The sequence below is a fragment of the Podarcis pityusensis genome (genome assembly GCF_964106645.2).
Source record: "Podarcis pityusensis genome assembly, chromosome: 9".
NCBI lineage: Eukaryota > Metazoa > Chordata > Lepidosauria > Squamata > Lacertidae > Podarcis > Podarcis pityusensis.
Genome location: NC_138034.1, coordinates 74,676,860 through 74,804,105, shown reverse-complemented (window position 1 = coordinate 74,804,105; position 127,246 = coordinate 74,676,860). Strand labels below are relative to the sequence as shown.

General features: G+C 42.7%; 3 protein-coding genes and 1 long non-coding RNA gene across 12 annotated transcripts; all 4 read right to left on the bottom strand.

The window, feature by feature from the left end:
* Positions 1–8,448: 8,448 nt before the first annotated feature.
* LOC308485393 (CD209 antigen-like protein C) lies at positions 8,449–20,261 on the bottom strand. The gene is made up of 6 exons (XM_081021261.1): positions 20,163–20,261; positions 19,004–19,102; positions 18,022–18,108; positions 13,781–13,932; positions 12,642–12,754; positions 8,449–8,810 (listed from the first exon to the last, which is right to left on the bottom strand). The coding sequence occupies exons 1-6, from the start codon at positions 20,224–20,226 to the stop codon at positions 8,660–8,662; spliced, it is 666 nt and encodes a 221-aa protein (XP_080877387.1). The 5' UTR covers positions 20,227–20,261; the 3' UTR covers positions 8,449–8,659.
* Positions 20,262–28,908: 8,647 nt separating this feature from the next.
* LOC308485100 lies at positions 28,909–29,872 on the bottom strand. The gene is made up of 2 exons (XR_013990347.1): positions 29,777–29,872; positions 28,909–29,426 (listed from the first exon to the last, which is right to left on the bottom strand). It is a non-coding gene; the product is annotated as an uncharacterized lncRNA (long non-coding RNA).
* Positions 29,873–46,619: 16,747 nt separating this feature from the next.
* Positions 46,620–109,739, bottom strand: LOC308485349 (uncharacterized protein). Of its 4 annotated transcripts, none has more exons than XM_081021151.1 (10): positions 109,665–109,739; positions 70,005–70,104; positions 67,982–68,077; positions 57,463–57,573; positions 54,982–55,080; positions 54,003–54,089; positions 52,548–52,699; positions 51,368–51,480; positions 48,118–48,267; positions 46,620–46,991 (listed from the first exon to the last, which is right to left on the bottom strand). In XM_081021151.1, the coding sequence occupies exons 3-10, from the start codon at positions 68,061–68,063 to the stop codon at positions 46,841–46,843; spliced, it is 945 nt and encodes a 314-aa protein (XP_080877277.1). In that variant the 5' UTR covers positions 68,064–68,077; positions 70,005–70,104; positions 109,665–109,739; the 3' UTR covers positions 46,620–46,840. The 4 variants fall into 4 exon arrangements, with proteins under 4 accessions (XP_080877277.1, XP_080877278.1, XP_080877276.1 ...); XM_081021152.1 differs by lacking the exon at positions 109,665–109,739 and adding an exon at positions 71,509–71,612 and having other exon boundaries at positions 70,002–70,104; XM_081021150.1 differs by lacking the exon at positions 109,665–109,739 and adding an exon at positions 71,509–71,612.
* LOC308485360 (C-type lectin domain family 4 member M-like) lies at positions 83,540–109,669 on the bottom strand. Of its 6 annotated transcripts, XM_081021180.1 has the most exons (8): positions 109,581–109,664; positions 108,565–108,693; positions 95,966–96,076; positions 93,964–94,062; positions 92,737–92,823; positions 91,553–91,704; positions 90,556–90,665; positions 83,540–83,890 (listed from the first exon to the last, which is right to left on the bottom strand). In XM_081021180.1, exons 1-8 carry the CDS (start codon positions 109,639–109,641, stop codon positions 83,749–83,751), a joined length of 891 nt encoding a protein of 296 aa, XP_080877306.1. In that variant the 5' UTR covers positions 109,642–109,664; the 3' UTR covers positions 83,540–83,748. The 6 variants fall into 6 exon arrangements, with proteins under 6 accessions (XP_080877306.1, XP_080877307.1, XP_080877308.1 ...); XM_081021181.1 differs by lacking the exon at positions 92,737–92,823 and having other exon boundaries at positions 109,581–109,669; XM_081021182.1 differs by lacking the exon at positions 95,966–96,076.
* Positions 109,740–127,246: the final 17,507 nt, after the last annotated feature.

Here is a 127,246-nt window from a genome sequence, read left to right as displayed (position 1 = left end):
TACTTTACTTTAAACTCACTTCTGCAGGTTTAAACAGTCCAAAAAAAAAAGAGATCCCCCTTCTTCTCCTGCTGCCGAAGGGGGGTTCGACAATTTTAAATGATGAAAGCCAATCCTTTAGAAGAGATTTTCTAAGCTCTAGTTTACGTTGTCTTTGCTTTATTCTGTCTACAAAGAAACGGAAGGCTGATTTCCTGTTTAGACCTTCCCGTTTCAGTACCAAATTGAAGTAAATCTTTAAGTCCAATTCCTTTCTGCTCGCAAGTCCTTATTTAAAGTCCAATTGTTCAAAGTTTAAGTACTCACGGGTGCTTATTTTAGAAGCCAAATTGTCCCAGGAAAAAGGCAGCGCTCTCCGGCAACGGCTATGCGGCTTTGTTCCACGGAAATAGCAGTTGACTCACAGCACCGCGCCACTTCCCCCTCTTCATTTCGGAGCCCGTTAGTGGGTTCCTTTGCGGGTTGGGGGGGCGCTAAGGGTGCCCGCCGAGTCCCACGGTCACAGGCTTCATCCGCCTGTGATTTTTAACAGGGTCCCCGCTTTGGCGTAGCAGAAAGGACCCGTTTCACACAGAGCTAGTCCCTCTAGTTCAGAGGGAGTGCGCCATTGCCGATGGCGCCACCCCGGAAGTCCCTTCTGTGGGTTTTCTTCATTTTCTTTAATGCTAAAGAGCCAATCTCGGGGGAATTCCAACCTGTCAATCCTTTTCTTCCTTCTGAACAAATCAGCTGAATTTCCATAGTTAAAACTACAGTCCATAAAGTATTTCCGGGTATATTTCAAAATTCCTCCAATTCCAAAGGCCCCCAAAACTTCAATCTCCTCCAGGCCCGAGCCCATGTCCCAAAAGTCAGTTAATCCCTGCATAGAGGGCTCTTTCCAACTTTCCTTCTTTAATCCAAACTGGGATCCATTCCTCGGAGTCTGGCTTTTCCTGGATTCAGTCATAGAAGGCCTCAATTTATAATCTCCAATTTGCTTCTGTAAATCCACAGATCTCACTTGTATTATTTTATGTTGAACAACAGCTGCATTCTCCTTCTCCTCCTTCTCCTCCACCATTTGTCCTGCCAAAATGGGTTCCTGTACCAAGTCCTGAATTATTTCTGTGTTAGTGTTCACTTTTTGACTCAAATTGGTCACTTTCTGTTCCAAATTATCAACTTTGAGAGTCATATCATCCATCTTCTTGTGAAGCTGTCCCAGCGAACAGCTTATCTTACATAAAACAGTCACAAAAGCTCCCTCTAGAGGGAAACAGTCTCCACTTGTATCAGTTCTTTCAAGCACAATTTCAAACATTAAAGATAAAATTTCAGTTACTTTTCCTCTTTTTTTTTTTAAACGCAGAAAGGGACAATGGAAACAGTATCTTACTCTTGTTTAGCTAGCTGTCAAATCCGTGAAGGGCTTTAAAGGTCAAAAGCAGCACCTTAAATCTGACCCTGTACTCTACTGGGAGCCAGTGCAGTTTGAAAAGCACTGGGTGAATATGCTCCCATGGCAGAGACCCCGTGAGGAGCCTCGCTGCAGCATTCTGCACCCGCTGGAGTTTCTGGGACAGCTTCAAGGGCAGCCCCGCGTAGAGCGAATTACAGTAGTCAAGCCTGGAGATGACCATCGCATGGATCACTGTGGCCAGGTCGGGGCGGGAAAGGTAAGGGACCAACTGCTTGATGCGGAGAAGGTGGAAAAATGTTGCCTTGGCTGTTGCTGTAACTTGCGCCTCCATGGAAAGGGAGGCGTCAAGGATTACACCCAAACTCTTAACAGAAGGCAATGGCACTAATTGGGCCCCCGCAAGAGAAGGGAGTTGGTCCTTCATCCCCATGCCATCCCGTCCCAGCCATAGGACCTCTGTCTTTGAAGGATTTAGTTTCAATCGGCTCCCACGAAACCATCTAGCCACAGCTTCCAAGCATCTGGTCAGTGTGTTCGGAGCCGAGTCGGTGTGGCCATTCATCAGCAGATAGAGCTGAGTGTCATCAGCATACTGGTGACAGCCAGCCCAAAGCTCCGGACAATCTGGGCAAGAGGGCGCATAAAGATGTTAAAAAGCATCGGGGAGAGAATTGCGCCCTGCGGCACTCCACACACCAAGGAATGGTGCGACGACATTTCCCTCCCTAGTGCCACCCTCTGTCCCCGACCAGAGATAAAAGAGCACAGCCAGTTACGGGCTATGCCCTGTATCCCCACGTCTGTGAGGCGGTGGTCCAGAAGATCGTAATCGACCATGTCAAAGGCCGCTGACAAATCTAAAAGGATCAGCAGTCCTGACCCACCTCGATCCAGTTGTCTACGGAGATCATCTGTTAGGGCAACCAGAGCCGTCTCGGTCCCAAAACCAAGATGGAAACCGGACTGAAATGGATCTAAAGCCGATGTTTCCTCCAGAAACCTACCAAGCTGTTCAGCAACTGCTCTCTCAATTACCTTACCCAGATATGGAAGATTTGAAACTGGGCGGTAATTGGATAGGTCTAAGGGATCTAATGAAGTTTTCTTTAAGAGTGGACACACTACTGCTTCCTTCAGTTCCCCTGAGAATGTCCCCGTGTCAAGGGACAAATTGATAATTTCAACCAGGGGGGTCGGCGCAATATCTGGACACTCCCTAATCAGCCAAGATGGGCACGGATCAAGGAGGCAGGTGGTGGGCCTACCAACTTGGAGGAATCTATCCACATCAGCAGGGAGTATCCGATCAAAATGGTCCAACACTGGACCTGAAGTCAGTCAAGGGGCCTCCAGTTCAGTAACTGTATCTAAATTGGCAGGGAGGTCACGGTGGAGCAACAGGACTTTCTCTGCAAAAAAGCTCGCGAATGCCTCACAGCTGTGGGTCGAATTTGTGCTTAAATTTGGTTGTCCTCCTAAGGACGTTATTGACCTAATTATTCTAAAAAGTTGTGCCGGGCGAGAGCTAGCGGATGCAATGGAAGCTGCAAAGTAAGATTTCTTAGCAGCTTTCAAAGCCATCTCATAGGCTTTCATAAGCGTCCTCTAAGATGTTCTTGAGGCTCCGTCACAAGTCCGTCGCCATACTCGCTCTAGCCGTCTGAGATCCCGCTTCATTTTCCGGAGCTCCTCAGTAAACCAAGGGGCCTGGTTTCGACGGGGTCACAGAGGGCACTTAGGCGCGATCTTATCAATGGCTGCCAAGAGCCGGTTATTCCAGTCCTCAACAAGGTCATCTAATGAGTCACCAGGAGGAGCAGGGTCCCGCAAGGCTTGTCGGAATCTATCAGGATCCATCTGTTTTCACGGACGAGCCCAAATAGGTTCGCCACCTGAGCAGGGGAGGAGCGGGAAGTCAATCTTGGCTTTCAGAGCGTAGTGATCAGACCATGGCACTTCCACAGGGGGAAGCATGATCACATCTATGCCAGCCCCAAAGATCAGATCCAGTGTGTGGCCTGCTTGATGAGTGGGGCCCAAAACAAACTGGGAGAGCCCTAGTGTTGTCATGGAAGTCAGTAGGTCCAGAGCCTGTGAGGAGGGAACGGCATCGGCATGGACATTGAAGTCTCCCAAAACCAGTAGGTTTGGGAACTCCAAGGCCCAGCCCGCCACCACCTCCAGCAGGTCTGACAGGGTGGCTGCCGGTGTGCTGGGTGGTCGGTACACCAGCCAGACAGCCAAGCTCTCCTTGGTGCCCCACACGAGACCAACACATTCAATGCCAGAGATTGCCGGTGATGGCAGAGCTCTGAAAGAGCAATCCTCCCAGATTAACAATGCTACTCCTCCCCCCCCGACCCACAGTCCGCGATTGTTGGAGGACAGAGAAACCTGGGAGTGTTATCTCATGTAGGGAGACTACTTCGCCTTCCCGTACCCAGGTCTCTGTCACGCAAGCCAGGTCAATCCCCTGCGAGACAAAAAAGTACAGTGGTGCCTCGCAAGACGAAATTAATTCGTTCTGCGAGTTTTTTCGTATAGTGAATTTTTTGTCTTGCAAAGCACGAAATCCCATAGGAATGCATTGAAATTCAATTAATGCGTTCCCATGGTCAAAAAAAGTCCAAACAAAGCCAAATTTGGTACAACAAGAGTTTATTAAGTGCTCTTTAAAGTCACACATACTGTAAAGAGCATTTCAAAAACTGAAGGAACAATAAATTCAAAAATTGAAGGAACAATAAAAATCATAAAAATTCAGAAAAAAACCACACAAGCTTCCAGATTCTTGCAAACCCCTCCTCAACTGTTCCCACAGCCACCCACCACACAGAAATTCAAACCCAGAATCTGTTTTTAAAAAAAACACAACATGGCCCAATGGTCACAGAAAATCATAAAAATTCAAAAAAAAAAAAAAACCAAACAAAACCACACAAGCTCCCAGATTCTTGCAAACCCCTCCTCAACTGTTCCCCCAGCCACCCACCACACAGAAATTCAAACCCAGATTTTTTTTTTAAAAAAAACAACATGGCCCAATGGTCACAGAAAATCATAAAAATTCAAAAAAAAACCCACACAAGCTTCCAGATTCTTGCAAACCCCTCCTCAACTGTTCCCCCAGCCACCCACCACACAGAAATTCAAACCCAGATATTTTTTTTTAAAAAAAAACAACAACATGGCCCAATGGTCACAGAAAATCATAAAAATTCAAAAAAAAAAAACCCACACAAGCTCCCAGATTCTTGCAAACCCCTCCTCAACTGTTCCCCCAGCCACCCACCACACAGACATTCAAACCCAGAATTTTTTTTTTTAAAAAAACAGCAGAGTGGCCCAATGGTCACAAAAAATCATAAAAATGCAGAAAAAAACACACAAGCTTCCAGATTCTTGCAAACCCCTCCCCAACACCAAGTCCTTGAATTCCAAACACCCCAACCCAAAATCCAAAACCCCCCAAAAAAGTTTTAAAAGTTTAACTTACCAAATGGCTGCAAAAGAAGTTTTGGAAAAGCTTCAAAACTCGCCAAAGTCTTCAGAAACCTCAAAAAAGGCTACCACACCGCGTGCTATGAGTTGCTCCTCGAAGTCAAGTCGCAACTACACCTCTTCACGCAATGCACCTTGGGTTTTAACGGTTTTACGAAAAAGGAAACAAACTTGCAAGACGTTTTTTTCTTGCAAAGCAAGCCCATAGGGAAATTCGTCTTGCGAAGCAGCTCAAAAACCGCAAAACCCTTTCATCTAGCGAGTTTTTCGTCTTGCGAGGCATTCGTCTTGCGGGGCACCACTGTAACGCATGGTGGCGGTTTTGTTGCCTATGGACCTGGCATTGCACAGGACCAATGATGGTGGTGGGCAATCCTTGCTCTCCCTACCCTCATCCCTTGGGATGGGGCATAGATTGGAAGGGGTTCGAGGATCACTGCATCTCGAAACCCTTCGCCGATAGAGATATCCCAGTACGTTTCCGAGCACAATTCAAAGTGTTGGTGTTGACCTTTAAAGCCCTAAACGGCCTCGGCCCAGTATACCTGAAGGAGCGTCTCCACCCCCATCGTTCTGCCCGGACGCTGAGGTCCAGCGCCGAGGGCCTTCTGGCGGTTCCCTCATTGCGAGAAGCAAAGCTACAGGGAACCAGGCAGAGGGCCTTCTCGGTAGTGGCGCCCGCCCTGTGGAACGCCCTCCCATCAGATGTCAAAGCGATAAATAACTACCTGACATTTAGAAGACATCTTAAGGCAGCCCTGTTCAGGGAAGCTTTTAATCTGTGATATTTTACAGTATTTTTTGTTTCTATGGAAGCCGCCCAGAGTGGCTGGGGAAACCCAGCCAGATGGGCGGGGTACAAATAATAAAATATATATATAAATATATATATATATATATTTAGCCCCACCGCCATTCCTCCCTAGCCCTTCAATAGTGGAAATCCCAGACCCCATACTAGTCTCCCCAATAGAGGGGTAACATCCCCTCAATAACAAATGATCCTTGGGCAAGGACTCCTGGGTCAAAATGGTATGGGGAAGAGGTGGAGGTTTGATGGGGTAGGTATCCCTAGAAGATAAAACCCAACCAACCACACTCCAACTGGGGAGGACAGTCCCATGGTGTTTCATTAACTGTCAATCCCCCTCTCTCTCCTGGGTTGGTTGGAGGATTGTTGGTTCTGTGGCTGTGGGAGTATTAATGAGGTATGCGCTATTAAGTGTGGATCACTGGCCAACAAAGAGCCAGCTTCGGAAGATCTGTCCATCCTGTCTTGCCAGGAGTACAGTAGAGAAGGTTGATCATTCTGATAGGTTTTTGGAACAGTAGGCAAAGGTCCAGATGTAAATTTGATGCTGGATATCTCCAGATTGTCAGCAACATAGAGTTCTTTAGGTGTTGTTGCCATAGAAATGTCAGAGGTGCCAAATTCCTCATCAAAAAAAAAAAAAAAGTAAAGGAATATGTGCGAGGGTGCGACACATGCCAGAGGGCCAAAGGGGAAAGGGCGGCACCAGCGGGGTTGCTGGAACCGTTGCCCACACCAGGGAAGCCATGGGAGGGGGTAGGGGTGGATTTTATCACTGATCTGCCCAGATGTAAGGGTAAGACCGCGGTCATGGTGGTGGTGGATCTCCTGACCAAAATGTGCCATCTCGTGCCCTGTTCGCACGCAGTGACGGTGGAAGAAACAGCCAAGCTGTTCGTAGAGCATGTGTTTAGGTTGCATGGGATATCTGCACAGGTGGTTTCGGACCGAGGGGCTCAATTTACCTCATGATTTTGGCCCAAACACATGGGGCTGCTCCAGGTGGAAGTGAGCTTTACGACGGCTAGGCACTCCGAGACCAATGGGCAAGCGGAGAGGGCGAATGCTGTTTTACAACAGTATTTGCGGTGTTATGTAAGTCAGAAACAGAACGATTGAGTGGACAAACTAGCCCTGGCAGAGTTTGCTTACAATAATGCGGCGAATGTATCCACTGGGATGACTCCGTTCTTTGCCAATCATGGGCATCATCCAAGGGCTTTCCCCGGGAGGGGGGAGGAGTCGTGGAGTGTTCCCGCTGCCGAACAGTTTGTGGAGGAGATGGAAGCGATCCACAGACAGCTGCAGTTGAATTTGGAAAAGGCTAAGGAGTTATACAAGAAGGAAGCCGACAAACATCGGCGACCGGGGGAGGTTATCAGGGTTGGGGACAAGGTGTGGTTGTCCACGCAAGGATTGCCTTGGAAAGGGGGCTGCAAGAAACTCAAGCCCAGGAAGGTGGGGCCCTTTGAGGTTATCCAACAAATAAATCCGGTGGCATTTAAGCTCAGGTTGCCAGAGAGCATGAGAATCCACCCGGTGTTCCACAGGTCACTGCTGTTCCCCTACAGGGAGGGGGGAAGGAGGCAGGGTAGTGGGGAAGGGGAAGGCCAACCACCCGAAATGGAGGAAAGGGAGCAGTGCAACGAGGTTATGGAAATACTGGACTCTCGTTGGAGAAGGGGGAATTTGGAATATTTGGTGGCTTGGGAAGGGGCCCCGACATCAGAGAATACCTGGGTCCCGGAAGACAGTATTTCCGACAAGGAACTGGTGGAGGAGTTCCACAGTTTTTTCCCTGACAAACCCAAAAGCAAGGGTAGGTCCTTTCAACAGGTGTTCTAAACAACAGACGACGAAGAGGAATTTGAAGGTTTCCCAGCATCAGACGAGGAGGAGGAAGAAGATGAAGGCGTAGACTGGGGAACACCAGGAATTGGGGGTTGGAGGGGGGTGTTCGAAGAGACGGATGAGGAAGAGGGTAGTTTTGCTGGCTTCTCCCCTACCACCCCAGAGGAAAGATATATGGGTACAGTCGGGTCTCCTGAGCGGGAGGGGGCCTTTGAGGAGGGGGTGGATGTCAGGGAGAGGCAAACGGGGAAAGATTTAAGGGGAGAAACCAGCACTTATAGAGAGCCAAAAGAGATCATTAGCAGTCTGTCATCTGACAGCGAGCCAGAGGCAGGGAGGGAGGAGGATGAGCCTGGAACCAGTCATTATGAAAACAGAGGAAGTCAGGGGCGTGGTTTCCACAGACTTGCATGTTGGATTAAAAAAAGGAAAAAGAAAGCAGACGTGGCAACTGTGCCGGAAGGATCGGACGTGATTTGAAACACTGGAGATGTACTTTTGAACTTTGTCAATAAATCAAATAGATTGGAACTGGCCGTGAGCTGGGAGTTTTATCTATACTGGCTTGACAGCATAAAGCCTCTGACAGAAATCAAGAGCAGTTCATTGTGTTTGTTGCCCAATGTTATCTCTATATGTAAGTCATGGCTCTGGAATTACCCAGTGATAAAGCCAAAATTATATTTGTGATTAGTCTGCTAGAAGGGGACACCAAACGCTAGGTGGCCCTCATTCTCATTGCCTGGCATGCATGGTTGTCCTTATGTGTCTTGTAAGGTAGCGACCATGGAGATCAGAAGAGGCAATGGAGCATCAAACACAGAGAGTAAGGAAACAAATATTGGTATGCATTGCAAATAAATACATTAAACAGCAAACAGGCTATGACTGGATGCTTCCATTCTTTATTTTTGTAGCCATCTACATTTGAGTTTGTAGAATAAGGTCTTTTCAAGGTGTTTTTGAGGGCTGATGCCAAAGAGTCCTATAATCTAGATGGCAGAGTGTGGATTGTGCATTAAAACAGTGAGGTGGGGTGATTTCTTGGTTTTGTTTTTGTGTAGTGATCATGAGATCCAGTTTCATTCATCTTCTTAGAGCCAAGCATCATCAGGCACCTTTTTACATATGTACCCTATGCGTTGCTCACAGTGTAATGCCATCCAGCAATTCAAGCCGCAATCAAGGCCTATTGCAGCACAGTGGTTTTGGTGTGGATGTTTAGGCTCACCTTTTATCCAGTACCTGAAAAGAAAGAGCAGCACCGATCAATCAAGAATGGATGTCTACTTCCTCACGTGCTCCCTGTGCCTTCTACCATTAAAAAGATGTTCAGCTCTTTCTCTCTTAACGTCCACCCACAATTGGGATGGATTTTTCTCCCCGGCTTTAGAATTCTAACCATGTAAGGAAAACAACAACAACAACTGTGGGTCAAGACTGTCTCTTTTCTTTTAAACATGAACTGATTTCTCATAGGAAACTACAAAAAAGTGAAGGTGCCACCTTTGGAGGCTCTTTGGTACACACAAGAACTTTCAGTCAATTTAGTTTGGGCAGTATCCAATGCAGTACTTCTGCTATTGCCAGAATTTCCATTTCTACAACGGAACTGCCCCTCTCTCCTTTCCACATGCACCCACATCCTCCTCAGATCTGCTTTGGACTGTTGTGGGTGTTGGAGAAAGAGTTTTGGAAGAGAGATCCTTACTCTCTCATAGCAGAGTTAGCCCAGTAGTGACTGTTCTGGGCATATTAAAACAATGCTAGATTTGCATCCACCTTCATCCACCTCATCTCACATCCATCACCCACCCCATGCATGAGGAGAGCAATGACGCTATACAGAAACAAAAATAGCTATGTCCTCAAATGAATTACAAAATATAATCTATAGCCACAAAGTCACTATAGGGTTGACTGAAATGATATGATATCTCTCACATATCTATCTTATCTAAATCTAACATGATGATTCTAAGTTTACTTTAATCAATTATCAATAGTTGACAAACATGTCACCCTAGCCTCACTCTTATTGTCACTTGCATTCTCCAGTGTCCATTGTGTACTGAATCAAGTCCCACTACACAGCACTAAAATTCTGTGATAAATGTATTCTATAACTCCCTCGTTTTTAGCTCTCTGTGAATCTATTAAATTGATATTACTAGTAATGGTGTAGTAGGTGTTTTTTTTACTCCCATGAGATGTTTGGGTGAGGGTCTGCAGTACTTAGCTAACTGGGAACCACTGGCATACAGGGTTTGTAAAGTTTACTCAGTGCCTTTGCCAAAAAAGGATCCGTGGTTGGTATTGGGTGCATCTCAATAGAGATGTATGTCATTGGATTTTGTTCCAGGAGACCTTGCAAAATTGAAAGCAGCCCTCTGTTAATGCAGTCTTGGTAATAAATGCCAGTCCAGTTTTCTGTTCTACTACCAAGCTGTGGATGAGTGAGATCTTATTCTGACCTGTACATCTTTCTACACTAGCTGAAAAGAGTTTTTAGATACTTAAAGGGAACCATGAACTGTCTTAAACTGCCCGCTGACAGTGTTGCTCAGCTTTACGTTCCTGCAAGTCCTTTTGAAGCTGAACTAAGCAGCACAAACCATTTAAAAGGATGCCTTCAGCCTCACTTTCGGGTTGGCGCCTCTGGCAATGGCGGATTTCCTCCAATCGGGAGGAATTCGCTCCGTGGAAAACAGGGTCTGAACCGCCACGGCGAGGTGGAGACCCATCAAAAACCACAGGCGGGAGAAGCCTGTGGACGTGGGATTCGGCTGGCACCTTTGCGCCCCCCCTACTCGCGGGGAAACCCTGTTTTGGGGATCTGGAGCGACGTGGGGTGAGTGGCGTGGTGCTTTGAATCGACTGCTTCTTTCACGGAGTGAAGCCGCATTGCTGTTGCCGGAGAGCGCTGACTTTTTCCTGTGGACAATTGGATTTCAAACAACTACCCGTGAGTAGAACGGAAAATTGGACTATGAAGTTTCTTAATTAGGCATCGAAAGCGGGAAGGTCTAAACAGGAAGTCCGCCTTCCGCTTTTGTAGATAGATTGAAGCAAAGACACGGCAAGCTAGAGTTTAGAAAGTCGTTTGTAAAGGACTAAATTTTCATCATTTAAAATTACTGAACCCCCCCTTGGAAGCAGGAGAAGAGGGGGGAACCTTTTTTAGACTGTTTAAACCTGCAGAAGAGAGAGTAAAGAAAGGTAATTTTCCACCGTCTTGAACCTGGGAGCGGGGTGTCAAGACAGACGTTTTGGAGAAGCTCATTGACTATGGACAAACGTTTTTGACAGATAGTTAAAAGAACAGAAACATATTGATTCCATTGTTCCCTTTCGCTTTTAAAAGGAAAAAAATATAGACAAAATATCCAAAAAAAGGAAAACTTTGTTGCTAAATCTGCTTTTTTTAAAAAAAGGAAAAAAAGATGGATACAAATAGAAATTGTTTCCCCTAGAGGGAGCTTGTGAAACTGTTATTAAAGTCAACTGGGGAGTTTTGCAGCTGTAAAAGATTAAAGATCGTGGGACCAGACTTCGACCTTGAACAAGAATGTGCTCAGAGGCTCTGGTGCTTGCCTTTTGCAAGACAAGTGCTTTATTGGAACAGTTACATGAGAAAATGGATTTGATGACAGTTGTGATAGGAAATTTTGGACAGGCAGTGGGTACCTATATAGAACCCACTCAGGAATTAATCCAGGAATGTGCTTTGACAGATGAGATGAGGGAGGAGGCTGTTGCTGGACCTCGGGTGGCAGAGATGGAGGGAGCTGTGGCCCAGCAGGAACATGAGTTGTTGGATTTGACGAATGAACCTGGAAAAAGTCAGATTTGGAGAGATGGAGTTACGCTTGGTATGGAGATGGGGGGCTGGATGGACCCCCCTAGGCAGGGATGTTTTGACTTTTCAAGTCTGGCTTTAGGCCGGGGGGAGCTCGGAGTTGTGGGGGCCCCTAATTTTGGAGGGGCCTTGAAACATGCCTTTAAATATCACATGGTTTTCACTGTTGACTATGGAAAAGGGGCTGACTTGTCGAGAAGGGACAAAAGTATTGTCAAGTTGGAGTCTCCCAGAGTGAAAGGAGCAGAAGACAAAGTAAAGTACAGGTATAAACATGAAGAAGACCTGCGGAAGGGACATGGAAAAGACTTAAGAGCCTCGGGTATAAGGTCACCAGGTTGATGGACTAGATGGATGGGATAGAAAGGACTGACAAAACCCGAGACCAGGAGAAGAGACGATGGATGAAAATTGGAAGAAAGTTTTAAAAATTTATTCAGAAAAGTATCGTAAAATTAATGAGTATTAGAAAAATGCTGGAATGAAATTATTTGGCTTTAGCAGAAATGTTAAAAAGAATTATGTAAGAATTTGTTATGGTTAAAAGAATTCGGTATAAATAAGAGTTAAGTTTTAAGTTTTGGGGTTTTTTATGGTAAGATAAGGTTAAAATAGATTAAGGTAATATAATGACAGAATATTGTGAAAGATGGAAAGGATTTGCTGAGATAATTAACAACTAGAATACAAAAAAGGGAGGTGTGAGGAGGTCGATGAAATGAGTTAATGAAAGTTAAGGATTTGGGAATATTGGATTTGTTTTTAAATTTGTTGTTTATTTTTGTTTTTTGATTGTGTTGCATTGTGTGTTTTGTTTTTTCTTTTTGATTTTGGTTTTTATTGATTTGTATTGTTTGTTACTTTTACCTACTTTTTTCTTTCTTTTTCTCTTTCTCTTGTTTTTTCCTTCTTTTTTCTTTGTAATTTTAAAATTCTCAATAAATATCTTTTTTCTTTTTTTAAAAAAAAGGATGCCTTCAGCCTCTTCCAAATCACTGCATTCACTAGGTTAGAGAAGCATCCTGCCTCTCCAACATAGTGAGAAGCACCAGTCATTCACCTGGATAATGATGTGGAGGAGTACATATGTAGGTCTTTGGTAGTAGAGAAAATTGCATGGCAAAATATATTTGGAAATGGAAAGAATCAATTATGTAAACAGAATCTGCAACTTTTTGGAATGCATGCCATTAACAAATGTTTCTGCAGAAACTTACGTGACTAAAGCCTCTATTCCTGCCAGCCATCTCCATTTCTTAGTTGCCGAATCTTGAAAGACTCCAAACCAAAAAAACCTCTGACGCTTTTGTACTTGCCTGTTTATAAAATACTAGAGTAGGGGTGTTGAGAAAGAACAAATAAAATCTTTTAAGACAATGTCCCTTTCTCTGGGAGACTATAGCCCTTTACAGAAATTCAACAGGCATAAAACAAACACATTTTAAAAGAAGCAGGTGTCACAGTTAAAGACCCAATACAAATTTTGGGGGGAAGCAGTGATCAAAATTATACATTGTATGCCCATCACCAATAAATATTTTTTACAATGGATGTGGCATTGTTCTCCTGAACAAAATTATGATGGTGATTATGATGATGGAATCAAGGAAGCATCCCAAAGAGGAAATATTGTAGTGAAGGGTAATTTCACATGCCCTCACCGAGACTTGCTACATATGTGTTCCAGTCATGACACAGAGTTATAATTTCCAGATACTGTAAATGACTGTGCCATAGAACAGTTGGTCTTGGAACCACCTAGCAGGACAGTGACCTGTGTGTCAAATACTCCAATTTCTGCATCCATGTTTGATGGTTGGTTCCAGAGACACTGGAATCAGTCCAGTTGTGGTATGCTTGATGGCATGATGATGGGGTCTCACCCATGTCTGTGCCTTGCAGCACCCCAGTAGCCCCTGTGCCAGCGCTAAGGGGCTGGGAGAGGGATATACCTTGCAAGCTCCTCTAGAGTCATCTCCATGATACTCTCCTGCCAGAAGGTTAGCGTGGTGTTTGTTTCTAAGCACTCAATACATCTCAAAGAGCAGAGGAAGAATTTACAGAGAATCCAAGAGATAGATGCCTCTGAAGTATCTCCTCCTCCTCCTCCTCCTTGAAGATCTCCATACTGACTGCCAGCTTCATTCTATTAGAGCTCAGCAGCTCCAAGAAACCTTAGTTAGCCCCTGATGGTAGCAGCTGCTCCCTGCACCACCCACACCTTGGCTTGACTGATGGAGTTGTTGTCTTGGCTGCATACAGGTAGATGTAACCTTCTTAAATGGATAGTGATGATAAGAACCCTTTGACTCAAGGAGATCCCCTACCTTTTTCAATACTTGGCCTTGATACTCACCTGTTCTTCCACTGTTTCCACAGAAATGAGCTTGGCGCCTTCCCTCTCACATCTTTTTTGTGAATCAGCCCATGAAGATTGGTCAGGAGAAAGGAAATACATTGTCCTTTGATATATAAACCAACCACCATTCAAGTTACCAATAAGGAGGTCTTTGAGTTAAGCCACATATGGAGGAAGAAGAGAAAAAGAAAACAAAATAGGGAATTCAATTTCAGCTTAAAATTCAAATTCAAGATAGGGAATTTAATGGGAACCACCTTGTATGCCTGTGCAGATTTCAATTATTTTTGTTAAGTTCATTTCTGTCGCCGCATGGTAACATATATTCATCTAGGAAGCTCAGAAATCTTAAAACAAGAAAAACATTAACTCTTCAACCCATGTTGATGCTGCAGTAAATACCTGGGTGGGCATAGGTGGAACAGGGAGTGCAGTCAAGAACCTCACCTACTTGTTTCCACCTGGATACTTAGGGCAGCATCAGGGCAGACTTGAAGGTTGGGAAGGGGGAGTAGCTGTGGCTTATCAAAATTCTCTTTCTCTCTACAAGCTCTCTGTTCAGTTGCAGAGGGGGCAGGAATCTAGTGTGTGTGTTGCTGGCATTGGGCAACTGGGACAGATGAGGGATTCTGCTGGTTTACCACCTGGTTTGCTGCCAAGCAGTCTCCCTGCCTGAGCTGACAGGATGGATCTAGTGGGCTTCCAAATGGCTCTGGAGGATTTTCCAGCTGATCTGACAGGTGCTCCTGCTGACCTTTGGCTGATCTCTGGAACATCCGAATAATAATAATAATAATAATAATAATAATAATAATAATAATATGCTGCCTGTTGTTGTTGTTGTTGTTGTTAATATGCTGCCCATCTGACTAGGTTCCCCCCAACCACTCTGGGCGAATTCCAAAAAATTAAAACACAATTGAACACCAACCATATAAAACTTCCCTGAACAGGGCTGCCTTCAGATGTCTTCTGCGAGTAAGATAGTTCTTTCCCCCCCTTGACATCTGGTGGGAGGGAGTACCATAAGAAGAGCGCAACCACCCTGAAGGCCCCCTGCCTTGGCTTGGGCCATTGACACAATTGGCCCTGCATGCCCTTTCAGTTGACCTCTTTTGATTGTCTCTGCAGAGGCGGGGCTCTCATGGGTGAAAATAATAAAGGACAGGTCTTTTAGCTGACCTGTTTTGATTGTCTCTATTATTGAAAAGAATGACAGTCTTTTCTTTCATAACTATAGAGGCTAAATAAATTCAAAAGTTCAGGAGAACTGAACTAAATATCTCTGATGTTTTGGAACTTCCGGTGGAGCGCGATCCTCCCACAAAAGGGGATTTTGCCGGGAGGCAAATCCCGTGCTATTTCGGACAAGGAAAGGGTGCTACAGGGCGCAGTAGCCCCTAAATTTAATCTCTGGAGGGTGTCCAGAGAGTCAGGTTCCCGGCGACGCCAAAAGCTACCTGCCCGGCCATCAGGTAACTCCAAAAAGGAGCGAAGAGTACGGCGGAGCGGGGATAGTGGGCTAAGGGAAGCCATTGTCTACAGCCGAATAGTGAAGCCCCGAGCTTGCAGGGAAAGCGCTCCGCTCTCAAATATAAGAAATTCAGACCTAAAAATTACAGATTGGATGGTGGTTAATAAAGGAAGGATTCGGGGGGAAAAGAGAGAAAATTACGGCGTTCAGCTGTCATCTGGAATCAGCTCAGATGCAGCGCTTTACACAGAGCTGGGAAAAGGAAAGTGAGTTGCCGCTAGCAGTTACTGTTGCTTTCTATCCTTTAACTTGTTTCTTTTTAAAAGTATCTCCTTAAGGAGCTACAAAGAAATGAAAGACTACTAAGTTAAAGGGGGAACAGAGAGATACTATTTTGAAAATTGGCAGTCTTTTGATGTAACGGAGGGTAAAAGAAAGATCGAAGCTCCTGCTTACTTTTGGTTTTAAAAGACAAAGAATTGCGTAGCGGAAAAGGAGCTTCCGACGCCATTGGCATTTTTAATAGTAGTGACAAAAACAAAAGACAGAACGGCGACGGTAGTGGATAAAAGTTGTTTATCTGGCTTTTCTTTCTTTCTTTCTTTCTTTCTTTTACTCTGAGTTTTATTGACAAAATAGATATTAGGGACCCTAGCCAAACAAAATTACTGTTATTTGGACTTGGGAAAACTTCTCTTTAGTTGGAGTATTTTTAACGTGTCTCAGATTTGGATTTATGACCCCTAGTGGATGGAATACATCACTACAATTTTTTTTTTCTAAGATCTTCTCATTGAAAGACTGATTATAATTGGAAAGAGACTTTGGCTCCTGTTTACATTTGGAATTTCCTGTTTTCTTCCTACATTGGCGATTTTGGAGTTCGCTCTGGGAATTTTGGTTCAATACTTGTATTGATTTTGGAATATGGATCTAATGCAGACTTAAACATCTGAATTGGCTTTCGGATCATTTGTTTATTACCAGTTTATTATTATTATTATTTATTATTTATTATTTCACTATTACTGAAGACTAACTGTTGGGTTTTGGGACTTTCTGGATTAATTTGGAGGGAGTGGTTTGCTCTCTTTTTTCTTCTTTTTTTGAGGGAATTTTTGTGCTTGCCAAACGTATAACTAAAATATAATTGGATTACAAACGGTACAAAGGAATTTCAGAAGATTACCTGAATAAGGATTTAGCCTAATTGGTGGCAAGAAGATTGGTCATATTCCGGCCCCTGTTTTGGTCCTCTACTCCTTTTAAATAGTTTTGCTTTTTTACTGCTTTTCAATAGTTAAATTTACGGTTGGGCCGAAAATAGAAAATAGACAATTTACAAACTATAAACTACAAATCAGAAACCTGAACAAAAGATAAAATTGGACTTGACCAATATTTAGAAACCGAATTTCTGTAATTTGGTACATTTGTTGGATTTGTTTTTAGGGTGGCTGGTGGTGTTATAAAACGGTGTTGTGGAGAATTTGTCTGATAATTTTTATAAGATGACACACCAGCAGAAGAAAGGGATGGAAGGGGGGTCCACAACAGATAGGAGGGCTTCTAAACAAGAAGCAGATTTCAAATCAGAAATTTTGAAAATGTTTGCTGAAATTAAGCAAAGTGAGAAGAATTTAGAAACTGAATTAGAACAAGTTGATAATAAGATTGGGAAAATGGACAAAAAAATTGATGAGACAGTTAATGAACTTAAAGGGCAAATAAAAGAGGTATCTAAGTTAACACTATCTTTAGAGAAGGGGATGAAGAAGACAAAAGTGGAAATGAAGGAAGTGAAGCGAGAGGAAGAGAGGATCAGGGTGGAGATGTTGGAACTAAATAAATCACAGGAAGAAATTAAATATGTGATCGCCATGAACAAACTGAGACAGAGGGAAGTTAATCTGAGGCTGAGAGCCGTGCCGGAGATATCACATGGGTAAAATTAGCAAAAATGTTTAAGACGTGTAATAAGTGTTGGAAATGTAAAGAAAAAGAAGGAACGTTTTATCATATGTGGTGGGATTGTAAGAAAGTGAAAGGTTTCTGGGAGATGATATATAATGAATTGAAAAAGATGTTTAAATATACATTTGTAAAGAAACCAGAAGCTTTTCTTTTAGGGGTTACAGGAAAGGAAATAAGAAGAAAGGACTGTAAACTTTTCCAATATGCAGTTACAGCAGCAAGAATTTTATTGGCTCAGAAATGGAAACAAGAGGAAATACTGACAATAGAAGAATTGAGAATGAAACTGACAGACTATGCAGAGTTGGATAAGTTAACTGGGAAAATTAGATATTATCGAGACCAAAAGTTCATTGAAGACTGGGGAAAATTTGTAGAATATCTGAAAAATATATGTGATGTGCAAACAACACTATCGGGGTTCCAAGAAGCACTGTGAAATTTGAGATGTATTGTTAAAAGAAATAGAAGCGGGAGGGGAAACTAATGGCAATACTAAACAGAAGAAATGCGTAATTGAGAGGTAAATATGGATGATTGGCAGAGAAGCTGATGGAAGTCTTAAAAGAGATAATTTGTGAAAATTTGGATAAAATTGTATATTTGTGTTGAAAATTAATAAAAATCATTAAAAAATAATAATAAATATCTCTGGTGTTTCTCTAGGGTGACCCCATGCAAAGGACTGCTGCACTCTGTTCTGGCTGTAAGAGTATTCAGCTAGAGGAGGGGCTTTCAGCTGGGGCAGAATCAGGGCAGGTTCTCACTGCACTACAATTCTTCATCTTACCAATTTCTTTTTGCAGTTCATCATTTTTGTTGGCAAGATGCCGCATTTCCTCTGATTTGTTTAGCGCTACAGCGAGTATTCCAAAGTCTAAAAGATTTGAAATAGTTCAAGTCAAAAGAGTATCTGAAATAATAATCTGCAAATATTAAGAAACCATTTTCAAACATTTTTAAACACTCTAGCCTGAAACAAGAAGCAGAGCTCAAGGATCGGGTTCTTATGAATATGAGGACAGACTTGATTCTCTGTGGCTGAGATCACCAATGAAAAGCCTCAGAAGAATCCTGCAACTGGATCGGACCAAAGACTCATGCAATCCACTATCCTATTCTTATATTGAAAGTGGCTCATGAAGTATCTCTAATGTTCCTCTCCTATGTCCTCCTTGTCTGCTGGGAATCACAGGGTCACAAAACAATATTGCACTGAGTCACACAGTAAAACCAAAAATACAAAAATACTTTTAAGTTTTCTATTATGCTTTGTGAGATCTAAGAAAATAGAGGCGCCCAAACTCTTTTTTTGGATGAATTCTGGGTTGCATTTCACATAGAGCTAAGTAGGACATAATGTCAGTGCAGGAATTTCTCCTTGTGCAATATAATCTTCAGCCCCTTTCCCTCCAATCTGTTCTGACGTTTTTCCCCACCCTGGAGAGCAGCTTTGGTGATGGCATGCAGGGAGAAGTGGGGGCAAATTTCCCTTGTGCTAGTGCTAAATCTTGTGTCTCACCATGTTTGCTGCTAATATCGTTATGTACTTTTTGAACTTTGAATAAAGATGTTAAAAAAACAAAACAAAACAAACAACTGTCTGCTTTTCTTCCTGCTGAGGAATGAAATAGTGATAAACTCTGTTGGGTGGCGAGTTTCATTTCCTATATGTATCGCTCACACAATATGAAAGTGAATAAAAGGAATTGAAATATGTTTACATTAAAAATGTTCTAGCAAACATGAGGACGTGCATATGAAATGCTTACCATCCTTGTCCTCATAGAATGAATCAATCCCAACAACAAAGGTTCGAATCATGGTCATTGCCACTTGAAACTCCTCTCTGTTTTTCACTTCCTTCTGATCTAAGGAGGAGGTAGGTAGAAAAGAAATGAAGAAATTGTTTTCTAGCACCCTGGTCTGATGACCTGGGGGAGGGGATACTTGGTTTCAAACTGCTTTTAATATTGAATTTAAATTGCTGACTTTTCATGTGCCCCAGGACCTTAGAGAGAAGGGTGAATAAAAAATCAAATCAACAAAAACATAAATATGATTTCTATTAATATTTTCTTCTCCCCACCCTTAAATTGATGTTTCCTATGCCTTGATTGCGGCTGCCCTGCTGGTGTGTTTTCATTTAGCCTGTTTTTCATTTCATTTTCATTTAGCTAAATGTATTTCATTTAGTCTGTTTTCATTTCAAGTCCTGTTTTCATTTAGCCTGTTGCTTCTGTCATCAGATGGTTTGGCCTTCCTTTGAGAGCTTTAGGTTTTTGGGTGTCCAGATACCCCTGTCCTCTTTGTCCTGTGGACTTGCATTTGCCAGGCTGCCAAATGCCCTGCTGTAATGCAAATTCTTGGATCATTTGGTTTCCTCCCCCTGAGCTTTGCTTACTTTGAGTGCCCTTTAAAAATGAATTAGCTATGAAAATAGGCCATTTGTTCATCTATCCACTGCTATCCACTACTCTTTTTCTGATGAATACTGGGTTGCATTCCACATAATTCTAAGAAGGACTTTATGTCAGTGCAGGAATTTCTCCTTGCGCCATGCAATCTTCCGCCCCTTTCCCTCCAATCTGTTCCCCACCCTGCAGAGCAGCTTTGGTGATGGCATGCAGGGAGAAGTGGGGGCAAAGTTCCCTTGTGCTAGTGCTAAAATCTTGCAGTAGCACAAACATTGTGAATTACAGTTTGATGGGGAAGAACAGCATTTCTAGTGGGGGGATGTGAGAATCACAACCATCTGCTTTTCTTCCTGCTGAGCAATGAAACAGTGATAAACTCTGTTGGGTGATGAGTTTCACTGAATATATGTATTGCTTACACAATATGAATCCCAAAGTGAACTACAGGAATTGATGCCTGTTTAAATTAATCAGGGTCTAGCAAAAGTGAGGATGTGCATAAAAAAATGCTTACCATCCTTGTCTTCATGGATTGTATCAAGCCCAACAACAAAGGTCCGAATGATATCCATTGCCATTTGAACCTCCGCTCTACTTTTTGCTTCCTTTTGATCTAAGGAGGAGGTAGGTAGAAAAGAAATGATTAAAATGTCTGACTGGGGGACGGGATACTTGGTTTCAAACTGCTTTTAATATTGAATTTAAATTGCTGACTTGTAAGGCAGATAAGAAATCAAATCAACAAAACCATGACTATGACTTTTATTAATATTTTCTCAGCCCTTGATAGCGGCTGTCCTGCTGGTCTGAAGTCCTGTTTCCATTTAGCCTGTTGGCTCTGTCATCAGATGCTTTGGCCTTCCTTTGAGAGCTTTAGCTTTTTGGGTGTCCAGATACCCCTGTCCTCTTTGTCCTGTGGACTTGCATTTGCCAGGCTGCCAAATGCCCTGCTGTATGCAAATTCTTAGATCATTTGGTTCCCTCCCCCTGAGCTTTGCTTACTTTGAGTGCCCTTTAAATATGAATTAGCTATGAATATAGGCCATTTGTTCATCTATCCAGTGCTATTTTTCTAAAAAAAGAGGCACTGGAACTCAGCATGAATGCCTCCCTTGTTCCCTTAGATTGGTAATGGAGCCCACCTGAGAGGGCCTGGAACTGATGAATTTCGGCTGGAAAAGTTCCTGCATATATCTCGATATTTAGGTAGGCTCTGGACCCACCCACTTTGGCCATGGCCTTATCCTCTGCAGTCTGTTTCCCCCAAGCACTTTCCTTCAAGGGACTGGAGCCCTAGCAGAGGGCAGGGTGGAGAGGATCAGGAATGGGGGCTCTCCCCCAGCAAATGAGGATTAGTTGGGAAAGGAGCAGAGAATGGCAATTGGGAAAGGGAATTGCCCAGGGTGTCCCAGGGACTTGTGTTAGCCTGTGCTTCTGTTCCAAGTTCTGGAACTCACTTATAAATTGTAAGCAAAACAGTGCCATTGCTCTCAATGGGTGACAGCTGCAACTCCCTCCCTGAAATCAAAGAGGGATCAAAGGGATAAATGGAAGGTGGATCCTGCCACCTCTTTTTGGAAATGCTATTGGCATTGAAGGAACGCCCATGACATTAGTTGCAAAGTATGCTAATTATGTACTTACATAGAATGTAAATCAGCAGTGTCATGACAGTAAGGATGAAAATCTCAAGTATGATCAATCTTTCACCCGTTGGAGATTGGAAGAAGGTAACCAAGTCCTGAAAAAGAGATGCTTGAAGAAAGACAATTCTACTTTAGCCATCAGTAGCCAACATACCATTCCCAGCCCAGGAAAAAGGGTTTCCATATTCTGTGGCAGCCATCAGCCAGACACAGTCACTTGCTCAGGGGGTGGGCACTTGGGAGAATAAGCAGGTGGAGGAAGCAAGGTGAGATGTCTTGCTGCTTGAGGAAACTTTTCTTACAAATGTCCGGATCAGAAGACAGGAGCCTTTGATATTACTTTCTCTCTCCCCCCCCCCCCGACAAATGACAAGATGCCCCCTCCATACACATAATTCCACATTCAGAAGCTGGGCTGGCCAGGCCATTGGCTGATATTTCGATGCTGCTGATGGGGCAGCAGACTAACTGAGGAGGTGCAGTGCAGCTTGTGTGGTCTTCATATCTCTACCCACCACAGCACCTGCTACCTGAGGCAACTGCTTCATTCTGCCTAATGATGGAGCCATTCCTGGCTGCACACAGTAAAGGAACACCACAGTCAGCAGCAAAAAGTGTGCTGTATCCTGGGGTTTCTATGGGGCTTCGTGGATCTCTGGCACCCAAAGAGCTGTGTGTGCTACTCTCTGCACTCCTCCCTGGCACAACATGACTGGCTCCACTCCCTGCCTGTCTCTCCATCAACTTCCCTTTCCCATGCATTCCTCTACTTCATGAGAAACCTCATCCCATATGACTGTGCTGTATACAGACCACCAGTTTCTTTTGCTGCTGCTTTACGCTTTCTGAGCGCTAGCTGTCTTCTGGACATTGCATGTCTTCTGGATGCTGCACTCTTTGCAGGCGTTAGCTTCCCCATCCTCTCAGTTTTGTCTGTGAAACAACAAGCTATTATAACATGGAGTATAAGACTATGAACACATTGGTTGGATGGTGGATGTTTAACCTTCCAAACTCAGAGTATAAGTCTCTTGTCAAGCATCAAAGCTCACAGTATTTGCTTTTGTTGTCCTGCACTTAATCTCCCTATTACAGGAACATAAATTTTAAAGTAGATGCACACCTACAAATGTAAAGGATTTTCTTGGTACAAAGTTGAAATGCACAACAACTTAAAGTAAAAAATGGGTCTCAAGGGGCATTTCCAAAATTACACTTTGGTGTCTATCAGTATTAGACAATCCTTTCCTATAAAGACATTTTTGAAACGTCTTTCTTTTTCTTCTGCTGGATCAATCTCAGTTTTAAACCAAAAAGATGTTCCATATGGATTCCAAGGAATTTAAAAAATGTTTTAGGTAATATAGCACATTCTCATTTTGCATTCTATTTCTTTCTAAACTCATGGACATCTAGTTTCTAGAAGTCAGTAAGCATTTGCAAACAACAGTTATGGGTTTGATCCATATGTTCACTCTATATTTATTTTACGGGGTAAGTCAAATTTGGGGCAATCTTCTTTGTGAATGAAATAGGTTGATCTGTACATCAGCTGATAAGATCAGATGGAGTGTTTTCGGTTCTGCTAATATTGCAGCTGAAATCTCAGTTACTGGTGTGTGCTAAAAAGAAATATCTTGCTTTGCAACATTCATTGGTGTTTATTTAGAGGCTATCTGCTTATGTCAAGATTACTTACTGTGCCAAATTATCATGCCTAAAGGTCCAAATGCCTTTCAATTTTGTGTTTGTCCCTTCTGCAGCAGCAACTAGAGCTGTTTTCATCAAGATACCAGCCCTCAGGCTGAAAATGGCTTCCCCATACAGTGGTGCCCCGCAAGACGAATGCCTCGCAAGACGAAAAACTCGCTAGACGAAAGGGTTTTGCATTTTTTGAGTCGTTCTGCAAGACGAATTTCCCTATGGGCTTGCTTCGCAAGACAAAACGTCTTGGGAATTCTTCCGAGTTTGTTTCCTTTCTCTTATTTTTTTTTTATAAGATATTTATTGAAATTTTCAAAGTGTTACCAAATAAAATAAAAGCAGTAGAAAATACAAAATAAAAATAATTAACAAAGTAGAAAAAAAAACCCTTCCAACCGTATGAATACAAATTCAAAGATAAGAAAAAGTGACAAAAGAAGGGAAAAAAAGAAAATACAGAAATACATCACACACAATTAAAAAACATTTAAAACATTATTCTCAAATCCTCAACTGTCATTACCTTCTTTCTTTGACCTCCTCCTCCTCCCTTTCTTTGTATCCTAGTTATTAATTATCCCAGCAAATCCTTTCCATATTTCATAATATTCTGTCATTACATTACCCTAAACTGTTTTAATCTTATCTTTCTATAATAAAATAAACCTTAAAGCTTGAAACTTAAATCTTATCCTTACCAACTTCTCATAACCATAATATTCTTTCATAATTCTTTAAACATCTTTACTAAAGCCAAGTAATTTCATTCCAACATTTTTCTAACATTCATAAATTTTATAAAACAGTTCTAATGGTAGAAAAAAGAAATACAAACAAATCCAGTCTTCATCCAACGTCCCTTCCTCCTGGTTCCGGGTTTTGTCAGTCCTTATTATCCCGTCGATCTAGCCCATTACCCTGGCAGCCTTATATCCGAGGCCCTCAAGTCTCTTCCATGTCCCTTCCGCAGCTCTTCTTCATATTTGTAACTGTATTTTCCCTTGTCTCCTGCTCGTGGTAACTCCAGCTTGGCAATATTTTTAACCCTTCTCGACAGGTCAGCCCCTTTTCCATATTCAACACTGAATTCCATATGATATTTAAAAGCATGTTTCAAAAACCCTCCAAAATTAAAAGCCCCCACAATCCCAAACAATCCCTTTTTCTTAAAGCTGCTAAGCAGTTAATAGCCGCTAAGCCGCTAATAGCCGTGCTTCGCAAGACAAAAAAACCGCAAGACGAAGAGACTCGCAGAATGGATTAATTTTGTCTTGCGATGCACCACTGTAATACATTGCCAGATGTCCACCATTTCATAGATTGTGTGGGATCTATGAGGTCTTCAGATGTTCCTGGGTGCCAACTGAGTTGTAGACCAGTAACATCTGGAGGGCCACATGCTCCTCACCCTTTAAGGAAGGTATATACATTTATTTATATAACTACCTCCTGATCATCAGAAAAGATGGAGTACTAGAGCCGGTCTCAGTTGGATGCATATAAATCCAACTAAGTCTATCAAGAAAAAAAGAAAGAAAGAAGAGGGCAGTTGTCTCATTCCGTTTTGAAGCTGTCTGAGATAGTAGCCCTTGATATGCTAGTAAATTAGTTTTTCAAAGATTTGTATTTTCTGGATCATGAACTAGATCTGGATTTACAAACTGGGCCCATGAATCAGAGCAGCACACCTGTATTGCCAGGGAATAAAACAGAATGTGGTGCTCCTGGTTTGCAATGTAGCTGGAGCTTTAATATAAGGAACCTGGCTGTTGGAGAAGAAGTGAAACTTCATGGCTTGACCAGCTATCAAACACCTGACTGCATGGGGGATAGATTGAGGAATCTTCGGTTGGGGAGACATGAAGAACTAAACCTATTCTATCTGTATTATGACTATTGTTGCCTAAGATCTTTTGAATAATAATAATAATAATAATAATAATAATAATAATAATAAATATTTATATCCCTCCCATCTGGCTGGGTTTCCCCAGCCACTCTGGACGGCTTCCAACAAAAGATTAAAAATACATTAAAACATCAGTCATTATAAACTTCCCTAAACAGGGCTGCCTGCTTATAGATTACATTATTGGCTTTACAGCTTATTCCAGTTGCTGTTGGTTTTCTGTTAGACTCTATTCTACGTTGCTGATCAATTTCTTTGCTAATGTTTACCAAATAATAAAAGTTTGTCTCTACCTAAGAGTCTCTGTCCAGTGGAATCCAAAGAACCTCTTGCTTGCCTGGTGGTTGCTATTGGCCAAACAGCCGGTAATACAGTAATACAACTGGTAATACAGCACCTGTACACAGCCCTCAAATATTCCAGCACTCTGTTTCATTGGATGACCCTGAGTTCTAGTATTTAAAAGAGAAAGGCCACCTGTAGTTTATAAAAGCTCCTTATCATTTAGCCTCTTAGTGGCCTTTCAGCCTTGTAATGAGACCCTGCAATTATGATAGCTTGTAAGGAAAGTGTTCCACCCATCAGACCACTTTCTATTTGGATACCTTGGTGTTGTCATGGAACAATCTTTTCACTAATTTCTTCCTAAGGGTGTTTCATCCTTCCACTGGCTATGAACCACCTCCCTTGTGATGTCAGGCATTCCAGAACTCCTCCCATTTAGGCTATACCATTTCTGATTGGCTGCTGATCATATCCAATCAGCATTCCACATAAAGCATAAATCCAGGGAAATGTTGGTTTCAGATTTATTATACTAATTAATTTTTCAAAAGTTATTAGCTTTATTTTTTATTTAGGCCGGGTACATACTTTACCTTCAAAGCATATCCCCCAGAAGAATCCTTACTCCTCATAAACTCTGCTAGTAATATTGGAAAGCTTTCTATCTCAACAGACTAACCTGATCTCGTTTTTTGACAGAATTACAAGCCTGGTAGATGAAGGGAACGCAGTGGATGTAGCCTACCTTGATTTCAGCAAGGCATTTGACAAGGTGCCCCATGATATTCTTGTAAAGAAGCTGGTAAAATGCGGTCTTGACTATGCTACCACTCAGTGGATTTGTAACTGGCTGACTGACCGAACCCAAAGGGTGCTCATCAATGGTTCCTCTTCATCCTGGAGAAGAGTGACTAGTGGGGTTGCACAGGGTTCTGTCTTGGGCCCGGTCTTATTCAACATCTTTATCAACGACTTGGATGATGGACTCAAGGGCATCCTGATCCAATTTGCAGATGACACCAAACTGGGAGGGGTGGCTAACACCCCAGAGGACAGGATCACACTTCAAAATGACCTTGACAGATTAGAGAACTGGGCCAAAACAAACAAGATGAACTTTAACAGGGAGAAATGTAAAGTATTGCACTTGGGCAAAAAAAAATGAGAGGCACAAATACAAGATGGGTGACACCTGGCTTGAGAGCAGTACATGTGAAAAGGATCTAGGAGTCTTGGTTGACCACAAACTTGACATGAGCCAACAGTGTGACGCGGCAGCTAAAAAAGCCAATGCAATTCTGGGCTGCATCAATAGGAGTATAGCATCTAGATCAAGGGAAGTAATAGTGCCACTGTATTCTGCTCTGGTCAGACCTCACCTGGAGTACTGTGTCCAGTTCTGGGCACCACAGTTCAAGAAGGACACTGACAAACTGGAATGGGTCCAGAGGAGGGCAACCAAAATGGTCAAAGGCCTGGAAACGATGCCTTATGAGGAACGGCTAAGGGAGCTGGGCATGTTTAGCCTGGAGAAGAGGAGGTTAAGGGGTGATATGATAGCCATGTTCAAATATATAAAAGGATGTCACATAGAGGAGGGAGAAAGGTTGTTTTCTGCTGCTCCAGAGAAGCGGACACGGAGCAATGGATCCAAACTACAAGAAAGAAGATTCCACCTAAACATTAGGAAGAACTTCCTGACAGTAAGAGCTGTTTGACATTGGAATTTGCTGCCAAGGAGTGTGGTGGAGTCTCCTTCTTTGGAGGTCTTTAAGCAGAGGCTTGACAACCATATGTCAGGAGTGCTCTGATGGTGTTTCCTGCTTGGCAGGGGGTTGGACTCGATGGCCCTTGTGGTCTCTTCCAACTCTATGATTCTATGATTCTAACACTTATACCAGGAAATATGGCAAAGTGCATTAGTTTAAATCTTCATTTGCAAAGTTAAAGCACAAAGACAAGGAACAGAAGCAGTGAAATTTCAACATGTTTGGTCTATATTTATTGAATGTATCATCATCAAAACATACATGCCACCAGTGCTATTTTTCCAGAAAAAAGGGTACCAGAACTGACCATGAACACTTCCCTTGCTCTCTTATGATGGTGTCCACCTGAGAGGTGTCAGAACTGAGTTCCAGTGAGTTCCAGATGCAAAAAAGCCCTGCATGCAGCTGACCTTCAACCAATGGCAACTCATAGAGAACGGTACTTGGAAAGAAAGATAGATCTGCACAAACTCTGAATTGGACTCTGATAAGCTTCGTATGCTAGAAATCCCTCATAACTATGTACCCTTATTCCTGTTATTGCTCATTATGTTTTTGTATGTTTATATGTCACTACCAATAAAAATATTGTTCAAAAATGATTTCTGTCATTCATATCCTGCCCTTCTGTATAAAGATACAAGAATCATGTAACACTGGTCCTATCTCCAGTGGCTCCCAGTACATTTCTGAGCACAATTCAACATGTTGGTGCTGACCTTTAATCCTCTAAATGGCCTCAGCCCTGGATACCTGAAGGAGCATCTCCACCCCCATAGTCCAGCCTGGACACTGAAGTACAGCTCCAAGGGCCTTCTTCTGGCTCCCTCACTATGAGAAGTGAGGTTGCAGCGAACCAGGCAGAGGGAAGGTGGCAGTAGCACCTTCTCTGTGGAACACCCTTCCATCAGATGTCAAGGAGATTAAGAACTACACAACTTTTAGAAGACATCTGAAGGCAGCCCTGTATCGGGAAGTTTTTAACACCAGAAGCAGAGAGACCAGTCGATTCAGAGGCTGCTCAATTGGGGGAACAGCTGGACAGTTTTGAGATAGTAGCTAGGCAACCAGGAGGGAGGGAGGCTTTCCCTCCCCTAGAACTTGGATGACTGAAAGGGTCCAGGAACAACAGAAGCACTGAGGAAGGACAGGTGGCTGGTGGCACACTTCTTGCTATGGAAGAGAAGGGGACTCAGAGTGAGCAACTGCCATCTGTGGAAAGGGCGGCTTGATGCTGTGCTCAGTTTGTTGTTGTAAATAAAACGGACTATAAACATGCCAAAGGCTTGTTATTTCTTATTGGAAGCTACCGGAGGGAGAGGGAAACTCCCTTGCCAGCCAGTGTACTTGAGATCCCCTGAAACAGCCTTGGCTATTTTGCCTCCCCTATTGGGCACTGGTAAAAGCATCTGGTACAGATAAAGAGCTCCCTTAACTGCCTCGCTTGCAATTGCTGGGAAATGTAGGAGGGTGGCAACATGAAATAAAAGATTGCAGCTGGTTGTGCTTCTGCCCGTGCTAGGTTCCCAGGTCTGCTGTAAGGGATCCAGTAGAGAGAGACAGCTCTGGCAGGGTTGTGGGACGGGGGCGCAATGGACCTGCCTTGCACATGCACATTCTCTGGCTGGGAAGGAAAGCTCCCAGACACACTGCTTCCTGGGACACAGGTGTTCTATGTCACACTCCTAGAATGGCAGTTCCCAAGCGCAAATATGCTCCTTTGGGGCTTGTCTTGGTACCAAAGAAAAAAAAGAAAACCCCACGGAAATTTTGGCAAATTCTAAAAATCCTCGAGGATGGGAATGTAGGCCCCCCAAAAAAGGACATGTCCGAGAAAACCAGGATGTATGGCAACCCTATTACAGGGTGGAGCCCAAGTCTATGTTCAAAGATAGGAGGGCTAAGGCAGGATTTGGAGAAAGATGGAACACCCTCTACAGAAGTGCCTTTGCCTTTTTGGATGGTTTATTTCATGTATACATTAAAAACAATTCCATTATATGAATATCTTTCTCTATTATTATTAAATTTTTTTTAGGTTTTCACATAATACATCTTAGGAACACCATATGTTTACTATTCTCATTTTTCTGTGGCTTCCCATATCGCTTGATAAGATTTTATACCACCACTCTCTGAAATGCCCATTTGTTTCTAACATTACACAATGTATAAAATATAAACCTGAAGACTTCCAGTCTGCAACGATGGAAAGGGAAATATGGCTCAAAGCGAATCAGCTGCTTTGGGGGGGGGGAGTTTGGGGGCAGCTCGGAGGCAACAAGCACCCCAAAGAAGGTCAACCAGGACATCGAGGGTTCTTGCAGAGATCAAAAGCAAGCGCCCAATGGTTCTGCACAGTCCCATCTGATGCTGTGTGGGCTCAGTGGTAGAGCTTCTGATTTTGGTTCGCACTCCAGCAGTATGATGCCTCATAATTCCATCTCCACGAGTTGCAGATTTCCCTGAAAATAAAACCAAAGGAAAGGATTTTGTCTTTACAAAGTGCTTTTAGCACTTGGAGTATTTAGGTGATTTCCCTTGGAGAACAAAGAGTCGTCTCTGGAAATGGCTTTTATCTTGCTTGGGAACGAGCTGGCTGAAGCTTTTAAGGTAATACAGAAAGTCTGCCAGTGGCAATAAAAGGAGGGGGTTAACAGGATAAGACCCAGTTGAACTGGTGAAGGACTTCTTCCTGCTTGAGATCTAAAGAAGCTTCTGGAAATTGTACTGGCTGGGCAAGATACCCAACGAAATGATGCAGTGAATGTAAGTAGTCTCATATGAATAACATTTATAACGTTCGCTGTGATACCATGAGATACTGCTGGGATATTGTTGTGCCGCAGTCAGTTCTTCTTCTCTTTGCCTCTCTGTTTGTTCCTGCAGCTGTTCATTCCTAGCCCTTTGCTGCAGAGCATTCCAGAACTTTTCTTGTTCAGGTTCTGCTACTCCCTGATTGGGCACGACAAGCAGCCAATCAAGATTCCACACAGAGCATATACCTAGGAAAGCTATCTTATGGAATTATTATTATTATTATTATTATTATTATTATTATTATTATTAAAATTCCTTATGATTTCAGGCAGCAGTAGCTGTGTGAGCCAACAGCAAGGAGGACTGATCAGAAAGTGTTTTTGGTTGTATTTCTATTTTAAAATTCTTGTTGCTAATTCACTTGAATTCCAAACGTGGTCGATTCTTGCGGCCCATTTGTTAGGTTCTGAGAAGAAAGTGAATTGTTTATCTATTGAATGTCTTAATCTCCATATGTACACCAAATTACAACTTTCTACTAAAGAGAAAAAAGTCTTGAGTAGTTTCCCTTCTTTGGAATCCATTTTCCTTCCTGATCTGTCCATTTCTAGGGAAACTACCCTGTTTAAGTCCCCCATTATGATAATCTTTTGAACCATGAAGTCAAATAGTTTCTCTTCTAAAAGCTTGTAGAATTCTGTTTTACTACCATTTGGTGTGCAAATGGTACCTCTAGTTACGAACTTAATTTGTTCTGGAGGTCCGTTCTTAACCTGGAACTGTTCTTAGCCAGAGGTGTGCTTTCACTAATGGGGCCTCTTACTGCTGCTGTGCCTCTGGCACACAATTTCCATTCTCATCCTGGGGCAAAGTTCTCAACTCAATAATAATAATAATAATAATAATAATAATAATAATAATAATAATAATATTTTATTATTTGTACCCTGCCCATCTGGCTGGGTTTCCCCAGCCACTCTGGGCGGCTTCAATAGAAACCATAAATACAGTAAAATATCACAGATTAAAAACTTCCCTGAACAGGGCTGCCTTAAGATGTCTTCTAAATGTCAGGTAGTTATTTATCGCTTTGACATCTGATGGGAGGGCGTTCCACAGGGCGGGCGCCACTACCAAGAAGGCCCTCTACCTGGTTCCCTGTAGCTTTGCTTCTCACAATGAGGGAACCGCCAGAAGGCCCTCGACGCTGGACCTCAGCGTCCGGGCAGAATGATGGGGGTGGAGACGCTCCTTCAGGTATACTGGGCCGAGGCCGTTTAGGGCTTTAAAGGTCGACACAAGCACTTTGAATTGTGCTCAGAAACATACTGGGAGCCAAGGTAGGTCTTTCAAGACCGGTGTTATGTGGTCTCGGCGGCTGCCCCCAGTCACCAGTCTAGCTGCCGCATTCTGGATTAGTTGTAGTTTCCGAGTCACCTTCAAAGGTAGCCCCACGTAGAGCACAGCTGTGAGTCCAAAATGACTCCCAGGCTGCGCACCTGGTCCTTCAGGGGCACAGTTACCCTATTCAGGACCAGGGAGTCCTCCACACCAGCCTTCCCCCTGTCCCCCAAAAACAATACTTCTGTCTTGTCAGGATTCAACTTCAATCCATTAGCCTTCATCCATCCTCCAACTGCCTCCAGGCACTCACACAGGACCTTCACCGCCTTCACTGGTTCTGATTTGAAAGAGAGGTAGAGCTGGGTATCATCTGCATATTGATTAACACCCAGTCCAAACCCCCTGATGATCTCTCCCAGTGGCTTCATATAGATGTTAAAAAGCATGGGGGAGAGGACAGAACCCTGAGGCACCCCACAAGTGAGGGCCCAAGGGTCTGAACACTCATCCCCCACCACCACTTTCTGAACACGGCCCAGGAGGAAGGAGGCGAAACCACTGTATAACAGTGCCCCCAGCTCCCAGCCCCTCTAGACGGTCCAGAAGGATGTTATGGTCAATTGTATCAAAGGCCGTTGAGAGATCCAGCAGAAGCAGGAAACAACTCTCACCTTTGTCCCTAGCTCGCCGGAGATCATCAACCAGCGCGACCAAGGCAGTTTCAGTCCCATGGTGAGGCCTGAATCCTGATTGGAAGGGATCCAAATGGTCCGCATCCTCCAGGCATGCCTGGAGTTGTTCAGCAACCACACGCTCAATCACCTTGCCCAACAATGGAAGATTTGAGACTGGGCGATAGTTGGCCATACTGGCCGGGTCTAAAGATGGTTTTTTAAGAAGCGGTTTAATGACCACCTCTTTCAGCGGATCTGGGAATGTTCCCTCACAGAGGGAAGCATTCACCACCCCGCAGAGCTCATCGCCCAGCCCTTCCCAGCTTGCTTTTATTAGCCAGGATGGGCAAGGATCAAGGAGACAGGTGGTTGGTTTCACGCGTCCAAGCAGCCTGTCCACATCCTCGGGGGTAACGGATTGAAATTGATTCCATGCAACTTGACCAGACAGAGCTCTAGCACTCTTCCGCCCCAGCCCTGCTCCCACGGTGGTGTCTAGCTCCTTCCGAATATGAGTGATTTTATCTGCAATAAACTTTGCAAAATCGTTGCAGGAGATCTTGGGGTCTTTACAAGGCCCCGGTGGTAAAGGTGATTCCGTTAAATTGCGAACCACCTGAAAGAGTCTCCTGCTACTATTTTCTGCAGATGCAATAGAGGCGGTGAAGAAAGTCTTCTTCGCCGTCGCTATCGCCACTTGGTAGGCTCGACGTTGAGCTCTAACCCATGTCCGGTCAGATTCGGAGTGAGTTTTCTGCCACCGACGCTCTAGCCATCTCAGCGATTGTTTCATCGCCCTCAGCTCCAAAGAAAATCACGGGGCTGTCCGGGCTCCATGCAATCGGAGAGGGCGCTTCGGAGCCAGACAGTCGATAGCCCTGGTTAACTCCGCATTCCAGCGGGCCACCAGGGAATCAGCTGAAAGGCCATCAGCATGGGATAAAGCATCCCCTACCACTCTCTGGAAACCATTTGGATCCATTAAGTGGCGGGGGCGGACCATCCGAATTGGTCCCACCTCCCTACAGAGGGGAAGGGTCGCGGAGAAGTCCAGTTGCACCAGGAAGTGATCTGACCATGGCACTTCTTTTGTTTCACTTTTACTTAGTGTCAGATCACCCACGTCACTAGAGGTGAACACCAGGTCTAAGGCATATCCATGACTATGAGTTGGGCCAAACTTATTCAGGGACAGCCCCATGGAGGCCATGCTTTCCACGAAGTCCTGAGCAGCCCCTTGTAAGGTCGTGTCGGCGTGGATGTTAAAATCCCCTAGGACAACCAAACTAGGTGTCTCCAGGAGAAAATCCGCCACGACCTGAAGCAGCTCGGACAGGGAATCCTTGGTGTAGCAGGGAGGTCGGTACACGAAAAGGAATCCTGTACTGCCCCTATTGCCCAACTTCCAGAACATGCACTCAGAGAACTGGATCTTCCCAGTAGGACGCCTGGTGCAAGCTAGTGACTTCCTAAAAGTCACTGCAACCCCCCCTTCCCGCCCACATGACCTGTGTTGCTGTGCGTAAGAGAAACCTGGTGGGCAAGCAGCAGCAAGGAGAGGCCCATCTGCTTCCTCCAACCAGGTCTCTGTCACACATGCCAGGTCAAATCCTCCATCCACAATCAGGTCGTGGATGGCAGTGGTTTTATTCACCATTGACCTGGCATTACACAGCAACACCATCAGGTCATGTGGGTTTCACCTGTTGATTCCAGTATCCATCCAGTCAAGACCAGACCCGGAGGCAGGGATAGTCTTCAAACAACGACTAAACCTGCCTCCTCGGTAATGACATGGTCTGGTCTTAGCGTAACTCCACCTCCTGCCCATGATCACCGAGATCGGATGTCCCAGTGCTCCCCCCCCTGTGGAACTTGTCCCAGCCATTGTGTTGGCTGGGGAGCCACTCCCAGGCAGCCCTGATCCCGCCCCTTAAAAACAAAACACAAGGTAAGTATTCCACATTAGCGGAGTTTGTAACCTGAAGCGTTTGTAATCTGAGGCGTTTGTAACTCGAGGTACCACTGTATTATTCTTTTCTCGCCTTGCGTTGTACTCTGAACAGTGATCATCCTTCCTTCCTCATCCTTGAAGATCTGCTGTGCTTCATATTTGTTTCTGATGTACAATACCACACTCTCTTTTTGCTTTTGTCTGATGAAATAAATTCGTTTCATAATTTTTTGTTGACAAAAATCTTCTATGTTTTCTTGCCATGTGAGTTTCTTGTAAACAAATAATATCCAAATTTTCTTTGAGAAAATATGCTCAATTTTATTCCTTTAAATTTTATTATTGTCCATTAACATTCTATGTCCATGTTCAATGCCATTTTTGTTTCTTGTTAGTGTTTTGTTATAAAAGTCTTTAAGGTTCCTCCTCCTCCTCCTCCTCCTCCTCCTCCTCCTCCTCCTCCTCCTCGCCTTGTCCTGGTATCGCAGCAGCTTCTTCTTTACCCAGTTCCTTTGCATAATTTCTCCAGAATTTGTCAGTCTCCTGAATGCTTCTAAATTTGAATTTTTTCTCTTTGTAATAAAAAGAGACCCCCCTCTGGAAATTCCCATTTAAAATTGATTTCGTTCTTCCAAAGAGTATCAGTTAACGTCTTGTAAAGGTTCACGTTTTTTCAGGAGCCTCATGGCAATGTCTTTAAAAATCACTGTGAAGACACCATCTATGCAAAGTCTTTTCTGTCTGTTCTTTTGTAAAATTATGCTTCTCATTTCTTTGTTCTTAAAAATAATCAAACAGTCCCCTGGAATGTTTTTTAGCTTTAGTTGATTTTGCTTTGATTCTGAATGCACTTTGCATTGCGTTAGCTATTTCTTCTTGTTGCATATTTAACCATTGTGCAATTTCAGAAATCAATTTATTTTTAATGTCCTCTCCTAGGCACTGATCTAAAACACAGATTTGATTCCCTTTGTTTCATTTCATTCATTGCGATAGCGTCCCATAATTCCTCCTGTGCTTTGTTTAAGTCTGATACCCCTCCTTTAAATTTCTCTTCTTCTTTTCTTACATCCCTCAAATCCTTCTGGGGTTCTTGAAGTTCATGGTGTTCTCGACTTTTCCCTCCCTTGTATATAGTTCCTGTTTTGTCTAGCCCTCTGCCTTTTTCCTCCTTCTCAAAACAAGCGCCCTTCTTTACTTTTGTTTCCTTAGTTCCAATACATCTAGTAAACAATACTGAAGGACACTACAACTAACAGTCAAAGATTCTCACAGTCAAAGAGCCACAGCAATGAAAACAATACGGGAAGGAGAAGAGGAATCTAGTCTATTACAACCAGCCTAATAAATCCAAATTAAGGTGATCTCTTAAAGTTTTAAAATTAAAGGTTTTAAGTAGAATCAAAGGGCAAGGACAAACTCTTCAGCCACTTGCTTGGCTTAATCCACAAGCCTCGCTACTTACACTGGACTTGGAGCGGAAGTAACCATTAAAATAAATCTGAAAGACAAACAAACAATCATTTCTGCCACTTGCTGGCTTAATCCACATATAGGAGGGTAGGAAAAAATAAAAAATGAAATGAAATAAAAAGCGGCAGCCAGGCTAATCTTAAATGCAAGGCAATGTGTTCTTTCATGCACAGCACCTGCCCCCCCCCCCACCTGGGAGGCTAGATGATCTTGAAAGCTTTAAGGTGGTACAATATGTGAAATATTGCTCAGGGGACAGGTCCTGCAGGCTTCCATTGCGCACACTGCTTTCCCGGACCTCTGAGCTTGGCAGAGCAAAACACAGCGTATAAAGCCTTTTAGCCTTCTGTCCTCTGTGCATGCCGTTAGTGTGCATAAATGAACAGTCCACGCAGCTTCTCTAAGCTAGAAGCATTTATTACAGCAGCATAAATCATCCAGTATTGGGCAGAAAGAAAGACATGTCTGCTCCGGACAAAAATGAAACCAGAATAACAGAACAAAGAAAGCAGATCCCAGATGTGTGATGCAGGATCTCTCCACCACCTCAGAAGGCAGGATGCACACACTGAGCTGTTTAACCCTGTAAGCTCAGGTTCTCCTCACACAACACCCCTCTTGTCCTGCACTGCTGCGGGGCGTGTAAGTATCACCACTTACCCCAATACCAAACCTCCACAGAACTCCCCATGACATTGGAAGCTCAAAGGTTTCGTTAATCCATCTGCCAGGTTGTTGTGGCTTGGACAGTACTGCAGCCGCACCAATCCTGACTGAACACTGACACACATTTTGGAATCGTATGTCTAGATGTTTGGTTCTGGCCTTAAACTGCCCAGACTCTGCCAACTTCAGACAGGGTTGATTGTCCTCCCAGACAGTGATGGGCAAGCAACTATCCTCATAGATTTCTTGAACCAGACACCTATAGAACTCCAGTTCCCAGCACAGCTCCGACAGTGCGCTGAACTCAGCCTCAGTAGAGGACAGCGCAATGAGACATTGCTTCTGGGATCTCCACCCAACCAGAGATTCCCCAAACTTTATTACCATCCCTTATACAGACTTCCTGTCATGCAGATTCACCCAGTTGCTATCTGCCCAGTGCATCAGTTTGATGTCACCCTTGGTTGACAGCTTGAGACAGAAGTCTTTGGTATCTTGCAGGTAACACAGCACCTGCTTAATACCATCCCAGGCCTGTATGCTTGGGTTTGTAGCTTCCTGGGTGAGCAGATTGGTAGCAAAAGCAATGTCTGGCCTGCTCCATTGGGACAGATACAACAGACTACCCAGAGCTGACTGAAAGAGCTCAGTGTTTTCGAACTCAGCGTATTCTGCTAGCTGACTGTCTTTCACGTACCTTGTCTCCATGGGTGTCCTAACCCCTGCACAATCAGACATTCTGAACTCCTCAAGCAACTGCTCAATCTTGCCTTTCTGACTGAGCAAGAAGCTTCCATCTTCAGCCCTGTCTATCTGTACACCTAGGTAAATCTTTACTGCACCAGGGATTTGAGCTGAAAACTCTTTCCAAGCTCTTTGGCAAACTTAGGCACCTGTTTGTTTGCCCTTGAGACATGAATAATGTCATCTACAGAGACCAACACCATTTCATGTGACTCTTGACCCTTTAAGGTACAGGCAGCTGTCAGCAAGACTCTTCCTGAAACCTAGCTTCTCTAAGGCTTCAGGCAAAAGTTCCAATTTCCAGCTGATTGCTTTAAGCCATAAATGGACTTGTGAAGTTTCCACACAGTATTTGGCCCATTGCCCTCAAACCCTGGAGGAGGAAGCATGTACAGATCCTCCTGGAGGTCTGAGTTCAAATAGGCCACATCCACATCAAAGTGATGCTTCAAATCTCTTTGTGCAGCAATGGCTAAGAGCATGCGTAGAGTTTCACTTCTGGAAGAAGGAGCATTTACCTCAGTATAATGCAGCCCCTTTCACTGTGTGAACCCTCTGGCTACTAGCCTAGCCTTGTACTGTGGTTCTCCGGTTGCTGTGGGTTTAAGATGGTAAACCCAGTGGCTGCTCACAGCCTGTTTGCCTGCTGGCAACGTTGTGAGGGAGAACACACCTAGAGACTCCATTGAGCTCATCTCCTTCTGCATTGCCTCATGCCATTTCCTGGCTTCTTCCTGAGGCAGTTTCTGAACATCCTCAAAACTCTCAGGTTCACACTGTGCCATACCTACCCACACGTCTGTGACTGCAAACCTGTCAGGAGGTTTACCTTTTGTTGTGTGAGCTGAACGTCTCAGCGCAGTTTCAGTTACCCACTAGAACCAGCCAGAATGTCCTTGGCATCAGAGAGCCCCCCCTCTGACTTACTGCACCGTCTAGACGTCTCAGCTGGCCCTGTGGGCGAGGAAGGAGCACTTCTCTGTTCAAGCTTCACAGCTTTCAGAGAAGCCCTTCCCCTTTCCTGCTCTGGGTCGGGACTCTGTGCCTCAGCAGCAGGTTCAACCTCTATCTCTTCCTCATCAGCAGAGTCAAGCAGACTCTCTGAAAGAACATCAGGGTTCCCATGTATGCGTGCCCACCCATTCTGCTCACAGAATTCAGCACTACTGCTGAGCAGAATCCTGGACTGATTGCCTGTTGGATAGGCAAATCTCCACCCTTGGTCCCTGGCTCAGACCCACAGAAAATCATCTTTTGGGACCTAGGGCCACCCTTTCTGCGCTTGGCCTTTGGCACAAGGGCTCAAGCCTCACAGCCAAATACATGGAAGAAATGCACCTTGGGCTTCTTGCCCAAGTAGGGTGTGTCCCCTACAACAGAATTGAACGAACGGTTCAATGTGAACACAGAAGTCTTCCAGGCTTCAGCCCAAAAGTGTTGGGAAAGCCCAGCATCAAACAACAAAGCTGCGGACATCTCCTGAAGTGTTCTGTTCCTGCATTCTGCAACGCCATTCTGTTGGGGACTGTGTGGAACTCTCAACCTGTGACGTATTCCCTTCTGGCAGAAGAAACTCTGCAGCACAGACCTGGTGAATTCCCCACTGCGGTCGGTCTGAAAGCTCTTCACGTGTGTGGAGTATTGCAGTTTAACTGCTGCAATCCAATCTCTTATCAGTGGCGTAGCCTCATTCTTGTGTTTGATTGAGAAAAGCCAGCCATTTCTCGAAAAATCATCCACCAGAGAAAGAGCAAATTTGGCCCCGCCTAGACTGGCTACTGGCATAGGGCCACACAAATCTGCATGCACCAGCTCAAAAGGTCTGGTGGTCACTCTTTCAGACCTAGGGTAGGAGCACGTTTTCACTTTTGCCTGCTTACAAGCCCTGCAATCAAGAAATTTAGCACATGACTTCATTTTGCACCCCACAGTGCACTCTGGGTTCTTCTTCACATAACCCCAAGACACGTGACCCATTCACCTGTGCCAAAGATGATGGCACGCATCATGGACTGGAACGTTGGCACATTGCACTTGAGCTGCCTCAGTGGTACCTGGACCTGCAAGAGAGGTTTCTAGCACAAACAGCCTATCTTCCACATTCCACACTGACCAGTTGTCACCCACCCCTGGAAATGAAACACATGTTATTCTCAAAACACGCTCTGTAGCCATCAACAACAAGAGCGGCAACAGATAGCAGACAGCATGACAATCTGGGGACGACATACGCCTGAAGTTCCGTCTGTAAGAAATCACAGAACAGTGAGCCAGACTGAGTTAAAGCACATTTGGTTCCATTTGCAAGCCAAACCGATTTCCCAGATTTTACAGAGGTGCAGTTCCACAAAAGACCACAAGATGGCACAATGTGGTGCGATGCTCCACTGTTGATCACAAAGGTCAGTACAGTGCTCTGTTCACAGTCCTTTACTGTTGCCATGGAAGCTGCTAAGTGCCTTTGTTCTGAGCCATCCCTGCAAGTCCCTCTTTGTTTCTGCTTCCCACGTTTCGCAGACGCAACTGTACTGCTTCTTATCTGGTTGCTACGGGGGATAAAGATGAATGTATTGCCAAGGATGTTGTTTTTGTTTCAAACATTGCAAATACTAGATAAAATTTAGTGTTTCAAGAAGTGGCAGAGAGATATCTCTAGATTTGTCTGGCAGGGCAAGAAACCTCAAATAAAATTTAAGATATTAACTGACGTTAAGGAAAGAGGTGGATTTGCCCTGCCAGACTTAAAACTTTATTATGAATCAGCTGCTTTTTGCTGGCTGAGAGAATGGATGCTTCTTAAGAACACTGATGTGTTGGACTTAGAAGGCTTTAATAATGTCTTTGGGTGGCATGCATATCTATGGTATGATAAGGTCAAAGCACATAAAGCGTTTAAAAACCATATTGTCAGAAAAGCACTGTTTAATGTTTGGATAAGATATAAGGATTTGTTTGAGAATAAAACCCCAAGGTGGCTGTCACCAATGGAAGCGAAGGCTCAGAAAAAGCTCAATATGGAGGCTAAATGGCCGAAATATTGGGAAATTTTGGAACAAGAGGGAGACAGATTAAAACTGCAGAGTTTTGAAAAATTAAAAAATAGAGTGCGAGATTGGCTTCATTATTATCAGATAATGGAGGCATATAATTTGGATAAAAAAATTGGATTCCAGGTGGAAAAATCAAAATTGGAAACAGAACTGTTAGACCCCAAAACTAAGAATTTGTCAAGAATGTATAATTTGCTGTTGAAATGGAATACTCAGGATGAAACGGTGAAATCTGTTATGATTAGATGGGCACAAGATGTTGGACATAACATTATGATGGCTGACTGGGAACAGTTATGGACCACAGGTATGAAGTTCACGGCATGTAATGCCTTAAGAGAGAATATAATGAAAATGATATACAGGTGGTACATGACACCAGTCAAGCTTGCGAAAATTTATCATTTGCCCGATAATAAATGCTGGAAATGTAAAGAGACGGAATGTACATTCTTTCACCTTTGTTTTTTTTTAAAAAAAGATATTTATTAGGATTTTCAAAATATTACAAAATAGAAAAAGAAAAAAGAAAAATACAAAATAAAAATAGTTAAAAACAATTCAGTCTTTCAATCACTTATCTTTCATTTGCTTGTTTCCCTGACCTCCTCACACCTCCCTTTTTTGTATTCTAAATCAATTATCCATTTCAGCAAATCCTTTCCCTCTCTTCAAAATTTTTATCCTGAAAATATATCTTAATCTTGATATAAGTTTACTTTCCCTCTTTTCACCAATTAACAGTCTATTTTTCTTAAATCTTTGATACATTTTTGCTAAAATCACCTAGATTCATTCCAACATCATTCTAGCATTCATTAAATTTACAATGTTTCTGTAAATAGTCTTTGAACTTTTTCCAGTCTTCTTCCACCGACTCTTCTCCCTGGTCTCGGATTCTGCCAGTCATTTCCGCCAATTCCATATAGTCCATCACCTTCATCTGCCATTCTTCCAGAGTGGGTAGGTCTTGTGTCTTCCAATACTTTGGAATAAGTATTCTTGCTGCTGTTGTGACATACATAAAGAAAGTTCTATCCTTTTTTGGCACCAATTGGCCGACTATGCCCAGCAGGAAGGCCTCTGGTTTCTTTAGAAAGGTATATTTAAATACCTTTTTCATTTCATTATAGATCATCTCCCAGAAAGCCTTAATCCTTGGGCACATCCACCAAAGGTGAAAGAATGTACCTTCAGTTTCTTTACATTTCCAACATTTATTATCGGGCAAATGATAGATTTTTGCAAGCTTGACTGGTGTCATGTACCACCTGTATATCATTTTCATAATATTCTCTCTTAGGGCATTACATGCCGTAAATTTCATACCTGTAGTCCACAACTGTTCCCAGTCAGCAAACATAATATTATGTCCAACATCTTGTGCCCATTTAATCATAGCAGATTTCACCGTTTCATCCTGAGTATTCCATTTCAACAGCAAGTTATACATCTTTGACAAAATCTTAGTTTTGGGTTCTAACAGTTCTGTTTCTAGTTTTGATTTTTCCACCTGGAAGCCAATTTTCTTATCCAAATTGTATGCCTCCATTATCTGATAATAATGAAGCCAGTCTCGCACTTTATCTTTTAATTTCTCAAAACTCTGCAATTTCAATTTGTCTCCTTCTTGTTCCAAAATTTCCCAATATTTCGGCCATTTGGCCTCCTTATTGAGCTTTTTCTGAGCCTTTGCTTCCATTGGTGACAACCACCTTGGGGTTTTATATTCAAGTACATTCTTTCACCTTTGGTGGACATGCCCAAGGATTAAGGCTTTCTGGGAGATGATCTATAATGAAATGAAAAAGGTATTTAAATATACCTTTCTGAAGAAACTAGAGGCCTTTCTCCTGGGCATGGTCGGCCAATTGGTGCCAAAGAAGGACAGAATTTTCTTTATGTATGCCACAACAGCAGCAAGAATACTTATTGCAAAGTATTGGAAGACACAAGATCTACCCACCCTGGAAGAATGGCAGATGAAGGTGATAGACTATATGGAATTGGCGGAAATGAATGCTAGAATCCGAGACCAGGGAGAAGAGTTGGTGGAGGAAGATTGGAAGAAATTTAAAGACTATTTACAGAAACATTGTAAATTTAATGAATGCTAGAATGATGTTGGAATGAATCTAGGTGATTTTAGCAAAAATGTATCAAAGATTTAAGAAAAATAGACTGTTAATTGGTGAAAAGAGGGAAAGTAAACTTATATCAAGATTAAGATATATTTTCAGGATAAAAATTTTGAAGAGAGGGAAAGGATTTGCTGAAATGGATAATTGATTTAGAATACAAAAAAGGGAGGTGTGAGGAGGTCAGGGAAACAAGCAAATGAAAGATAAGTTATGGGAAGGTTCGATTTGTTTTATTTCTTTTTTCTTTTGTTTTTAATTGTTTTTACCTTTCTGTTTTTTATTGTGATGTGTTGGTTTTGTTATTGTTTAATTTGGTGTTTTTACTTTTCCCTTTTTGTAAACTTAAAACTTTAATAAATACTATTTTATCTGGTTGCTACGGGAGATGACCTTGCCTCCTTCCATTGCCTCCACAGGACAGTCTCTCACAAGACGGTAGGGGGACCCACATCTGTAGCAGCATCTTGAAACAAAAGCTCTCACAGTGTCCCCACCACTCCTTCCTGTGTTCCCTGCACCCCCACCGTTGGATGCAGGACACCCTTGGCCTGTAGCTTGAACCCCAGCTCTCTGTCTACGAGCCTCTTCATCACATGGCCTCCCGGAGACAAAGCAGCAGCTCCTAGCTGTGATTTCAGGAACATGGCCTTCAGCTCCCACTTGGCCCTCAACTCTCTCACATCCCTCAGCTCCTGCTGTGGTTACACAAACCATCTCCAGTGCCTGCCAAGCAGCCTGAGCTGTCTTCAGACCCTCAAGGTGGAGCAACAGCAAAGCGTCCATGCTTGCCCTCAGCATACACAGCACCCTCTGCTCTCTTCTCAGAGCAGCCTCCACATCTGCTGCAGCACCTTCAGCAGCAGCCTGGATTGGTGGGGCTTGCATGCAATGCCAGAGCCCTGTGGCCAAAAACTAACCCCTTGCTCTTCTGGACCAGCACTCCCAGTTCTGCCCGTTGAGCCTTTCAAACGGGATGTTAAATGTCTCCTGGAGCTCTGCCATCTCCTCCCCCGGGGCTCAGTACTCATGCGTGCCAGCCGTCTTCCGAGGAGAGACCTCCAGCTTCTTCCTTGCCAGCTCTCTCTGTGTGCTCCAAGCACACAGCTTCGCAGCAGCTTCAGCCGGCTTCTCCTTTCACCAGAGAGCTCAAACTGCCTCTGCTCTCAGCACAGGATCTCAGAGCACACAGACACAGCACAGACATGGAAAGCTTCCTTGCCTTTACAGCGTGACTTTCCGGCCACAACCTGTGAAATATTGCTCAAGGGACAGGTCCTGCAGCTTCCATTGCGCACACTGCTTTCCCAGACCTCTAAGCTTAGCAGAGCAAAACAAAACACAGTGTATAAAGCCTTTCAGCCTTCTGTCCTGTGTGCGTGCCGTTAATAAATTTATGCGTGCCGCATAAATCGAGTCCATGCAGCTTCTCTAAGCTAGAAGCGTTTATTACAGCAGCATAAATCATCCAGTATCGGGCAGAAAGAAAGACATGTCTGCTCCGGACAAAAAAGAAACCAGAATAACAGAACAAAGAAAGCAGATCCCAGATGTGTGACACAGGATCTCTCCACCCCCTCAGAAGGCAGGACGCGCACACTGAGCTGTTTAACCCTGTAAGCTCAGGTTCTCCTCACACAACACACAACACCCCTCTCTTCAGATAGTTTGTAGGCTCAGTAAAATAATAATAATAATAATAATAATAATAATAATAATAATAATAATAATAATAATATAGTAATAATATGACACTCTCTTTTGTTACAAAATGCAGCAGAGTAATTTAAAATGTTGCCTTAGTTTGCGAAAAATTATAGAAGAGAACGAAACAAAAACAATGTAACAGTCTGAAAACTCTTCCCCAGCCGATCAGAGAGTCCCAAAAGAGGGGAAATAGACGTATTTCTAACCCCACCCCCCGTAGTTCATATAGCAAATAAGGGGGGGGGGGGGCAATTGTAATATTTCAAATTATAAATCCTGCTGCAGGAAGGTCCACTTGAAAAAACAACACATTTTTTCCAGAAAGTCATGCACTTTTAAATTGTGCCACAGTCGGGGTTGACCTCCTTATTTTCACCCTGCTGCCCTCCAAATCATCCAAATTAAATTACAGACCTGTATTGAGATTTCGATTCAGGTTTCTTTTTGATTGACACCCTGTCACTGAATCCCAGGGGAGCTTGAGGCTTCGTTCCGCAGAGACAGAAAATGGCTCCTTAGCATCCTCACCTCAATGACACCGATCTTCTCCACTCCTTTAAGGAGCGATCCAGGTGGCAGAGAGGCTGCTTGAGGATGCTACAAGGCGCAGTCCTTTTGGGCTTTACAGTGGTTAGTAGTGCCTTTGCGTAATCCTCACTTTCTCTGCAGAACACAGATTTTCCCAGGAGGGCTAAATCCTGCTCCCTCTTGGTCCACGACTCTGGGAGGAAGAAAGGCCTTGCATTCTCCAGTGTCCATTGTATGCTGAATTAAGTTAAATATACCACATACAAATCACCACTCAAATGAGAAAAAACACACAGAAACAAAGCAGAGGGAGAACCAAGAAAGAAAAAGAGAGAATTAAACCAGGCTCCCTCTGGCCTGTTACTAAAAGGCAACATGACCTTGGGAGAAAGATTACAGGACCAGTTCATTCTTGCTTAAACCAGCTTAAGCCAAAACAGCACCTGCTCTCAGCAGAATGGAAACTTACTTGTCAGCAAAATGTTCCAGGTTGCACCAGCTAGAGAAGGCACCAACTTCTAGCTTGTGTTAGACAGAGAAAATACCAGAACCTTCTACTTGAATCAATAGGTAACAAATGTTCTGTACCTCAAAAATGCAAGCTATCACACAGTGAGCTTTGAGTGAAGCGTGTTACAGAAATTTAATAATAAGAAAACAAATAAAATGGCTACTAGGATCTAGGGGTCTAAGGAGACCACAAGCTTAACATGAGTCAAGAGTGTGATGCAGCAGGGGGACGGGGAACTAATGCTCTTCTAGGCTGCATCAACAGAAGTCTAGTGTCCCATTCAAGGGCAGTAATAGTACCACTCTACTTTGTCTAGGTCAGACCACACCTGGAGTGCTGTGTCCCATTTTGGGCACCACAATTTAAGAAGGATGTTGACAAGCTGGAAGGCGTGCAGAGGAGGGCAACCAAGATGATCAAGGGGCTGGAAATCATGCCTTATGAGGACTGGTTGAGGGAATTGGGAATATTTAGTATGGGAAAGAGGAGATAAGATCGCCATCTTCAAAAACCTCCAGGGTTGTCACATGGAAGGTGAGACCACTTCCAGAGGGAAGGACACAAACCCATGGTTTCAAGTTACATGAAATAACATTCTGACACTAAGAGCAGTTCGACAGTGGAACAGTCTCCCTCGGGAGGTTGTGGACTCCTTTAATGGAGCTTTTTAAGCAGAGGTTAGATGGCAATCTGTCATGGAGGCTTCAGTTTGAGATTCCTGCATTGCAGAGGGTTGGACTAGATGACCCTCTGAGTCCCTTCCAACTCTACAATCCTATGATTCTATGAGTCTAACTATCAAGCAAGTGGTAAAGCCACATGACAGGATGGAATCCCAACAGAAGTTCTGAAAGCCAGCTTCAGAACTTCTCTCATGAAACACCTCCACGACCTCCTCTTTGAGAGTTAGGAACAAGGATCTATGGCACAAGACACAAGTATCACACATACCACCAAGATGATATCTTTTTGTCAATAAATGTCAGGAGTGGAGAGCCCTCTCCTCTCCTGGTAGCATCAAAGACAAGAAGAACAAGCAAGTTTATATTTATGTTTTTTATTCAGTCATCTGGTTGCAAGACAAAGAATCCAGGTCTCCACAAAAAGGAGATGTTGCCTACTCTGAAGATCACCTCTTCCATCCCCAACAACATCCTGAGTACTTACAGAAAATCCCGGGAATCACACGCCTCTGCATTCTTTGCACCTGAATGCAGAGTGAGTGATGAGCCCTTGGAGAAGGAGAATCTCTCAAACTTTCCAGGGAGATCTCTGCAGTCTGGTCTCTCACTCCCCCCTCCTCCACCACTACCTTCAGCTATAATTCAGCTCTGTTTTCTTCTCCTCTTGAAACTGTTGGAGACAAGGTGGCGAACCTTCCCACTCTCCCTCCTCTTCTGAGAGGAGCCGAACAGACTGAGTGGACACTTCTGAGTCTTCCTGTTCAGTTCATTCCCCGACAGTAAAGATTAAAATATCAGTTCTCATTGGCTGGGTACACAGGACAGATTGAAGCAACCACAACCACTTAACTCAGCTGATGGCCACAGTGCATAAGAGCCAACTCCTAGAGTCCCCAATAAAATATTTTAGGGGGCCGTCTCCCTCAAGTTCATGGGCATTGCCATTCAAATGATGTGTGTGCACTGTCTTGTGATTGATTATGCAGGGGGGAGCTTACCTGTTTCACCCCCAAAACTTTATTCAAGTTGGCACCCCTGCGGCCATGAATGCCATGTAAGGAGCAGCACATGCTGCCAGTACTGGGCCCACACTGGTGTGGGCCCAAGTCTTGCCCCCTGCCAAGTTCTGAAGAAATCAAGAGCAGTTCAATGTGTTTGTTGTGGAATGTTGGCTCCTTATCAGAGTAAGGGCGCTGGAATTACCCAATGATAAAGCCAAAGTTGTATTTGTGATTAGTCTGCTAGAAGGGGACACCAAACGCTGGGTGGTCCCCATTCTCATTGCCTGGCATGCATGGTTGTCCTTATGTGCCTTGTAAGGTAGCAACCATGGAGATCAGAAGGGGCAATGGGGCATCAAACACATAGAGTAAGGAAACAAATATTGGTATGCATTGCAAATAAATACATTAAACAGAAAACAGGCTATGACTGGATGCTTCCATTCTTTATTTTTGTAGCCATCTACATTTGAGTTTGCAGAGTAATTTCTTTTCAAGGTGTTTTTGAGTGCTGATGCCAAAGAGTCATATAATCTAGATGGCAAAGTGTGGATTGTGCATTAAAACAGTGAGGTGGAGTGATCTCCTGGTTTTGTTTTTGTGTAGTGATCATGAGATCCAGTTTCGTTCATCTTAAAGTGTCTTCTTAGAGCCAAGCATCACTAGGCACCTTCTTACAAATGTACCCTATGCGTTGCTCACAGTGTAATGCCATCCAGCAATCCTTTTCGCAATCAAGGCCTACTGCAGCACAATGGTTTCTGTCTTCGTTTTTCGGCTCATCTTTTTTCCAGTACCTGGAAAGAAAAGAGCAGCACTGAGCAATCAAGATTGGATGTCTACTTCCTCATGTGCTCCCCATGCCTTCTACCATTAAAAAGATGTCCAGCTCTTTCTCTCTTAACATCTACCCACAATTGGGATGGATATTTCTCCCCAGATTTTAGAATTCTAACCATGTAAGGAAAACAACAACAACAACTGTGGGTCAAGACTGTCTCTTTTCTTTTCACATGAAGTGATTTCTCATAGGAAACTACAAAAACTGAGGGTGTCACTTTGGAAGGCTCAGTGGTACACACATGAACTGTCAGTCAGTTTAGTTTGGGCAGTATCCAATGCAGTACTTCTGCTATTGCCAGGATTTCCATTTCTGCAACAGAACTGGCCCTCTCTCCTCTCCATATGCACCCACATCCTCCTCAGATCTGCTCTGGACCCTTGTGAGTGATGAGAGATCCTTACTCTCAAGTAGCAGAGTTAGCACAGTAATGATTGTTCTGAGCATATTAAAACAATGCTAGATTTGCATCCGCCTTCATCCACCTCATCTCACATCCATCACCCACCCCATGAATGAGGATAGCAATGACGCTATACAGAAACAAAAATGGCTATGTCCTCAAATGAATTACAAAATAAAATCTATAACCACAAAGCCATTATAGGGTTGATTGAAATGACATATCTCTTAAATATATATCTTATCTAAATCTAAGATGATGGTTCTAAGTTTACTTTAATCAATTACCCATAGTTGACAAGGGTATCACCCTAGCCTCACTCTTATTGTCACTTGCATTCTCCAGTGTCCATTGTATCCTGAATCAAGTCCCACTACACAGCACTAAAATTCTGTAATAAATGTATTCTATAACTCCCTCATTTTTAGCTCTCTGTGAATCTATTAAATTGATATTACTAGTAATGGTGTAGTAGGTGGTTGTTGTTGTTTACTCCCATGAGATGTTTGGGTGAGAGCATTTCGGTCAAAATTAAGGGAGAGAAGAATAACAGAGACCTCATTGTGGGAGTTTATATAGATCCCCAAGCCAAACGGAGGACATAGATGATGCCTTCCTGGAACAGATGGCCAAGTATGCAAAAGGAAGGGAGATAGTAGTAATGGGGGACTTCAAGTACCCGGATATTTGTTGGATGTCAAACTCAGCCAAGAGCATAAGATCAAACAGATTCCTCACTGGCCTTGCAGACAACTTCATTGTCCAGAAAGTGGGAGAAGCAACAAGAGGAACAGCCATTTTAGATCTGGTCCTAACCAATGTTGATGACCTGGTTAGTGGGGTAGAAGTGGAAGGATCATTAGGCGCGAGTGATCATGCTCTTCTGAAGTTTACTATACAGCGGAAAGGAGCAGCCAAGCATACTAGGACTCAATTTCTTGACTTTAAGAAAGCCGACTTCATAAAACTTAGGGAAGTGCTGGGTGAGATCCCATGGACAGTAATACTAAAAGGAAAGGGAGTTCATGATGGCTGGGAGTTTGTTAAGAGGGAGATAGTAAAAGCACAACTTCAGGCAATACCAATGAGACGGAAACATGGAAGGTGCCTAAAGAAGCCAGGGTGGCTATCTAAAGAACTTTAACTGAGTTAAGATTAAAAAAGGATGTGTACAAAAAATGGAAAAGGGGGGGAAACCACCAAAGAGGAATTCAAACAAATAGCCAGCACATGTAGACACAAAGTCAGAAAAGCTAAAGCACAGAATGAACTCAGGCTTGCTAGAGAGGTTAAAAGCAACAAAAAAGGTTTTTGTGGGTATGTCCGTAGCAAAAGGAAGAACAAAGAAACAGTGGGGTGACTCAGAGGAGAAGATGGTGAAATGCAAACAGGGGACACAGAAAGGGTGGAACTCCTCAATGCCTTCTTTGCCTCAGTCTTCTCCGATAAAGAAAACAATGCCCGACCTGAAGAATTTGGAGCAAATGATTCAGCAGAGGAAACACAGCCCAGAACAACTAAGGAGATAGTACAAGAATACTTGGCTAGTTTAGATGTATTCAAGTCTCCAGGGCCAGATGAACTGCATCCAAGAGTATTAAAAGAACTGGCAGATGTGATCTCAGAACCACTGGCAGTCATCTTTGAGAATTCCTGGAGAACAGGCGAAGTCCCGGCACACTGGAGGAGGGCAAATGTTGTCCCTATTTTCAAAAAGGTGAAAAGAGAGGACCCAAATAATTACCGCCCAGTCAGTCTGACATCAATACCAGGGAAGATTCTGGAGCAGATCATTAAGCAAACAGTCTGTGAGCACCTAGAAAGGAATGCTGTGATCACCAATAGTCAGCATGGATTTCTGAAAAATAAGTCATGTCAGACTAACCTGATCTCGTTTTTTGACAGAATTACAAGCCTGGTAGATGAAGGGAACGCAGTGGATGTAGCCTACCTTGATTTCAGCAAGGCATTTGACAAGGTGCCCCATGATATTCTTGTAAAGAAGCTGGTAAAATGCGGTCTTGACTATGCTACCACTCAGTGGATTTGTAACTGGCTGACTGACCGAACCCAAAGGGTGCTCATCAATGGTTCCTCTTCATCCTGGAGAAGAGTGACTAGTGGGGTGCCACAGGGTTCTGTCTTGGGCCCGGTCTTATTCAACATCTTTATCAACGACTTGGATGATGGACTCAAGGGCATCCTGATCCAATTTGCAGATGACACCAAACTGGGAGGGGTGGCTAACACCCCAGAGGACAGGATCACACTTCAAAACGACCTTGACAGATTAGAGAACTGGGCCAAAACAAACAAGATGAATTTTAACAGGGAGAAATGTAAAGTATTGCACTTGGGCAAAAAAAAAATGAGAGGCACAAATACAAGATGGGTGACACCTGACTTGAGAGCAGTACATGTGAAAAGGATCTAGGAGTCTTGGTTGACCACAAACTTGACATGAGCCAACAGTGTGACGCGGCAGCTAAAAAAGCCAATGCAATTCTGGGCTGCATCAATAGGAGTATAGCATCTAGATCAAGGGAAGTAATAGTGCCACTGTATTCTGCTCTGGTCAGACCTCACCTGGAGTACTGTGTCCAGTTCTGGGCACCACAGTTCAAGAAGGACACTGACAAACTGGAACGGGTCCAGAGGAGGGCAACCAAAATGGTCAAAGGCCTGGAAACGATGCCTTATGAGGAACGGCTAAGGGAGCTGGGCATGTTTAGCCTGGAGAAGAGGAGGTTAAGGGGTGATATGATAGCCATGTTCAAATAGATAAAAGGATGTCACATAGAGGAGGGAGAAAGGTTGTTTTCTGCTGCTCCAGAGAAGCGGACACGGAGCAATGGATCCAAACTACAAGAAAGAAGATTCCACCTAAACATTAGGAAGAACTTCCTGACAGTAAGAGCTGTTCGACATTGGAATTTGCTGCCAAGGAGTGTGGTGGAGTCTCCTTCTTTGGAGGTCTTTAAGCAGAGGCTTGACAACCATATGTCAGGAGTGCTCTGATGGTGTTTCCTGCTTGGCAGGGGGTTGGACTTGATGGCCCTTGTGGTCTATTCCAACTGTATGATTCTATGAGATTTGCCCTTTGATCAAGTCTAAGATCACAAACAGCAGTGGTTCCCAATTGGTGGTCCACGGACCACCCACCCAGGGGCTCCATCATGTCATTCACATAACAAAAACTGCTACAGAGATATCAAAATATTCAAAGGTACGGTGTGGCTTTTGAAAATGAAGGGGTCTGCAGTACTTAGCTAACTGGGAACCGCTGGCATACAGGGTTTAATTTCCCAGCTAGTATTATACAACCCCACGGCCCGTTTGTAAAGTTTACTCAATACCTTTGCCAAAAAGGATTAGTGGTTGGTATTGGGTGCATCAGTAGAGATGAATGTCAATGGATTTTATACCAGGAGACATTGCACAAATAGAAGGTGACCCTCTGTTAATCCGGACTACCTGTTCTACTACCAAGCTCTGGATGAGCGAGATCTTCTCTGACCTTATCAATGCATCAACACAAGCTGAAAAGAGTTGTTAGATACTTAAAGGGAACCATGAACTATCTTAAACTGCCAGCTGACAGTGCTGCTCTGCTTTAGGTTCCTGCAAGTCCTTTTGAAGCTGAACTAAGCAGCACAAACCATTTAAAAGCATGCCTTCAGCCTCTTCTGAATCACCACATTCATTAGGTTAGAGAAGCAGGAAGAGTAGCCTTTCTGCCTCTGCAGCCTAGTGAGAAGCACCAGTCGCTCACCTGGACAATGATGTGGAGGAGTACATATGTAGATCTTTGGTAGTAGAGAAAATTGCATGGCAAAATATATTTGGAAAGGGAAAGAATCAATTATGTAAACAGAATCTGCAACTTTTTGGAATGCATGCCACTAACAAATGTTTCTGCAGAAACTTACGTGACTATAGCCTCTATTCCTGCCAGCCATCTCCATTTCTTGGTTGCCGGGTCTTTAAAGACTCCAAACCAATAAAACTTGTTACGATTTCGTACTTGCCTGTTTATAAAATACTAGGGTAGGGGTGTTGAGAAAGAACAAATAAAATATTTTAAGACAATGTCCCTTTCTCTGGGAGACTATAGCTCTTTACAGAAATTCAACAGGCATAAAACAAACACATTTTTAAAGGAGAAGGTATCACATTTGAAGACGCAATCCAAATTTTGGGGGGAAAGTGATCACAACTATACTTTGTATTCCCATCACCAATAATAATTTCGTATAGTGGTTGTGGTATTGTCCCCCTGATCAAAATTATGATGCTGATGGTAATGACGATAATGATTGATGATGATGATGATGGAATCAAGGAAGCATCCCTAAGAGGAAATATTGTAGTGAAGGGGAACTTCACCAGCCCTCACCGAGACTGGCTACATACGTCTTTCAGTCATGACACAGTTATAATTTCCAGATAGTGTAAATGACTGTGCCATAGAACAGTTGGTCTTGGAACCACCTAGCAGGACAGTGACCTGTGTGTCAAATACTCCAATTTCTGCATCCATGTTTGATGGTTGGTTCCAGAGACGCTGGAATCAGTCCAGTTGTGGTATGCTTGATGGCATGATGATGGGGTCTCACCCATGTCTGTGCCCTGCAGCAGCCCAGTAGCCCCTGTGCCAGCGCTAAGGGGCTGGGAGAGGGATATACCTTGCAAGCTCCTCTAGAGTCATCTCCATGATACTCTCCTGCCAGAAGGTTAGCGTGGTGAGGGAAGCCATTTGTTTCTAAGCACTCAATACATCTCAAAGAGCAGAGGAAGAATTTACAGAGAATCCAAGAGATAGATGCCTCTGAAGTATCTACACCTCCTCCTCCTCCTCCTCCTCCTCCTTGAAGATCTCCATCCTGACTGCCATTTTCATTCTATTAGAGCTCAGCAGCTCCAAGAAACCTTAGTTAGCCCCAGATGGTAGCAGCTGCTCCCTGCCCCACCCACCCTTGGCTTGACTGATGGAGTTGCTGTCTTGGCTGCGTACAGGTACATGTAACCTTCTTAAATGGATAGTGATGATAAGAACCTTTTGACTCTAGGAGATCCCCTACCTTTCCTATACTTAGCTTTGATGCTCACCTGTTCTTCCCTTGTTTCCACAGAAATGAGCTGGGCACCTTCCCTCTCACATTTTTTTTTGGAATCTGCCCATGAATCTTGGTCACGAGAAAGGAAATACATTGTCCTTTCATATATAATCCAACCATCATTCAAGTTACCAATAAGGAGGTCTTTGAGTCAAGCCAGATATGGAGGAAGAAGAGAAAAAGAAAACAAGAGAGGGAATTCAATTTCAGCCTCATATTCAAATTCAAGACAGGGAATTTAATGGGAACCACCTTGTATGCCTGTGCAGATTTCAATTATTTTTGTTAAATTCATTTCTGTCGCCGCATGGTAACATATATTCATCTAGGAAGCGCAGAAATCTTAAAACAAGAAAAACATTAACTCTTCAACCCATGTTGATGCTGCAGTAAATACCTGGGTGGGCATAGGTGGAACAGGGAGCACAGAAGAACCTCACCTACTTGTTTCCACCTGGATACTTAGGGCAGCATCAGGGCAGACTTGAAGGTTGGGAAGGGGGAGTAGCTGTGGTTTATCAAAATTCTCTTTCTCTCTACAAGCTCTCTGTTCAGTTGCAGAGGGGGCAGGAATCTAGTGTGTGTGTGTGTTGCTGGCATTGGGCAACTGGGACAGATGAGGGATTCTGCTGGTTTACCACCTGGTTTGCTGCAAAGCAGTCTCCCTGCCTGAGCTGACAGGATGGATCCAGTGGGCTTCCAAATGGCTCTGGGGGATTTTCCAGCTGATCTGACAGGTGCTCCTGCTGAGCTTTGGCTGATCTCTGGAACATCCGAATAATAATAATAATAATAATAATAATAATAATAATATGCTGGTTGTTGTTGTTGTTGTTGTTGTTGTTGTTGTTGTTGTTGTTGTTAATATGCTGCCCATCTCACTGGGTTGCCCCCAACCACTCTGGGTGAATTTCAAAAAATTAAAACACAATTGAACACCAACCATTTAAAACTTGCCTGAACAGGGCTGCCTTCAGATGTCTTCTGCGAGTAAGATAGTTCTTTCCCCCCCTTGACATCTGGTGGGAGGGAGTACCATAAGAAGAGCGCAACCACCCTGAAGGCCCCCTGCCTTGGCTTGGGCCATAGACACAATTGGCCCTGAGTGCCCTTTCAGTTGACCTCTTTTGATTGTCTCTGCAGAGGCGGGGCTCTCATGGGTGAAAATAATAAAGGACAGATCTTTTAGCTGACCTGTTTTGATTGTCTCTATTATAGCAACGAATGACGAAGTCTTTTCTTTCCTCCCTATAGAACTAAATCAATTCAAAAGGTCAGGAGAGTTGAACTGAATATCTCTGTTTCCCTAGGGTGGCTGGGTGCAAAGGACGGCAGCTCTCTGCTCTGGCTCTAAGAGTTTTCAGCTAGAGGAGGGGCTTTCAGGAGGGGCAGAATCAGGGCAGGTTCCCACTGTACTACAATTCTTCAGCATTGTAAGGTATCTTACCAATTTCTTTTTGCAGTTCATCATTTTTGTTGGCAATATACCGCATTTCCTCTGATTTGTTTTGAGCCACAGCAAGTATTCCGAAGTCTAAAAGATTTGAAATAGTTCAAGGCAAAAGAGTATCTGAAATAACAATCTGCAAATATTAAGAAACCATTTTCAAACATTTTTCAAAATCTCTAGCTTGAAACAAGAAGCAGAACTCCAGGATGGGGTTCTTATGAATATGAGGACAGACTTGATTCTCTTTGGCTGAGATCACCAATGAAAAGCCTCAGAAGAATCCTGCAGGTGGATCAGACCAAAGACCCATGCAATCCACTATCCTATTCTCATATTATAAGTGGCTCATGAAGTATCTCTAATGTTCCCTTCCTATGTCCTCCTTTTCTGCTGGGAATCACAGGGTCAGAAATTCCCACCTCGAGTCCCACAGTAAAGCCAAATATACAAAGAATACTTTGCAGTTTTCTATTATGCTTTGTGAGAGCTAAGAAAATAGAGGCACCAAAACGCTTTTTCTGATGAATACTGGGTTGCATTCCACATAATTCTAAGGAGGACATTATGTCAGTGCAGGAATTTCTCCTTGTGTAATGCAATCTTCCGCCCCTTTCCCTCCAATCTGTTCTGAAGTTTCCCCCACCCTAGAGAGCAGCTTTGGTGATGGCATGCAGGGAGAAGTGGGGGCAAAGTTCCCTTGTGCTAGTGCTAAAATCTTGCAGTAGCACAAACATTGTGAATTACAGTTTGATGGGGAAGGACAGCATTTCTAGTGGGGGGATGTGAGAATCACAACCATCTGCTTTTCTTCCTGCTGAGCAATGAAACCGTGATAAACTCTATTGGGTGATGAATTTCATTGAATAAATGTATTGCTTACACAATATGAATCCCAAAATGAACTACAGGAATTGAAGCCTGTTTAAATTAAAAGAGGTCCAGAAAAAGTGAGGATGTGCATTAAAAAAATGCTTACCATCCTTGTCTTCATGGATTGTATCAAGCCCAACAACAAAGGTCCGAATGGTATCCATTGCCATTTGAAACTCCATCCTTTTTTTAAGTTCCCTTTGATCTAAGGAGGAGGTAGGCAGAAAAGAAATGATTAAATTGTCTGACTATCTGGGGGAGGGAATACTTGGTTTCAAACTGCTTTTAATATTGAATTTAAATTGCTGACTTGTAATGCAGATAAGAAATAAAATCAACAAAAACATGAATATGACATTTATTATTATTTTCTGCTCTCGGCCCTTGACAGCGGCTGCCCTGCTGATCTGAAGTCCTGTTTCCATTTGGCCTGTTACTTCTGTCATTAGATGGTTTGGCCTTCCTTTGAGAGCTTTGGATTTTTGGTTGTCTAGATACATCTGTCCTCTTTGTCCTTCAGTCTTGCATTTGCCAGGCTGCCTCATGCTCTGCCACATGCTTAAAATATGCAAATTCTTGGATCATTTGATTCCCTCCCCCCAAGCTTTGCTTACTTTCAAGTGCCCTTTAAAAATGAATTAGGTGTGCAAATAGGTCAAGGGCTCATCTATCCAGTGCTATTTTTCTACAAAAAGAGGTGCTGGAACTCAGCATGAATGCCTCCCTTCTTCTCTTAAAGTGTCAACAGCACCCACCTGAGAGGGGCCAGAACAGGGTCCTGATCAATTTCAGCTGAAAAAGCCCTGCACATGGTTGATCATGATCTTCTGGACCACCACCTCGCAGACGTGGGGATACAGGGCATAGCCCGTAACTGCTTGTGCTCTTTTATCTCTGGTCGGGGACAGAGGGTGGCACTAGGGAGGGAAATGTCGTCGCGCCACTCCTTGGTGTGTGGAGTGCCGCAGGGCGCAATTCTCTCCCCGATTCTTTTTAACATCTTTATGCGCCCCCTTGCCCAGATTGTCCGGAGCTTTGGGCTGGGCTGTCACCAATATGCTGATGACACTCAGCTCTATTTGCTGATGGATGGCCACACCGACTCGGCCCCGAACACACTGACCAGATGCTTGGAAGCTGTAGCTGGATGGTTTCGTGGGAGCCGATTGAAACTAAATCCTTCAAAGACAGAGGTCCTATGGCTAGGTCGGGATTGCATGGGGATGAGGGACCAACTCCCTTCTCTTGCGGGGGCCCAATTACTGCCATTGCCTTCCGTTAAGAGTTTGGGTGTAATCCTTGACGCCTCCCTTTCCATGGAGGCGCAAGTTACAGCAACAGCCAAGGCGACATTTTTCCACCTTCTCCGCATCAAGCAGTTGGTCCCTTACCTTTCCCACCCCGACCTGGCCACAGTGATCCATGCAACGGTCATCTCCAGGCTTGACTACTGTAATTCGCTCTACGCAGGGCTGCCCTTGAAGCTGACCCAGAAACTCCAGCGGGTGCAGAATGCTGCAGCGAGGCTCCTCACGGGGTCTCTGCCATGGGAGCATATTCACCCAGTGCTTTTCAAGCTGCACTGGCTCCCGGTGGAGTACAGGGTCAGATTTAAGGTGCTGCTTTTGACCTTTAAAGCCCTTCACGGCTTAGGACCCTCGTACCTACGGGACCGCCTCTCCTGGTATGCCCCACGGAGAGCCTCAAGATCCATAAATAACAACACCCTAGTGGTCCCAGGCCTTAAGGAAGTTAGATTGGCTTCAACCAGAGCCAGGGCCTTTTCAACTCTGGCTCCGGCCTGGTGGAACGCTCTGCCTCATGAGACCAGGGCCCTGCAGGATCTGATTTCTTTCCGCAGGGCCTGTAAGTCAGAGTTGTTCCGCCTGGCCTTTGGCTTGGAGCCAATTTGATTCCCTCTCTTTCTTTTTTCTTTTCCTTCTCCTCCTGCGATGAGGCTACATTTTAATATTTTAATATTCCATTATTTTAATGTTGTATTTTATTTTTGTTTTTAAGTTGTAATCATTCATCTTGTTTTTATTATTGCTTGTAAGCCGCTCTGAGCCCGGCCTTGGCTGGGGAGGGCGGGGTATAAATAAAAAATTATTATTATTATTATTATTATTATTATTATTATTATTATATCTAGATATTTAGGTAGGCTCTGGACCCACCCACTTTGGCCATGGCCTTATCCTCTGCAGCCTGTTTTCCCCAAGCACTTTCCTTCAGGGGACTGGAGCCCTAGCAGAGGGCAGGGTGGAGAGGATCAGGAATGGGGGCTCTCCCCCAGCAAATGAGGATTGGTTGGGAAAGAAGCAGAGAATTGCAAGCTGGGAAAGGGAATTGTCCAGGGTGTCCCAGGGACTTATGTTAGTCTATGTGTTTGTTCCTAGTGCTGGAACAAAACAGTGCCATTGCTCTCAATGGGTGACAGCTGTAACTCATCCCCGGAAATCAAAGAGAGATGAAAGGGCTAAATGGAAGGTGGATCATGCCATCTCTTTTTGGAAATGCTATTGGCATTTAAGCAAAGCCCAACGCCAATTATGTACTTACATAGCAGGAAAAATTATGTACTTACATAGCAGGAAAAGCAGCAGTGTCAACGCAGTAAAGAGGATCATCAGAAATACGACAATGTATTCACCCGTGGGAGTTTTCATGAAGGTTACAAACTTCTGAAAACCAGATGCTTGAAGAAAGACAATTCTGCTTTAGCCATCAGTAGCCAACATATCATTGCCACCCCAGAAAAAAGGATTTTCATACACTGTGGTAGGCATCAACCAGAGATATTCAGTGGTTCAGGGGGTGGGTCCTTGGGATGCTAAGCAGATGGAGGAAGCAAGGCAAGATGCCTTGCTACTTGAGGAAACTTCTCTATCTTTTTTCTTTTTAAAAAAGTTTTAATCTATACTTTTCAAGTTTCAAGTAGATTTCATTAGTTTTACAATCATTTTAACATTTCAAAGTTTGACTTCCTCCCCTCTCTTTCTGTGGTTCCTTAAATTTATTTTTTATAGCTTCTGCATATCCCAATTTATTTAACTTGCTCATTTAATTATCTACTTTAAATACCTGTATATACTCCTATGGAACTGCACGTTATTATAATAATCCACCTAATGTTTTTATCTGTTTTTATCTGTTTTCGATTTATCTGTAAATATTCAATAAACCATTTCCATTCCTTTATAAAAAGTTTGTTATCTTGATTTCTTATTCTTCCTGTAACTTTTGCCATTTATGCATATTGTTAGTATTGTAATGTCTCATTCTCACATTGCACAATGTTGCAGGTTGCCTTTATTTACTTAATTGATGTAGGAGTATGGGAACTATTTAAATGTCTCCTCCCTCTCTCTGCTCTCTCTCTCTGCTCCTCTGCTGAAGAAGATGGACGTGAGTGTCCTCTTGTTGTTTTGTTATTTGCTTTACAAATAAAACCTTTGGTGTTACTATTCCAACCACAGTTGCTTCTTCTGCATTCTGCTGTAAAGGACTGAATTTACTATCTGCAAACGGGCATTTAATGCTCACACATATATTCCATAAGTTTTTGTAGCCGTTTCTCCTTTGTTGAGACTTCTGCTTCTTTCCACTTAGGGGCAAGTAGCATTCTTCCTGCTGTAGTAGCATACATAAATGAATTTCTATACAATTTGGGTAGTTCTGTCCCCATAATTCCCAAAAGAAAAGCTTCAAAAGGCAAAAGATTTATATGATCTGAGGTGAAACATTGGCACCTGACCCCACCCGACTCACCATTTCCCCCTTCACTTCTTAACCCCTTTTCTCCCTAATACAACACTAATGTCTCAACAAATGAAACTGATCTGTAGAAAGTGTAACCTGAAAAATAAGAGACATTGCACATAGTTTTGTTAACCAAGAAATCTTTAATGAAAGTATATTTAGAAAGAAAGAAAGAAAGAAAGAAAGAAAGAAAGAAAGAAAGAAAGAAAGAAAGAAAAGTTTCTGGGGGTTTTTTTTACAAAAGTTATTTTGAACATCTTTTTCAATTAATTGTAGATCATTTCCCTGTAAGCTTTAACCTTACTACAAGACCACCACATATGATAAAAAGAACCTTCTTTCTTGTTACATTTCCAAGATTTATACATTTTTGCCAGTGTACTCACTGTTAGATACCAACAATATGTCATTTTCATATAATTTTCTCTTAAACCGTAGCATGCTGTGAATTTTATATCCATACTCCACAATCGTTCCCATGCTTCCATGTCTATATTATGACCGAAATCAGTTGCCCAGTGTATCACTGAGGATTTTACATTCTCATTCTTTTTACTTGCTCATCCAATCTGTTACCTCTGAGGATGTGGACAGGCTCCTTGGAAGAGTGAAACGAACAACCTGTCTCCTTGATCCTTGTCCATCCTGGCTCATAAAAGTGAGCCATGAAGGGCTGGGTGATGGGCTCCATGGGGTGGTGAATGCTTCTCTCTGTGAGGGAGCCTTCTCAGACCCACTGCAAGAGGCAGTTATTAAACCACTTCTTTTAAAAAATATATATTTAGACTCCTTTACTTGCATGACATACCACTTTCAATTTGTCTCCTGATTCAGATTGATTTAAAAATAATCTCTTAATATCCCCCCCTTTTCTAATATCTGTTGATCATTTAATAAATTCTCATTTAGTCTGAATCAGCAATTTTGCTCTGTTCTTAATTTTATAATAATAAAGTTGTGATCTGATAATGTCCTGGGTAAAATTTCTACCTTCTTCACCTTGGTGTACAAATCTCTATCGGTCCATACAGAATCTGTTCGACTCACTGAATTATTCTCAGATAAGTAAAATGTAAATTGTCTGTCCAGTGGGTGTTTCTCTCTCTACATATTAATTAGACTTATGTTTTCTGTCATCTGAAAAAGGCCTTAGGTAGCTTCCCTTCTTTTGTATCGCTTCTTCTTATAGCGCTGTCCCATTCCAGGGAAGCTACATCATTCATATCTACCATCAAAATTATATTTTCATTCATATTTTCAAATAAGATTTCCTCATCTCTTTTAAAAGTCAGTTTTTTTCTTATTTGGTGCATTTACATCTATTAATATTCTTTTTTTCTCTACTTGTGATGTTAGCTGTATTATCAGTATTCCTCCTTAAAGGTAAAAGTAAAGGGACCCCTGACCATTAGGTCCAGTCGTGACCGACTCTGGAGTTGCGGCGCTCATCTCGCTTTATTGGCCGAGGGAGCCGGCGTTTTTCCGCAGACATGTGGCGAGCATGACTAAGCTGCTTCTGGTGAACCAGAGCAGCACACGGAAACGCCATTTACCTTCCCGCTGGAGTGGTACCTATTTATCTACTTGCACTTTGCCTTACTCATCTTTAAATAATTGTTCTGGATCTAATTCTGGTTTCTGTACACATTACCACGACTCTTTTCTTTGTACAGTCAGAGGCCACAAAGCCCTTTCCTAAAACTTTAATTGATCAGAATTCTTCTGTGTTTCATGCAATATGTGTTTCCTAAAAACAAATAACATCCAAAATTATTTATTTTTACCACATGTTCAATCCCTTGCCTTTTTGTTTTATTATTGAGTCTATTTACATTCCACATTAAGATTATCAATGCCATTTTGTCCTTTATTTATTTATCTCTCTTCTCCCCCTCTGTTGATTCTTCTTCATGTTGTGGCTCCCAACCAAATGCTCTTTCTCCTGCTAATTCTTTTCCTGCTAACTCTTTCTCCAGAATTTATCTGCTTCTGTGGAATCTCTACATCTCTGCTTTCTCCCTTTAAATGTAAAGGAGACTCCCTCAGGGTATTCCCAATGAAAAGCACTTTTGTTTTATCACGGTGTGTCTGTCAGATATTTGTAATTTGCTCCTTTCCATAGCAGTCTCATCAGGATTTCTTTCAAAATTATTATTCTCTGGTCATCAAACTGAGATTTTTCTGAAAATGCTTCTGTATTATTCTTTCTTTAAATTGCTTTGAATTGAAAAAAGAAACCCAATCAACTGACATATTTTTTGCTTTAGCATATCTTGATTTTACACAAAAAGATTTATCCAGTGCCACTTTAACAGTTTCTTCATCCATTTCAATCAAATTGGCAAGTTCTTTTATTATTCTTTCACTTAATTCCACTGCCGTATCTTCTGGCAAATCTCAAACTAAGAATCAAATCTTTTAAAATCAGCCTTCTGTCCTAGTTTCTGTATACCCTCCCCCATCTCTTTTCTCTTTTCTAATGAAATTCTTGTCAAATCAGACTTTGTGTCCCCTTCTACAATTAAACCTTTTCTCTGACTTGGTGTTTTGGTTGGGCCTGGAGGTGTTTTCTTGCCTCCTTTAGCCATAGCCATAAATATTTATAAAGTCACAAAAATTCTGCATCCAGAGCTTTAGAGAAATCACAAGTTAATTGAAATTCTTCACCTGGAATGCTTGTAATTTTTTATTTTTTTTAAATGATATTTATTAAAATTTCAAAGAATACAAGAATTACACAAAAACAAAAAATAAAAATACAAGAAAATACAAAATACAGAAAAAAGAATAAAAAACCCCTTATTAAGGTATAACAAAGAAATGAAAAAGAAAAAGAAACATACAAAATAAAGACAGTTAAAAACACATTAATTTTCCATAGCACATCTTCCTTACACTTATTTCCCCGGACCTCCTCGTACCTCCTTTTTTTGTATTCCAGTTCAGTTTGTTAGTTCAGCAAATCCTTACCATTAAGCTTTTACCCATTTGTAAACCTTTTTTCATATCTCTTAAAGCATTACAGCTGGAAACCACTTAGTTTCTATCCAACATCCTTCTAAGATTCATTAATTTTACAATATTTCTGTAAATAGTCTTTAAATTTCTTCCAGTCTTCTTTCACCGACTCTTCTCCCTGGTCTCGGATTCTGCCAGTCATTTCTGCCAATTCCATGTAATCAATCACCTTCATCTGCCATTCTTCCAGAGTGGGTAGATCTTGTGTCTTCCAATACTTTGCAATGAGTATTCTTGCTGCTGTTGTAGCATACATAAAAAAAGTTCTGTCCTTCTTTGGCACCAATTGGCCGACAATGCCCAGAAGAAAGGCCTCTGGTTTCTTCAGGAAGGTATATTTAAATACCTTTTTCAATTCATTATATATCATTTCACAGAAAGCCTTAATCTTTGGGCACGTCCACCAAAGGTGAAAGAATGTACCTTCAGTTTCTTTACATTTCCAGCATTTATTATCGGGCAAATGATAGATTTTTGCAAGCTTGACTGGGGTCATGTACCACCTATATATCATTTTCATAATATTCTCTCTTAAGGCATTGCATGCCGTAAACTTCATACCTGTGGTCCATAACTGTTCCCAGTCAGCAAACATAATATTATGTCCAACATCTTGTGCCCATTGAATCATAGCAGATTTCACCGTTTTATCCTGAGTATTCCATTTCAACAGCAAGTTATACATTCTTGACAGATTCTTAGTTTTGGGTTCTAACAATTCTGTTTCTAATTTTGATTTTTCCACCTGGAAGCCGATTTTCTTGTCCAAATTGTATGCCTCCATTATCTGATAATAATGAAGCCAATCTCTCACTTTGTTTTTTAGTTTTTCGAAACTCTGCAATCTCAATTTATCTCCTTCTTGTTCCAAAATTTCCCAATATGTCGGCCATTTGGCCTCCATATTGAGCCTTTTCAGAGCTTTTGCTTCCATTGGTGACAGCCACCTTGGGGTTTTGTTTTCCAATAAATCTTTATATCTTATCCAGACATTAAACAATGCTTTCCTGACAATATGATTTTTGAATGCTTTGTGTGCTTTGACCTTATCATACCATAAATATGCATGCCATCCAAATACATTGTTAAAACCTTCTAAATCCAAAATGTCTATGTTTTCAAGAAGTAGCCATTCTTTCAACCAGCAAAAAGCTGCTGATTCATAGCACAGTTTAAGGTCTGGCAGGGCAAATCCACCCCTTTCCTTTGCATCTGTTAGTATCTTAAATTGTATTCTGGGCTTCTTGCCCTGCCAGACAAATCTAGAAATATCTCTCTGCCACTTCTTAAAACAGTCCATCTTGTCCACAATTTGCAATGTCTGAAATAAAAACAACATTCTAGGCAATACATTCATTTTTATCACAGCAATGCGGCCCAACAATGAAAGTTTCAAATTTGACCAAATTTCTAAGTCTTTTTTCACTTCCGTCCAACATTTTTCATAATTATCTTTAAATAAGTTCCCATTTTTGGCTGTCATATTAATCCCCAAGTATTTCACTTTCTTTACCACCGTCAGTCCTGTCTCATTCTGAAACCTATCTCTTTCAATCGGTGTTAAATTTTTCTCCAAAACCTTAGTTTTTAACTTGTTCAATTTAAAACCTGCCACTTGACCAAATTCTTGAATTAATTCTAAAACCCTTTTAGTACTAGATTCTGGCTCCTGTAACGTCAATACTAAGTCATCTGCAAATGCTCTCAGTTTGTACTGTTTGGCTCCGACCTGTATACCTTTAACCAACCGTTCCCTTCTAATCATATTTAGCAAAACCTCCAGGACCGATATAAAAAGCAGTGGGGAGATTGGGCACCCCTGTCGTGTCCCTTTTTCTATCTTAAATTCTTCCGTGACCACATTATTTACAATTAATTTGGCCTTTTGTTCAGAATATATTGCACCTATACCATTTTCAAAACCTTGGCCTACCCCCATCCCATGTAGGTTCTTCTTCATAAAACTCCAAGAGATATTGTCAAAAGCTTTCTCTGCGTCCACAAATATCAAAACTGCTTTAGTGTTTATATTCACTTCTAATTTTTCCAAAATATCAATTATATTCCTCAAGTTATCAGACAAGTGTCTTCCCGGGAGAAAGCCCACTTGGTCTTTATGGATCTCTTCCATCAATACTTTTTTCAATCTCTTGGCCAAAATATCTGCAAAAATTTTGTAATCCACATTAAGTAACGATATAGGGCGGTAGTTCTTAAGCTGGGTCTTTTCAGTCTCTGTTTTCGGTATAAGTGTAATATATGCCTCTTTCCACGACTCTGGCGCCCTTTCCCCTTCCAATATTTCATTGCAGACTTCCTTCAAAGGTTGCAATAACCACTCTTTCAAAGATCTGTAGTATCTAGAAGTCAGCCCATCCGGTCCTGGAGATTTGCCCAGTTGCATATTTTGTATGGCACCTTCTACTTCCTGTTCAGATATTTTATAGTTCAACATTAATTTACTTTCTTGAGAGATTTTTTGTAATCCATTTGTCTTCAAAAATTGGTCTATGTCCATTTCTTTCTGTGGCCCTTGTGTGTATAATTGTTTAAAGTACCTCTGGAAGCAATTTCTAATCTCAATTGGGTTATGTATACTCTTTCCTTCCACTTCTAAGTTTGTAATGGTATTTAATTTTTGTCTTTTTTTCATTTGCCAGGCCAACAATTTCCCACATTTGTTAGCTGATTCAATTCTTTTTTGTCTCATTTGTTTGATTTTCCATTCTATTTCCTGATTCATCATTTCCATATATTGTACTTGATACAATTTTATTTCTCTCAAAATCTCCTGGGACTTTGGTTTTGCTCTCAATTTCTTCTCACCTTCTTTTATTTTCTCCAAAATTTTATCTTTCTTCTCATTTTGACTTCTCTTCTTTATTGCATTCTGTTGTATCAGAAACCCTCTCATAACAGCTTTGCTTGCGTCCCAGATTACTCTTTTTTCTACGTTGGTATTCATATTTATTTCAAAGTAGTCTCTCAAAGTTTTTTGGGCCTTTTTATACACTTCTTCATCTCTAAATAAGGTGTCATTCATCCTCCATCTGAAGGATCCGGTTGTTATTTGTTTCATCTCCATCCTTACAGCGTTATGGTCAGAGCAGGTTTTTGGGCAGATTTCTACTTTCTTTATCTTTGGTGCCATTCCTCTAGTTATCCATATTTGGTCAATTCTAGTCCATGTCATCTTGGCTTCAGAAAAGAAGGTTCCCTCTCTTCCCAGGGGGTTCTTTGCTCTCCAGATGTCCACTAAGTCCATGTTGTCTGTCATCTCAAAGAATGTTTTCGGTAATCTACCATCCTTGGTAACTACCTGTCTTTGTGCCTTGTCCATATTTGTAGATACTACTCCATTCATGTCCCCCATCAAGATCAAATTGTAATCCAAATAATCCAGTAAAATCTCATGCAACTTTTTATAGAATTCAGATTTCCCCTCATTCGGTGCATAAATTCCTACAATCAAAAATTTCTCTCCTTGTACTTGAATTTCAATTGCCAAAAATCTTCCTTGGTCGTCTTTAAAGATAAATTTCAGTGATAGTCTCTCCTTTGCATAAATCACAACTCCTCTTTTTTTTACTTTGTCAGATGAAACAAACTCCTGTCCCAATCTTTTATTAATCAGTAACTTCCTATGTGCCCTTGTTATATGTGTTTCTTGTAAACAAATCAAGTCCAATTGTTCTTTTTTTAATAAGTGAAACACACTTTTTCTCTTTCGTGGAGAGTTCAAACCGTTACAATTCCAGCTTAATAGTTGCAGAGCCATGATGGGGCTACTTCCCTTTACCTCCAACTGCTCCGAGTGTCAGTTCTTGTTCTGTGGGTAGTGTCACTTTTTCTGGGCCGTGCAATCCAAAAGATAGATTTGATATGTCTAATATGCCTTTTGGCTCTTCTTCAGATTCCACTTCTTTCTGTAGATCTTCCTCGTGGTCTTTCAAGAACCTGTCTTTTTCATCAACTGATTTTATTTTTATCTTTCTTCCTTTGTATTTAAAGGACAGGCCTTGAGGAAATTCCCACCTAAAAAGAATTCTATTTCTTTTCAACAGGGCCACTAGATTTCCGTATTTGAACCTTAAGTCCAGCAGATGCTTTGGAATGTCCTTAAATATCACCACACTTGAATCGTCAATTTCCAAAGTCTTTTGATAGTACAGATTCAGAATTTTATCTCTCTCTTCTTTTGTTCGAAAAGTAATCAAACAGTCTCTCATCTTGTTCTTGCTTTGTCTTCTTCCAAGTCTAAATGCATTCACTATCTTAAATTCTTCCTTCCCGAAATCCGGTTGCCAAAATCTATGAATTCCTGTGTAAGAAAATCAGCCAGGTTATCTTCCTCCCGTTCGAATGCTTGTAAAAATAATCACTAGACTGTACTTCTCATTCTCATTCTGAATTCAGTCCTTGCATATTTTTTACAAGCAGATCAACACCCGCGTGGGGGGGGGACACACCTCCTCTTTGCCACCCTAGTATGGATGCAATTGTTTTATTGTTTTATTGACACTACCTTAAATTCTTTTTCTTGCCTTGTCAAATTGGTCTGAATTCCTTTGTTTGGAGATGTCACTGCTTCAACAGAGGCACAAGAAGCAGCTTGCTGTGGGTCTTCAATTGTGCCACGTGTCTGAGCTCAATCTGGGATCTTTCTCAGCTACCTACCGAGCTTTGAGAGAATCTAGAGAGCGTATTTTGACACCACTGGACCCTTCAGAAACTGAACTTTTCCTTCAGGCTCTTTTTGAGAAGGTGCTTTGCCGGAGCCCCATTCTTCGATCCTCATGGCAATCAGGCTGCTCAGAGCGAGCAGTCTCTGTCATCCTCTATTATCCGTATCCAGCAGGAAGTCTGGAGGAAACTTTTCTGATAACTAGCAAATAAAAATGCTAGTAGAATTAAAGTAAATTCAGCAGTATATAATTAAGTTGGGAGAAAGTAGGAAATAATTTATATGGAGTAAGTTATACTCAAATGGAGTAACTTATATGGAGTAATTAGAATATGCAGTAGTAGGAGGTTAATAATTAGAAGGAACCCTGGAAGGGGGGAAAGGAAGTTGAAGAATAAATGTATTTGGGTGTTTTCTTTTTGTAAATGTGGAAAATTGCATAAGTGTGGCATAGGGCAGGGAGGAGGAGGCAGAGCAGATGATTTTTGCCCTCACTCGCCCTAGCCCCTTCCCGTCTGCCAGGATACCAGGCAGAGGCTGGGAGGAGTGAAGGCAAAGATCGCCCTCACTTGTCCCAGGCCCCTCTTGACTCCTGGACTGCCGGGTGGAGTTTGGGAGGAGAGAAGGTGAAGATCCCCTTGCTTGTCCCAGCCTCCTCTTGACTCTTGGTCTTCTGGGCAGGGGCAGGGGTGGGGCACACAAAGGGGGCCCAGCGATGGTTGGGGATGTGAGCCCCTCAATATTGCAGCTTGTTTGGACCTCTGCCTCAACATGTTTACATGGCTGAAGCCCCTTGAACCTCCTATACGCAATGCCCCTGGACAAGATACTCCCTCTGTACACATAATTCTGTTAGGTTTCAGTTATGCCACTGTGCAGTTCTTGGAGTCACAAGACTCTGTTGACATTCCAGACTGTTGGAAGTCTCACGGGAGACGGGAGACGGATGTTGATGTTACTGGTTTCCTGTTTCTTTGACCTTTTCTTTTTTTCTGTCTCTCACGGAGAGCAGACACATATTCTTTTCTGTCTTGCGTAGTTAGAAATAAAGTAGCAATGTAGCATATATTTCTGGCTGCTTCTGCTGCTGTCTGGGTACTCTGTGCAATGGAGTGCATGCCTGAAGTCTCATTCAAAGGCTTAGGTTGTTAATCACCGTTGGAGGAGAGCCTGGATGGGTTCCGAAGATACGTTGGAGGAGTAGCCATCACAGCTGGGTCGTATGGGGCTCCGACAAATTCCACATACAGAAACTTTACTGGGCTGGCCATGGGCTGCTGATGGGGCAGCAAGCTAACTGAGGAGGTGCAGTGCAGCTTGTGTGGTCTACACATCTCTACCCACCCCAGCACCTGCTACCTGAGGCAACTGCCTCATTCTGCCTAACGGTGGAGCCATTCCGGACTGCACACAGTAAAGGAACACAACAGCCAGCAGCCAAGAGTGGGCTGAATCCTGGGGTTTCTATGGGGCTTAGTGGATCTCTGGCACCCAAAGAGCTGTGTGGGCTTTTCCCTGCATTTTCCCCTGGCACAATATGTCTGGTTCCACTTTCTACCTGTCTCCCCATCAACTTCCCTTTCCCGTGCATTCCTCTACATTAAGAGAAACTTCATCCCATATGACTGTGCTGTATACAGACCTCCAGTTCCTGGTTGTTCTTCTCCCGCTGGAGCTGCAGGCTTTGCCGGCTTTGCCGGCTTTGCGGGCGCTGGCTTCCCCATCCTCTCAGTCTTGTCTGTGCAACAACAACAAAGAATCAGACAACAACAAATGGAGAATAAGACTATGAGCACATTAGGTATAGAGCAGCGACAGTCAGTCGGGTCGGGACTGCTGATTCTCTTAGATCTGTCAGCAGCCTTTGACATGGTCGATCATGAACTTTTGGACCACCGCCTTGCCGACATGGGGATTCAGGGCACAGTCTGACAATGACTGCGCTCCTTTATCTCAGGTCAGGGACAGAGGGTGGCACTAGGAGGGAGTTGTTGCCACAGCACCCCTTGGTGTGTGGAGTCCCACAGGGCGCAATCCTTTCCCCGATGCTTTTCAACATCTTTATGTGCCCCCTTGCCCAGATTGTCCGGAGCATTGGGTTCGGTTGTCATCAATATGCTGATAACACCCAGCTTTATCTGTTGATGGACGGCTGCCCTGACTCAGCCCCGGACACACTGACCAGATGCTTGGAAGCTATGGCTGGATGGCTGCGTGGGAGCCGGTTGAAGTTAAATCCTTTGAAGACAGAGATCCTCTGGCTGGGTCGGGACGACATGGGGTTGGGGAGCCAACTCCCATCTTTTGAGGGGGTTCAGTTAGTGCTAGCACCTTCTGTCAAGAGCTTGGGTGTAACCTTCGATGTCTCCCTTTCCATGGAGGTTAAGGCTGCCCTTGAAGCTGACCCAGAAAATCCAGCAGGTTCAGAATGCCGTAGCAAGGCTCCTTACGGGATCCTTGCCATGGGATCACATTCGTTCAGTGCTTTACCAACTGCACTGGCCCCCGGTGGAGTACAGGGTCAGGTTTAAGGTGCTGGTTTGGACCTTTAAAGCCCTATGCAGCCTAGGACCGATGTACCTACGGGACCGCCTCACCTGGTATGCCACGCGGAGGACCTTAAGGTATACAAATGACAACTTTTTGCAGGTCCCAGGTTGCAAGGTGGTTAGATTGGTCGCAACTAACGCCAGGGCCTTTTCAGTACTGGCCCCAACTTGGTGGAACACTCTGTCACAAGAGAGTAGGGCCCTGCGGGACTTGACATCTTTCCGCAGGACCTGCAAGACAGTGCTGTTCTGCCTGGCCTTTGGTTTGGACTCAGTCTGACCCTTATGTTTCCCTCCCCTTATGGTTTTGATCTATGGGTTACTATTAAAATGAGGCTGCATTTTAAACTTATTTTAACTTTGGGGTTTTTTTGTCCCCCCCCCCATTATGTTTTTATTGTAATTTTACTGGTGTTAGCCACCCTGAGCCCAGCTCTGGCCGGGGAGGGCGGGGTATAAATAAAATTTATTAAAGTGGTACCTCGGGTTGCATATGCTTCAGGTTACATACGCTTCAGGTTACAGACTCCGCTAACCCAGAAATATTACCTCGGATTAGGATGAGAACAAAAATCGTGCTCTGGCGGCGCGGCAGCAGCTGGAGGCCCCATTAGCTAAAGTGGTGCTTCAGGTTAAGAACAGTTTCAGGTTAAGAACAGACCTCCGGAACAAATTAAGTACTTAACCCGAGGTACCACTGTAGTATTATTGTTATTGTTATTGTTATTGTTATTGTTATTGTTATTGTTATTGTTATTGTTATTGTTATACAATCCAACATAAAGATGTTGTTGAGTCCAATATAACTGAAATGTCTTCCATTTTCTTTTGCTGGATCAATCTCAGTTTTTAAGCCAAAAGGATGTTCCATATGGATTCCAAGGCATTTTTAAAAATTGTTTTAGGTAATATAGCAGATTCTCATTTTGCATCCTATTCCTCTCTCTTAACTCCTGGACATCTAGTTTACAGGACTCCAGTAAGATGTTCACCATTTAATAGATAGTGTGGGACCTATGAGGTCTTCAGATGTTCCTGGGTGCCAACTTCCTCCATCACAGGGCCACATCTTCCCCACCCTTAATGGAAGATATATTCATTTAATTATACAACTACCTCCTGGTCATCAGAAAAGATGGAGTACTAGATCCGGTCTCAGTTGGACGCATATAAATCCACTTGAATCTAACAAGACTTTGGAGATCATCTGTTGGTCCTGAAAAAGAAGCAGAGGGAAGCTGTTATCCAGGATCTCCAGGTGTGCCATTTTGTGTGTTTTTTGCCAAGACGCAGCCTGACATCTGATGCTGTGGCTTCAAGAAAGAAGAGGGCTGTTGCAAAAGCAAGTGAATGCTTTCTGTGAATTAAAAAAAAACTCAGCTGGCAAAACTTAACCCAAGGAACAGAACTGTTAACCCCTTGCGAGGTTTCCTGCCAAGCATACCCTTTTGAGTTAATATACCTTATGTTCAAATGTTATCTATCAATTTGTTCTGTGCAATCGCTGCCGTCTTTGTTATCTCTTCTCTTAACAGGTGAGCCTTTGCCATAACGCCTTGTGCCTTTGCTCGAACATCAGCTGATGAGGACCCAGATTGGACCCAGACGCCCAGACATCGCTCCAGCATTGTTGGAAGGGACCCAAGACGCCCAACGCCCACCAGACGCCTGACGCCCGTGAGATGACCACCCTGCCTTCCTGCATCACCCCTGGACGCTTTGCACGGCTCAAGAATCCAGCATGGATTGAAAGAGGACATTTTCTCATTTTCTTTCCTTTCCTTTTGCATAACTGATTTTTATAGAAGGTTGCAGAGCCTCTGGATAGCTTTACAACACCCCTGCAGAGGAGGGTATTTGTGTGGGTTGTTCAATCAGGGAAATCATGCCCCGGCCTCCTTTCATTATCTTGCCACCTGGTAGAGCTCCACCCAGAGCCTCCAGAACTTAACTAAAGCCCCCTTTGAACCACAGCACCGACTTGGTAATAACCCTGTGCACGAAAGGCTAGGTTCACCGAATTACTGGCTGGCTTTGTGTCAAAGAGCGCCAGTGACAATTTGACATGTACGTTCCCAGCCCAAACCATTACACCTGAGTACACGCCAGGAACTTATCTTTTGGCTGCAATCTGACTGCATGCCTGACACGCTTGGTGTGGTGACAGCTGACCTAGCAACAGTTGCAGGCAGCTCCCAGCTCCCAAAATTGGGGAAAGACTCAGTGGCCTCTAGAAAGGATAGTGGTCCATTTGGGACAGGCCTGGAGGCTGTCCAAAAACAAACAGGGGGGAATGAAGGGACAAGATACCCAAATCCTGTCTGAAATCACCCCAGGCTTCAATAATCACCCCAGGCCTCAAAACTGTCCAAAACTCCTTTTGTCTTCTAAAAATCCAAAACAGCTTTTCTCTGCTTGTCTCTGCTTATTCTCACAAGATGCTATGCATAAGCAAAATGTTACTTTTAAAGGCTAATGAATAGGCTCTGTCATTGCCAAGAATACTCAGGCCTGAGAAACAAATCTTATCTCATTCTAGTTGCAACACATCTGAACATGCTGAAAATCATAGCTTGTAAGGAAAGTATTCCACCCATCAGACTTATTTCTGTTTGGATACCTTGGTGTTGTCATGGAACAATCTTTTCTCTCCTTTAATTTCTTCTTAAGGTTGTTTCATCCTCCCACTGGCTCAGAACCACCTCCCTTGTGATGTCAGGCATTCCAGAACTCCTCCCCTTTAGGCTATACCATTTCCTGATTGGCTGCTCATCATAGCCAATCAGCATGCCACATAAAGCATAAACCCAGAAAAATGTTTATTTCAGATATGTTATACTACTTATTTTTTTCCAAAAGTTATTACTGTTTTATTTTTGAACCTTTAAATACTTATCTAGAAGTACATCTAATGGCCTTTGTTTTATTCCATTTTTGGAAGGTGTGTCTTTTTCTAATGCCTCTAATTGACCTACTGTGTTTGGTGAGACACTCAAGCATTGCTGTATCCCAGTTTTTATTTTCTCATATGTTCAGAGATATTTCTTTTCTTTTAATAATAATTTTTATTACTTTGCAATTACAATCCGATAATAGCCTCATTCTAACAATACCAATTTATAATGCAATTATTAATACCAATCACTCAAATACCTAATTATATAATTTAGATAAAATGGCCCCCGTGTCCTAGAATTTGTCATGGACAGGACTTCCCACAGTCCGTGTGGGTGGGTGGGGGGCAGTCAGTCAAAAGAGGCAGAGAAAGACCTGCATTTTTCTTTTCTTTTTTAAAATATTTTTTATTAGTTTTTAGCATACAAAACTTTAAAGACATACCGCACAAATTATTATACACATATCCTTATTTGGACTTCCTTCAGCACCTCTGATAATCCTCCGTCTTAATTATTTCTCCTGCAATTCTTAACTTAATATTGCCTTGACATTTTCTAACAAATCATTTCTCCCTTTCCATTTTTACAATATTTCTCAAATTACTCCTCACAGAACTTCTTGTAATCCTACAAACGTAATCTGATCGTCACAGATACTTTTCAAATACTCCATAAATTTAGTCCAGTCTTCGGTAAACCTCTGGTCCCGTCGGTCTCGGATCCTTCCTGTTAGCTTGTCTAGTTCTGCGTAGTCCATTAGTTTCACCCTCCATTCTTCTAATGTTGGTAATTCTTCTTGCTTCCATTTTTGGGCCAATAATATTCTTGCTGCTGTTACTGCATATAAAAAAAGCTTACAGTCTTTCCTGTTTATATCATTTCCAACTATACCCAAGAGAAATGCTTCTGGTTTCTTAATGAAAGTATATTTCAACATTTTTTTCAACTCATTATATATCATCTCCCAGAAGCATTTCACCTTTTTACATTCCCACCACATATGATAAAATGATCCTTCTTTTTCTTTGCATTTCCAACATTTGTTACTAACTTTATACATTTTTGCTAACTTTACTGGTGTGATGTACCATCTGTACATCATCTTCATGACATTTTCTTTTAGTGCATTGCATGCAGTAAATCTCAGACCCTCTTTCCATAATTTGACCCATTCATTTAACTGTATATTATATCCAAAGTCTTTTGCCCAGTGAATCATAACTGATTTTACCTCCTTGTCTTTCAAGTGCCATTCAAGCAGTAATTTGTACATTTTGGACAGAATTTTAAAATCATTATTCAATATTTCTTGTTGAAACCTCGATTCTTTTTCACAAAAGCCCTTTTCTTTAATATCATGTTTAAATACTTCATTAATCTGATGATAATGTAACCAATCATTAACATACTCTTTCACTTCCTCATATGGTTTCAATTTCCATTTTCCTCCTTCTCTAATTACCAATTTCCCATATGTTATCCACTTCCCGCTCATATTAACCTTTTTTACACACATCATTTCTAATGGAGACAACCAATGTGGTGTTTTTTGTTCCAGTAGGTTTTTATACCTATCCCAAATTTCAATAAGAGATCTTTGAAATATGTGGTTTCCAAATCCTTTATTGACCTTTTTTTACCATACCATAAATATGCATTCCAACCAAATCTATTATCATGGCCTGCTAAATCCAACAATTCTGTATTTCCCAATTTCATCCACTCCTTCAACCAACAGAGGCACGATGCTTCATAATATAATTTCAAGTCCGGCAGGGCGAAGCCTCCTCTTTCCTTTGCATCTGTTAATAACTTATATTGTATTCTCGGCTTCTTACCCTGCCAGATATATCTTGAAATTATCTTCTGCCACTCTTTAAATATTGCTGCCCCTTTGATTATGGAATTGTCTGAAACAGAAATAACATCTTTGGTAGCACGTTCATCTTTATTGCTGATATCCTTCCCCAAAATGATAGTTTCAACCTTCCCCATACCTCTAGATCCCTTTTAACATTATTCCACATTGGTGTATAATTATTTTGAAACAGATCAATATTTTTAGGAGTTAACCAAATTCCTAAGTATTTAACTTTTTTAACCACTTCTATACCTATCTGTTGTTGCAATGTTTCAACCAATTCCTGTTCCATGTTTTTAACCATTATCTTAGTTTTCCTTTTATTCAGTTTAAAACCCGCCACTTGACCGAACTGCTCTATCTCCTCAATTACTTCATTGATACTTGTTGGTGGTTCTTCAATTGTTAATACCAAGCCATCGGCAAAGGCTTTTACCTTATATTCATTCCGACCGACTGTAACACCCTTTATCTGCTCATTTTTCCTTATCGACCTTAGACGTACTTCCAGTACCGATATGAATAATAATGGAGAAAGGGGACATCCTTGTCTTGTGCCTTTAGCAATTACAATATTTTCTGTTGTTATATTATTTACAATCAATTTTGCTTTCTGATCAGTATATATAGCTTTTAAACCATTTAAGAAGAATTGACCCATATCCATAAGTTCCAAATTTTTTAGCATAAATTCCCAAGATATATTATCAAAGGCCTTTTCCGCATCCACAAAAATTAACATTGCTTGTTTTTCATTCCTGGCTGTCAGGCATTCAATTATATTCACTATATTCCTTATGTTATCTTTCATCTGTCTGCCAGGAAGAAAACTTGCCTGATCTTTATGTATCATTTATTTCAGTATTTTTTTCATCCTGCTCGCTAATATGCTTGCAAATAATTTATAATCATTATTCAACAGCGAAATTGGCCGATAATTCTTTACTTGCGTTAAATCAGAGTCTTGCTTCGGAATAAATGTAATATATGCTTCTTTCCATGTTTCAGGTAATTCTCCTTTCTTTAATATATTGTTCATACCTTCTTTGAGAGCCAGTGTGGTGTAGTGGTTAAGAGCGGTAGTCTCGTAATCTGGGGAAACGGGTTTGAGTCTCTGCTCCTCCGCATGCAGCTGCTGGGTGACCTTGGGCCAGTCACACTTCTTTGAAGTCTCTCAGCCCCACTCACCTCACAGAGTGTTTGTTGTGGGGGAGGAAGGGAAAGGAGAATGTTAGCCGCTTTGAGACTCCTTAAAGGGAGTGAAAGGTGGGATATCAAATCCAAACTCTTCTTCTTCTTCTTTCATTGGCACAAGTAGGATGTGTTTCATTTCTTTATAGTATCTTGCAGTGAATCCATCCGGTCCCGGTGTCTTCCCACTTTTCAATTGTTTTTTGGCTTCTTTAATTTTGTTTGTTTAGTCATTTAGTCGTGTCCGACTCTTCGTGACCCCCTGGACCAGAGCACGCCAGGCACTCCTCTCTTCCACTGCCTCCCGCACTTTGGTCAAACTCATGCTGGTAGCTTCGAGAACACTGTCCAACCATCTCGTCCTCTGTCGTCCCCTTCTCCTTGTGCCCTCCATCTTTTCCAACATCAGGGTCTTTTCCAGGGAGTCTTCTCATGAGGTGGCCAAAGTCTTGGAGCCTCAGCTTCAGGATCTGTCCTTCCAGTGAGCATTCAGGCCTGATTTCCTTAAGAATGGAGAGGTTTGATCTTCTTGCAGTCCATGGGACTCTCAAGAGTCTCCTCCAGCACCATAATTCAAAAAGCATCAATTCTTCAGCGATCATTAAATTCTTTAATTTCCTCTACTTCAATTGGGTTGTTCAGTCTGTCTTTTTTATCAGTCGGGATTTTTTGCACCTCCTTTTTCCTCAGGAATTCTTCTATTTTTTTAATATCACTTTTCTCAGTTCTTTTATATAAATGTCTGTAAAAGTCTACAAATCCTTTTCTAATTTCTTTCAGATTGTCTGTTTCTTTTCCATCCACTATAATTTTATTAATTGTATTCTGTTCCTTTCTTTTCTTAATTTGGCATACCAGCCATTTTCCAGACTTATTTGCAAATTCAAAATTTTTCTGTCTCATTCTTTTAATATTCCATTCTACTTCTTTATTATCATTGCAAATTGAGTTTGTAATATTTTAATATTTTGCTTTATTTTCATATTGTTTGGTTTTTTTAAATTAAATTATTCTCATTTTCCATTATTTGTTTTAGAATTTCTTTCCTCCCTTTTTCTCTTAATTTGTTTTTAATCGTATTCTGCTGAATAAAAAAAACCTCACATCACCGCTTTGCTGGCATCCCATACTGTACTAATTTTTGTACCCTTATTACAGTTATTCACAAAATAGTCCGTTAAATTCTTAAGTGCCTTTTCTATTATTTTCTGGTCACCCAAAAGACTCTCATTTATTCTCCATCAAAAGGATTTTTCTTCTATTCCTTTTATAACACACTTTATTGCATTATGATCCGAAAGTACTTTTGGTTGTATTTCTTGGTGTTAATTCGCTCCAAACCTGATAAATTCTTGACATTGACTGATTTGCTTCTGAATGATAAGTGAATTGTTTTTCTAATGGGTGTCTTAGTCTCCAAATATCTATCAAGTTACAATTCTCAATCATTGAAAAAAAAAGTCTTGGGTAATTTCCCTTCCTTAACTTTCCCACTTGCTCTTAATCTACCCATTTCCATTGACACCACTCCATTCATATCACCCATTATTATGATTTTCTGGTCCATAAATTCAAATAACTTTTCCTCCAACTCTTTATAAAAATCAGTTTTATTTCCATTAGGTGCATAGACCCCGACTATTATCAATTTTTCGCCTTGCCATCTGACTTGAACTGCAATAACTCTACCTTCCTCATCTTTAAAAATCTGCTAAGCTTCCAATTTATTTTTTATATACAGCACCACCCCTCTCTTCTTGCTTCTGTCTGATGAAATAAATTCGTTTCCTAGTTTTTTTTTTAATTAACACCTTTCTATGTCTTCTCGCCAGATGAGTCTCTTGCAAACAAATAATGTCCAAATTCTTCCTCTTCAAATAATATTCAATTTTATTGTATTTTTTTTATAGTTCATCCCATTAATATTCCAAGTCCATAATTTCAGACTTGCATTTTTCACAGCAGTGGGCTAAAACGCCCCTTCTCAGGAGAAGAGAATGTACCTTATCAGCACAGTGAGAGTGGCCTAGATGAAGGTCAACTCTCTGAGGAGCAGCTGCTAGTGTGCACGGCTCCGAGGTTAATGACTGTATGCAATAAATCTTCTTGTAATTACAACTACTACATGCTGATTACCTAAGCCAGTGTGCTGTAGTGGTTAAGAGCAGTAGACTCCTAATCTGGTTAACCAGGTTCGCATCTCTGCTCCTCCACATGCAGCTGCTGGATGACCTTGGGCCAGTCACACTTCTTTGAAGTCTCTCAACCCCACTCACCTCACAGAGTGTTTGTTGTGGGGGAGGAAGGGGAAGGAGAATGTTAGCCGCTTTGAGACTCCTTTGGGTAGTGATAAAGCGGGATATCAAATCCAAACTCTTCTCTTCTAAGCCGGCAGTCTGCCAGATCTTGACAGAATTGATGGACTGATTATTTGCTTTAAAAATTCAAAACCTTTTAAATATCCATTACATTCTGGTCATAATAATAGACGCTTGTACAACAACTGCAATATTAATAACTTCTAGTTGTGTTGACACAGTAAATGATTTATAAAAGGACAAGTGAGCAACTCAAACTATATATTTGTTCTTCCTGTGTGTGGCAATTATTCTGTCTCATGTAAGAATCTATACAAAGCTTTAAAAATATTCATTGAACGGTTGCCCTTTTTTGTAATAATTTGTCCTGCATAGTTCAGTAATTTATTTTGCCAATCTTCTTCATTATCATTTTTGGCCAAGACTTCTTCCTTCCATAGTGGTTGGCTGGTCTTAGCCTGGCATCCAGTCTCGCATACTGAAGCCAAGTTTTTCGCTCAAACGGTCCATCAAGTCCTGTACATCTCAATATCATAACTTCAATTTTTTTAAAACAACAATCATTTCCCACATTTTCTTCAAATCTTTATATGTCTTTTCCCAGGCCTTTTTAATAATTTTACATTGCCACCACATAAGATAGCCTCTTAAACCTTTTGCCTTCCCTTCCTGTTTCTTCTCCAGCACAGTCAAAGCCTCCCAAATCATTTCACACATGGTACCATCTTCATCAGTCAGGACCTACCAAATCATTTCACATGGAATTCCATTTTTTGTCTTTGACTATTCTTACTTTCCCTTGTATTTTCCTCAGACCTCGTTTGTCTACCATTCCCACCTTGGTGGTTTGTGCATTCACATCTTTTAATTGTCTCCCAGCCTCTGAAAGTGCATCAGTATTTTTAAGAATTTGAGAAGCTGTTTTGTTAACATCTTCATTGGCTCAAAATATTAATATATAAAAGCAAATCAAACAATTCATATTTTAAATTCTCGTGTATTGCAGTCTGGCTGGGTACTTTTAACATTGAGCTTTTTCCTTTTGCCATTTCCAATTTAGAGTATATTGGCAAAACCTACTGGTGTTTCACAACTTTATGACTAGTTGCAGGACCTTAGCCAGACCTAGCAGAGTAAACGCAGAATCCACGGAAGCAATTGGCAACTTGGCTGCAGACAGGATAGACGAAGCAGGAACCAGGAACTTGTAGTTAGGTGTTTATTATATACAGTGGACTATTTACAGGAACAGAACACAGATCATAGAATCATAGACTCATAGAGTTGGAAGAGACCACAAGGGCCATCGAGTCCAACCCCCTGCCAAGCAGGAAACACCATCAGAGCACTCCTGACATATGGTTGTCAAGCCTCTGCTTAAAGACCTCCAAAGAAGGAGACTCCACCACACTCCTTGGCAGCAAATTCCACTGTCGAACAGCTCTTACTGTCAGGACGTTCTTCCTAATGTTTAGGTGGAATCTTCTTTCTTGTAGTTTGGATCCATTGCTCCGTGTCCGCGTCTCTGGAGCAGCAGAAAACAACCTTTCTCCCTCCTCTATGTGACATCCTTTTATATATTTGAACATGGCTATCATATCACCCCTTAACCTCCTCTTCTCCAGGCTAAACATGCCCAGCTCCCTTAGCCGTTCCTCATAAGGCATCGTTTCCAGGCCTTTGACCATTTTGGTTGCCCTCCTCTGGACACGTTCCAGTTTGTCAGTGTCCTTCTTGAACTGTGGTGCCCAGAACTGGACACAGTACTCCAGGTGAGGTATGACCAGAGCAGAATACAGTGGCACTATTACTTCCCTTGATCTAGATGCTATACTCCTATTGATGCAGCCCAGAATTGCATTGGCTTTTTTAGCTGCCGCGTCACACTGTTGGCTCATGTCAAGTTTGTGGTCAACCAAGACTCCTAGATCCTTTCCACATGTACTGCTCTCAGGCCAGGTGTCACCCATCTTGTATTTGTGCCTCTCATTTTTTTTGCCCAAGTGCAATACTTTACATTTCCCCCTGTTAAAATTCATCTTGTTTGTTTTGGCCCAGATCTCTAATCTGTCAAGGTCATTTTGAAGTGTGATCCTGTCCTCTTTGGTGTTAGCCACCCCTCCCAGTTTGGTGTCATCTGCAAATTTGATCAGGATGCCCTTGAGTCCATCATCCAAGTCGTTGATAAAGATGTTGAATAAGACCGGGCCCAAGACAGAACCCTGTGCAACCCCACTAGTCACTCTTCTCCAGGATGAAGAGGAACCATTGATGATCTTTAGCTAGCTCTCTCTGACATGACTCACAGTTCCTAAACTGACACACTGAACCACTGAACTAACGAACTAACACATTCCAGTTAGTAGACCATTAATTATCATTCCCTTGAGAGAGCTTGACCAATCATGGAGCTGTCTCCATGCCTCTGTATCACCAGGCAGACTTACTCCTTCACATGGCCTTTTGGCTGTCTGCCAAACCTTAATTGACCCTGTGTGAGTAGCTGCATGTACACAGTTTCCCAACAGTGGTGGGGGCAAGTCTCCTCTTTTCCCAGCTTCCTCTATAGGGTTTAATTCCAAAACACCAAGCCCTTTCCCACCACAGTGTGTATTATTTTTAGCTTTCTCAGTACTTTGTCAAGGTCATCAACTCAGCAGTGGAAGCCTATTTTTCCAACCTAATCCCTCCACCTCTGCCACTTTGCTCACAAATATCTGTTTCTGACAATTATATGTACAAATCTTTGCATCCATTCATGTCAAAATAGTTATAAGATCCAACATAATAATACTGAATAGATTTCAATTGCTAAGAACTTTCCTTTCCACAACCATAAGCGAAAAATTTAAGACAGTGGTGTGGAGGCTTCCTGAGAATCCATATAATAAATCAATGTTATTAAATTTATTTTAGACAATGTTCACAGTGAGTATTCTGGTCCTCTTCTTTTTCTCTTGATTTTTAGCCAGCAAATGCCTTTTTAGTAAAATAAATACATAATTGTAAATCCGTTAATTTGGACATCTTCAGAGTAGATCCAAAAGTACTTTCCCAGAAGTAAAATAGTTTCCAGAGAGTTAATCTTATCTTTCTTCCAGAAAACAATTATAATATTGTTTTGCAGCACCCCGAGACACCCCAATGCTCCTCTTGGGTTTTTTGGGGGAGGCGCATCGCCCTTGGGCTCTTCCCCTCACTCTATGGAGCCGAATCTGATGGAGCCATCAGATTCTCAGTCCGATTGCCATTTTGCGAGGACCTGGAAACCCGCTGAATGAAAAATTTAGCCCTTGAGGGAACTCCCAAAGGAACTGAATGTTGTGTTTTCTCAAAGCATCTGCTACGAATATCACTTAAATCTCCTGAGATCAAGGATTTTCTTGATGAAGTTGAAGATTCAAGGGCAGCCCCACCCACATGAGTACATTACAGTAATACAGCCTTCAGATTATTAGCACATGGGCTACAGTGATCAGGTTACTGCTGTCCAGGAATGGTCTCAGTTGGTGAAGGAGACCAAATTGATTTATTGGCCCTCATCCAGTCCACCATTGTCTTGAGACACTGGATAGCTCCATTTGCCAGAGCATAGTGCTGATAATGCCAAGTCTGCAAGTTTGAGCCCCATAAGGAACAGTTGCACATTCCTGCATTGCAGGGGTTGGACTAGATGATCCTCAGGGTCCCTTTCAACTCTATGATTTTATGATTCTACCACCTGGGATGAAAAATTAGTCTCCTGCAGCCTATGAACCCACTGATTGCCCTTATTTAGCTTGTAAGATAGTGACCATGGAGATCAGAAGGGACAGTGGGGCATTGGGCATACAAAGTAAGGAAACAAATATTGGTATGCATTGCAAATACAGTGGTACCTCGGCTTACATACACTTCAGGTTACAGACTCCGCTAACCCAGAAATAGTACCTCGGGTTAAGAACTTTGCTTTAGGATGAGAACAGAAATCGTGCTCCGGCGGCGCGGCAGCAGCAGGAGGCCCCATTAGCTAAAGTGGAGATTCAGGTTAAGAACAGTTTCAGGTTAAGAAGAGACCTCCAGGACTTCCAGGGTGGCGCCATCGGCAATGGCGGATTCCCTCTGATCCGGAGGGACTGGCTCCACGGAAAACGGGTCTGTTCCGCTACAGCGAAGCGGGGACCCTTTAAAAAACCACAGGCAGATGAAGCCTGTGACCATGGGACTCGGCAGGCACCTTTCGCGCCCCCCCCCAATTCGTAAAGGAACCCAATTACGGGCTCCGGAGCGAAGAGGGGCTAGTGGCGCGGTGCTGAGAGTCAACTGCTTCTTCCGTGGAGCGAAGCCGCACAGCCGTTGCCGGAGCGCGCTACCTTTTTCCTGGGACAATTTGGCTACAAAAACAACTACCCGTGAGCAGATCAAATTTGGACAATTGGACTTTAAACAACAATCTGTGAGTAGAACGGAAAATTGGATCAAGAAATCTTTCTTAATTTGGCACTGAAACGGGAAGGTCTAAACAGGAAGTCAGCCTTCCGTTTCTTGTAGATAGATTAAAGCAAAGACATGGCAAACTAGAGTGTAGAAAATCGTTTGTAAAGGATCAACTTTCATCATCTAAAATTACTGAACCCCCTTCGGAAGCAGGAGAAGAGGGGGGATTTTTTCCGGATTGCTTAAACCTGCAGAAGAGAGTGTAAAGAAAAGTAATTTTCCACCGTCTTGAACCTGGGAGCGGGGTGTCAGGATAGACGTTTTTGGGAAGTTCATTGACTATAGACAAATGTTTTTGAGACAGTTAAAAGAAGAGAAACATAGTGATTCCATTGTCCTCTTTCGCATTTTAAAGGAACAAATATTGACAAAATATCTTAAAAAGGAAACTTTGTTGTTAGATCTGCTGTTAAAAAAAGAGAGAGAGAGAGAGAAAAGAGTTGGATACAAATAGACGTCCTTTCCCTAGAGGGAGCTTGTGAAACTGTTATGAAATTTGAACTGGGGAGCTTCGCAGCTGCAACAGATTAAGATCGTGGGAACAGACTTCTGACCTTGTATAACAATGTACTCAGAGGCTCTGGTGCGTGCTTTCTGTAAGACAAGTGCTTTATTGGAACAGTTACATGAGAAGACGGATTTGATGACTGTTGCGATCAGAAATTTTGGACAGGTAGTGGGTATCTATATAGAACCCACTCAGGAATCAATTCAGGAGTGTGCTCTGACAGATCAGATGAAGGAGGAGGTTGTGGCTGGACCCCGGGAGGCAGAGATGGAGGGAACCGTGGCCCAGCAGGAACATGAGTTGTTGGATCTGACGAATGAACCTGGAAAAAGCCAGATTTGGAGAGATAGAGTCTTGTTTGGTTTGGAGATGGGGGGCTGGATAGACCCCCCTATGCAGGGATGTTTTGACTTTTCAAGTCTGGCGTTGGGCCGGGAGGAGTTTGGAGTTGTGGGGGTCCTCAATTTTGGAGGGACCTTGAAACATGCTTTTAAATACCACATGGAGTTCAGTGTGGACTATGGAAAAGGGGCTGATCTGTTGAGAAGGGACAAAAATACTGTCAAGCTGGAGTCTCTACGAGTGAAAGGAGCAGAAGACAAAGTAAAGTACAGGTATAAATATGAAGAAGATCTGCGGAAGGGACATGGAAGAGACTTAAGGGCCTCGGACATAAGGTTACCAGGTTAATGAACTAGATGGATGGGATAGAAAGGACTGACAAAACCCGAGACCAGGAGGAAGAGACGTTGGATGAAGATTGGAGAAAGCTTCAAAAATTCTATTTAGGAATGTTTTCTAAAATTAATGAGTATTAGAAAAATGTTGGAATGAAATTATTTGGCTTTAGCAGAAATGTTAAAAAGAACTATGCAAGAATATGTTATGGTTATGAGAAATTGGTATAGATAAGACTTAAGTTTTAAGTTTTAGGGTTTTTTATAGTAAGATAAGGTTAAAATAGATTAAGGTAATTCAATGACAGAATATTATGAAAAATGGGAAAGATTTGCTGTGATAATCAATAACTAGAATACAAAAAAGGGAGGGGTGAGGAGGTCGATGAAATAAGGTAATGACAGTTAAGGATTTGGGAATATTGGATCTGTTTTTAAACTTTTGTGGTTTATTTTTGTTTTTTGATTTTGATGTGTTATGTGTTTTGTTTTTGCTTTTTGCTTTTGATTTTTATCAATTTGTATTGTTTGATTGTTGTTTGTTTTTTCCTTGTTTTTTTCCTTCTTTTTCTCTTTGTTTTTTCTGTAACCTTAAAATTCTTAATAAATATCATTAAAGAAAAAAAGAGAGAGAGACCTCCAGAACTAATTATGTTCTTAACCCAAGGTACCACTGTACTTAACCCGAGGTACCACTGTAAATGCATTAAACAAAGGCTATGGTTGGACGCTTCCATTCTTTATTTTTGTAGCCATCTACGTCTGTGCTTGCAGAATAAGGAGTTTTCAAGGTGACTTTGAGGGTTGATGGCAGAGATGCCAAAATCTAGATGGCAGAGTGTGGATTGTGCATTAAAACAGTGGGGTGGGTGATCTCTTGTTTTTGTGTAGAGATTATGCAATCCAGTTTCATTCATCTTAAAGGTGTCTTCTTAGAGCCAAACATCATTAGGCACCTTCTTACAAATATACCGTATGTGCTTCCCACAGTGTGATGCTATCCAGCAATTGCTTCCACATTCAAAGGCCAATGCACCACAGTTCCCTGGTCTTGGCTCCCCGTCATTCCAGTACCTAAAAAGAAAAGAAACAGCAGCACTGATCAATCAAGATGAGATGTCTACCTCCTCACCCGCTCCCTGTGCCTTCTACCATTAAAAAGATGTCCAGCTTTTTCTCTCTTAACATCCATCCATAATTGTGGTGGATTTTTCTCCCCATATTTTAGAATTCTAACCTCAGATCTGCTCTGTACCGTTGTGGGTGTTGGAGAGAGAATTTTGGAAGAGAGATCCATACTCTCTTGTAGGAGAGATAACACAGTAGTGATTGTTGTGAGCATATAAAAACTTCTCACATCCATCACCCACCCCATGAATGAGGATAGCAATGACACTATACAGAAACAAAAATAGCTATGTCCTCAAATGAAATACAAATATAATCTATAACCACAAATGTATAACCACATATGGATCTTATCAAAATCTTACATGACGGTTCTAAGTTTACTCTAATCAATTATCCATAGTTGATAAAGGTATCATCCTAGCCCCACACTTATTGTCACTTCTGCTAAGGCTTTGCATTCTCCAGTGTCCATTGTATATTGAATCAAGTCCCACTACACAGCACGAAGATTCTGTGGTAAGTGTAAATCTGTAACTCCCTTATTTTTAGCTCTCCAGGAATCTATTAAATTGATGTTAATAATAATGGTGTACTATAGGGACGCGGGTGGCGCTGTGGGTAAAACCTCAGTGCCTAGGACTTGCCGATCGTATGGTCGGCAGTTTGAATCCCCGCGGCGGGGTGAGCGCCCGTCGTTCGGTCCCAGCTCCTGCCCACCTAGCAGTTCGAAAGCACCCTTAAGTGCAAGTAGATAAATAGGTACCGCTTTATAGCGGGAAGGTAAACGGCGTTTCCATGTGCTGTGCTGGTGCAGGCTCGCCAGAGCAGCTTCGTCACGCTGGCCATGTGACCCGGAAGTGTCTTCGGACAGCACTGGCCCCCGGCCTCTTAAGCGAGATGGGCGCGCAACCCCAGAGTCGGTCACGACTGGCCCGTACGGGTAGGGATACCTTTACCTTTACCTTTAATAATGGTGTAATGGGTGTTTTTTACTCCCATGAGATGTTTGGGTTGGATCTGCCCTTTGATCAAGTCTAAGATCACATACAACAGTGGTTCCCAATTGGTGGTCCACGGACCACCCACCCAGGGGCTCCATGGCACCATCCACATAAGAAAAACTGCCACAGAGATATCAAAATGTTCAAAGGTAGGGTGGCCCATGGTTTGGCTTTTGAAAAACAAGGAGTCTGCAGTACTTAGCTACCATTTCCCCCCGAAAGTAAGACATCCCCCCAAAATAAGAACTATAATAATAATAATAAATAATAAATTTTATTTATATCCCGCCCTCCCCAGCCGAAGCCGGGCTCAGGGCGGCTAACAGCAATCAAATAATCAAACAATCAAATAATCCAACATTCTAAAAACATTTCATTATAAAAATTAATTAAAATCAAATTAATGGCAACCGTTAAGAAAAATTCTGTGCAGGTTGCCAGAGGAGGGAGTCAGGCTGTGCCCTGACCAAAGGCCTGGTGGAACAACTCTGTCTTGCAGGCCCTGCGGAAAGATGTCAGATACTGCAGGGCCCTAGTCTCTTGTGACAGAGCGTTCCACCAGATTGGAGCCGCTGCCGAGAAAGCCCTGGCTCTAGTTGAGGCCAGCCTAACCTCTCTGTGGCCTGGGACCTTAAGGATGTTTTTATTTGCAGACCGTAGGTTCCTCTGTGGGGCATACCAGGAGAGGCGGTCCCGTAGGTACGAGGGTCCTAGGCCATATAGGGCTTTAAAGGTTAAAACCAGCACCTTAAACCTGATCCTGTACTCCACCGGGAGCCAGTGCAGCTGGTATAGTACCGGATGAATGTGATCCCGCAGCGAAGACCCCATAAGGAGTCTCGCCGCGGCATTCTGCACCCGCTGGAGTTTCTGGGTCAGTCTCAAGGGCAGCCCCACGTAGAGCGAGTTACAATAATCCAGTCTGGAGGTGACCGTCACGTGGATCACAGTGGCTAGGTCAGGGCGAGAGAGATAAGGGGCCAACTGCTTAGCTTGGCGGAGATGAAAAAATGCCGCCTTTGTTATAGTTGTAATCTGTGCCTCCATAGAGAGGGAGGTACCGAAGATTACACCCAAACTCTTAACGGACGGTGCTGGCACTAATTGCACCCCCGCAAGAGATGGGAGTTGCCCCCCCAATCCCATATCGTCCCGTCCCAGCCAGAGGACCTCTGTCTTCGAAGGATTTAACTTCAACCGGCTTCCACGTAACCATCCAGCCACAGCTTCCAAACATCTGGTCAGTGTGTCTGGGGCCGAGTCAGGATGGCCATCCATCAACAGATAGAGTTGGGTGTCATCGGCATACTGATGGCAACCCAGCCCAAAACTCTGGACAAGCTGGGCGAGGGGGCGCATAAAGATGTTAATGTTGGCTATTTGCAGTATAGTAGCGCTGCAGAGAGCTTGCTGGGGAGACCATGCATTAAAAAGGGACTCAAAAATAACTTAAACAAGGTTTTAATTACAAAAACAAAAACTCCTTATACACTAAATACATCAACAAACAAACAAACATGACCCAACCACCAACCCATCCCCCAGGGTAATGGGAGAGCTAGGTGCTGCTCCTTATATACTACACCCAATTGCCAACACAGCTTAATCAATACAACTCAGCAGCACCTGCTATGTTTCACAGCTGTAAAGCTGGGTCTCGTTATCTTGCTCTGGCCCTTGCTCTGGCCCCTTAAAGACATACACATTGGGTGGAACAATGATGAACCTTTACATTTAAAGTAACCATTCAACAGTTCATAGAATCATAGAATCATAGAATCATAGAGTTGGAAGAGACCACAAGGGCCATCGAGTCCAACCCCCTGCCAAGCAGGAAACACCATCAGAGCACTCCTGACATATGGTTGTCAAGCCTCTGCTTAAAGACCTCCAAAGAAGGAGACTCCACCACACTCCTTGGCAGCAAATTCCACTGTCGAACAGCTCTTACTGTCAGGAAGTTCTTCCTAATGTTTAGGTGGAAAAGCATTGGGGAGAGTATCGCACCCTGGGGCACTCCACACACCAAGGAGTGGCGCAATGACAATTCCCCCCCAAGCGCCACCCTCTGTCCCGGACCAGAGAGAAACGAGCGCAGCCATTGAAGGACTGTGCCCTGGATCCCCACGTCAGCAAGGTGGTGGTCCAGGAGTTCGTGATCGACCATGTCGAAGGCTGCTGACAGGTCTAGAAGAATCAGCAGCCCCGACCCGCCTCGATCCAGCTGCCTGCAGAGATCATCTGTTAGGGCGACCAGAGCCGTCCCGGTCCCATGACCAGCGTGGAAGCCGGACTGGGATGGATCCAGAGCCGATGTTTCATCCAGAAACCTACCAAGCTGTTCAGCAACCGCTCTCTCAATCACCTTACCCAGGAATGGAAGATTCGAAACCGGGCGGTAATTGGATAGATCTAAAGGATCTAATGATGTTTTCTTTAAGAGTGGGCACACCACTGCCTCCTTCAGTTCCCCTGGGAATATCCCGGTGCCAAGGGACAAATTGTTGATATCCCCCGGGGGGCCCGCACCTCGTCTGGACACGCTCTAATCAGCCAAGACAGGCATGGGTCAAGAGAACAGGTGGTGGGCTTTCCAGCTCGGAGGAGTCTGTCCACATCGGCTGGGGATATCTGGTCAAAGTGGTCCAATACTGAACCCGAGGACAGTCGAGGGGCCTCCAGTTCCTTTATTGTATCCAAATTGGCAGGGAGGTCATGGCGGAGCAACAGGACCTTCTCCGCAAAAAAGCTCGCAAATGCCTCACAGCTGTGTGTCAGATTGTTATTTAAATTTGGCTGTCCTTCAAGGGACGTTAAAGACCTAATTATACTAAATAATTGCGCCGGGCGAGAGCTAGCGGATGCAATGGAGGCTGAGAAGTAAGACTTCTTAGCGGCCTTCACTGCCATCTCATAGGTTTTCAAAAAAACACTATAAGATGTTCTTGAGGCTGCGTCATGGGCACCCCGCCATACTCGCTCTAGCCATCTGAGGTCCCGCTTCATTTTCTGAAGCTCCTCGGTAAACCAGGGAGCCCGGTTTCTGTGGGGTTGCAGAGGGCGCTTAGGTGCGATCTCATCGATGGCTGCCAGGAGCTGCATATTCCAGCCCTCAACAAGCTCAGTCAATGAGTCGCCAGGGGGAGCAAGGTCCCGCAAGGCTTGGCGGAATCTATCAGGGTCCATCAGCCTCTGCGGGTGAGCCCAAATTGGCTCGCCACCTAAGCAGGGTGGGGGTGGAAAGTCAATCCTGGCTTTCAGTGCGTAGTGATCAGACCATGGCACCTTCATGGAAGAAGACATGATCACATCTATACCGGTGCCAAAGATCAAATCCAGCGTGTGGCCTGCTTGATGTGTGGGGCCCGAAACAAACTGGGAGAGCCCTAGTGTCGCCATGGAAGACACCAGGTCCAGAGCCTGTGAGGAGGGAGTGGCATCAGCATGGATGTTAAAGTCCCCCAATACCAATAGGTTAGGGAACTCCAAGGCCCAGCCGGCCACCGCCTCCAATAGGCCTGACAGGGTGGCTGCTGGTGCGCTAGGTGGCCGGTACACCAGCCAGACAGCCAAGCTCACCTCAGAGCCCCACACTAGGCCAACACATTCAATGCTGGGGATCGATGGCGATGGTAGAGCCCTGAAAGAACAATCTTCCCGGATTAATAATGCCACCCCTCCCCCCCCGGCCCACAGTCTGTGACTGGTGGAGGACGGAGAAACCCGGGGGCACCATCTCTCGTAAGGTAACAGTTTCCCCTTCGCGCACCCAGGTCTCCGTCACACAAGCCAGGTCGACCCCCTGCGAGGTAAAGAAATCTCGCAGAGTGGCGGTTTTGTTGCCTATAGACCTGGCATTGCACAGCACCAGTGACGGAGGTGAGTAATCCTTGCTCACCCTACCCTCGTCCCTCGGGATGGGGCGCAGATTGGAAGGGGTACGAGCATATCTGTATCTCAATCCCCTTCACCTATAACATCTGACCCCACCGCCATACTTCCCTCGCCCCTCCACGGTAGCAATCCCAAGCCACATACTGGCCTCCATTTACAAAATAGAAAAACAAAACAAACCAAAAACAATTATACCCAAACAAAACCAATCCCCACCCCAAACCACAATAAAATGGAACAAAATAAGAATACACAGACAAAAACCACCGTTCACGGTGGTACAACAAAGTAAAAAGTAAAAGCGCCTTTAAAACACTTTAAAACATATAAAAACATTTTCAACATTTGCTGCAGCAGCACCAATGTCCTTCAAACTGTAGCGGAGGTGAGTCTGGGCCCCGCCCCCTAGGCCTGGTGGAATTAGCCTGAGGAGGGAGCGGCCTTCCCCAACACTCACAGAGCAGCTGTTATATAAGGCCTCCCCCGAACATAAGGCCTCCCCAGAATATAAGGCCCCCAAAGCTACCGTAAGGCGTTTGACTCCTCTGGACCGTAGTGGCGGGTGCAGCTGTGCAGCTCACTGATTGGCCGCAGCACAGCCAGAGCTGTTCAGGCAGTGCGAGGTCTCTTTAAATCAGAGAGCCCGTGCCGCCACCAGGACAAGCTGCCGCCTGCTGCTCGCTCTGCCCTGACGGAGTCTGGCTGACTCCCAATTAGACAATAACTGTGTACCGTATTCTTCTTCATGGAAAAATAAGACAGCCCCTGAAAATAAGACCTAGAGCATCTTTGGGGTCAAAAATTAATATAAGACACTGTCCTATTTTCGGGAAAACAGGGTAACTGGGAACCACTGGCATACAGGGTTTAAGTTCCCAGCTAGTATTATACAACCCCACTGCCCATTTGTAAAGTTTACTCAATACCTATGCCCAAAAGGATAAGTGGTTGGTATTGGGTGCAACAAGGGAGATGAATGGAATTGGATTTTGATCCAGGAGACCTTGCACAAATAGAAAGTGACCCTCTGTTAATCTATTCTTGGTAATAAATGCCAGACCAGCTCGCTGTTCTACTACCAAGCTGTGGATGAGTAAGATCTTACTCTGATCTTGTACATCCATCAACACGGTTGAAAAGTGTTGTTAGATACTTAAAGGGAACCATGAACTGTCTTAAACTGCCAGCTGACAGGAGGTTGGACTAGATGACCCTTGGGGTGTCATTCAACTCTAAATTTCTATGTGTCTGTGATTCTATCCAAGAGAGTGACATGAACTACCCTCTCTCATACACATACCTCATCTGCTATTATTTTAAGTTAGAGATTGCTGGTTATTCAGATTGTTTAGCAGATAACTGTAGAAATATTTTCCTAAAGACAGTGTTGCTCAGCTTTAGGTTCCTGCAACTCCTTTTGAAGCTGAGCTAATCAGAACAAACCATTTAAAAGGATGCCTTCACCCTCTTCTGAATCACCGCATTCACTAGGTTAGAGAAGCAGGAAGAGAAGCCTTTCTGTCTCTGCAGCCTAGTGAGAAGCAGCAGCCGCTCACCTGGGCAATGATGTGGAGAAGTACATATGTAGGTCTTTGGTAGTAGAGAAAAGTGCATGCAAAAGTATATTTGGAGAGGGAAAGAATTAATTATGAAAACTGAATCCGCAACTTTTTGGAAGTCATACCATTAACAAATGTTTCTTCAAAAACTTACGTGAGTGAAGCTACTATCCCTGACAGCCATGTCCATGTCACTCCCTTGTCTTTAAAGAGTCCAATCCAAAACCACCGTTTACGGTCTTTTACTTGCTTATTCACAAATTGCTAGGGTGAGGTGGGGTGGAGAGAAGGAACAAACAGAACATCTTTCTAGACATTGTATTTTCTCTCAGAGACTATAGTCCTTTACAGACATTCAACAGGAATAAAACAAACACATTTCAAAAGGAGTAGATGTCATCATTGAAGGCCCAATTCACATATTTTGGGGAAGCAGTGATCAAAAATATACAATGTATTCCAAGTATGGTTGCAGTATCAATGCATTAAAATTTTGGCAGTTTTATTTTTGATCTATTTCCTAATGATCCCTTCAATGGAATTTGTGATCTGATATGGATGACATCTAGCAGGACAGTGACCTATGTGGCAAATACTCCAATTTCTGCATCCATGTTTGTTGGTTGGTTCCAAAGACACTGGAATCAGTCTGGTTGTGGTATGCTTGATGGCATGATGATGGGGTCTCATACATGTCTATGCCCTGTAGCACCCCAGTATCCCCTCTGCCAGGGCTAAGGCACTGGGAGGGGTTTATACCTTGTAAGCTCCTCTAGAGTCATCTCCATGATACTCTCATGCCAGAGGGTGGTGAGGGAAGCCTTCTTTCTGAGCACTCAGTACATCTCAAATAGCAGAGTAAGACTCTACAGGCAATCAAGGGGACAGTTGCCCCTCACGTATCTACTCCTCCTCCTTCAAGGCCTCCTTTCTGACTGCCAACTTCAGTTTATTAGAGTTCAGCAGCTCCAAGAAACCTTAGTTAGTCACAGATGGTAGCAGCTGCTCCCTGTCCCACCCAACCCATGGCTTGACTGATGGAGTTGCTGTCTTGGTTGCATACCAAGAACTTCTTAACTGATTAGTGATAGTAGGATCCCTTTGGCTCAAGAAGATCCCCTACCTTTCCTATACTCAGCTTTGATGCTCACCTGTTCTTCCGATGTTTCGAAAGAAAGGAGCTTGGCGCCTTCCCTCTCACACTTTTTTTGGGAATCCACCCATGAGTGTTGCTCATGAGAAAAGAAATAGAATGTCCTTGCATATATAACCCAACCATCATTCAAGTTTCCAATAAGGTGGTCTTTGAGTCAAGCCAGATATGGAGGAAGAATAGAAAAAGAAAACAAGATAGGCAATTTAATGGGATAATCTCAAAGGGTGTCCAGAGCAGAGTCTGTTTCCATTGTGTTGGGTGTGTTTCAGTTGGTAAGGTTCAAGAATGCGGACAAGGAGCTTGGATTGGTCAGGACATCTGCAACTATGGGGATGGCCCTGCCTGGATTCCCGCCACTCTTACCAGGGTGACTGGGCCAGTCTCCTGCAAGGCTGGATGTTCACTTGATGTTCAGGTCCACTACCAGCCTGTGGACCAAATGCACTGCAACCTAGCTGATGCCCCAACTCCAGCCACTGCTACCACACCAGAGCACAGGGACAAGGTGAACAATCAGCCTGGCTCACAGGATGATGCACCTGATGAGAACCCTGTTTTGATTCGAGACATGATATCCAATCACAGGACATTTGAGGATCTGGGCTATTGCCATTGGCCCTTTAACTTTAAGTTATGATTCACAGCTTGGGAGTTTAGAAAGCCAATCACATTGGGAGTAGCAGTGGCACAGGACTTCAGAAATGCATAAAGCAGTTGCTTTGTCCCTGTTGTCCAGTTCCATTAGTTTAATAAAGGTTCTTGTTGTCAATGGATCTTGCCTCGTGTGAACCCACCTAAAATTCATTAGCTGTATAAGAAGTGGTTCCAATGAAGGAGAACCCACTTTAGAAACCTGTGCAGATTAATGGAGGACCCTATCCTGACCTAGCTTTGGGGTCTGGGTACAGGTCTTTTAGGTGACCTGTTTTGATTGTCTCTGTTATAGCAAAGAATGGCAAAGTCTTTTCTTTCCTAACCATAGAGGCTAAATCAATTAAACAGTTCAGGAGAGCTGAACTGAATATCTCTGATGTTTCCCTAGGGTGGCTGGATGCAAAGGAGGGCACCAGTCTGCTCTGGCTCTAAGAGTTTTCGGCTAGAGGAGGGGCTTTCAGCTGGGGCAGAATCAGGGCAGGTTCCCAATGCACTACAAGTCTTCAGCATCATAGGGTATCTTACCAATTTCTTTTTGCAGTTCATCATTTCTGTTGGCAAAATACCGCATTTCCTCTGATATGTTTTGAGCTACAGCGAGTATTTGGAAGTCTAAAAGATTTGAAATTGTTCAAGGCAAAAGAGTATCTGAAATAACAATCTGCAAATATTAAGAAACCATTTTCAAGCATTTTAAAACACTTTCGCCTGAAACAAGAAGCAGAGCTCAAGGATTGGGTTCTTATGAATATGAGGGCAGACTTGATTCTCTGTGGCTGAGATCACCAATGAAAGGCCTCAGAAGAATCCTGCAGCTGGATCAGACCAAAGACCCATGCAATCCATGAAGCCAGTGTGGTGCAGTGGTTAAGAGTGGTAGACTCGTAATCTGGGGAACCGGGTTCGCGTCTCCGCTCCTCCACATGCAGCTGCTGGGTGACCTTGGGCCAGTCACACTTCTCTGAAGTCTCTCAGCCCCACTCACCTCACAGAGTGTTTGTTGTGGGGGAGGAAGGGAAAGGAGAATGTTAGCTGCTTTGAGACTCCTTCAGGTAGTGAGAAAGCGTGATATCAAATCCAAACTCTTCTTCTATCCTATTCTCATATTAAAACTGGCTCGTGAAGTATCTCTAATGTTCCCTTCCTATGTCCTCCTTTTCTGCTGGGAATCACAGGGTCAAAAACCAATTCCCACCTCGAGTCCCACAGTAAAGCCGAATATACAAAGAATACTTTGTAGTTTTCAATTATGCTTCGTGAAATCTAAGAAAACAGAGGCGCCAAATCTCTTTTTCTGATGAATACTGGGTTTCATTCCGCATAGAGCTAAGAAGAACATTATGTCAGTGCAGGAATTTCTCCTTGTGCAATGCAATCTTCAGCCCCTTTCCCTCCAATCTGTTCTGAAGTTTCCCCCACCCTGGAGAGCAGCTTTGGTGATGGCATGCAGGGAGAAGGGGGGGCAAAGTTCCCTTGTGCCAGTGCTAAAATCTTGCAGTAGCACAAACATTGTGAATTACAGTTTGATGGGGAAGGACAGCATTTCTAGTGGGGAGATGGGAGAATCACAACCATCTGCTTTTCTTCCTGCTGAGCAATGAAACAGTGATAAACTCTATTGGGTGTTGAGTTTCATTGAATACAGTATATTTATTGCTCACACAATATGAATCCCAAACTACAGGAATTGAAGCCTGTTTAAATTAAATAGGGTCTAGCAAAAGTGAGGATGTGCATAAAAAAAATGCTTACCATCCTTGTCTTCATGGATTGTATCAATCCCAACAACAAAGGTCCGAATCATATTCATTGCCTCCTGAATCTCCTCTCTCTTTTTCATTTCCTTCTGATCTAAGGAGGAGGTAAGTAGAAAAGAAATGAAGAAATTGTGTTCTAGCAACCTGGACTGATGAGCTGGGGGAGGGGATACTTGGTTTCAAACTGCTTTTAATATTGAATTTAAATTGCTGACTTGTAATGCAAATAAACATCAAATCAACAAAAACATGAATATGACTTCTATTAATATTTTCTTCTCCCGGCCTTTGATTGTGGCTCCCCTGGTGGTTGTGGGTTGTGATACATAAGTACAACATTCCTTGTTTTCCTAGAGTGGACATGCAGGGGGATTTTTGTTCCAGCCAGTTGGAACTTCCTTTTTCCTCCTGGGCTGGGACATACTGTCTTTTGTATGTGACTAGAGGTGGGCATGACCTTACCTGTTCAGGTAACAAAAGCAAAGGGCACGCAGCACCCTCTCTCTTTTCCATCTTCCTTATGTCGTGTGAACTGCAGTAACTGCCAGTCTGCAGTCACTGGGATTAATCAACCATATGGGGTAGATCCAGATGTATGTACTTTTTAACTACTTTTGTTTTCAGGGATCCATCTGTGAACTGAATGTGTGAGTAAACCACTTTTATATACTTTACACAAGATTGTTGTATGTTTATTCTTTTAAGAGGGATATAAGGGGACTTACCAGGAACCTAATATTAAGAAGCTTAAACAAACCCGCAACCAGTTATCTGGTGTGCGTTTAAAAGGGGAATGTAAAACTCTGCTAAGTTATAGAACATGATAGCTCAAGTTAGGAAGGATATTAATAAACAATATATTCTGTCCTGCCTCCCTGAACATTCCTACAGTGGTCTGAAGTCCTGTTTACATTTGGCCTGTTGCTTCTGTCATTAAATGGTTGGCCTTCCTTAGAGAGCTTTAAATTTTTGGGTGTCTAGATCAAGGGTAGGCCAACTAAGGCCCAGGGGCTGGATCCGGCCCAATTGCCTTCTAAATCTGGCCTGCAGACAGTCCGGGAATCAGCATGTTTTTACATGAGTAGAATGTGTCCTTTTATTTAAAATGCATCTCTGGGTTATTTGTGGAGCATAGGAATTCGTTCACCCCCCCCCCCCAAATATAGTCCAGTCCCCCACAAGGTCTGAGGGACAGTGGACCGGTCCCCTGCTGAAAAAGTTTGCTGACTCCATTCTAGATGCACATTTCCTCTTTGTCCTACGGACGTGCATTTGCCAGGCTGCCTCATACTCTGCCATATGCAAACTCTTGGATCATTTGATTCCCTCCCCCCAAGATTTGCTTACTTTGGAGTGCCCTTTAAAAATGAATTAGCTAAGCAAGTAGGTCATGTGTTCATCTATCTAGTGCTATTTTTCTAGAAAAACAGGCACAGGAACTCACCATGAATTTCTCCCTTGTTCTCTTAAAATGGCAACGGCGCCCAACTCAGAGGGGCCAGAAAAGAGTCCTGATGAATTCCGGCTGAAAAAGGCCCTGCATATATCTAGATATTTAGGTAAGCTCTGGACTCACCCACTTTGGTCATGGCCTTATCCTCTGCAGCCTGTTTTCCCCAAGCACTTTCCTTCAGGGGACTGGAGCCCTAGCAGAGGGCAGGGTGGTGAGGATCAGGAATGGGGGCTCTCCCCCAGCAAATGAGGATTAGTTGGGAAAGGAGCAGAGAATTGCAATTGGGAAAGGGAATTGTCCAGGGTGTTCCAGGGACTTGTGTTAGCCTGTGCTTCTGTTCCAAGTGCTGGAACTCACTTATTCAGGGAGAACAAAACAGTGTCATTGCTCTCAATGAATGACAGCTGTAACTCAACCCCTGAAATCAAGGAGGGGTGAAATGGGTAAATGGAAGGTGGAACCTGCCATCTCTTTTTGGAAATGCTATTGGAATTGAAGCAAAGCCCACAACAGTAGTATCAATGTACGCCAATTGTGTACTTACATAGGAGGAAAATCAGCAGTGTCAACACAGTAAGGGCGATAATCACAGATACGATAATGTATTCACCCATGGGAGAATTTATGAGGGTTACAAAGTCCTGAAAAACAGATGCTTGAAGACAGAAAATTCTGCTTTAGCCATCGGTAGCCAACATATCATTGCTCCCCAGAAAAAATGATTTTCATACACTGTGGTAGCCATTAGCCAGAGACATTCAGTGGTTCAGGGGGTGGATCCTTGGAAAGGTAAGGAGATGGAGGAAGCAAGGCGAGATGCCTTGCTGCTTGAGGAAACTTTTCTTTCTTTTTCTTTTTAAAAAAGTTTTAATCTATACTTTTCAAGTTTATAGATTTCATTAGTTTTACAATCATTTTAACATTTCAAAGTTTGACTTTGAAACCACTCTTTCTGTGGTTCCTTAAAATTATTTTTTAATATATTCTGCATATCCCAATTCATTTAACTTACTCATTTAATTATCTACTTTAAATATATACTCTTATGAAACTGCACATTATTATTATAATCCTCCTAATGTTTTTATCTGTTTTCAACTTATCTGTAAATATTCAATAAACCATTTCCATTCTTATCCTTCCTGTAAGTTTCAACATTTCTGCATATTCCGTAAGTTTTTGTAGCTGTTTTTCCTTTGCTGGGACTTCTGCTTCTTACCACTTTGGGGCAAGTAGCATTCTTCCTGTTGTAGTAGCATACATAAATGAATTTCTATACAATTTAGGTAGCTCTGTCCCTATAATTCCCAAAAGAAAAGCTTCTGGTGAAGCATTGCCACCCCACCCCAGTCACCATTCTCCCCCTCCCCCTTTTACCCCCTTTTCTTCCTAATGCAACACTAATGTCTCAATAAATGAAACTGATCTGTAGAAAATGTAACTTGAAAAATAAGAGTCATTGCACATACTTTTGTAAACCAAGAAATCTTTAGTAAAAATATAAAAAGAAAGAAAGAAAGAAAGAAAGAAAGAAAGAAAGAAAGAAAGAAAGAAAGAAAAGTTTCTGGGGTGTTTTTTTTACAAAAGTTATTTTGAACATCCATTTCAATTTATTGTATATCATTTCCCAGTAAGCGTTAACCTTGTTGGATACCAACGATATATCATTCCTTTAATATCTTGATTGTATATTATTCTTTGTGCTAATACTTCTAAAACTATTATAAACAACAAAGGTGACAATGGACAGCCTTGTCTTGTTCCTTTAGTTATTTTACAGTTCTCAGTCAGGACGCTATTTACCATCAACTTAGCTGACTGGTCGGTATATACTGCCTTAACTCCTTTTATAAAATTGTCTCCACAACCCATATACTCTAAAACTTTAAACATAAAATCCCAGGAGACATTATCAAATGCTTTCTCAGCGTCTAGAAACATTAAAGCCACTTGTTTTTCATTTCTCACTTGTAAATATTCTAATATACAAATTACATTTCTAATATTATCTTTCATTTGTCTTTTTGTCAAAAATTCAGCCTCGTCATAATAATCACCTTTTTTAATACCAGTTTCTTTTTTTCTTTTTTTATACAACAAGAAAAAAACACACACAAAAAACACAAATACCAAATTACACACAAATTACAAAAATAACCATAGACACATTATTTTCTTGGCAAACAATAAAACATCTATTGGTCTTAACACTAAAGACCCAACTTCCCATCTATTCCATATTTCAAATTCATATTACGTATTGCCAATACACATTTTTTTTCATAATTAAACTTATTCTCAATAAATCTAATTTCTTCTATCTACCTAGCAACTATCACTGAAGTTCCTCAAATGCTGCAACAGAATTTAAACTACTATATTTATTTTTCAGATATTCTTTGAAAACCTCCCATTTAGAAACAAATTCCTGTTTTGATTTATTCTTTATTTTTTCTGATAAACCATCTAATTCGGCATATTCTGTCAGCTTTTGGATCCAATCTTGTATAGAGGGGATTTCATTACTCTTCCATTTTGCTGCGATCAAAACTCTTGCTGCCGCCATCGCATATAAAAAGATACCCTTCCTCTTTTGTGGAATATCCAAATCTGTTATTCCCAGGAGGTAGGCCTCTGGTTTTTTATTGAAAGAAATCTTTAGCATTTTTTGCATTTCTGCATGTATACTCTCCCAGAATACCTGTATTTTCCTACATATCCACCACATATGGTAGAATGTTCCTGAGTCTCCGCATCTCCAACAATTACTTGACACATTTTTATACATTTTTGAAAGTTTCCATGGTGTTAGATACCATCGATGTTGCATTTTTTGAAAGTTCTCTCTAATTGTGTAACAGTTTGTGAATTTCCAATTGATCTTCCATAAATTTTCCCATTGGGCTATGGTTATTGGATGGCCAAAATCCTGGGACCACCTCACCATTGCCACTGTTACCTCCTCCTCCTTGACTGTCCAGTCAAGGAGGAGTCGGTAAGTTTTGGAAAGAGTTTTTCTTTTAGAGTTTACAAGATCAGATTCGAATTGGGAAATTTCTGCTGAGAACCCCTTTCGTTTGTCAGATTTAAATTTTTCAAATAACTGATGGTATTGGAACCAGTCTGAAATGTGTTCTCTTATCTCTTTTTAATTTTATTTGGTTATCCTCATTTTTTAGAAGTATTTTATATGTTGGCCAGCTTTCCTGAGTATTTTTCCGTTTTACTGCTATGGCTTCTACTGGAGAAGTCCACCACGGGACTTTAGGCTCCATCAGGTCTTTATATTTTTCCCATACAGCAAAGAGTGACTTTCTTATTATATGGTTGGTAAAATTTTTATGAATTTTCGCTTTTCCATATATTAGGTAGGCGTGCCATCCCCAACGGTTGTCAAAACCTTCCAGGTCCAGGAGGTCCGGATCCTGCAACGTGCACCAATCTTTTAGCCAGGTGAAACAGGCAGCCTCGTAGTAAAGTTTTAGATCGGGTAGGGAAAAGCCTCCTCTCTCTTTTATGTCTATTAAGATCAGGTGTTTAATCCTAGGTTTCTTCCCTTCCCACAAGAATTTGGAAATTTCTCTTTGCCATTTCTTGAGACAACTTGCTTCACCCAGTATCGGAATCATTTGAAATAAAAAGATTAATTTTGGAAGCACATTCATCTTTATAATGGAAATCCTACCCAGAAATGTTAATTTTAGTTTGCTCCAGATTACCAAGTTTTTTCTAATCTCTAACCAAGTTTTGGTGTAATTATCCTGAAATAAGTTTATGTTCTTGGGGGTAATCCAAATACCCAAGTATTTCGCTTTTGAAGAGATTTTCAGGCCCAATATTTTTTCTAAGTCGTCCTTTTCTTCTGTGGTTACATTTTTAACAAGCATTTTTGTTTTTGTTATATTCAGTTTAAAGCCTGCCACATCTCCAAATTCTTTAATCAATTCCAGCACTCTTTTCAGACTTTCTTTAGGGTTTTCAGTCATAACAAGTAAATCGTCCGCAAAAGCTTTAATTTTATATGTTTTGTTTCCCAGAGTGATGCCTTTAACAAGCTCATCCTTTCTTATCTGATTGTTCAAGACTTCCATCACCAAGATAAATATCAGTGGTGACAGTGGGCAGCCCTGTCTTGTTCCCTTGTTTATTTTGCACTCCTCAGTAATTCTTCCGTTGATGATCAATTTTGCATATTGTTCCGAGTAGATGGCATTTATTCCTTTACAAATATTTTCTCCCAGTCCGATTTCTTCCATTAATTTTTTCATAAACTTCCAGGACACGTTATCAAAAGCTTTTTCAGCGTCCACCAACATAATAGCTGCTGGTTTATCAATTTTAATATCCAAATATTCTAATACATCAATCACACATCTAATATTGGATTGCATAAATCGTCTGGGAAGAAATCTGGTTTGATCTTTATGAATTATCTCGTTCAGCACCATTTTTAATCTATTTGCAAGAATGTCTGTGAATATCTTGTAATCGTTATTTAGCAGTGCAATGGGTCTGTAATTGGCCATGTTTGAGGCATCTGATCCCTGTTTATGGATAAGAGTAATAAAGCTGTCCTTCCAGGTTTTCGGAAGCTTTCCATTTGCCAGAATATTATTCATTAGGTCTTTCATGGGAAGAAATAATGCTTGTTCTAACTTTTTATAGTAATTAGCTGGAAGACCATCTGGGCCCGGTGTCTTTCCTAATTTTGATCTCTATATAGCTTGTTGCACCTCCATAGCTGTTATTGGTGAGTTCAAGATTTCAGTTTTTTCCTTAGGTATTATTGGTAATTTATTTTTGCCGAAATAATCAATTATTTTTTCTAGAGTCTCTGGACCTTCTTTATATAGTTTTCCGAAAAAAATAGCAAAGTTTTTACTAATTTCCTTCGTTTCTTGAATCCATTTGTCTTCAATTTTAATTTTATTGATAATTCTATCTTCCTTTTTCTTCTTTAACTGCCAGGCCAGAAGTTTGCCAGGTTTATTTGCAAACTCAAAATTTCTATGTCTCAACCATTTTATCTTCCATTCTATCTCATCATTTATTATCATGGAGAATTGCGTCTGTAGAATTTTTATACTTTGCTTAATTAGTTCATCATCTGGTTTTTGGAAAAGGATCCTTTCCTTTTTTCTAATTTCCTCCCAGATCTCCATTTTCTTCTTCTCCTTTGTTTTCCTTTGGAATGTGTTTTGTTGTATAAAGAAACCTCTTATGACGGCTTTACCCGCGTCCCAAACCGTCTCTAGATCTACTCCTTGATTTAAACTAAACGTAAAATATTCTTCTAAGATTTGCTTGGCCTTCTGTACAATTTTTTCATCGTTTAGCATACTCTCATTAAGTTGCCACCTTTTAACCTTTTCTTCTTTCCCTTTAAAGTTAACCCAGACCGCATTGTGATCTGAAATTGTCCTTGGATGGATTCCTGCTTTTGTAATATTATTTAATAAATCCTTTATTGTCCAGATCGCGTCGATTCGTCCCGCCGATTTATGTGGCTCTGATTAATGTGTAAATTCTTTATCTGCTGGATTCTTAAACCTCCAACCGTCGAACAAATTCAGGAGTTCTATTAACTGGAAAAATGTAGTTGGGAGTTTGTTCTGCCTCTTTTCTTTCTTCTTTATTGTTCTGTCCATGTTTGGATTGACTACTCCATTAAAATCTCCTAATAATATAATTTTTTCCCCTAAGTATTCTATGACTTTTTCTTCCAGGAATTGATAGAATTCGGATTTTCTTTCATTTGGTGCATAAATTCCAATAACTATCACTTTTTCATTATTGATCTTAACCTCTATAATCACTGTTCGGCCTTTTTCATCATTGTAAAGCAGTTTTGACTCCAGCTGAGGTTTTACATAGATTACCACCCCTCTCTTTTTTTCTTTACTTGATGCAATAAACTCAAGTCCCAATCTCTTATTTATTAATACTCTTTTATGTTTTTCCGCTACATGAGTTTCTTGCAGACAGATTAGGTCATATTTTTGCTTAACCAGAATATGTTCCATCTTGTTCCTTTTTTATTTTTCATTTAAACCATTTACGTTCCAAGTAATAAATTTATAATCCATACTTTATTTCTTATGATACGTCAACGGGTTAAAAAAAAAAACACATTCAAGGTCTCAGTATACATTTAATAAATTCCCTTCTTAGATCTGTCTCCTAACTCTCAACTGTTTGTTCAATTTCCTCTGATTCTCCCAACAATTGCCTTTTTCCTCCAAGGTCTTTCCGGTACTTTCTCCAGAACTTGTCCCTATCTAATGCCGACAAGCACTTTCTACGTTTCCCTTTAAAGAAAAAGGAGATGCCTTCAGGGTACTCCCAGTTTCAATCTATTTGCTAATACATTTGAAAAAGTTTATAATCATTCAACAGAGATATAGGTCAATAATTTTTTAGTTGCTCAGGGTCTCTATCTTGTTAAGAAATCAGAGTTATATAAGCATTCTTCCACAATTCTGGCAGTTCACCTGTCTTTAAAATCATATTCATAATGTCATTTAATTGTTATATTATATAATCCTGCATCTACTTATAGTATATTGCTGACAGACCATCAGTTCCTGGTGCTTTCAAAGGTTTTGCCTGTAAAATTACTTGCTGTACTTCCATCATTGTCACCAGTGCATTCAAAATTGTCATTTCATCTATTGGTATTTTAGGGATTATACTATCTTCTGGATATTTTTGCATTTTCCACAATATAGTTTGGTATAAAAACTCATTAATTGATCTATCTCTTTAGGATTTTCCACAACTCTACCTCCTATGTTAATTTGATTTATACAGGCTTACTCTTGCCTTTTTGTTTATTTGCCATGTTAATAATTTCCCTGGTTTATTAGACTGCTCAATTGTTTTTGTTTTAAATATTTAATTTTCCACTCTATTTCTTGATTTATTATAATTGAAAACTGTGTTTGCAGTATCTTAATATCCTGTTTCACCCTTTCTTTTCTAGGGGAATTTATTGATTCCATTTTCTTTCCTATTTATTTCTTGTAAAATTTGTTGCATGGGATGCATCCCTGCTTTACTTGCATCCCATACCACTTTCAAATTTTTCTCCTGATTTAGATTGATTTCAAAACAATCTCTTAATGTTCCCCCCTTTTCTAATATCTCTTGATTATTTAATAAATTCTTATCTAGTCTCAATGGCAATTTTGCTCTGTTCTTAATTCTATAATAATAGAGTTGTGATCTGCTAATGTCCTGGGTAAAATTTCTACCTTCTTTACCTTAGTGTAACAAATCTCTAACGGTCTATACAGAGTCCGTTTGACTCACTGAATTATTCTCAGACAAGTAAAATGTAAATTGTCTGTCCATCGGGTGTTTCTCTCTCCACATATAAATTAGACTTAAGTTTTCTGTCATCTGAAAAAGGCCTTAGGTAGCTTCCCTTCTTTTGTATCGCTTCTTCTTATAGTCCTGTCCCATTCCAGGGAAGCTACACCATTCATATCTACCATCAAAATTATCTTTTCATTCATATATTCAAATAAGATTTCCTCATCTCTTATAAAAATCAGCTTTTTTCTCATTTGGTGCATCTACCTCTATTAACATTCTTATTCTCACTTCCGGGGTGGCGCCATCTGCAATGGCGGACTCCCTCTGAACTGGAGGGACTAGCTCCGCGCGAAATGGGTCTTTTCTGCTAAGGCGAAGCGGGGACCCTTTTAAAAATCACAGGCGGATGAAGCCTGTGACCATGGGACACGGCGGGCACCCTTAGCGCCCCCCCAACCCGCAAAGGAACCCACTAACGGGTTCCGAAGCGAAGAGGGGGAAGTGGCGCGGTACTGTGAGTCAACTGTTATTTCCGTGGAACGAAGCCGCATAGCCGTTGCCGGAGAGCGCTGCCTTTTTCCTGGGACAATTTGGCTTCGAAAATAAGCACCCGTGAGTACTTAAACTTTGAACAATTGGACTTTAAATAAGGACTTGCGAACAGAAATGAATTGGACTTAAAAAATTTATTTCAATTTGGTACTGAAACGGGAAGGTCTAAACAGGAAGTCAGCCTTCCGTTTCTTTGTAGACAGAATAAAGCAAAGACAACGTAAACTAGAGCTCAGAAAATCGCTTTTAAAGGATTGGCTTTCATCATTTAAAATTGTTGAACCCCCCTTCGGCAGCAGGAGAAGAAGGGGGATCTTTTCTGGACTGTTTAAACCTGCAGAAGTGAGTTTAAAGTAAAGTAACTTTCCATCGTCCTGACCCTGGAGCGGGGTGTCAGGACTGACGTTTGAAGCTCATTGACCAGAGACAAACGCTTTTGACAGATAGCTAAAAGAAGAGAAACATAGTGATTCCATTGTTTCCTTTCGCACCTTAAAGGAACAAATATTGACAAAATATCTGAAAAAAGGAAACTCTGTTGCTAGACTTTTCTTTAAAAGAAAGATTAAATAGAAGTTTTCCCCCTAGAGGGAGACTGTGAAACTGTAACCAACTCCTGGGAGCTGGCAGCTGTTACAGATTACAATCGTGGGAATAGACATCTGACCTTCAGGACAATGTAGTCAGAAGCTCTGTTGTGTGCTTTCTATAAAACAAATGCCCTACTGGAACAGCTACATGAGAAGACGAATTTGATGGCTGATTCGATTAGAAATTTTGAACAGGCAGTGGGAAATTTTGAACAGGCAGTGGGAAAATATGTGGAGCCCACCCAGGAATTAAATCAGGAGTGTGCCCTGACAGAACAGGCCCAACAGGAATATGAACTTTCGGATTTGACAAATGAACTTGGAAAAAGCCAGATTTGGAAAGAAAAAGTTTGGTTTGGCTTGGAAATGGGGGGTTGGATAGACCCTCCTATGCAGGGATGTTTGGACTTTTCAAGTCTGGCAATGGGCCGTGAGATGTTTGGGATTGTGGGGGCTCTCAATTTTGGAGGGATTTTGAAACATGTTTTTAAATACCACATGGAATTTAGTGTCGATTATGGAAAAGAGGCTGATCTGTCGAGAAGGGTCAAAAATATTGCTAAGCTGGAGTTCCCACGAGTGAAACGAGCAGGAGACAAGGGAAAATACAGTTACAAATATGAAGAAGAGCTGCAGAAGGGACATGGAAGAGACTTAAGGGCCTCAGATATTAGGATACCAGGTTAATGTGCCAGATTGATGGGATAACAAGGACTGACAAAACCCGGGACCAGGAGGAAGGGACGCTGGATGAAGATTGGATTTGTTTTTATTTCTCTTTTTCACTACTAGGACTGTTTTACAAAATTGATGAATGTTAGAAAAATGTTGGAATGAAATTACTTGGCTTTAGTAAAAATGTTTAAAGAATTATGCAAGAATATTATGGTTATGAGAAGTTGGTAAAAATAAGATTTAAGTTTTAAGTTTCAAGGTTTTTTATGGTAAGATAAGATTAAAATAGTTTAAGGTAATGTAATGACAGAATATTATGAAATATGGAAAGGATTTGCTGTGACAATTAACAACCAGGATACAAGGAAGGGGAGGAGGAGGAGGTCAAGGAAAGAGGGTAATGATAGTTGAGGAGTTGAGAATAATGGATTTGTTTTTAAACGTTTTTAAATGTTTGTGGTGTATTTTTGTTTTTTTCCCTCTCTTATTTTGAATTTGTATATGTATGGTTGGCTTGTTTTTCTCTTTTTCTACTTTGTTTTTCTTTTGTAACTTTTAAAAAAAAAATTTTTTCAATAAATATCATTTAAAAAAAATAAAATATTAACATTCTTATTCTCTCTCCTTGTGATGTTATCTGGCTTATCAGTATTCTTCCTTACTCATCTTTAAATAATTGTTTTGGATCTAATTCTGGTTTTATATGCATTACTATGCGTCTTTTCTTTGTATGGTCAGAGGCCACAAAGTCCTTTCCTAACCTTTTATTGATCAGAATTATTCTGTGTTTCATCACAATATGCGTTTCCTGAAAGCAAATCACATCCAAATTTATTTATTTTTACCACATGTTCAATCCCTGCCCTTTTTGTTTTATTATTGAGTCCATTTACATTCCACATTAAGATTATCAATGCCATTTTGTCCCTTATTTATTTATTTCTCTTCTCCCCCTCTGTTGATTCTTCTTCATGTTGTGGCTCCAAACCAAATGCTCTTTCTCCTGCTAATTCTTTTCCATATTTTCTCCAGAATTTATCTGTTTCTGTGGGATCTCTACATCTCTGCTTTCTCCCTTTAAATGTAAAGGAGACTCCCGCAGGGTATTCCCAAGGAAAAGTAATTTTGTTGTATCATGGTGCATCCGTCAATTATTTGTAATTTGCTCTTTTCATAAGCAGTCTCATCGGGATTTCTTTCAAAATTATTATTCTCTCATCATCAATCTGAAAGTTTTTCTGATGGTGCCTCTGTACTACTCTGTCTTTAAATCTCTTTGAATAAAAAAACACCAATCACCCGACAGATTTTTTTACTTTAGCATATCTTGATTTTACACGAAAAAATTTATCCACTGCCACTTTAACAGTTTCTTCATCCATTTCAATCAAATTGGCAAGTTCTTTCATTATTTTTTTCACTTAATTCCACCGCCGTATCTTCTGGCAAATCTCAAACTAAGAATCAAATCTTTTAGATGTACTTGAAAAACTGTGATCTCATCCAGAGTCTTTTCATAAAGCAATTTTATTGCTTCAGTGTACTCCCCCATTCTTTCTTGCTCCCTCTTTGTTTCTCTTACCTCCCCTTGTACTTTCTTAGATGATTCCTCCAAGCTGGATGTATTCAGCTTTAAATCCTGTACTGTTTTCTCTAATTCTGAAGTTTTATGTGACAGTTCTGTAATTTCTGCTGATAGGTTTTGAAATGCATGCACATTAAAATCAGCCTTCTGTCCTAGTCTCTGTATACCCTCCCCCATCTCTTTTCTCATTTCTAATGAAATTCTTGTCAAATCAGACTTTTTGTCCCCTTCTACAATTGAACTTTTTCTCTGACTTGGAGTTGTGATGGGCCTGAAGGTGGTTTCTTGCCGACGTTAGCATAGCCATAGTATAATGTCACTATATGGTATCTTTCCTTTATTATAGGGAAATACTTAAAAAGGAAATAAAAAAGACCCTGCAATTATTTTTTTGGCCACACTGTGTCATTATATCACTATATTTCCACCCTTTGTCCCCAGTTAGTATCTAACCCCGTCAGATCCCAATAATAAATTGTAAAAAGGTGCAGAGCGAATAAAAATAAAAATTAATTCTTAGGTTATGTATTACAAAAAAATAAAAAAGAGCAAGATAAAAAAAATCAGCAATCTACAAAGTAATTCAGATTAAATTCAGTCTCAAAGTGTCCCTCTCCTTTAGGTTATCAAAAGGAGGCAAAGGAAATAAAAATATATACAAAATATGCATTTTTAAAAGAAAAAAAGGGAAAAGAAATGAAAACACAAAGTCCCACTTTCCTTTCTTCCCCTCCACAACATTTAAAGATCTTTGTGATTTGACCCGCTTCCTGGAAGATATTTATTAAGTCACAAAAATTCTGCATCCAGAGCTTTAGACAAATCACAAGTCAAGCATAATTCTTCGGCTGCAATGCTTGTAAAAATAATCACTAGCCTGTACTTCTTATTCTCATTCTTAATTCAGTCCCTGCATATTTTTTACATGCAGATCAACAACCGCATCCGGGGAGGGACCTCTTCTTTGCCACCCTAGTCTGGATCCAATGGTTTTATTGACACTACCTTAAATTCTTTTTCTTGCCTTGTCGAATTGGTCTGAATTCCTTTGTTTGGAAATGTCGCTGCTTCAATGGAGGCACAAGAGTCAGCTTGCTGTGGGTCTTTGATTGTGCCATGTGTTTGAGCTCAATCTGGGATCTTTCTCAGCTCCCTATGGAGCTTTGGGAGAATCTAGAGAGCATATTTTGACACCACTGGACCCTTCAGAAACTGAACTTTTCGTTCAGGCTTTTTTTGAGAAGGTGCTTTGCCTTATCCCCATTCTTTGATCCTCACAGAAATCAGGCTGCTCAGAGCAGACAGTCTCTGTCATCCACCATTATCTGTATCCAACAGGAAGTGCTGGAGGAAAATTTCTGATGAATAGCAAATAAAAATGCTAGCAGAATTAAAGTAAATTCAGCAGTATATAATTAAGTTGGGAGAAAGTGAGAAAGAATTACATGGAGTAAGTTATACTTAAATGGAGTAACTTATGTGGAGTAATTAGAATTTGCAGTAGCAGGAGGATAATAATTAGAAGGAACCATGGAAGGGGGGAAAGGGTGTTTATGAATAAATGTATTTGGCTGTTTTCTTTTTGTAAATGTGGAAATTTGTAAAAGTGTGGCATTGGACAGGAAGGAGCAGGCAGAGCAAAGAAAGTGATATTCGCCCTCGCTTGTTCCAGCCCCATCCGGCTCCCAGGATACCAGGCAGAGGCTGGGAGGAGTGAAGGCAAAGATCATCCTCACTTGTCCCAGGCCCCTCTTGACTCCTGGACAGCCGGGGGGAGTTTGGGAGGAGAGAAGGTGAAGATCCCCTCGCTTGTCCCAACGCCCTCCTGGCTCCTTGTCTCCCAGGCAGGGGTGGGGGCACACATAGGGTGCCCAGTGATGGTTGGGGATGTTAGCCCCTCAATGTTGCAGGGCCTGAGATCCTTGCCTCAACATATTTACATGGCTGAAGCCCCATGCACCTCCTATACCCAACGCCCTGGACAAGATACTCCCTCTGTACACATAATTCCACATACAGAAGCTTTACTGGGCTGGCCATGGGCTCTGTTTTGATGCTGCTGATGGGGCAGCAGGCTAACTGAGGAGGTGCAGTGTGGCTTGTGTGATCTACACATCTTTACCCACCCCAGCACCTGCTACCTGAGTCAACTGCCTCATTCTGCCTAATGGTAGAGCCATTCTAGACTGCATACAGTAAAGGAACACAACAGCCAGCAGCCAAGAGTGGGCTGAATCCTGGGGTTTCTATGGGGCTTAGTGGATCTCTGGCACCCAAGTGGCTGCGTAGGCTTCTCTCCACACTCTTCCCTGGCACAACATGTCTGGTTCCACTTTCTACCTGTCTCCCCATCAACTTCCCTTTCCTGTGCATTCCTCTACTTTAAGAGAAACCTCATCCCATATGACTGTGCTGTATACAGACCACCAGTTCCTGGTTGTTCTGCTTCTCCTGGAGCTGCAGGCTTTGCGGGCGCTGCAGGCTTTGCGGGCGCTGCAGGCTTTGCGGGTCCTGGCTTCCCCATCCTCTCAGTCTTGTCTGTGAAACAACAAGCTAGAATGAGACAACAACAAATGGAGAATAAGGCTATGAGCACATTAGGTATAGAGTGGCAACTTTCAGTATTAGACAAACCAACAAAAAGATGTTGTTGAGTCCAATATAACTGAAACATCTTTCTTTTTCTTATCCTGGCTAAATCTCAGTTTTAAACCAAAATAGATGTTCCATATGGATTCCAAGGCATTTTTAAAAATTGTTTTAGGTAATATAGCACATTCTCATTTTGCATCCTATCCCTCTCCCTTAACTCCTGGACATCTAGCTTACAGGACTCCAGTAAGATGTTCCCCATTTAATAGATAGTGTGGGACCTATGAGGTCTTCAGATGTTCCTGGGTGTCAACTCCCTCCATCACAGGGCCACATCTTCCCCACCTTTAATGGAAGGTATATTCATTTAATTATATAACTACCTCCTGATCATCAGAAAAGATGGAGTACTAGATCTGGTCTCAGTTGGAGAAATCCAATTGACTTTGGAGACCATGTGTTGGTCCTGGAAAAGAAGTAGGGGGAAGCTGTTTTCCAGGCTGTCCAAGTGTGCCATTTTTTATTTTATTTTTGCAAAGTCCCAGCCTAACATCTGATGCCGTGGCTTAAAGAAAGAAGAGGACTGTTGTCTAATCCCGTTTCAAAGCAATCTGAACTAGCAGCCCTTGATATGCTAGTAAATGGGTTTTTCCAAAGAATTGTATTTTCTGGATCATAATCTGGATCAGGATTTACAACCTGGAACCATGAATCTTAGCAGGGCACCTGTACACAGCCCTAGAATATACCACCACTCACTTTCATTGGGTGACCTGAATTCTAGTATTTAAAAGAGAAAAACCATCTGTAGTTTATAAAAGCTCCCTATCATTTTCCCTCTTGGTGACCTTTCAGTCCTGGAATGAGCCCTGCAAATATCATAGCTTGTAAGGAAAGTGTTACACCCATCAGACTTATTTCTGTTTGGATACCCTGGTGTTGCCATGGAACAATCTTTTCTTTAATTTCTTCTTAAGGTTGTTTCATCCTCCCACTGGCTAAGAACCACCTCCCTTGTGATGTCAGGCATTCCAAAACTCCTCCCATTTAGGCTATACCATTTCCTGATTGGCTGCTCATCATATCCAATCAGCATGCCACATAAAGCATAAGCCCAGGAAAATGTTTATTTCAGATCTGTTATACTATATTTATATATTTTCAAAATTTACTGCAATTTTATTTTTGAACGATTACAAACATATATTTTATTCAGTCTCTAAGAGCTGCAGTTTTGCATGCGCAGCTTTCAAAGTTCTCAGAGATTTGGGCTGTTTCTGTCCTTTGGTATATCAGCTCAAGGTTTTTAATTTCTGCAGTGAGAATCTTAGTCTTCTATTCATCCATTTGTCACACCTATGCAGTGCCCTCTTCATTGCATCCCACAATATAAGGGTGCCTATGTCTGGCAAGTCACTTTTCTTTAAAGTAAAGGTTCAAAGGTTTCGTTAACCATTCTTTAGAGACTGCATCAGTGAGATGACCACTGTTAAAGTACCAGTTCCAGGTCCTGGGGGGGAGTGTGTGAAAATTTAAGTTATGAAGACTGGTGAATGATCAGAGACCATTATAGACCCAATTTCTGCACCCACCACCTGCCCTTTGGTATTAATATTAGGTCTATACGGCCTCGGTCCTGTATACCTGAAGGAGCGTCTCCACCCCCATCGTTCAGCCCGGACACTGAGATCCAGCTCTGAGGGCCTTCTGGCGGTCCCCTCATTGCGAGAAGTGAGGTTACAGGGAACCAGACAGAGGGCCTTCTCGGTAGTGGCGCCCTCCCTGTGGAACGCCCTCCCATCAGATGTCAAAGAGATAAACAACTACCAAACTTTTAGAAGATATCTGAAGGCAGCCCTGTTTAGGGAAGCTTTTAATGTTTAATAGGTTATTGTATTTTAGTGTTTTGTTGGAAGCTGCCCAGAGTGGCTGGGGAAAGCCAGCCAGATGGGGGGGGGGTATAAATAAATTATTATTATTATTATTATTATTATTATTATTATTATTATTATGCATTACATTGATTTACGGAAGAAACACGAGAATTCCGTGCCTTCTGGATGCAGTGCCTACCAAGTGTCCACCAGATTTTGTTCACAGATCGGTGCCCACTTTGGTCCATTGTTTCATCGCTGCTGCAATTGAATCTCTCCTTTAAAATGGTCTAATTCTGTTAGCGTCTTCCAGGGAAAGTCCTGTGCTGAACCTTGTCATGTTAACTTTGCCATCTCAGTGAATTCCAATAATTTTATTACCCATTCCTCCACAGTAAGTAGGGTTCTATATTTTAATCTTTCTACATGCAACAATCTCGCTGCTGTAACCATATATTGGAATAATCTTCCAAAATCCTTTCCCAATTGGATATCCAGTAACCCTAAAAGAATAGGTTCTGGGTTCAATAGGATATCAACCTTTAAAATCTGCTGTGTCAATGTATGTAATTGTATGCAAAAATTTTTGGCCTTTTTACATGTCCGACAAGCATAATAAAATGTCCTTTCATGTTCTTCACACTTCCAGCAAACATTTGAAATACCCTTATACATTCCATTTACAGGTTCTCAAGAGTTAAGTACCAACAATACATCATTTTATAAAAGTTCTCTTTAAGATCATAGCAGAATATGAATTTTAACCCTTTTGTCCACATATACCCCACTGTTCCACCTGTATATTATAACCATTTTTGCCCATTTAATCATGCTTTCTTTAACTTCTTCTGTTTCAAATTTCAACAAAAGTTTATACTTTTCCACAATAACATGTTCATCATCTGCGCACAACTGAATTTCAAAGTCCATTCACCTTGCTCTTTACCGAAAGTCTTTTAATCCTATTTAAACCTTGATGTTAATTGTATATAAGAAAACCACTGAAAATTTCAACTTTCCACTATTAGTTGTTCTCTTGTTTTAATTTTATAGGCTCCTTGATGCAATTAATGATTATTGGTATGTTGTCCATTTCTCTTTGCCTGTCATCTCTTTTCTGGAGAAAGTTTCTTGTGATGAAATCCATAAAGGTGTCTTTTAGCACAACCTAGGTTTATATTTATTCCAAATTTTTAATATGGCATGTTTAATAAAGTGATCTCTACTGTCAATTTGAAATCCAGTTGGTTCTCCAACAAGGCCTTTTGATATTCTGTCCTTAGGTTCTTTATTAACATCTTCATTTTCTGATGATTAACCTTAAAACCTGCTAGCATGCCAAATTCATTTAGCTTATCCACAGAGTCTCCGCTCACTGTAATGGGTTTTCCAGAACTATCATCAGATCATCAGCAAAGAAAGGACTGTAACTTGTAATTTTCTTTTAAAATCTTCATCCCCATAATTCTCTCACCTTGGCGAATATCTCTAAGCAAAGCTTCCAAAACCAAAATGAAAAATCACGGAGACAATGGACATCCTTGTCTTAACCCTTCTGTATCTCAGAGTTTAGCCAGTTGTCCATTAACAATTATATGAGCTGTCTGTGATTAATAAATTGATCCTACCCATTTAATAAAATTATCTTCAAAGTTCATTTTTTGCAAAACTCTAATCAGAAATACGCAATTCACTTTGCTGAAAGCTTTTTCTGCATCCCAAAAAATCCACACAGCTTGCTTTGTTAAGAAAACATTCTTAAAGAAACAGAAAAAAAGTTCTTGGTGTCAGCTGGAGGTGCAAATAAAGGGAGGAAGTTGCAGGCTGCAATTTCTGCATGACAAAAGCACACACACACACACACACACGCTGTCACCATGCATGCTCATAACAAGGTTGGCAGTAATACAATGTGTGCTGCTGATACTGTGAGTTTTGCTGTGTCAGGATTGTTATTTATTGGACAGAGATTATACCGTGCTGGAGAGATAAAGAAGGAATGTAAATAGCTTGTATATAATAGTAATAGAAATGCTTGTGCAACCAGTCAAGCAATATAGAAGTTCTTGACTGTGAATTTGAGTATGACTCTTGTTCTTTTCCTCTGCCTCCGGGGAAAACTCTGCTACAAACAGTAAGAAATGGTTTTACCGAGGTGCCACCACACAAGCAGAAAAGCGCAGCAGAAGTGTGTGGGTTGTAACCTCTAATATGCTTCTCACTGTTACAATTCAAATATACGTTTCTGACATTATCTCTTAATGGTCTTTTTGGTAAAAATCATTTGTCATTCATAAGGTCTTGTAATTAAAAAAAATCTTTATGACAAAAAGATTGCAAATAACTTAAAATCATTATTCAATAATAAAATCAGTCAATTTTTTTTTACTAAATTTGTCCCTTCTTAAGTACTGTATAAGTGTAAGTTGGCCTCTTTTCAGCTATCTGTAGAATATAGTTCACTGTCCATTGTAAGGGTTGTGGACTCTTCTTCATTGGAGATTTTTAAGCCGATGTTGGATGGCCATCTGACATGGACACTTTATCTGAGATTCCTGCATTGCAGGGGGTTGGACTAGATGACCCTGGGAGTCCTTTCCAACTATACAAATCTGTGATTCTAAAAGGCTATGCAGTAAGGCCAGCTGGAAATATACAGTGAAGTCTGGTGCATGCATTCTCAACCCTATAATGCTCAGTGGAGATTACTCTTTAAACTGAATGAATGGTGGACTATAGGTAGGGATTAGGAATGGTTAAATTGTAGGTGACTTTAAACTTACATGCTGCAACCCTCCAATGCGTGTAATAACCACTTTACCTAATACTTTAGTACAAACTGTTTCACACTTATCTTCCTCTTGCATGCACTGTGTTAAAGGCCTTCTGCAAACACGACTAAGTAGTCTAGTTGCTGAGGCTTTTGATCTTCTAAATATTTTCTAAGGGTTCGCACCCTAACTTCGTTGAAGGATCCCTGAGGTGGACACTGTGTTCCGGGTTCCAGGTGATGGATATAAGCCACACATGGGCCCTCACAGAGGTATTTCAGCTTTTACTTTGATAGGTTTTCACATCCTGTCAATCCCCTCCAGTTGGATAACACAAACTGGAGGAGGGAATCGGGGTCCTCTTGGTTGTGGGAAGGCTTGCCAGAAGAATTCCTGCCAAGGGGAGTCCAACTGCTATGTTTGGAAGAATGGATACCCATCAATTTAAGAGGCATAAATAGAGTGTCTTCTAGCCTCATCTGCACACAATAACATGCACAAACAAACAAACAAACAAAAAGAAAAAAATGCTATTAAACAATTTGCTTTCTCCAGGCCTCTCGCCCGTATCCTTCTGTAGATCTCTTGCCCACGCCTTCCTATCTAAGCAACCTGCATTCCCATGGGCTTCCCACCCACAAATTCCACAAGCTTCCTGCCCGCAAACACAACTGAAAGCCTCCCACTCACCCAGCATCATTCATTAACCAGTTTTCCACCCTAACTGACTCCTGGTGTGGTGCTCCATCTTCTGTCAGTGGACCTCCCACCCTACTACCCACAGCAACCTCCTGCCTGGCACCATAATCTAGTGAAAAGTCTCCTTACTGAATGCCTGCACAGCTCAGTGCCAGATCAGGTCACGCAAGATAGCTGTTTGTAAAGGAACAAGTTTCTTTGCTTTCTGACATACCCGGGTATCTCCCCAACAGGGGATCGCTGAGCAGCAGGGGCAGCTAAACTTGATCAGATAAAAAGGGAAGATGAAGAAGAAACTTACTCCCTTGCATCTGAAGCATTCCACTTCAGGGCAGCTGAGTAAGAGAATGAACAGAGATAGAGTTCAGAACTCCTCCCTGGTTGAACACCCCATAACCCTCTTTGGTCAAAGCCTCCCTTTCCGAGCAATCAGGTTTGTAAACAGAACCCCAGTGTCGGGTAGAGTCAGGTAAAGGAGAGGAAAGAAATAATTTTGGTTGCTGTAGTGACTCACTACCTTCAACCTTCTTGTCAGTGTACTGCTTTTAACCATACTCACGTCATCCTGTGGATCCTGGGATCCTCTGTTGACCAGTCGTATCTTGCCTTTGCTCCCTTGGCTGGGTCTTCCGGGTGACAGTTGATTACCGCCCATGAAGAAAAGGGACAGCAAAGGAAAAATCTCTGGGCTAAAGGTTGCCCAGTGGCACTGGATCTCTCAGGATCCTCCTTTACCCTCACAGGAGAACCAAGTGTGGCATTTGTACGGAGCCCCCGGTCGTCTCAATGACTATTGACCCATACACCACTAAGGTGTTGATGTTAAATGCTTAATACCACACACCTCCCATAGTCTTTTCATTAGTCTTGATGTGAAAGAAGAACCCAAGTCAGTGACTATTTCACTGGCAAAGCCCAATCTACTCATATAGTTAATTAAAGCAGTGGCCACAGTTTCCGTTTCAATGTTTTGCAACGGAATGGCTTCTGGATATTTGGTTGCGTAATCCACTATGGTGAGGATGTATCTGTTTCCCCGCCTGCTGGCTCTAGGCAATGGCCCTATCAGGTCCAGCCCTAACCGTTGAAAAGGGATTGATATGATAGGCAAGGGGCACAATTTGGCTTTTGTTTTGCCTCTTCTCTGACATATGTCACAGGCTTGACAGTATTGTTTTATTTGTTTCCCCATGCCTGGCCAATAAAAATTTTGAGCCACTCTCCGTTTTGTGTGTGTAATACCCATATGCGCTCCAAATACACTATTGTGAGCGTGTTGCAGGATTTTGCCTCGGTATTCATGTGGGATTACTGTCTTCTCACTTCTTTACCCCCCCCCCCCCACATGGTGGGACAAGGACTTCTGGATATAAAAGGTCCCTGCTCAAACAAAACCGTTCTGGGCACTCTGGAATTAATGGCCTCTCCGACTCGGCTGCCTCAAAGTACCTTTGTAACTCAATATCTTCTTTTTGCTTTTTGACAAAACTTGGGGTTTGAGTTTCAGTCAAAGGAAACAAAAAGGTGTTTTTTCTTTCCTCATACTGATCATCCCCTTGCTGTCCTTCAGCATTGTCTGCCTCTGCTACCCCCTCAGGATTAGGTGACTGTGGGCTCCCTTTTGCTCTGGTAACTATGAAAGTACTCTGCACATGTTCTAAAATGTCCCAACCAATGAGCACAGGGGCGGGAATTTCTTCCGAAAGGGCTACCTGCCACTTCCCTGCCCAGATTTTGAACCTGACATCTATTTCCGCCACCTTCAGGATCTCTGCTTGTTTCAAAATTCCTTTTAATTTCATTACTTTTCCTGGAATTATGGCCTCATCCTTGATTATCTCTGGGTGGACTATAGTGACTTGTGATCCCGTGTCCTTTAACCTGAGATATCTTTTTCCGTCTATCCAGATATACTCTCCAGCGTTCTTTAACAAGAGATTATCTTGTTGAATCGCATAACAGTGCGGGACTTTGGCCTCTACTACCTCAGCAGGCTTGGGCCTAGTTGGCATGGCCGTTCCCTTGACAACCTGACTAGTCTGGCCCTGCTCCACAGGCTGCATGCAATATGTCCGTTTCTGTGTGGTGCTATAACTAGATGTTTCTTTTCCTAGTTTACAATCAAACCTTTTATGACCTAATTTTCCACATCTCCAGCATGAAATGTCTTTGGGTCCTGAATAACTTGTTTTATTGACTTTTCCCTCAGTAAATTCTGTAAGGGTGTGTGCCTTCTCATGTGGGCTTTTTGATGAGGGGCTGCTTCTCTTATCGGTTTCTGAGGTAATCTTTCCTTTGGTTTGCTGAAATTTATTCTTGTTTGTTTCCCAATATCTCCCACCAAATTTTGGCCCATCAAATCCATGGACTCTGATTTCATTTATTTTATCGGCTAAACCAGCTGCTTCCTCTATTGTCTTGGGGTTCCTTTCTTTTTTCAGGTACTTCAATTGGCCATTTATTGTGTCGTAAAATTGCTCCAATGCTATCACTTCTCTAATCTTGGACACCGTGTCTGCATTCTCTTGCTCTAACCATCTCGTGAGGTAAGTTTTTATCTTTGCACCAAGCTGCGCATAGGTTTCCTCCCTCACCTTTGTCACACTTCTAAAATTTTTTCTCAACTGCTCTGAGGTAATCCCAAAATGGGTGTATATTAACTGCTTGTACACCTCAAAATTTCAGGATTGTTCCTCAGTCATTTGAGCGTATATTTCGGCCAGAGGACCGCTTATCCTAGCTCTCAAGATCATCATTTTATCTTCCTCTCTCACTTGAAAATCGTGACAGGCCCTCTCGAAGGATACTAGAAATGCTTCTGGGCTATCCTTATCTCTAAACTCAGGAAAGCGTTTTAAATCTATCTTCATTTGATTCTGCCCATCAGTGTTATTACTATTATTACGATTTTCTAAAACCGTTAATTCCAACCGTCTCATCTCTAACTGAAACCGCTGCTGTTCCCTTTCCTGCTCCGCCCTCACCTTTTCTTTTTCCAATTCTTGCTCAAGCCTAAATTGTTCAGTTTCTTGTTAAAGCCTAAATTTTTCTTGTTCAGTTCTATTTTTCTCAAACTCTAATTTCAAGTTATATTTTTGTACTAATTTCCACTTTTCAAAATCCCCTGAGAACTTTGGAACCTCTACTTCAGGTGGGGTTTTAGTCATTTCTTCTATTCTCATTTCCTCCCCCTGGGGATTCCCATTCTCTTCTCCAGAGCTTTCATGTGGGTTTTCCCTCCCTGGGTGCTTGGTCTTCTAGGGTGGCATTATGGGTGAGTCAGTATTTTGCACTAATTAAATAAGAGACTTTTACTCTCAACACTGTTCCTCCCGGCTTGGCTTTTCAAAACCCTGGTCCCCAAAGTGTAGCTTTAGGTTTTTTAGCATCTAACCTTTCAAGCTTACTTCCTCTGACCCTGAGCCTAAGCCTCCGCCAGAACAGTCTTTTGAGATCTCTTGCTCTTATTGTTATCTCGGCCTCGCGGCAATCTGGGGTTTATCCTCAATCACACCCTTGGGCCAGGTAATCTCTTCACCGATTTACCCTTCCCCTCTGCAAGTGTATTGCTTCCCCTCACAGGCTCTTACGACTTATCAAATCCCGCCGCTACTGCCAATTTTGTGGCGCTCGTACGGAGCCCCCGGTCGTCTCATGGACTATTGGCCCGTACACCACTAATCCGCTGCCACCAACCAGGTCCTCCCTGGTAAAATCACTTCAGTCTCAGTCAGCTTTTCAATTAATAAAGAAGAGTGTATTTTATTTCAGACACAAACAAAACTTTTACAGCATTCCAAACGTTGTTGCTCTTTACTTTCTTAGTCTTATTTTCCTCTCTCTATCTCTTCTACCTCCCCACACTCAAGAACCCACGGCCCTAACTGTCTCTCTATTACCAACTGCCTTTCCCAACCAGCCAACCCACAAAAACCCACCAACAACTCCCAACCAACTCCTCCCAGAACTGGTTTTATAAACTCCCTGACTCCACCCCCCTGGGTCCTGTCTGTGCAACCTATTTAACTATTTCCCCTCCAGCACTCTCTCATATATGTTAACGTCACACCAAGGTCCCTTATGTTATGAGTACTAAGCAGCTGCGAACAAGCTCAATGTTTACATCCAATGATGGGTCTAAGCGTGGGACAGGAAGTTCCAATCTGTTCTCAGAGTTGTGTTCTCAGTGTAACATGAAACCTTCCTGTTGCTTGTGTCCGGGAGGTGTGAGTCAGTTGCTCGGAGGATTCTGAGAGAGAAGTCATGCTTTTGTACAGTGTACAGTTCGAGAATAAAAGTAGAATCAAATAGACTACTTTTCCAGACTGTTTTTCTTTCTCCTGCTGCTATGCAAGGGGGAAGGGAGTGTGCACCTTTCAGGAGGGAGGTGTCGCTTATCCAAGACCTCCCTGGTCTGTCCGGATGCCAGCCAGGGTAGGTCACCGGCAACAGGCCCCAAGAGGCTGGGAAGAGGAGCCAGCCTTTCCCGAGGGGGCCAGTTTCCAACACCTTAGTGGTTGCCAAAATGTTAAAGGAAAAATTCGTGGCTCACTTGGATTGTCAAACAATGATGCTAGCCAAGATTATAGGAGCAAAACAGCAGTCAGTAGGCCTGATCTTTACTGTTGCAACAAGACTTCAAACTACCACTCGGAAGAAGCAGAAAGAAGCCCTGAAGAAAGGAAGGCTATCTTTTTTTATAAGTTTCCCATATTACCCATAACACCCTTAGCAAAACATCATACATTTGTCATAACTATGTCACAAATTAAGAGGGGTCTTCTGGCAGAAACCTGAGTATCAGGCTTGCCCCGTCCCTCCTTTGACCTCCACCCCACACCCATTAGGTAAAACAAAGGTAAGTATTTATATGTTTCTGTTTCCCAGACAAGTTAAGCACACCCCTTTGTCTTGACCAAGACCCCAATCCATTGAGGTTGGGTTTGCTATTGTCTTTGGGATTACTACCTGCCTGGCACTCAGCTGCCAGGCTGCCAGAGATTATCACCCATGAAAGTGAGGCTGCTGTGTACGTGGTCTCATGCTTCAGGGATTATGGCTGTCCGTGCCCATCTCCCAAGCTCCTCTTCTGGTAGCCATAATCCTTATTATCAGAACACCATTGGAACAGAGCAAATCCATCAATGGGGTGATTTTATATGAATTTTTAAAGGTTTTCTCTACAGAGGGAAGCTTATAATGTTTAATAGGTTATTGTATTTTACTGTTTCATTGGAAGCCTCCCAGAGTGGCTGGGGAAACCCAGCCAGATGGGCGGAGTATAAATAATAAATTAATAATTAAAAAGAGGAACCTAAATTCCACAAGTGGATAATATGTAGCCTTCAGATTTGATGCAATGTAACAAAAGTGGTTTTGATAACTTGTTTTCACTTTCCTTATTCCAGGTGGAGTTTCCATTTACTTGAACTGAACTGAGGCTGGTTTGATAGCTGAAGTACAGCTGCAGTACCTGTGTAGTCCTTGTCAGGGAGCACTGCTCTGTAACTCCAATTGGATGGGATTTCAGTAGCTGTCAACATAAGAGGACTTGATTATAACAATAATAATAATTTATTATTTGTACCCCGCCCATCTGGCTGGGTTTCCCCAGCCACTCTGGGCGGCTTCCATAGAAACCAAAAATACACTAAAATATCATACATTAAAAACTTCCCTGAAGAGGGCTGCCTTCAGATGTCTTCTAAAAGTCAGAGAGTTATTTATTTCCTTGACATCTGATGGGAGGGCGTTCCACAGGGCGGGCACCACTACCGAGAAGGCCCTCTGCCTGGTTCCCTGTAGCTTTGCTTCTCGCAATGAGGGAACCGCCAGAAGGCCCTCGGCACTGGACCTCAGCGTCCGGGCAGAACGATGGGGGTGGAGACGCTCCTTCAGGTATACTGGGCCGAGGCCATTTAGGGCTTTAAAGGTCAGCACCAACACTTTGAATTGTGCTCGGAAACGTACTGGGAGCCAATGTAGGTCTTTCAAGACCAGTGTTATGTGGTCTCGGCGGCCGCCCCCAGTCACCAGTCTAGCTGCCGCATTCTGGATTAGTTGTAGTTTCCGAGTCACTTTCAAAGGTAGCCCCACGTAGAGCGCATTGCAGTAGTCCAAGCGGGAGATAACTAGAGCATGCACCACTCTGGCAAGACAGTCCGCGGGCAGGTAGGGTCTCAGCCTGCATACCAGGTGGAGTTGGTAGACAGCTGCCCTGGATACAGAATTGACCTGCGCCTCCATGGACAGCTGTGAGTCCAAAATGACTCCCAGGCTGTGCACCTGGTCCTTCAGGGGCACAGTTACCCTATTCAGGACCAGGGAGTCCTCCACACCAGCCCGCCCCCTGCCCCCCCAAAAACAGTACTTATGTCTTGTCAGGATTCAACTTCAATCCATTAGCCTCCATCCATCCTCCAACCGCCTCCAGGCACTCACACAGGACCTTCACCGCCTTCACTGGTTCTGATTTGAAAGAGAGGTAGTGCTGGGTATCATCTGCATATTGATGGACACCCAGTCCAAACCCCCTGATGATCTCTCCCAGCGGCTTCATATAGATGTTAAAAAGCATGGGGGAGAGGATGGAACCCTGAGGCACCCCACAAGTGAGGGCCCAGGGTTCTGAACACTCATCCCCCACCACCACTTTCTGAACACGGCCCAGGAGGAAGGAGCAAAACCACTGTATAACAGTGCCCCCAGCTCCCAGCCCCTCTAGATGGTCCAGAAGGATGTTATGGTTGATTGTATCAAAGGCCGCTGAGAGATCCAGCAGAACTAGGAAACAACTCTCACCTTTGTCCCTAGCTTGCCGGAGATCATCAACCAGCGAGACCAAGGCAGTTTCAGTCCCATGATGAGGCCTGAATCCTGATTGGGATCCAAATGGTCCGCATCCTCCAGGCGTGCCTGGAGTTGTTCAGCAACCACGCGCTCAATCACCTTGCCCAAGAATGGAAGATTTGAGACTGGGCGATAGTTGGCCATACTGGCCGGGTCTAAAGATGGTTTTTTAAGAAGCGGTTTAATGACCGCCTCTTTCAGTGGATCTGGGAATGTTCCCTCACAGAGGGAAGCATTCACCACCCCGCAGAGCCCATTGCCCAGCCCTTCCCGGCTTGCTTTTATTAGCCAGGATGGGCAAGGATCAAGGAGACAGGTGGTTGGTTTCACGCGTCCAAGCAGCCTGTCCACATCCTCGGGGGTAACGGATTGAAACTGATTCCATGCAACTTGACCAGACAGAGCTCTAGCACTCTTCCGCCCCGGCCCTGCTCCCACGGTGGTGGTGTCTAGCTCCTTCCGAATATGAGTGATTTTATCTGCAAAAAACTTTGGAAAATCGTTGCAGGAGATCTTGGGGTCTTTACAAGGCCCCGGTGGTAAAGGTGGTTCCGTTAAATTGCGAACCACCTGAAAGAGTCACCTGCTACTATTTTCTGCAGATGCAATAGAGGCGGTGAAGAAAGTCTTCTTCGCCGTCACTATCGCCACTTGGTAGGCTCGACGTTGAGCTCTAACCCATATCCGGTCAGATTCGGAGTGAGTTTTCTGCCACCGACGCTCTAGCCGTCTCAGCGATTGTTTCATCGCCCTCAGCTCTGAAGAAAACCATGGGGCTGTCCGGGCTCCATGCAATCGGAGAGGGCGCTTCGGAGCCAGACAGTCGATAGCCCTGGTTAACTCCGCATTCCAGCGGGCCACCAGGGAATCAGCTGAAAGGCCATCAACATGGGATAAAGCATCCCCTACCACTCTCTGGAAACCATTTGGATCCATTAAGTGGCAGGGGCGGACCATCCGAATTGGTCCCACCTCCCTGCAGAGGGGAAGGGTCACGGAGAAGTCCAGTTGCACCAGGAAGTGATCTGACCATGGCACTTCTTTTGTTTCACTTTTACTTAGTGTCAGATCACCCACGTCACTAGAGGTGAACACCAGGTCTAAGGCATGTCCATGACTATGAGTTGGGCCAAACTTATTCAGGGACAGCCCCATGGAGGCCATGCTTTCCACGAAGTCCCGAGCAGCCCCTTGTAAGGTCGTGTCGGCGTGGATGTTAAAATCCCCTAGGACAACCAAACTAGGTGTCTCCAGGAGAAAATCCGCCACGACCTGAAGCAGCTCGGACAGGGAATCCTTGGTGCAGCAGGGAGGTCGGTACACCAAAAGGAATCCTGTACTGCCCCTATTGCCCATCTTCCAGAACATGCACTCAGAAAACTGGATCTTCCCAGTAGGACGCCTGGTGCAAGCTAGTGACTTCCTAATTGGCTAACCTGATTGCCTGTAAGTCTGACAGTTATTTGAATGTTGTTTGATGATTGGTCCAGCGTTTTATGAATTGAAAGGTCAGCGCAAGGACTTATGAATGGAAGGGTTTTCCATCGGTCTACCCTTATATACGGGCACACTTTAGAGAAGGAGACAAGACAGCACAATGATGGGGGTAGGCTGTCGTTGTGAATGGTACCATTTTGAGAAATGGTTTATGGCACAATATCTCATTTATAGGAAAGGGTGTGTGTGTGTGTGTCCCCCCCCTTCCTGTAAATTCTGGTAAAAACTGTACCTTACATTTTGTTTTTCTGGAGATTAATTTAAGTCTAATGTATAACTGATTTTCCTTTAATTGTATTTGTACATCACACCTTCACCTTTCATAAACTGAAATTAATTTTCTGCTGATGAGTTTAAAAAGTTTTCTAAAACATCCCAACATTTGTTCATATATAGTCACAACACTCTCACCCTCCGGGGCATATTAAGGATTGCAGTTTTTACCTCCCAACTACTTAAATATAGTTTAAGGAGTAGTTAACAGTTCCTGTAGTTTAACTACAGGTCACAGGCTAATAAAAGGCTTTGCTGACCACAGCCTCTCAGGAGAAAGACTGTTGTAACCACATTTGGGAAACCATGATTGAAGGCAGCCTTCCCCAACTTAGTGCCCAATATCTGTGCCAGGAGGGCCAGATATCCCCCACCTTCGAATGTATGTTACATGGTAGCTTGTTTAGTTTGCGAGTTGTTTTGTGGTTCAGTTTTAATTAATTGGTTAGTCAGTTAGTTTAAACTGAAGGTTGTCAAATAATGTAATAGTTCTGTAGATAACTAGTCAGCCCATCTTATTTGTGTGTATTGAGCTGTTGATATTATAAGTGGAATAGTAAACTGGGAAAGAATAACATCAATGATCTCAAAGGAGGCAGGCATGGGGCTTGGAATTACTACTGCGGAGGGGTGAGGGAGGTATGGTGGTGGGAGCGGATTCCACAGGCGAAGGGGTCTGAGATATGGATATGCTCGCACCCCTTCCAATCTGTGCCCCATCCCGAGGGATGAAGGTAGGGTGAGGACTACTCACCTTGCTCACTGGTGTTGTGCAACGCCAGGTCTATAGGCAATAAAACCTCCACCCTGTGAGATTTCTTTACTTCACAGGGGGTTGACCGGCTTGTGTGACGGAGACCTGGGTGTGCAAAGGGGAAACAGTTGCCTTACGAGAGATGGCGCCCCCGGGTTTCTCTGTCCTCCACCAGTCGTGGACCATGGGCCGGGGGGGAAGGGTGGCATTGTTAATCCGAGAAGATTGTTCTTTCAGGGTTCTGCCATCACCATCAATCTCTGGCATTGAATGTGTCAGCCTGGTGTGGTGTGCTGAGAAGAGCTTGGCTTTTTGGCTGGTGTACTGGCCACCTAGCGCACCAGCAGGTACCCTGTCAGACCTAATGGAGGTGGTGGCAGGCTGGGCCTTGGAGTTCCCCAACCTATTGGTATTGGGGGACTTCAGTGTCCATGCTGATGCCGCCCCCTCCTTACAGGCTCCGGACCTGGTGTCTTCCATGGCAACACTAGGGCTCCCCCAGTTTGTTTTGGGCCCCACACATCAAACAGGCCACACACTGGATCTGATTTTTGGTGCAGGCATAGATGTGATCATGTCCCCCTCGATGGAGTTGCCATGGTCTGATCACTATGCCCTGAAAGCCAGGATTGACTTCCCGTCCCCACCCTGCTTAGGTGGTGAGCATATTTGGGCTCGCCCACAAAGGCTGATGGATCCTGATCGATTCCGTCAGGCCTTGCGGGATGCTGCTCCCCCTGGTGACTCATTGACTGAGCTTGTTGAGGGTAGGAATACCCGGCTCTTGGTGGCCATCAATGAGATCACACCTAGGTGCCCTTTGCAACCCCACAGAGACCAGGCCCCCTGGTTTACCAAGGAGCTCTGGAAAATGAAGCGGGACCTCAGATGGCTATAGCGAGTATGGCACAGTACCTGCAGTGGAGCCACAAGAACATCTTATAGGGCATTTATGAAAACTTATGAGATGGCAGTGAAGGCTAAGAAGTCTTACTTCTCAGCCTCCATTGCATCCGCTTCGGATGGTCCGCCCCCGCCACAGACTTCCAACTGTGAGGCATTTGCAAGCTGTTTTGCAGATAAGGTCCTGTCACTCTGCCGTGACCTCCCTGCCAATTTGGATACAATAATGGAACTGGAGGCACCTCGACTGTCCTCGGGTCCAGTATTAGACCACTTTGACCAGATCCTCCCAGCAGATGTGGACAAACTCCTCCATGCTGGAAAGCCCACCACTTGCCCTCTCGACCCGTGCCTGTCCTGGCTGATTAGAGCATGTCCAGATGAGGTGCAGGCTCCCCTGGGTGAGAGCATCAATTTGTCCCTTGGCACCGGGACATTCCCAGGGGAATTGAAGGAGGCAGTGGTGCGTCCGCTCTTAAAAAAAAATCATTAGATGCTTTAGATCTATCAAATTACCGCCCAGTTTCAAATCTTCCGTTCCTGGGGAAGGTGATTGAGAGAGCGGTAGCTGACCAGCTTGGCGGATTTCTGGATGAAACATTGGCTTTGGATCCAATCCAGTCCGGTTTTCGCTCTGGTCATGGGACCGAGACAGCACTGGTCGCCTTAACAGATGACCTCCATAGACAGCTGGATCGAGGCAGGTTGGGACTGTTGATTCTTTTCGATCTGTCAGCAGCCTTCGAGATGGTCGACCACAAACTTTTAGACCACCACCTCGCCGATGTAGGGATTCGGGGCGCAGTCCTTTAATGGCTGTGCTCGTTCCCCTCTGGTCGGGGACAGAGGGTGGAGCTGGAGGGGGGTTGTCATCGCACTAATCCTTGGTGTGTGGAGTACCGCAGGGCGCAATTCTCTCCCCAATGCTTTTTAACATCCATATGTGCCCCCTCGCCCAGCTCGTCCGGAATTTTGGTTTGGGCTGTCATCAGTATGCTGATGACACCCAGCTTTATCTCTTGATGGATGGCCACCCTGACTCGGCCACAGACACACTGACCAGATGTCTGAAAGCCGTGGCTGGATGGATACGTGGGATCCGGTTGAAGTTAAATCCTTCAAAGTCCTTTGGCTCGGTTGAGATTATATGGGGTTGGGGGGCCAACTCCCATCCCTTGCAGGGGCGCAACTAGTGTCAGCATCTTTCATCAAGAGTTAGGGTGTAATCTTTGACGCCTCCCTTTCTATGGAGGCACAGGTTGCAGCTATAACAAAGGGGCATTTTTCCATCTCCGCCAAGCTAAGCAGTTGGTCCCTTACTTCTCTCGCCCAGACCTCACCACTGTGATCCATGCAACGGTCACCTCAAAGCTTGATTATTGTAACTCACTCTACATGGGGCTGCCCTTGAAACTGACCCAGAAACTCCAGCGGGTGCAGAATGCCGCAGCGAGACTACTTAGGGTTCTTCGCCGTGGGATCACAGTACTATACAGCTGCACTGGCTCCCGGTGGAGTACAGGATCAGGTTTAAGGTGCTGGTTTAAAGCCCTATACGGCCTAGGACCCTCGTACCTACGGGACCGCCTCTCCTGGTATGTCCCATGGAGGACCTTACGGTCTGCTAATAACAACACCCTGAAGATCCCGGGCCCCAGGGAGGTCAGACTGGCCTCAATCAGAGCCAGGGCCTTTTCAGTTGTGGCCCCGGCCTGGTGGAACACTCTCTCACAAGAGACCAGGGCCCTGCAAGATTTGACATCTTTTCGCAGGGCCTGCAAGACAGAGCTGTTCCGCCAGGCCTTTGGCTAGGGTTCAGTCTGACTCACTTTCTCTTTGTATAAGAACAAGCATGAAGGAAGTTTCCCAGCACACTCACAGGTCCTTATAATATCAGTGGAAACAGTGGTCCTGGCAAGTATTAACCTCTTTCAATTTAAGCTGAGGACTGCCATTTGCTTAGTTTAATTTTAATTATAACTTATTTTAATTAATTTTGGGATGCATTTTAATCGATTGACTGCTTGTTTTTATGTATATTGTGTTATTAATATGATGTTAGCCGCTCTGAGCCCAGCTCCGGCAGGGGAGGGCGGGATACAAATAAAATTTTATTACAGTGGTACCTTGGGTTACAGACGCTTCAGGTTACAGACTCCGCTAACCCAGAAATAGTACCTCGGGTTAAGAACTTTGCTTCAGGATGAGAACAGAAATCGCGCGGTGGCAGCAGTGGGAGGCCCCATTAGCTAAAGTGGTACCTCAAGTTAAGAACAGTTTCAGGTTAAGAATGGACCTCCAGAACGAATTAAGTTCTTAACCTGAGGTACCACTGTATTATTATTTGCCCAAGACACCTGGAGGGTATCAGGTTCAAGAAAGCTGATACAAGATCACAGTAGCCCTTAAAGGATGATGTAATATATAGCTTTGCCTTCATCAACCTGGTGCCCTCCAGATATCTTGGACAACAGCAATCAACAGCCCCCAGCTGATGGGAACCATAGTCCAAGACATCTTGAGGGTATTAGGTTGGTGCAGGCTGGATAGTTCGTCAAGATGAAGATGAACTAGAAATCAGAAGTACATAATAAGGAAGCAATCGCGGTGGATATAATTATCCAGAATTCCTAGGGCCCCTTTTATGAGATTCCAGGCATAGGAGCACTGGCATTAATAGGACTGGAAAGGGTACATGTCGGTGGTAGTCTGGGCACTGGCGGAGGAAGAGGAGTGCGGAGGGAGCACAGCGCCCCCGGCAGCACGATCCCAGCGGGGTGCCATCATAGCTGCCCCCCACCTGCGTTGGATGCCATGCCCCTATGGGTGCCACGCCACGCCACACCCCCAGGATGCACACCACTGGGACACACGCCAGCCCTGCCCCCACCTGC

Bases quoted from the DNA above. Each gene is read 5' to 3' on its own strand.
- LOC308485393 (XM_081021261.1), bottom strand. From the start codon at position 20,226: ATGGCAATGGATATCATTCGGACCTTTGTTGTTGGGCTTGATACAATC. The intron at 18,109-19,003 runs GTAAGCATTTCA...CAAATCTTTTAG, and splicing joins ATTCTATGAGGACAAGGATG to ACTTTGGAATACTCGCTGTA. The intron at 12,755-13,780 runs GTGAGTATCAAG...CCCCTACTCTAG, and splicing joins TGGAAACAGTGGAAGAACAG to TATTTTATAAACAGGCAAGT.
- LOC308485349 (XM_081021151.1), bottom strand. From the start codon at position 68,063: ATGGGGAAGCCAGCGCCCGCAAAGCCGGCAAAGCCGGCAAAGCCTGCA. The intron at 55,081-57,462 runs GTAAGTACATAA...CCTCCTCCTTAG, and splicing joins ACTGCTGCTTTTCCTGCTAT to ATCAAAGGGAACTTAAAAAA. The intron at 52,700-54,002 runs GTAAGATACCTT...CTTGACTCAAAG, and splicing joins TGAACTGCAAAAAGAAATTG to ACCTCCTTATTGGTAACTTG.
- LOC308485360 (XM_081021180.1), bottom strand. From the start codon at position 109,641: ATGGGTGTAACACTTTCCTTACAAGCTATGATATTTGCAGGGCTCATT. The intron at 94,063-95,965 runs GTAAGTACACAA...CCTCCTCCTTAG, and splicing joins ACTGCTGATTTTCCTCCTAT to ATCAGAAGGAAATGAAAAAG. The intron at 83,891-90,555 runs GTAAGTTTTTGA...TTTTCTTTTTAG, and splicing joins GGGATAGTAGCTTCACTCAC to GTACTGGAATGACGGGGAGC.